This window comes from Chelonia mydas, chromosome 8 (assembly GCF_015237465.2).
Source record: "Chelonia mydas isolate rCheMyd1 chromosome 8, rCheMyd1.pri.v2, whole genome shotgun sequence".
In the NCBI taxonomy this organism is placed as follows: Eukaryota; Metazoa; Chordata; order Testudines; family Cheloniidae; genus Chelonia; species Chelonia mydas.
Genome location: NC_057854.1, coordinates 17,431,365 through 17,575,543, shown reverse-complemented (window position 1 = coordinate 17,575,543; position 144,179 = coordinate 17,431,365). Strand labels below are relative to the sequence as shown.

At 43.0% G+C, this 144,179-nt stretch overlaps 1 long non-coding RNA gene across 1 annotated transcript; it reads left to right on the top strand.

The window, feature by feature from the left end:
* The first annotated feature begins 91,060 nt into the window (after positions 1 to 91,060).
* LOC122461515 lies at positions 91,061 to 132,438 on the top strand. Its single transcript, XR_006283453.1, has 4 exons — positions 91,061 to 91,188; positions 91,808 to 91,956; positions 92,765 to 92,867; positions 131,571 to 132,438. It is a non-coding gene; the product is annotated as an uncharacterized LOC122461515 (long non-coding RNA).
* Positions 132,439 to 144,179: the final 11,741 nt, after the last annotated feature.

Here is a 144,179-nt window from a genome sequence, read left to right as displayed (position 1 = left end):
ACCTCATCTCACTGGCTTCACTAGATCTTATAAGAGCTACAGTGCTAAAGAACTACAAGGATGTATTATAGGAAATACAAGTGTTGGAAGGTGAAGTAAAGACGGGGCAGAGTGATGTAAGACAAAACCCAAATTCCTATTGTATTAAATGGGAGCTGAGAGCTCTCTCTGGATGAGGCCTATCATAATTGTTCTACAATACTGTACAACACCTAACACAATGAAGTCCTGGTCCATGACTGAGGCACCTTTGTGCTACGATAATACAGATAATAATTAATTAGGGCTCATTTCTGCCATGTAAAATTATTCCTTAAAGCTTCAAAGAAAAAAAAAATTAAGATCTAAGAAGATGTTGACATGGTACAGTAAATCATTACTTTACTTCTATATTTTTAACTGCATCCTCTTTCGGCTCTCATAAAATCACCTGAAAATGAATACGAAGTATTACAGATATGCTTGTAGTTCTAAATGTCGCCACGAGATGGATACCTAACTACAATAGGCACATGCTTTCCACATACTCTCTGTAAGTGGCAGCAGTGACAAATTATTTAAATAAATAAAAACAAAACAATTTTCAAGGACAAGATCCTTTCCTGCCAGCAGGCAAAAGACATTCCATACAGGAGCCCATCTTCCAGCTGTCAAATAACATTAGAAGCCAGCATGAGAATGACTGTCACTTCTTGGTGGCTCGCCCAACAGATATAACTAACAGATTTTGAAAGTGCGGTTCATGTAGCAGAGGGAAAAAAATTGAGCTAAGTGAAACTTAGTGAAATTTCACTTCATTGGTGAAATCCTGGCTGCTTTGAAGTCAATAGGAGTTTTGTCATTGACTTTAGTCAAGCCAAGATTTCATCCCATATGATTAGTTTATTCCATTTCAGTCTATTTGACTTCACATATCCACCCCCACACCCCTAGTTTCAAGTACAGTTTGGATATGAATGAACTCAACCCCTCAAAATGACAGTTGGGGGAAAAAATCTGGAATTCTGCATGGTTGCCACATGAAATCTTAAATCAACCCAGGCTCTCTTGAAAGACTGATTCTCAATGAATCTTTAGAAGACCCTTGTTTAATTGAGTTGCAATGACTGAGTTTTCTGTGGTTTCATGTTTTTTTCACACAGCTACATCATAATAAGAAAGAAAAGGGGAGTCAGTCACTAAAACCCATTCATATATCAATCCTACCCTATGCCAAACTACCACCAGCTTCAGTGGAAGTGGACGCAGTTTGCAGGAGTCTAGGAATTTGCTTCCTCATGGATGAGACAGCCTTTATTGGGAATAGAAAGAAACTATGTGTGTTATGAGACAAGGTAGGACTTTGTCAGTAAAGCTGGATTTCATGTCTATCATAACAACTAAGTTCAGGAATCTTCAGGCGAAATTCTGCTCTTGGGGTGGGAATGGGTTCCCACTGGAGTCTATGGGAACTGAATACAAAAAATCCAAGCAGGGACCTTTAGTTTCTAAAATGTCAGTGTCACGTCCTTAGTCCTTTTTCTGCGTAGGAACGTATGGTTTATGTCGCACACAGAGGGAACTTCTATGGCTGTCAGCCTGTGCTAAAGTACTATTGGAAAGGATGGCGTTGCCTTGTGAACCCTGAACTGGTGCAATGAATGAGATACACAGGAAGCTAAACTTTCCCAGTTGCACATCAGTGCACAAAACAACGTCAAAAAGAATCAGCTTTGTTCACATTTAGAATGAATAAACACCGAGCATGACAGCAGTGGCTGTCCTTTAGGGCTAGTTTGCTCTCTCTGAATGATCTGTATCTGCAGGCCACTCAAGCTGAATTTCTTTAGTTCTGCTTTTATCGCCTTTTCCACTGGACTATTTCAGATTTACTGAAATTAAGTAATATAGGAGTAACAGTGTTTAGGTCGTTGGATTACTTTGGTGGGTGGTGGAGATGCTCTGATTTTTCTCTCTAAATGTGTGTCTCTGCACATGCTTCTTCCCTCTCCTTCTCTCCCTCCGCCCCCGGTAATAGTTATGCCTTCAGGATGGTGAAAGGTTTAAGATGATCCCGTTAGCCTAAAGTATGTAGATATAAATCCCTTAGATGCTGAGTATTCTGTGATAAGGAAGAGAATACTGTAGTTGGTTAGGCCACAGGTTCAGTATGTAGTAGGGCTGTGGGTCTTAAAAATAACCAGGAAAAATATTATTGTTCACATCTCCCTCAAATAATTGGAAAACTAATATCTGGCCCAGTTCAGACCCCAAAATGAATCCAATTTAAATATGAGATGAACTCAAGCGGGGCAGAAAGACTGCTCTTTTGTTCACAAACTAGGTTCTTGCTTCGCTGAAACATTTTGTGAGTCCTAAGGTCAGTAAGTCACAAAGGCCTGAACAAGCAAAATGTACTTCCCTAAAAATCTCCCCTTCCCATCAACAAGCCAACAAAACTCCCTTTAGCAAGAGGTTTGTCATATTCAAGAAGAATGAAGCAAAGGTCAAAAATAATCTATGCAAGATGTCTCCTCTCATCTTATCACATCTTAACATTTCACATGGCAGATTCCACCTCCAAACAGACCACTGCAAAAAGAACAACTGAGAACAAAGATGTGACTGTGCGATCAGCAACCATGGTGGTTTCGATATCATAGTTATTGATGGATGTCCAATGCACATGCCCCTACTACCCCCCTGAGCCCGTAAAATCCCTAGTCCTAAAAGTCTTGCAAACAAACATTAGGAGAGATGGGGTAAAGGAAAAAATAAAGGTGAAAGGAGAGGAAGTGTAGAGAGACTCTGATGTCACACTATGGACTTCACTGTGGCTATTCTTGACTTACACTTGTGTAAATGCAGAATCAGGGCAAATGTCTGTTGCAGGGCACAGCAGGCATTTCTGAACCTAGGAGACCAGCGGCGATGTTTGAAAAATAAGCCATATTTTCTTGGGGATTTTGAAAGGCATCATCTTTTTAATAACATTTTGAGCTTAAAAATAAAGTCTAATCTACCTTGAAATACAGAACAGGTTTGCTATGGGGGTGAAAGAGCACTGAGGAGTCTCTTTGCAGACTTCAAACAAACCCTGCAGTGAGTAAATCCATATCAAATTCACGTAAAATTGGGTTGGCCAGCAAGCTTTTGATGTCATTGAAATGCTACAAAAAAATTCCTCAACGGAGAGATTATCCATTAAGATTTTTAGTTCACCCAAGCAATTTTTAAACAAAAAAAGCTTCTTTTCTAGTGAGCTCTAGCTAATAGGAGTAAGCATTGCTAAAGCGCACATTTTCTGATGTAAATTGGATCAATTTATCCACCTAGCTGTCTTTCTTCTGCCCCTTACCCCCAACAACATTCAGCTGTCTTGTAACAAAAGTTTTATTGTCAGATACCATCCTCAAATATCAATATGGAGGGTAGGCTTGGCTATGCTTTTCCAGTTTCAAAACCTCTTATGAAACCCAGGACATATTAATTCAGCATAAGATGCACAGGAATCAGTGATTTAATTTTTGAGTCTACAGGAGACAAACCTGAAGATGCTGCTGGTATATCTTTCTTCGTATGCAAGCCAAGAGAAGACTTTAAAAATGTATTTAAATTCTTCCTGCCTTTTTCCTTCACTCCGGTGAATCTGCCATTCTGGTGTCACATGTCCCAGACAGATCAGAGTTGTTTAATTTCCTGTGAATTTAGAAAGAAGGGAATGATGGGACCTAGAAATCTGATTCTGATACTCTCTCCCCACTTTGTTAGCTGTACTAATTGGTAATACTGATGAACTTGATCCAGGAATAAATAGAAAAGTATGGCTCTAAATTCAGTTAAACTCTAAACTGAACCAGAACCTTTTCAAATGGTTGAGATATAAGGCCCCCACTGAAACAAAGCAAAAGCACTCCATGAGCACTATGTCCATGCAAAGTTTCATATTTCAAGCTGCAGTGGCTTTTGACGTAGTCTTCTAGAGAAAAATGATTTGAATTCTTTATTTACCATAGGGAAAAAGGTATATTTCACCCTGCAGAATACAAAACTGGCTGGTGGGATTTTGTTCAAACGTTAAAAAACAACTAAATTTGAGTAGAGACCAAATGTGGAAGATTTCAGTCTCTGAGGTGACTGTTTTGGAAAGCTGTGAGATTGTAAAAACAGGGATAAACTGGAAATGGCTGTGCAAGCTTAATGATAGTGCAAACTACTAACTGTTTGCTGGACTACAGTGCTTCTGACAGGGACAATAATGCAATGGCTAGGGATGATATTATATATCTTTATAATACAGGGAAAGGGATAGCTTTAAGGAGAGGATTATTTCCTGCAAACGGATAGGTAATATTTCTACAGAGCCACAGAGAGGCAGGCAGGACAGTACAAGGGATAAGGATGCGATGTTGTTAATCAACTGAGGGAAAGCTGGGATTTTGGAGAGGGAAAGAGAAATGCCTTTAGTGCTAGCACGGTGAAGAAAGGGGCATTATATAATAATGCTCCTCATTAGTGTTCCACATAGCTCATTACTCATTACTCCCTGGTGCACAGGGGAAAGACAAAGTGATAGTCACATTCATCTGAAAGCACCCTGCTTGGGGCAATAACTACTGGTGACACACTAGCCACCCCCCTCCTTGTGGTCCTCAGCAGTTACAGCTAAATTATTTCCTTCTATACTGGTGCATCATCTCCATCCTCCAATATGAAGCCTGCTGAAATTGGCCCATAGACTACAGCATTCAGGGACTGCTGCATTCAGCTGCAATATCCCTTGTCTTTGTGAGCTCTGATGCCCATGTTAAATATTTTAAAGTGGCGGCATCTAGTTTCTATTATATGTTTGTGTCTTTAATTTGCATTTGACTTATGCCAGTGTGTGTGTATCAAAGCTGAACTCATCCCTACACTTACCCCTATTGTAATAAACTTCCATAGTGCCTCTCAGCCTCCCAACAGAAACAGAGGCACTGAGAGGTCAAGCCACTTGCCCAGGCCCTCACTGCAAGTTAAAGGCAGAGCTGGCAATTAAGTGTGAGAGTTTGACTCCCAGATCCCGGCTCTCGTCCCTCTGCCATGCCTACTATTTACTTGTGAAGATACGGGCTGTTGACTGCATTAGTCAAAGGCCTCCACATAAAGTTAAAAAGATTCAGTTATTCTAGCAAGCTGGAATGGGAGGCACTTCTCTGTGCAGAGAACTCCCCTTTGGAAAAGGGGTGCACATGTGTGAGGTTATCCCCTGGTGAATTTCTATAGGATTCTCCATGGGAAGCACCTCTGTTGCCATGTGTAAGGGGACTGTTGCCCCGTTACTAACATTCATTGGGGGTGTTTTGGTTGGCTAGCTCCCACTACTAAAAAGGGGGAAGGGTCGATGGCGAATCAGGACCCTGAGACTGACAGCCCCCAGGAACAATGGAGAGAGGCCAATGCTTCAGGTCAGCCTGAATGACAGGGTGAGCAGGCTAATCAGGGAGTCAGGAGGCCAGGGAGGTCCCGTCCTCCCTGTGAGCTGAAATTCCCTGGGTCAGACAGAGTGGGGCTGAGCTAAGGAGAAAGCAGGGGCCCAAGCTAAGCTGGGGAGCAGAGCTGTGCCAGATCCAGAGGGACCAGAAAAGCAGCCCGGAGAGAGCAGACCCCGTCCTGGGAGCAGAGCTGCAGCCCCAAAGCCAGAGGCACAGCTCAGAGAGAGCAGACTTGCCCTGGGAACAGAGCTGCAGCAACCAGAGGCAGAGGGGCCAAAGAAGCAGCCCAGGGAGCTGGAGGCAGAGCAGCAGCAGCAGTGCAGACAGAGCGGTGGAGCTGGGGCTGGAGCAGTCCGCAGCTGGGTGCGGTGAGCAGCTGGGGAGAGCGAGGGGGACCCTGGGCAGCGGGCCCAGCACAGGGAGACGCTTCAGCCAAGGGGCTCTGCAGGCCAGGCTTGGATCATAACCCCAACAGGGCGGGGGCGACACTGGGAAGAAGGGTCCTACCCCTTAGAGCCTGAGAGCGTGTGGCCCCACCAGAGCAAGTGTCCAACCCACAGCATCCCTGCAGCACAGCCCGGGCCTGAGAAGGAGGCCTGGGACTTACAAGGAGCAGACTGTGAACTGCCCTGACATTCCAGAGACTCTGTTTGTGATGTTCCCTGCCACAGAGCGGGCTGATGTGTTTCCTTTAACCTTTCCCATTTTTCCTTATTCTTTTTAAATTTAATTGTTGATTAAATAACTTGCATTTGCTTTAACTTGAATGTAATGGTCAGTGGGTCAGAGAAGTGCCCAGCGCAGACAGAGTACCCCGGAGTGGGGAGACCCTAGCCCCTGTGCTAGGTGACCACAGCAGGGTTGGGGGTCGAGCCCCCCAGGAATTCTGGGCCCAGCCTTGTTGGGGTTACAAGGACTCTGCCAGACAGGAGAGTGGAAGGGGAGTCCTCAAGGGCAGGGAGGCCGCTGGGTAAAGGAAGTGGGAGCAAGGACTCAGATCCTTTCGCTAGCCCACTTCACTGGGGTAGTGCAGAAACCAGGAAAGTTCCTCACAATAGCAGGACTATTCCCCCGCTTACACATGCTCCGTGGCAGTTTGTTTTCCATTTGACTATATGCTATTTTAGCTTGATTATATGGTCTGTTGCTTGTGCGCACAAATTATTGCTTACATGAATAGAGCCTTCAAAAGAAACCTGAGGGGTATAATTAAGAGTCAGTGTATTTTACAGGTTTAGTGACTAAGCCAACTAGATTCTCATTGTTTGTAACCATGAGGGGATATCCAAGTTGATTCAGGGCAGAGGGAGGGCGGATGGGAAGAGGATTCCCATTGCAGGAACCTAGGCTTCCTTTTTGGAACCAACAGAACTGCATCACTCAAGATCACATTAAGTAATAAATGCCAGGCCTGTGGGTGGGGCAGGATGTCTCAGATTTGGCCCTCTAATCCTCTCAGTGGGGTAATTCTCTGGCTGAGACGGGGCGGCTGGGTGAATACCCTTTTTGGGCAGTGCTAGAGTGGTACCAGATCATGCAGCGTATAAGGCTTTGATTTCACAGTGGTGATTCTGTCACTTGGAATACTTTATCTTGAGTCTTCCATGTGGATTGCAGGAAACATGGATTTATTGTAACATTAAAGGGCTTAATTGTCATGGAAGAGCCAAGAATCTGAGCAATAGGGATGAGAAAGCCAAAGCATCTTGGTGAGGCCTCCATTTAGTTCACGGTTTACAGCCAAGCAGTTAGTAACTGCAGAGTTGACAGCTGCATGACTTTACCGTGGATACGTGGCAATGACGAGCAGCACTTGCAGAAAGTGTGACTCACTCTGCTATTGTCCTATCATAATGGAATGATTTTTATCACGAGATAGATGAATCCAAGTCAGTTCTAGTTCAGAGTTTGCATTGTGGTCACAGCTAGGACCTAATTCTAGAATCCACTGAAATGTATTTAGCAAGGCTGGCCTATGACTTTGTTTTCTTAGGGGGAGGTTTCAAAGGCAACAAAGGGCTGTTAGGTATCCAGCTCCTATTGAAAGTCTAGTACTTACCAGGTATTGCCATCTAACTTATTGTAAGGTACTTGCAAACCATCCTGAACAACTACCAACATCTCAGACCACATCTGAATCTCTCTGTTGGCTGGGAAAAGTGCAGCCCCATCCTTCTGCCCAACCTCAAAGTCCTGGAGCATGAGACACCTTTTCCTTGGGAAATCCTATGCAAATCAGTGTGTTATGGCTCCAAGCCAAAGCCCTTAGAAGTCAGGAAATGCCACAGTTCAGGTTGCATGAATAACACCTTGATACTACCGCTCTTTGTGTATCCTTTATAATACTCCCTACAACCTTTGATACACAGCTGTAGCACCTTACAGTACTTTGTCCTACTCTGTATATGTTAGTGAAACAGCAGGTTTTGAGAGAGTGCAGTGCTGAAGGCAATATAAGTATCTTTAGATATACAAAGTTTAGCCTATGGACCATAGTAATGAAACAGATTCTGACGGTGCTTTTTGGAATGCCTTATGAAAGCTCGTCTGAGAGTCAGAACCACTGATTAGGTTAAGGCAGAAAACACTATCAATAAAAAATTAACTATATTAGATGTGATTTGTCACAGGTGATAATCATGAAATTGTAATATCTCATGCCTATGTACCATAGTGATGAGCATCTTATATGCGCACATATACATACAGATGGATAGAAAAGCAGGCTAACAAAGGAGAGTTTTACTGAGACATCTGCAGATGGGTTGTTATGCTCCAGAAATAGTTAATCAAACAATCTACCAATATATCTTATGTTTTCCAGTAAGTCATTAGGTGCTTAAATGAAGTTGCTCATGCCAGTTTTCCCTTTCATTAAATATTCATATTTACTAATGGAAATTGTCTTGACAAATTGGTCAAACTGAGCAATGTATGCAAAAAAGTTGTTTTTGGAATTCCCAGGGAGCCAAAGTAATGCTTGAAATCATTAACACTTCATTGATTTTATAATTAAAAACTTGGAGAGTAAATATAGCAGGCTTTTTAGATGTTGTAATAGTCGTTAATCTTGATGCTAAGAACTGATACCCTTCTTTCCTGTGCATATTTAGGGGCTGCTGAATGTGCCTTTTACTGTTCCATTCTCTATTTCAGAAAGTTTAACTGGGTTGAGGTTATATTCATTATTTTCAAGGGGTACTTTCTTTATTTCAAGTTACCTACCCAGGAGCCAGAGCGAGGCAGCAAGAAATAATTTAAGTGGCAAATAGAGAGACCCATCCTAGAGAAATTATCTGGCCCCATTAATCAGATGATAGTCATTTCCAGAAACGGTAGCAACTGACTATAGACAGACTGAACTGAGCTGAGTGAAGCTCTCTCTCCAGTCCATGTTGTAGTTTTCAGGGTAGTATAAGATCAGGAAGTAGGAAGACATAAAATTTACTGTGGCATTTCTATTTTCTATTCTTATGTATAAATATGGGGACCAGGGCTGGAGGAAATATGACTTTGCCCTGTTTATTCCAGCCATAAAATCAGGGCCAAACTCAATTTTTTCATTTACAGCAGGATAAATTCATAGTGATGCTAGTAAATCTGAAGTAACAGACTTAGTAGCATGACAGAGCAGAAGCGGGCTCATAGGCTGTGGAACTCTCACTATTCTTAACTTTGTCAAGTCCTATTCTCAGTTTCAGGTGACTCTGAAAGAATTACTCCTGATTCAGACTTGTTTAACAGAGTACAATATGGCCTCAGACCTTTGCCCAGGAATATACATCACTTTGTAAAATTGCTACCCTACACAAGTCTCTGCAGAACAGCTCCTGTGGGGATAAGTCTACCTAGCAATCTGCATCATTCTGGCTACCACTGGGAGCTATTATGTTACATATTTATATAAAACATACATATGGAATGAGTGTGTGTGTATGTGTGTGTACACACACGAAACTACAGCAAATGAACAGTAAGATAAATCAAACACTCAAAAGTTAGGAATGCCGGAATTCAGGTTGCCTGAGGCAACATTGACTAATATTAATTTACCTTCACAACACCCCTAGGAAGTGAGGGAGTGGTATGTTCCCCGTTTTATAGATGGGGAACTGAGTCACAAAAAGACTTAAGTTCAAAAGACTCCAGCTAGTAGAAGAAGCAGCAATCAAAGCAGGGACTGCTGCACTGAGGGGGAAGGGGTAGAATGGAGTCCATCTAGGGCCACCCCACCTCTAGGATCTCCAGGACCCGAGACTGGGCAGAGGAGACCCCACATATACTTTGTGGTTACTAGGACTTAGGGCATGCCTACACTTGCCATTTAAAGCAGAAAAAGTCCCTTTTTTGCTCAAAAACCGTGGGAGCGTCTACACTTGCCAATTACTTTTTGCAGTGAAACTCAGAAGTTTCACCGCAAAAAGAAAACCACCTTTGCGAGAGGCGTACAGCACTTATCGGTGATTCTTTTGCGGATGTGAAAGTGAAGACATGTTCTTCCTGTTTACACAGCTTGTAGCCTCCTGAAGATATCCCACAGTGCCTAGGTGACCACTCTAGCCAGCAGCTCTGCTGCCAGGTAAACAGACATCCACCCCTCCACCTGCAAAGCCCCGGGAACTTTGAAACTCCCCTTCCTGTTTTCTTGGCAAGTGTTCACTTATCATTTGGCCAGGTGACAAAGCCTGCTTGGAGCAATGCTGAGCTACTGGAGCTTATCAGTGTTTGGGGAGAGGAGGCTGTGCAGGGACCCAGGATGCCCTGTGATCACCCTCCCCTCCCGCCTTCCCATAAGACCCATCGTCAAACTGGAGAGATCTGCACTGTGGGATAGCTGCCCTAGAGCGCTGCTCTCATAGGTGATGGCAGTGTTGCTAATGTAAACACTCTCTGATGCCTGAGGAATTAAGTGAGTACACAAACCAGCGCTTTACTTTCACCGGTACCCTATCACTGGTGAAACTTACAGCGCAAAAACTTTGCAAGTGTATCATAGAATCATAGAATATCAGGGTTGGAAGGGACCTCAGGAGGTCATCTAGTCCAACCCGTTGCTCAAAGCAGGACCAATCCCCAACTAAATCATCCCAGCCAGGGCTTTGTCAAGCCTGACCTTAAAAACATCTAAGGAAGGAGATTCGACCACCTCCCTAGGTAACGCATTCCAGTGCTTCACCACCCTCCTAGTGAAAAAGTTTTCCCTAATATCCAACCTAAACCTGTAGACATACCCTCAGATGGTCCCTCCTCTCCCCTGTCATGTTTGCCTCCCCTGTTTGCCTTGGGGGCAAACCAGCTGGCTTCTCTTTGCAGTTAGGGGCAGAAGCAGCAACTTTCAGACATTGAGAACTTCCTACAGTTCTGACTGAACTTTGGCTGTTGGCACCAGTTGTTCTCTTCTCCACTGCCTCTCCACAGTCTCTTCATCTCAGGGTAACTTCACACCTTACTCTCTTCTCCCCTGCTCTGGGGCCCTCACCTTCCTTCCCTTTTCTTTCTGTGAGCTGATTCCCCTCTTAAGTAACTTGACCAAAAAAAGAAATTGTGCAACTAACGTGCCATTGGCTGCCATCACATTGTTCACTCTGCTCGTGTGTTCCACCCCTTCCCCCATCCTGTGTCTGCCTTGCGTAGTTAGGTTGTAACTTCCTTAGGACAGGGGCCATCTACTACTGTTTGTACAGGGCCTATTGGCCCGTAGGCACTACCATAATAAACATGATTAATAATAATATATTCACAAATTTGGGATGGCTAATTTGAGAACCTAGGACCTGATTTTTTTTTCAGAGAACTAAGTTATTGTATAATACTTTATGAGTTCAAAGCACAGCTCCCATTGACTTCACAATTGAGCGCTCAGCACATCTGTAAATTAGATCCCGAGGTCTCAGATCAGGCAGCCAGAAAATGAGGAACACACAGCTGGTGATCACCCGTGATAAGGTTGGTTTAAGTTGACTTGCTTAGCACCATGTAGGAACTCTGTGGCAAAGGCAGGGATAGAATTTAATTTCCCAGGGCGGCATTTAGCTGCCTTAATCATGAGCCCACCCTTCTTCATGCTATCCCCTATCTCATTCATTACACACCTTCCAGCTTTTGCAACGTGGGTACCGCAGACAAGTCTCCTTTCCTGCACAGGCCTGATCCTTTCCCTTGAGCAGGTCCATCCTGTGCATTGAATGATGCAGGGGTCCTGTGGAAAAAAATGTAATCGTGTAATTGAAGACTATCAAAATGTATACACACAAGGAGGGACAGCTAGGCTTGCACAGGCAGCCCTAATTCTGGTATTTTGTAAGTCTTCAGTGCCTCATGTTGAAACCTTAATATTCTTTTAACATAGTTTTTGTGTGTGTAACTTCCTAGCATTTTTTAAAAAGCAGATTGAACTAACAAATTCCCTGATGTAGAATCATTGACAACATGGGTCATCAGCATAGTTGGAAGGAAGGTTATGAGCAGCTGAAAACAGGATCTTATGATGGGAAGTGTTGGGTAGCCTTAAATATAGGTGGCACTACCAGCTTCACCTAGAGTGTGTGTGTTTGGTTGCATGTGGCAGTGTACATAACATATGCAGTGCTGGGAGCAGCACGAGACAATCTCCTTCCTGCAAAGGACTCTACATCAAAGTTCTTCTGAACTGAAAAGGGAAAAATACAGGTGCTCCAGCACTCAGACATAGCGCAGAAAGCAGAAATCTCAGCTTCAGCAGTTAGTGCAAGAAGCTGCCTCTCTATTACATAGCACCATGCTCAGAAAGGCAAATTGTTTTTCCTCTTGCAATCATTTGGAACTAATATACAGTACTGTCTCTACCCTATATTCTATGCCTCCTGTGATCTCCATTTTCCCCACCACACTTCAGAAAACAGGGAGACAGTTGGCCTTTTTTTCTTTTGCTTAATGATAGTTTTCTGCTCTCTGAATACCAATCTGTTCCCCCCCCCCGTTAGCATTCACCTGCTGTTAAAATACTTTCTGTAGCTGCAAACTTTTAGAACAGTATAGTGCCCAGCCTCCCCCCCAACCTCAAAGTGTGGCATGAGTAACAGAATCTCATGAATACATTTGCACTTAGATTTTAACTAGTGAGAATCCAGGGCATGGTGACTAAATGGTTATGGCTACAAAAACAACTGCATCTGCTATTTAGTTTTGAACTTCAGGATCTCTTATCTGATCAAAAAACTATTTTTAGCAGCTGTAAATATCATAGATGGAAGCACGAGTGCCTTATCAGCATGTTATTTAAAAATTAATGAACTTGTGGAATGCTATCCCCACCATCATAAAGCATGGGAGATCTTAAGTTATAATTGCCTCTTAGCTATTGAGTCATGTATTTTTTTTATTTGCAACCTTCTCCATGTTGCATACATCATATAGTAATCTCTTTGGATAGGAAAACTGTTTTAACAGTCCAGTGTTCAGTTTTCAATGTGTGTGTGGATTGTATTAAGTAGGCATAGCACAAAGATCTCAAACTGCAAAATGAGATAATTAGCCAAGAAAACAAAACTTGTATGACATTTTCCTGTTCAGTTTCTGAGTGAGTTACCTCTCGTAAATAACCGTTCATCAGGTTTGTACATTATCATGGTTGCCAGCTGGCTGTCATTTTTGCTAACAGAGGTCTAGAAACCCTCCCGTAATTATCCATATGTCCGAAAGATTGATACTTCAATCCAGAAGGAGATGTTTTTCTACAAGAACTCTGCCTCCAGAGATCTCATGTGTGTATTTATAATATGGGCAAAGGTTTCGCAGAAGAGCTGGATGAGTGCTGTTTAAAAGCATGCTCAGAATTTTGTTCAAATAAAAACATTTGTGGTGCCCTTAATTCAGTTACTGTGCAAACAATGTCATTGTTGCAGAAAACTAAAGCTTTACAAATACTCAGGCAAACTCTAATCTCCTTTTTATTTGTAAAAGTTTCACTCATCCAATCCAGAAGCAGAAACAGTTCCATGTGGCCCAGATGCACAATCAGAACTATCCCAAGCGAATAACTCATGAACAGCCCAGCTGGAAAGTAATCCTATAAAGTGTTCATCTAGAAGGACAGACACATTCTTAAAAATCTAATTTTATTCATGGATAATTTACAGAAGAAATAACAGGTTAATTGAATAAATCATTCACTATGAATAGTTCTCATCTAATTGCCACAATGATCCTTTACAATGTACTGTACAGACATATTAGGAATAAAAGGTAGATAAGTAATAATAAAATTAGGTGTTAATTATTTCCATTATATTTTGTGACTGCTGCTGGGATTACCTCTGAGACGTCTTTTCTTGGAAGCCAAGTGGACTCAGTTTAGACTCATGTTGGGCCTGCCCTGAGCTACGACTGCTGGGAGATTCCCTGGTTGGTATGGAATGCAGTCTGTCCCAGAGTTTAGTATAAAAGAACTTTTCATTGATAAATGTTATGGGAGATCTCAGAAGAAATAACAAATTTATGCAGAAACCAGAGCTGCTGATTGAATAAGTGCACCCTTATCTCTGAGTCAATACTGAGCCAATGATCTAACATGTTGTTTAGGAGCATTGCTTCAGAGGAAGGAGATAAAAATCTCCCACAATACGCCGCGGGGATCCTTTCCTGATCCCTGCTGGTGGCCAACTGGACCCCTGAAACATGAGCTTTAGGAACATAAGATATAAACTAGAAGTCAGTCCTGAGGCTGCTGAGTCTTGCCCCCAAACATCACAAGCAATCCACTCATACAAATTGCACTCAAATTTGTCCAGCTGTCTCTCAAAACTAAGTTGTTTGACCCCACAGTTCTTACTGGGAGGCTATTCTATGATGGTTAATAACCTTCTTTTAACTTCAAGGCTGAATTTGTTCAAATGGATATAAACTGGCCAAGTCTTTGTGCCAACGTTGTCCTTTATCTTAAATAGTTCTTCACACATCCTGGTATTTACCCCCCCTGTTGTATTTATAGAGAACCCTCCCTCCCAGTCTTCTTTTTGCAAGACTACACAAGTCAAGCTCTTCCAGTCTCTTCTCAGAAGATAGGCCCTCCATTCCTCTGATCATACTAGTAGCTCTTCTCTACATCTGTTCAATTTCAATTAATCTTTCTTGAACATGGGTGACCAGAATTATACACAGTATTCCAAAAGAGGTCTTACCAGTGCCTTGTGCAATGACATTACTATTTCTCTATGTCCTCTGGAAATGCCTCATCTGATACATTCTAGGATCACATTTGCCTTTTTTCATAGCCACATTACATTCAGGTCCTTCATCCTCTGTCGCTTCCAATCAGTCCCCGTCTTGTAGCAGAAATTCTTGTTGCATGACTTTGTACTATTGAACTTCAGCCCATTTCTGTCACTCTAGTCTTCAAGGTCATCCAGATCTTCCTATGTAATAGTCTGATCCTCCTCTGTATTGACAATTGCCTCCCAGCTTTGTATCGTCAGCAAGTTTCATTAGTGCACGCCTACTTCTTGTGCCAAGGTCATTCATAAAAATATTGAATAAGATTGGTCCGAAGACTGGTCCTCGAGAAACTCCATGGATAGCGTCCCACTAGTCTGATAATTCACCTTTCAGAACAGCCAATTGTCTTACAAACCTTACAATGCTTGTACTGATCCTCCCTCCCCCGCCAACCTTCCCAACTTTAATGATAATACCCTTGTGGTATTATGTCAAATGCTTTACTGATGTCCAAGTATATTATATATCTTACACTTGCCTTACAAAAAATCAGTTTTCTCAAAGAAGGAAATCAGGTTATGCAGGCGAGATCTGTGTTACATCCCCTTTACCATTTATCTCTATGAATTTAATTATTCTTTCCTTCACAATTTGCTCTAAAATTTTGCATGCAACTGAGGTCTGTAATTGCCCATATAATTTCCCCCCTCCTCCTAAATATAGGTATGATATTAGCTATTTTCCAGTCATATGGGATTACCCCCAAATTGAGGGATTTATTAAAAATCCTTGCTACTGGACTAACCATCAGAAGTGCCATTTCTTTCAAAATCCTGGGATGGCAGTTATATGGTCACCTTGATTGGCTGCATTAAGCTCTTTATGTTTTTCTTCCACCTCAGATGTGATAATTTCCATTTTTAAACACTAATTTCCATCAGCCATATTGCCTTCATGCACACATTCCATATTATTCTGATTATTGAAAACTTATTTGCTTATTCTTTTAGATTTTGGGTTATAACTAGGTTCTTAAATCTCCTTCCCATCCACACTGGATAGCAGACCAACCGCATCCTGCCTTATTCTCTTATATAAATAACTAAAAAACCTCTTGTTTCCTTGGCAAGAGCTAATTCAGCTTGACTTTTAGCAATTCTCACTTTATTCCTAGGTTTTCTAACCTCTACGATGTAGCTTTCTTTGCTGATCATTCCCCTTTTCCATTCCTTTTAGGTTATCTGCTTCTTCCTAATAGATTTTTTTTGAGGTGGTTATTCATCCAGCTGGTTCTGGAGCCTTTTCCCTACAAGTTCCCCCTACCCCCACTACTGGGATGAAAATTTCAGATAGTTTTTTGTATAGTTGGATTTGAAGAAATCCCAAGAGTTCCTCCACATTTAAGTCCTTGAGTTCTTCCTCCCATTGATTTCAGTGGAAGCTGCACAAATGTATTTGAGGGTAGAATTTGGTTCTGTTAAATAAATAAAGAGCAGAAATGGATCCAATAGGATTGTATTTCAGTAAGTAACGCACATTATTATTGAACATGATTCACCATCATTGCTAAAAATTAGAGATCTGGTCATAGATATATAAAGAGAGAAGTGGGTTTCTTGGTATCAGACCTCTAAACAAGCCAAAAAGTGGGCTTCCAGAAAAGCAGTGACTTCTTTTCTGCAAACACGTTGTCTGGTTGAGTTTAAAATAAAAAGAGCGTGTCTTAATAACTGAGCCGCAAACAGGTTAATACTTTTTTTTTTTAAATAAAAAGATAGCTTGCAGAGTGTGGGAGGTTTCAACAAGATATTAGTGCTGATGTTGTAGGGATTGCTCTCTGAAATTGTTCTGAATATGCAGCTAATGGGTAGTTATCTTTGAGAAGCTTTCAGAGTTTTGTGCCGCTGAGAGAAAATCCCCAGACAAGGGGGAGGTGAGGTAATGTCAATGTGATTTCTCATCAGTCCTGGCTCTCTGAAGCAGATAATATCTCTGTCATGGTGATGCTCTTAATTAATTTAGGATGCAGTAGAGGAGATATGCTTAATTAATAGACTAATTTGATCCTCTTTAAAAAAAAGATAATGGGCCAGATCTTCAGCTGGTGTAAACCAGCATTAGCCCCATTAAAGTCAATGGCAATATGGGGACTTTCATCGCAGGAGGCACATTTCTGCATAATCTGTCTCCTTGCAGGAGTAGGGTTAGGCCTCCCTAAAGTCTTATCCAAAAATTAAACATCAGTCAGTGACCTGGATATGCTGAGACCAGAGTTTCAGCATGCTAGATTCTGGAACTCTTTTTCCTCATTTTCCCCCTCGCAGGAGGAAACATTCTGATCTCTTTTAGCTTTCTTGTGTTAATATCTTTTTTCAATTAAAATCCTATATGTGGTAAACTAGAGAGAAATCCAGTTCAGATCCATATCCAACCTCCTACGCCCAGTTTTGGAGGTATTCCATTCTATGGTTTTGCTTCAGGCTCATCTATTGTATAAACTTCTGGGAGTAGCTCCCTGTAACAGGGGGCTTGGAGGGGTGGACTGCCTAGTGGTTGGAGCACTTGGCTTTCAGCCCCCGACTTGGTTGAGGAGCCTCAGTCTTCAAGGCGGGAGCCAGGGCGTAGGGTAGGGAGACATGGGTCCTCCCTCTTCAGCAGGTCGCCTAGGGCAATGTATGCAGCCTGACCAAGGTTGGTGGGTGGGCATCCAGCCCTTCCAGCAGAGTGTCTAAATCCACTGCTCTGGGCTACTTCCTATCACTGTCCCCTCCATAGCGCCCTGTCATGGATCTTGGGCGGAATCCTGCCACCGTCCCAGGCTCCTTTGAGCAGGGCAGTCATAAATTGGTGAGGCCAAACCCCACAATGTCTCTGGGATCACGCACCCAGTTACCTCAGGTACCATAGGCTCCTACATCTCTTCCGCAGTCCCCCTTGGCTGGGGGAAACACTACTCCCTGGTGGCTGCCTTGGCTGGTAGGCTAGGGACCCATCCTCTCAGGTAGGAAGGCAGCTAGCTCCTGTCTCTTCACCCATCAGCTGCAAACTGAGCCAGGTTCTCTCCTTTTCTCCCCCCGCCTGACCTGGCATTGGCTGCAGGTATAACAGGGCAGGGCTAGCTGGGCCCAAAAGCTTTCTTTAACTCCTGCCACGTTGGTGGGCAGTTTCTCTGCTTCATCACACTCTCTACAACATAGACTATTTCCACATTGAATGTAGGCGGGGTAACAAGCAAGAGAAGATCTTAAGATTTTTCACTTTCACATGTCAGTATCCAAAGAGGTTAGAACTCTAAATGTATAGAGTTGCCCGGGATCGTACAGATAAAACAAGAAACCTCTTCCAGAAAGTTAGCCAAACCTGAACTAAATCTTATGAAATATGAAGAATATCTTATGAAGATTTGAAATAAGTTGGCTAGTGTTTCCGATGTATTTTGTTTTTTGAATGTTGTGCCTTGAGTTTCACTCAAGGATTGGAGGCAGACGTGTCAGAACATCTGTGTTTTTCCTCTTGTTCAAACACTGTTCCTTGGAAAAACACGAGTGGGTTAGGATGACTTGTTCAAATGTCTTGATCTTGGCAAGGAAGTTTTGCTGAACAAATATTTCCACAAGTTTACAAGTTTGCCCACGTCTGGGCACTCACTGTTTCAAATATCAAGGTCTGTGGTAACATAATCTAGGGATGTAGATTATCTAGTTTTTTTGGGGGTGTGCAGGACTAAGTATTGTATTAACTTACTATTTTGACAAATCCCCAGGCTACTTACTAGAAATTAGGGACTAATATGGGGGCGGGGGAATGTAAATGCAAATATTTGTTCCAATTTTAAAATGAATTGGCTTCATCTAAATTCACTCCATCTTTGTTTGTGCTTTCCATTAACATTCTAATGATCAAGTTCTGCTAGCACACCTGTTGGGAAAGAGCCAGTTTTAAAGACAAGTGTGTGCGTGTGTTCACAAACTCAATTTTAAATTTTCTCACAAGTAATCACACCAGAAGTACTTGTGTAATGGCTGTCCTCTTGGCTGACACAATAGGGATTGAAGTGGGGACCTCCAGAGCTAAAAGCATGATCATCTAAGAGCCAAGACACTGTGTAGCTGTACAACTCATGCCCTCCGTACTGATCCACAGAGGAGAACCTGTACCATGTACTCATAGGTGGGTTACACTTTCACACTCATCCATTCAGGGAACAGAAACTAGATCTGGTGACTTTTGATGCTCAGTTACAGTTAAAGCAGCATAACTTGAAATTCATGAGTAATCTACAGAGTAAAAATTGTTGACACATTTGAACAATGATAAAACTTGAGGAAATAGTGATCATCCCACTGTATGAAAAAAACTAAATTGGTCACATTATCTTCAGAATTATTTGTTCATCTCTATCAATAATCAAGGGCTTCTCATTCTGGATGCACCTATTTTAGCTGCTAAGAACAGACTGAGGTTCATAATTTTTTCAGATGCTATTGGCCCTGGGTTTAGCAATCTTACCTACTTAGCAAGCTTTCCACAATGGAGATGTCAAAACTAAGCAAGAATTAAGCTATCAGTTCTAATACTTTATAATAAGGTTTATCAGTAATTAGTCCCTTTGACCAAGTCATGAGGTTAAGATCCCTCAAAACAAGTGATAGCCTTAAGAATTGAATACTTGTCATAGCTTATTTCTACATATCAGGCATAAGCTTTGTCTTTGTTTCTGTCTTTCTACCAGATTTAATAGAGAATCTTGAACTAGAATGATCTCTACTGATACAATTTGCTTTGACCCAAAGTATGTTCGCACTCTAATAAACCTGTTCTTAGTAAACATTTTGATATGTTATCGCATACCATTTCGTATATCAGTTCTGATCACTATTGGATGCCTAATCCTGTAAACACATAAACCTGGTGGTAGTGTTTATTAATGTAAAAAGTCTCATTAGCACAAATTTTCACCTAGAGAGACCAACATGAATCTTCTTCCCTCCATGAGGAACGGGGCACAGCGGCCTCCATGGTACTCTTTCTCCAATCCCTTCTTCCCAATAGCCCTGTGCTCTGTGGGATTGGAGTCTGTGCTGGAGGAGAAATCCTGGTCCCCCTGAAGTGAAATCTTGACCCTACTGACATCAATGACAACCTCTCACCAATTTCAGTGGGGCCAGATTATGGGGAAGAAAGGGTTAGTCAGAGATGGAGCCAAAAAGAAGCATACTGTTCACCCTGCCCCCACCAAGCCCATGAAATCTACCGAGGGCAGTATTAACTTTTCCATGGAGCCCCCAACTGAGGCTTTCAGTGGCAGACATGGCTGGGATGAATCTCTGGTAATGAGGGCCCTGTGGAGGAGTATTGCCAGCTGACTGGGGCGTTAGGACTGCTAAGGGCCAGAGCGAAGGCGTAGGGCGTCCAGATTGCCCTGGCAACCCATAGATATCGGGGGATTCACAAGGTTAAGGTATTAATCTTGCACTCCCTTGTTCCTCCAGTGGAGGGATGTCTGGTCGATGGCTCCCTATTCCCAATTGGAACACCTGAAATGGCCCTGTGGAGATGAGCCTTAAAGGCTATGAACTAAAGCCATTAAAAATATAGTTGAGTCAAGCTGCAGGAACCAGTTTTCTATCTCCGAGTATTCTTGGAGACGTGAGATTTTCCATTAGAAGTATTGAATGTATTCTGTAACCCTTACACAAACATCCAGCTCCAATTGTTGTAGAGGTTTAGTTTTAGTCTGCCCACTCTGTGTCCTTGGCTGTTGAAATAAAGCCAAAGAAATTGCCTTCTTCTCCCTCCGCACCAAGCCAAAGAACAAAAAACCCTGTAAGGATGAAATGGATGGAGGAGGATGGACACAGAAATGTTAGAAGAAAGAGGAGCAGGCTGACCCAGAGGCGGATTTGAGTAGATGGGCTTCTTTATTGCGGTACTTGTTCCCCTGGACTCAATTGTCCAGTGAGCACTCAATTAGTTACAGCACATTCTTTTTATTTGTATGTACACGCCTACATCCATTACAACAGCCCGAAACCCCTTGTTAAGTAATAAAAACAGCCATTTTGTTAGTAAACCCACCCTATCTATTGTGCACAGCATTACACCTATTACACAGGCATTTTACCTTGAAAATATATTTCTTTGCAACAATTTGTTGCTACAAATCTCCCCGGTTAGCAATTCTCAGGGGAGGGAGGAAGGGGCCATAAGCCAGGGCTTGTTTATGTAGCTGGGAAAGGAAGGGAGGAGGAGATAACACTGCTTTACCCAACAAGTGTCCGTTAGATCCCCACATTTCTTATGCAGCTGCAACACTTATGAATTCTTACAAGCAACAGGGAAGGCCAAAATATGGCAACTTATTTATTAAACAAAGAACTACAGCCTTCTTATGCCCTTTCCCCCTAATGCCATGTCAGCACGTTAGCAGCTTCCCAGGTCTCTACTTTACCCATACATATCCCAACAAGAAATACATAATGATTTCTATCTATCTTACTAACCAACTTTTCCCAAACTTCTCCCAAAGGAGAAGGAAAACAAATGTGAAATACTACACTCCAAATTCCCCATGTGTTCTGTCCATTAACAGCATTTTTCCCAGCTTCTGCAAAAATATCAAGTAATCCAGAAACCAACATGTAAAAGGTGAAGTGCTGTCATTAGGGATCCATGTGCCATTTTATAGTTGATCATAATTTCCAGTTGTTAGGTAAGTCCTGAAGGTCATAGCTGAGCTCCTTAATGTCTTCAGATAAAGAAGCATTGAACCAATAAGGCCCCCTTCCCCCTAAAAAGGGGGGTCGGGAGAGAGAGAGAAACCTACAAGAAGTAACCCCTCCTTGCAAACTCCAGGATCCCTGTAAGATGGTGGCTCTTTCAGATATGGACATACTAGTCAATTCATATTGCTTGGATTGAACAGCTTTTTCATACTGGTTCCAGTCATTCCTTACTTCTGCCAGACTCCAGATGATGGATGTGCGCTGAACCAGAACAGTGCATAGTACTGCGTTCACGACTCCCTAGGCTTTTGCAGGTATTTTTCTTCAGAACAGATTCAGAACTGAAATACGATGACATGAGAATTCACATTATGCTCCATTGATTACTTTCCCTGGATGATTCAAGTAGTTTCTCAGTCTATTTTTGCACTAACAGGATCAACACTTCACTTTATTTTTTTTAAGTGACTAAAGGAAAGAAAACAGGAAACTTCCGTCTGGGTTATTCCATAAAATGTCAGCTTTATGAACATTTTGTTTGGGATAAATCTAGTTAAGGACTAGATCACATTTCTTCTGTGTGTAGGATTGGACTGACACACGCTCCTAATTCAAATTCCATTTAGATTTATTGACCTATAAAATTACTTCTACAGGGCTAATAATGCTAGGCACTGAATAGTTGGGTTACTGAAAATAAAGGATGCACTGGTCAGTTATTTAAATACCACTATATTCAATATATATGCAATAAATAGGTTGGAATTTGATAGTTGAGACATTCCACTCAATTGTCAAATAACACAATAGTGCCACATAAATAAAGCTGGAAACATAATGCAGATCGCAGCTTTAAACATGAATGAGAGAGCCTTAAATTGGCAATTTGACTGTTATGCCTATAACACTAAGATTCTTCCAAGACTCTGTCTACTACGTGATTAAATACTATACCAAAATACTCATCTGTTGTTGAACTCTGAATTCAAACTGACCAGCTAACTAAACTCAACCATACCACCCCTAAATGATTTTTCTGCCTGTCCTACCACAGTTTAGTATACGTGTAATAAAAATATTACTTATAGTTCTATCTTGTGCATATACTTAATCTCTTTTAGAAATTGTCTAATAACAATAAATGTTAAAATTAAACTAGATTTGGGTAGCTCTTTGGATGTGAGTCACCAAAGTATAACAATGTTTTCTTTCCTCCAACTGCACAAAAGAAAGACCTTGCAATGGGCACTACTATCACTAAAAACAAACCAGCAAACAAAAAATCTCACATCAATCACACTACAGTATTTGAGTGTATGAGGGTATTTTGGACGGGCAGTTATTGAGCAGGGAACACTGGAAAATATTGCAATACAGTTAAAAGCCACAGTGGGGAAATAATGCTTTTTTTTTTTTTTTTTAAAGTGGCCAAGAGTGCACAATGAGAGAGAGAAAGAGAGAGAGAGCGCACCCCTAAAATGCAGTCTAGAAATTGCCAGAGGATAAAAGCAGTTTAGTATTATGTCTCACGTGAACCATTAAAGGACTGAAACCTTCCTTTCATTATTTGATGACTGCACAGTTTTAATTGTCTTCATTGTGTTTCCCCAAGGAAGCAACAGGTTTCTATCTTCCTCTGCTTTAACTTCCTGTTATTCCCTTAGCGCTTCCTGTTCCTTCCAAACTATAGGACTGTGCAGCAATGAGGCAGAAAGAGGACAGTGTTTTGACCATGGTCACAAGTAACCTTTAATACACAAAGACTCAGTTAGCTGTAATTCCTGTGTAACTGCAAGTCCCTATGTAAAAATGACAATGTGATGACTAATAATTTACATACTTGTAGCATCTGCAGAGTACTTAGTGATAGTCATTGTAAAGCATTATCTAAGCTTGTTGCAGAAATAGTTAGCCACAGGGAATTTGCTTTATGCATTGAAAAGAATGGCATGTATTTCAGTACCCATAGTAATGTCTGTTTTTTCTTTGAGTGCTTGTTCACGTCATTCCACATTAGGTGTGTGCGCACCGCGTGCCTGAGCATTGGAAACTTTTTCCCTTAGCGGCTCCCTTTGGGCTGGCGGGGCCCCCCGAGTGGCGCCACTGTGCTGTGCATGTATACCCCCACCGGCCCGACCCCCTCAAGTTCCTTCTACCATCTGTGACGGCGTTGGAACAACCCCTCTCTCTCTCTCTCTCTCTCTCTCGTAGAAGAGCAGTCCCTTAGCCTTAGAATAGCTGTTATCAGTTTGTTAACGTACCTATTGTGGACACTTAAGTCATTAGGTGCTTGGAGGCCTCCAGCACCCGCCCCGGGCCTCGGGGCATGCCGCAGACTGACGGCTTCAATGCTTGCGCCACGTGCCGCAAACCTATGCCAGTTAGTGACCTCTATGACTCGTGTCTACGTTGCCTGGGGGACGGGCATCAAACTAAACGGTGTAGGATTTTCAAGGCGTTTAAGCCAAGGACAAGGAAAGAAAGAGACTTTCGTCTAAAGCAACTGTTGATGGAGGCTGCATTGCAGCTGCTGGGCCCGGAGCACCCGATGCCGGCTCAGGCTTCCTCGGTGCATAGTGCCCCGGAGCCGTCGAGAGACTCGGCACCAGCTAAGCACCATAAACTGTCGGCCCCAGAGCGCCAGGCTAGGCCCCGGCACCGCTCGTCCTCCCCGGTGCGGCCCCCGGCGCAGCCAAAAGGAAGGTGCAGTCGTTCCCCGCACAGGAGGCTGGCGCCTCCCGAGGCCCCAAGTGCCAATAAGAGAGGGAAGGCCGCAGTACCGGCGCTGACACCAGCGGTCCTGGCAGCACAAGCCCCATCGAGCCCAGACCTAAGTGAGCTCAGTGCAGACGATGGGCTCGAGGGCATAACAGATCAGCCCTCTACACATGGCACCTTTGAGGCTGCAAAGGACCTCATCGAGCTGTCAGCGGCGAGCCCCCTCCCGTATGGGGAGAACCCTCCGGCATCCATGCCTCGGCTGCCGTCAAGGGGTAAGCCGGCAATGGTGTGCCGCTCGAGGACACCGTCCTGGCACCGCTCCTGGAGTTGATCCTGGTTGAGCTCTGACTCTGCAGACTCACACTTGCCAGTGGCCCAGAAGGAGGTTTCAGCACCGGAAAGGGCATGCCGCTCTCTGGCACCACCCAGAGACTGGCACTGGGAGGAGTTGAGACGGCCCTCGCCAGAGGACTCCCACAGATGGTCCCGGTCCAGGGAACACCGGTCCCGGTCCTGGTCCAGATCCCAGTCCCGGTCCCGGGGATACCAGTACCACTCCCGCTCAGCCAGGAGCTGCTCGTTCTCCCGCCGGCGCAGATCGTTGGCACCACCATGGCCTTCGTGATCAGTGTCGCCGCAGTCCGGCGCCAACTCCGGCCGCTATAGGTGCCTGCACCGGGCCCCGGACAGTAGGGACCCTCAGGGGAGCTGGTAACCCCAATGGGGGCTACCAGGCCATTGGCCCTTCTGGACCCCCTGGGCCTATCAGGAGCGCCAAGGGGCCCCGTCCAGGGCAAGTTACTCGGTGCAGCAGTCCCGGTCCCCACACCGATGCCAGATGGTGCCGGAGGCTACAGTATCCAGGCCTCCAGCATCCCCCCAGCGTAAAGTGGAGAGACTGGCACCGAGCCCGGTGCCGTCCCATGGACTCCTGCCCTGGCCTGTGCCGGAGGCCCCTCCCATGGGAGAAGGGGAGCAGGAGGACCAACCAGAAGGGGTCGAGCAGCAGCTAACCTCCTCGTCTTCCCCCGATGAGGCGGTGGCGGATACAGAGGTGTCCGGTCCTCTGCCGATAGACCATAGAGCCCACCAGGAATTGCTGCGCAGAGTTGCCCAAAACTTGGAGTTGCAAGCCAAGGAGACGGTTGAGCAGGAGGACCCCATGGTGGATATTCTGAGCCCTGAAGGTCCATCCAGAATAGCGCTCTTGCTCATTAAGACCATTCACTCCAACTATAAGACTATATGGCAGACCCCGGCCTCCAGCGCTCCAACGGCCAAAGGAGTGGAGCGTAAATACTTTGCCCCATCTACGGGCTGTGAGTTCCTGTTCTGCCACCCGAGTCCATGCTCCCCAATGGTCTCAGCGGTAAACGAAAGGGAGCGCCATGGACAGCAGGCCCCGGCCCCTAAGGCCAAGGAAGTGAAACACCTGGACCTTTTTGGCAGAAAGGTGTACTCATCTGGGGGCCTTCAGCTGAGGATTGCGAACCAGCAGGCCATCCTCAACAGGCAAAATTTCAGCTCCTGGGCCGTGGTGGGGAAGTTTAAGGACAGCCTCCCGCAAAGTTCCCAACTGGAGTTCACGGCCCTGGTGGATGAGGGCAAGGCAGTAGCCAAGACCTCTCTCCAGGCCTCCCTGGATTTGGCAGACGCGGCGGCTAGAACTATCAGATCAGGGGTGGTCATGAGGTGCTTGGCGTGGCTCCAGGAGGAAGGCCTGCCACCCGAGGTCCAGAATACACTCCAGGACCTCCCCTTTGAAGGGTCCGGGCTCTTCTCAGACCAGACAGACACGAGGCTACATCGCCTCAAGGACTCGCGAGCTACGCTTAAGTCGCTGGGTATGCACACCCCGGTGACCCAGAGGAAGCCCTTTAAGCCACAGCCTCCCCCTCAATGCCAGTACTAGCCTCACCATAGGCATGAGCCTTACCGTAGGCGAGGCAGGGATAACAGGCGATGTCGCAACAACAATAGTAACAATAATGCGCCGGGCCAGAACCAAGGCCAGCACAAACCCCAGTCAGGCACTAAGCCAGGCTTTTGAAGGTGCGCTCGAGGACAGCGTACCAGACCAGTCACCGGATCCATCCCTTTGTTTCCTGAACCACCTGTCCCATTTCTCCCATGTGTGGTCCACCATTACGTCAGACAATTGGGTCTTATGCACGGTGTGGAACGGGTACTCGCTGCAGTTCGCCTCCCTCCCCCCCACCGTTCCCTGTCCCTCTTCAGGGACCCCTCTCACGAGTATCTCCTAGAGAAGGAAGTCCGCTCGCTGCTAGAGGCGGGGGCGCACAGCCTAGGGGGAAAGGGGTTCTACTCCCGGTACTTCCTCATCCCCAAGGCCTTTACCCTATCCTAGACCTGAGTGGGCTCAACAAGTTCCTGGTCAAGGTCCGGTTCCGCATGGTCTCTGTGGGCACCATTATCCTTTCCCTGGATCCAGGGGACTTTTACGCTGCCCTTGACATGAAGGACGCGTACTTTCATATCGCCATCCACCCAGCACATTGGCGGTTCCTATGCTTCACTGTGGGCCGAGAACATTACCAGTTTGCGGTTCTCCCGTTCGGTCTAGCCACAGCCCCAAGGGTGTTCATGAAGTGCATGGCGGTGGTGGCGGCCTTCTTATGGAGGCAGAGAATCCGGGTGTACCCATATCTCGACAACTGCCTCCTGGTGGGCCGATCTGAGGTGGAAGTGTGGGGCCATGTGGAGGTGGCCCTGAGGTTGTTCCGTGAGCTGGGGCTCCTGGTCAACTTCCCCAAGTCCACGCTCATACCCACGCAGAGAGTGGAATTCATAGGGGCGGTCCTGGACGCGGTGCAGGCCAGGGCAAGCCTTCCAGTATCCCAATTCTGGGCTATCCAGCAAGCGGTGGCCTCCCTGCGCCAGTTTCCAACGACAACGGCCAGGTGCTGCCTGCGGCTGCTGGGCCACATGGCAGCATGCACGCACGTGGTCAGGCATGCCAGACTGAGGCTCAGGACTCTGCAGGCATGGCTCGCTCGGGTGTACCGCCCAGGCAGGGACCCCCTGGACTTGGTAGTGACAGCCCCAAGGGACGTGCTGGACTTTCTGCTGTGGTGGCAGTCCCAGCCTGTGGTTTGCGAAGGCATCCCCTTTGCCGCCCCACAACCGGACCTGACGCTGGTGACAGACGCGTCAGACCATGGATGGGGGGCTCACCTGGGGGACCTCATGATGCAGGGGTTGTGGTCTGGAGCAGAGCAGTCGCTCCATATCAATGTGAAGGAGCTCAGGGCAGTTCGTCTTGCCTGCCAGACCTTTCACGCCATTCTGAGCGGTCACAGCATGACAGTTCTGACAGACAACACTACTGTCATGTTTTATATAAACAAACAGGGCGGGGCTCGTTCCTCGCCACTCTGTCGTGAGGCTCTCCTCCTCTGGGATCTTTGCATAGCCCATGCAATTCACCTCGAGGCGTCCCATCTCCTGGGGGTACGAAACGAGCTTGCGGACTCCCTCAGCAGGTTGTACCGCATGCATGAGTGGACGCTGAGGGCGGACATCATGCTTTCGCTCTTCCGCAGGTGGGGGTTTCCCGGGGTAGACCTGTTTGCCACCAGGGCCAACGCCCAGTGCCCGCGGTTCTGCTCGTTCCAGGGCCGCAGCCCGGACTCGCTCGCGGACGCGTTTGTGATCCCGTGGAGAGGGGGCTTGATGTATGCCTTCCCCCCGTTCCCCTTGGTGCACAAGGTCCTACTCAAGGTGCGCAGGGACAGGGTGGCGGTGATCCTCATCACCCCAGCCTGGGCCCGCCAGCACTGGTACACATAGCTTCTAGAGCTGTCAATGGAGGCCCCAGTAGTCCTGCCCCTATGCTGGGACCTCATTACACAGGACAGCAGGCAGCTTCTCCACCCCGACCTGCCGTCACTGCACCTGACGGCGTGGAGGCTCTGTGGCTAAATGCCCTGGAGAGCCAGTGCTCCCTTCCAGTGCAGCAGATTCTGCTTGGCAGTAGAAAGCCCTCTACCAGGGCGGCCTATACGGCCAAGTGGAAAAGGCTCTCATGTTGGTGTGAACCCCGACAGGTGCGGCCGTGCCAGGCCCCGGTGCAGGCCATCCTAGAGTACCTCCTGCACCTCAAGCAGCAAGGGCTAGTCCCGTCCTTACTCAGTGTGCACCTGGCGGCCATTTCCGCCTTCCATCCGGGGTTCTCGGGGGGGCTCGGTCTTTTCCCACCCAATGGTGGGCCGGTTCCTTAAAGGATTGGAGAGGGTGTTCCCATACTCCCGCCCACCAGTCCCTCCATGGAACCGTAATCTGGTCCTCTCTAAGCTCATGGGACTGCCTTGCGAGCCCCTTGGTTCCTGTTACCTCCTGCACCTTTCCTGGAAGGTGGCATTTCTGGTTGCCATTACCTCAGCCAGAAGGGTGTCTGAACTGAGGGCCCTCACCTCTGAGCCACTGTATAAAGTATTTCACAATGTCAAGGTGCAGCTCCGGCCGCACCCCAAGTTCCTCCCTAAGGTAGTCTCCCAATTCCATTTGGGCCAGGACATTTGTCTGCCGGTGTTGTTTCCGAAACCCCATATGGACCCGAGTCACCGCAGCTTGCACACCCTGGATGTGCGTCAAGCGCTGGCGTTCTATCTGGAGCGCACCAAGCCCTTTCGCAAATCCGCGCAGCTGTTTGTGGCTGTGGCCAGGAGGTTAAAAGCCCTCCCACTGTCGGCGCAGCAGATTTCATCTTGGATTACAAGCTGCATCTGGGCGTGCTCTGAGCTCACAGGTGTTCCGGCCCCGGCGGTCATGGCCCACTCGACCAGGGCGCAAGTGACTTCCATGGCGTTCCTGGCACAGGTCCCGATCCAGGAGATCTGCAGAGCAGCCACCTGGTCCTCGGTGCACACCTTCACGACCCCTGTGCGGTCAACCAGCAGGCCAGAGAAGATGCGGCGGTTGGCAGAGCAGTCCTCCGAGCAGTTGTTCCGTGACTCCTATCCTCCTCCAGAGGTAAGCTTGTGATTCACCTAATGTGGAATGGACGTGAACAAGCACTCGAAGAAGAAAAAACAGTTAATTACTTTCTCGTAACTGTTGTTCTTCGAGATGTGTTGTTCACGTCCATTCCACCACCCACCCTCCTACCCCTCTGTCGGAGTCACCAGCAAGAAGAAACTGGAGGGGGTCGGGCCGGCGGGGGTATATATGCATGGCACAGTGGCGCCACTCGGGGGGCCCCGCTGGCCCGACAGGAGCCTCTAAGGGAAAAAGTTTCTGATGCTCATGCACGTGGCGCGCACACACCTAATGTGGAATGGACGTGAACAACACATCTCGAAGAACAACAGTTACGAGAAGGTAAGTAACCGTTTTTTCCTCAGCTTAAATACCACTATCCAGCGTTCTTTCTTTCAGCGTAACTTTTTATGTATAAGAAGTTAAATTCCCAGGCAACATAATTACATGTAAATGCTGCTAGGCTATTACACTCAAGGGGCCAATTTTCTAGCCATTTGTTGGCTTCTGAAATGTCAAATTTATTGCATGGAGGGTATAGTAAGAAATACTACATATACTTCAAAATACGATATGAAAGGCTCTAATCAAGTCTGCAGAGGTAAATTATGAAGGTAGCTGGGCATCACAGTGGGAAATGAACTTATTTACGTTAAGCCAAATGATTATTTTATTTAAAATAGACTGTGGATGAGTTTATATGTTGAGACATTAAGTCAGCCTCTCAAAGTCCTTGAGAGATACCTTGGAGCCCTTGGAGCCAAGGTTAAGGTGCAAAGTAGAGGAAAATATCATAGAGGAGCAACATGATTTTAGAAAGGGAGGGAGTACTATATACCAGGGTTTCCAAAACTGGGGATCTGTGAGTCATGTCCGGCTCCAAGGGATCTGCGAGTCATGTCCGGGGCCACCGGCCCCGCTGATCAACTCCTCCCGCTCCCTCGCAGCACCTCCTGCACGCCGCAGAACAGCTGTTCAGTGCGTCCAGGAGGCGCTGGGAGGGAAGGAGAGGAGCGGGATGGGATGCACTCGGGGTAGGGAACGGAAAGAGGTGGAGGTGGGAAGAGGTGGGACAGGGATGGGGTCTTGGGAGAAAGGGTGCAGTGGGGGCAGGTCTGGGATGGGGGGGGTCGAGCCCCCTCCCCCAGATAGAGAGGAAGTCAGCATCTGTGCTGCCTTAGTTATACATACCCCCTGGCACCTGGTGGAGTCTCAACCCCTGCCCGGGCAGTGATAGAATTTATGCTCCTCCCTACCCTACTAAGATGGATCCCTAGAAGGGGGGGAGGTGGCTCCACTTCACTTTATTTTTCCTTTATATGATTCAGCTAGCTTTAAATAGACCTATCGCCAGTATTTCTTGCCTAATGTGCCCTGTGCTCGAGCCATCGTTGCATGCTCATTGTCAATCAACTCCTCCCCCTCCCTCCCAGTGAACAGCTGTTCAGTGGCATGCAGGAGGCACCGGGAGGGAGGGGGAGGAGCGGGGATGGGGTGTGCTCGGGAGGGGGGTGGAAAGAGGCAGGGAAGAGGAGGGAGGGAGGTGGGCCCTTGGGCGAAAGGGTGGAGTTGGAGTGGGAGTGGGGGTGGGGTCTGGGGCTGAGCGGGGGATTTGGGGGTCTGTGAAAAATTTTAAATAAAAATGGGGGTCCTCAGGTTGCTAAAGTTTGAGAACCGCTGCTATAGACACACTATTTGCAATGAGACAGAATTTGAAAGAATGATAAGCAGAGGGTGTAACTGCTATGTAGTGTTTCTTGATATTGATAAAGCATATGACTTGATTCTGCAGCAGTTGCTGTTTGGATCACTAAGATGAATGGGAGGGAGACTTCATGAAGTGAAGATGATAGAGGAGCTGTATTGAGGATCCAGAGTGCTGATAGTAACACGTGACATTTCGGAGAGTTTTGAGGTGACTTTGGGATTGAGACAAGGCAGTGTGATGAGCCCATTTCTCTTCATCCTAGTTATGGAGTTAATTAGTAGGAGAACCAAGCCTGTGGAGACACAGAAAAAACTAATTTATGCTGATGATCTAGCCCTTTTGGCAAAGAGGGCTTGGTAAATATGGTATCAGAGTCCTATGAAAACTGTGGTTTGAAAGTAAGCACAAACAAAACTGAGGTTATGTAAGTAGAGACAGTGGAAGAAGAGCTGCTGTTTGAATTTTCAACAGAGAAGCTGAAGCAGAAGAAAAAAAGAATTTCTGTGCCATCAGAGAGAGATCTGGAGAATTTAAGACAGGAATCCAGTGTGCATGGGCAGCAGTGAAAATGGTGGCAGGAATATTGTGGGACTGACAGTTAAGTAACAAACTGAAAGAAAAAGTGTATGCTGTGTGTGTTTGTCCTTGCCTGTTCTATTGTTTAGAAACTGTGCGTCTTATGGCTATGGAATAAAAGAAGATACAGGTAGACGAAAACAATATACAGAGGAAAATGGTAGACAAGCAGAGGGTAGACAGAGTGTGCCTATAAGACATGAAGGGGAAGATGAACTGGAACTGTCTGTGATAGGGTGGAGAGTGCAAATTTGAGGTGGGCTGGATGTGTGATAAGAACAGGAAGAGGACAACTATCAAAGAGAGCATAGGAGGATGAGGACAGCAAAAAAGGATGTGGAAGACTGAGGAGATGATGGAAATTCTCTGTGAAGTTTGAAGAGAAAAGGACTGGAACTCCAAGACCTATGAACCTGTGCCATGGACTGGAAGGAGTGGTGAAGAATCATGGGCATCTCTGACTGCATGAAAGCAGAAAAAGAAGCTGAGAAATGAAGTGCATATGAGGATACATGTTCTCTCAATGTTACCAGAGGCGAGTGCTATGGTTTTTATAGGACCTCTTGCAACTAGCTAAATGCAGCTATCACGCAAGATTCCTGATATCTCCTCCTTCCAGTTGAGCCAGAGATAAGAAAAGACCTTCTTTTCTTCTAGTATTATAATGAATTGGATTGTGTGCATGTGTGTGTTTGCCCTCTAGTGTGCAATTTGTTGGACGTGTCATATGCTCCACATCGCTGACAGAGGAGACTTTCCCTTAGCGCAAGCAGCAGGGGCACATTCTTTTGGACCAGAAGCATCTGGATTTGATCCCCACTGTTGCTGTGATGTTTCAATATCCTGTGGTATGATTAGGGTGACCAGAAAGCAAATGTGAAAAATTGGGACGGGGGTGGGGGGTGATAGGAGTCTATATAAGAAAAAGACCCCAAAATTGGGACATCTGGTCACCCTAGGTATGATGACCATGAGGTTCTTGGCTGTCCATACATTTGTTTGTAGTATTTTGAATTTTCTACTGCTAGTTTTGAGTTATCGTTAGGAAATACAAATAAAAATCTCACTCAGTGCTCCTAATCATAGTTTGCCCCAATTAGAATCTCTCCCTCTTTCACACAGCCCAGTGGTTCTTAACCATGTTAATCAGCTTTCCTCCCTTACCAGATGACCTTGGCTATATTAGCCAGGTCATGCCACCATCTCTTCCATTCTACATGCTCCAGTCTATACTGAATCTTGGCCTGGGGCTTAGAATGGCACCTTTGATTGCTGGTGCACCCACAAGGGAATGGTGAAGCACTGGATCACAGCATAGAGGTTAATGAATAAGGCCCCAATTCTGCAACCTTTTTTGTGAGCAATGGACTGCCCTCTTGAATAAGCAATGCTCAGTGTGATTGAGGGTAGCAGGTCTCTGCCCTAAGGTATGAAGTGGGAGTCCAGAGTAGCAGTCATAGAAGCCTGAAGTAAAGACTGGTACATGTACTAGTGGTGGGCCACCAATGCTTGCTTTCAGTTTTCTGTGCCGGGTCAAAGTCCTGTCCCCTGTGGCAAGCCCTGAATAAATGTTTTCCACAGGGATACTCCATAGGTATCATGGAAACAAAATTCTCCCACCCTGGTCCCAGCAGTTATTACTGCAGCCCATGGGGCTTGAGTAGCTTCAACTGCACTTCCCCATATGGAGGAAGTTTGGCTTGTGAATCCATCTTGTTCTAGATCAATTTGCCACATCTCTGCCCCTTCACAGTGGCATACAAGTAATGAAGACTCTCCACCTACCAACTCCTTCTGTACAACAGTATCACACCAATTCCATTGTGCTCAGGGTCTTCTATGATCCTTACTCAGGCTAGAGGATTTTGCCCATTGCAAATTAAGCCTAATGAGCTGTCTGTAGCATTTCACGTGATGCTAACTTTTAAAGTTTCTGTATATAAAAAGAGGGGCAATCAATATAAACTCCTATCGCCTTGTAAGATAGATCACTAATGAGTTGTAATTGGTTCCCTACCCTACAGGAAACTAACTTCTTGAAGAGTTAAGGATTATATTGCTGTATGGCCCTGGGAGGTTATTATTTTGGGAAATTAAATTAATTAGTTTAGACCTATTAAAAGCAGAGAGGGCTGAAAAATGGCAGAGCAGAGGCAGAACAATGCTTTGAAACTGCAAAGACTGAGAGTGAAAGGGCTGTATTAGCAAAATTATATTTTCCTTTGGGGGTTGTGCAGTTGTTGGGGAAAAGTAAAATTTTGTGCTGAACTTGTGTGTGTTTTAAAGGCAAAGAACTTTGATCACTTCTTTAGGGGAGAGGAGAATATATAGTTAATACACAGCTTTGTCACATTCAGTTGTGTACATTGTACAGCCAAAGCCCTCATCCTACTTGCCTTATCTGAAGGATAGTAAGGAAACAGAACTATTCATGACAGTCAGATGATCAGGATTTGTTAGAGTACATTCAATATTTAGAGACCCAGTATGAGGCAACCAAAACTGATTATGAGGCTGTACATAGTGTTTCTTTAAATGTGCAGCAGAAAGTCAGGAAGGGGGTCAGGAGTGCTAAAGTGAAGCACTGAATGAGAGGGAGAAATGGAGTAGCATTAGAGATCATTAATAACACTTTACTTTTATTACAATTATCTAGATTTTTTATATTGAGCTCATCACCATAGTATTTGAGTGCCATATGAAATGGTGTCAGCGATCGGCTCATTTTCACGCACATTTTTAAATTCAGGAAAAAAATTATTAGCCATGAAGATCTCCAGGAGGAAGGCCAGGAAAATTCCATAGTGGCAAACACAGGATGGACGGTGATGTGCTGGCAATATTTTCACAAAGTGCTTTCCCAGACATTTTCCCCTTTACTTCTCATGCCCTGGAGCAGTGTTTCTCAAACTTGGGACACCGCTTGTTCAGGGAAAGCCCCTGGCAGGCCAGGCCGGTTTGTTTACCAGCCGCATCCGCAGGTTTGGTACGTCCCTCGGCTCGCGCTGCTTCCCGCAGCCCCCATTGGCCTGCAGCGGCGAACCGTGGCCAGTGGGATTCGGGATCGGCTGAATCTGCGGGCGCGGCAGGTAAACCGGCCTGGCCCGCCAGGGGCTTTCCCTGAACAAGCAGCTTCCCAAGTTTGGGAAACACTGCCCTAGGGGACATGGTGGGTGTGATGGTTGGGTCATAGAAACTCCCTCAAGACTGTCACTAGATATGCTGGGATACCACTGAGAACAAACCCTCTTGCCAGAAGAGGCTTCCCTCCACTCCTGTCTTGCTGAGTTAGACACTACAGCTTCAGCACAGACCCAGGGCTTGGGCCGCACCTCTCTGCAGTTCACTGAAACTGAGATCCACTCAGCTCAGGGGCTTCTTAGTTAACAGGGACTTTCCCAGCACCCAGTATTCAGTCTTTCTGGGAGCCTAAACCCCAGATGAATCCGTTTTACTCTGTGTAAAGCTTATACAAGTACATAGCCAATGTTCATAACTTCAAATACAAAAATGATACACACATACACACAGCATAATCATAACCAGCAAATTACAACATTTCTATAGACACTTCACTTAAGCTCCTTTGTACAAGGTTTGGTGCAGCTATAGGACCTTGGTTGCAACAATGAGCTATACGGTCACAGTTCATGTCAATAACATCACAGTGGATTGCAGAAAGGAGAGGTAAGGAGCTAGGAAATCTGTTCATTTCACTTGCCTGCATTTAAGGAAAAAAGCTTTCTTATAACGAAGGAGGGAGCCTGCATTTGGCAAATGCTGGACCGTCAATGTTGATTTTCAACAAGTCTTGGAGCACTGGAGAAGTTCCAGAAGACAAGAAGAATACCCAGCTCATACCTTTTTAAAAATTGGCACAATGCTAGTTATTATAGGCCTGTGAGTCTGACATTGATCCTGGACAAGATAATGGAGTATCTGCTGCAGGACTAGATTAATAGTAAACTCAATGAGGATAATGTAATTAATGCAAATCAACATGGGTTTGTGGAAAATAGATCTTGTCAAACTAACTTGTTATCTATTTTTAATTAGATTACAAGTTTGGCTGATAAAGGTAATAGTGTTGACATAATGTACTTAGATTTTTATAAAGCATTTGACGTGGTGCCGTGTGACATTTTGATTAAAATGAACATGGCACACATTAAGTGGATTAGGAACATAAGAATGGCCATAGTGGGTCAGACCAGAGGTCCATCTAGCCCAGCTTCCAACAGTGGCCAATGCCAAGTGTTTCAGGAGGAATGAACAGAGTAGGCAATCATCAAGTGATCTGCCTCCTGTTGTCCATTTCCAGTTTCTGGCAAACAGAGGCTAGGGACAGTCAGAGCATGCTGTTGCATCCCTGCCCATCCTGGGTAATAGCCATTGGTGGACCTATGCTCCAGGAACTTATGTAGTTCTTTTTTTAACCCTTTTACAGTTTTGTCCTTCACAGCATCCCCTGGAAAAGAGTTCCACAAGTTGACACTGTGTTGTGTGAAGAAGTACTTCCTTTTGTTTTTTATAAACCTGCTGCCTATTAATTTCATTGGGTGATTCTTACTTCTTCTGTTATGTGAAGGAGTAAATAACATTTCCTAATTCACTTTCTCCATACCAGTCAAGATTTTATAGACCTCTATCAGATCCCCCGTTTGTCGTCTCTTTTCCAAGCTGAAATGTCAGTCTTTTTAATCTCTCCTCATTTAGAAGCTGTTCCATACCTGTAATCATTTTAGTTGCCCTTCTCTGTACCTTTTCCAATTCCAATATGTCTTTTTTGAGATGGGGTGACCAGATCTGCACACGGTATTTAGATGTGGGCGTACCATGGGTTTATATGGAAGCATTATATTTTCTGTCTTATCTATCCTTTCCTAGTAGTTCCTGACATTCTGTTAGCTTATTTGACTGCTGCTGCACATTGAGCAGATGTTTTCAGAGAACTATTCACGATGACTCCAAAATCTCTTTCTTAAGTGGTAACAGCTAATTTAGACCCCATCATTTTGTATGTATCGGGATTATGTTTTCCAATGTGCATTACTTTGCATTTATCATCATTGAATTTCATCTGTCATTTTGTTGCCTAATCACCCAGTTTAGTGAGACCCCTTTGTAAGTCTTTGGACTTAACTATTTTGGGTAATTTTGTATCGTCTGCAAACTTTGCCGTCTCACTGACAAAAGATCTGGCTGACTGATAGGTCTCAAAATGTAAACAAGGAATCACCATTGAGTGGGTCTGTTTTCAGTGGGGCCCAGCAGGGATCAGTGCTATCTAACATTTTTATCAATGACTTGAAAGAAAACATTAAATCACCACAGATAAAGTTTGCAGATGACTCTTAAATTGGGGGAGTGGTAAATAACGAGGAACAATCGTTGATTCAGAGCAATCTAGATTGCTTAGTAATGGAGTGCAAGCAAAGAACATGCATTTTATTACAGGTAAATGTATATATCTAGGAACCAAGAATGTAGGTCATGCTTATAGGATGGGGAACTCTGACTCTGAAAAAGATTTTGGGGTTGTGGTGCATGATCAACTGAACTTGAGCTCCCAGTGTGATGCTGTGGCCCAAGGAGCTAATGTGATCCTGGGATGCATAAACAGGAAAATCTTGAGTGGGAATGAAGAGATTGTTTTACCTCTGTATTTGGGTGTGACTGCTGCTGCAATAATGTCTGGTTCTGCTGCCCACAATTCAAGAAGGATGTTGATAAACTGGAGAGCATTCAGAGAAGATCCATGTGAATGATTAAAGGATTAGAAAACATGCCTTACAACAGTGGTTCTCAAACTTTTGTACTGGTGACCCCTTTCACATAGCAAACCTCTGTGTGCGACCCCCCCTTTAAATTAAAAACACTTCTTTACATATTTTACACCATTATAAATGCTGGAGGCTAGGTGGAGTTTGGGGTGGAGGCTGACAACTCGCGACCCTCCCCATGTAATAACCTCATGACCCCCTGAGGGGTCCTGACCCCAGTTTGAGAACCCTTGCCTTACAATGACAATAGACTGATGGAACTCAGTCTGTTTAACAAAGAGAAGGTTAACGGATTAGTCTATAAATACCTACATGGGCAGTGGTGGATTATCCAGTGGGTCCATGTGGCCCATGTCCAGGGGTCCCGGAAAAATGGGTGCCCCAGCAACAATCCACTGTGGAACGGTGGAAGACCAGAGTCCTCACAAAAGCCCTGGGGCAGGCAAGGGAAGCCCCAGCGCCAGACGCAGGGTCCCGGCAGAAGCGCAGGGTGGGTGGGACAGGGGAAGCCCCAGCACCCTGACCCTGGTCCCCAGCAGAAGTGCTCGTTGGGTGGGTGGGTCGTGTTGGGGGAATTCCCAGTAACCTGAACCTGGTTCCCGGCAGAAACCCAAAGCAGCGGAAGAAGCCCCAGCACCCAGATCCTGGCTGCAGCCCTAGGACTGGAGGAACTCTCGCTCCCTGTTGTAGCCTCAGGGCTGGAGGAGCACTGACTCCCTGCTGAGGCCTTGAGGCCATGGCCCGGGGACAGAGCTTCTCTGGTTTTGGGACCTCAGTGGGTGGGGGCTGAATCAGACGGGACCGTGCGCGAAACGAGAGCAGGGCCCGGGGGGAAGGGGTGGAATGGGGTGTAGCCCTGGGCGTGGCCACAGATGCAAGTGGCAGAACAGGCGTGGAAATACAGGCAGAAGGGGTAGGGAAGGGCCCCCCATTTATTCTGGCTCCCAGAGACCTTAATCCGACTCTGAGTAGGGCTCCCTGCCCTAGGGTTAGGTTTCGTATGGATAGGGCACTGGGTGTTAGGGTTAGGATTCCTATGGGTAGAGCACTGGGAGTTAGGGTTCCTGTGAGTAGGGCTCCATGCCCTAGGCTCAGGGTGCCTAGGGGTAGGGTTCTTGGAGTTACGGTTAGGGTTCCTATGGGTAAGGCTTCCCGCCCTAGGATTAGGGTACCTATGAGTAGGGCACTTGGAGTTAAAGTTCTTATGGGTAGAGCTCCCCGCATTAGGGTTTGGGTTCCTATGGGTAGGGCTCCCTGCCCTAGGGTTAGGGTTCCTATAGTTAGGGGTCCCGGCCCTAGGGTTAGGGTTCCTATGGGTAGGACACCCACACAAGGGTTAGGGTTCCTATCAGTAGGGCTCTCTGCCCTAGGATTAATTTTCATAAAGGTAAGGGTAACTTGGAGTTAGTGTTAGGGTTCCTATGGGTAGGACTCCCCACCCTAGACTTAGGGTTCCTCTGAATAGGGCATTTGGAGTTTGGTTTAGGGCTCCAAGGGGAAAGGCCTCATCCTAGGGTTCCGGTTTCTATGGGTACGGCTTGCCGCCCTAGGGTTTGGGTTCTCATGGGTAGGGCACTTGGCGGGGTTAGGGTTCCTATGGGTTGGGCACTTGGAGTGAGGGGAAGGGTTCCTATGGTTAGGGCTCCCATCTCTGCGGTTAAGGTTCCTATGAGTAGAGTCAGTGGCGGATTATCTAATGGGTGCACATGTCCTGTGCCCAGGGGCCCCGGCGAATTGGGAAACCCTTGAAAAATGGGCTCCCCACAAGAAATCCACTGCTTTGCAGCAGAAGCCTGGAGCCCTCACAAAAGCCATGGGGAGGGCAGGGGAACCTCCAGCACCTTGAGCCAGGGCCCTGGCAGAAGCTCCAGGTGGGCAGGAAGCCTCAGCATCCTATCCCCAGCAGAAACGCTGGGTAGGCGGGCAGGGCAGGGGGGAATCCTCAGTGTCTTGACCCTGGTCCCTGGCTGAAGTGCCAGGCAGGCGGTAAGCCCCAGTGCACCGACGCCGGTCCCCAGCAGAAGCATGGGGTAGTTGGGGAAGCCCCTACGCCTGGACCCCAGCTTTGGCATCGGGACCCAGAGGGGCTCTCGCTCCTTGCTGTGGCCTCCGGTCTGGAGGAGTTCTCACTCCTCACTGTGGCCTCGGGGCCATGGTTGGGGGATAGAGTTTCTCTGGTCTTGGGGCCTCAGTGTGTGTGTGTGTGGGGGGGGGGGGGGGGGGCAGAAAGGAGCCAACAGGTTTGCTAGCCGCAGTGTGGGGGGAAGGCATAATGGGGTGGGACTGTGGGTGAAAAGTGGGCAGCGCCGTGGGGGAAGGGGCGGAATGGGGTGAAGTTGTGGACGGGGCCGGAGGCGGAAGAGGTGGGTCATGGCAGTGGCATTGGTCACTTGCTCTGGCCTAGGGCCCCTGGATACCTTAATCCACCTCTGTACGTGAGGAACAAATATTTTGTAATGGGCTCTTCAATGTGGCAGAGAAATTTATAACATGATCCAATGGCTGGAAGTTGAAGCTGTACTAAGTCAGAATGGAAATAAGGCATAAATTTTTAACCATGAGAGTAATTAATCATTAGAACAGTTTACCAAGGGTTGCAGTGGATTCTCCATCACTGACCATGTTTAAATAAAGATTTTTATCTTTTTCTAAAATATATGCTCTAAGAATTATTGTGTGGAAGTTCCCAGACCTCTGTTATATAGGAGGTCACACTATTGATCACAATAGTGACCTGGTCTTAGAGCAGAGTCACCAGAACCAGGGTGGGAGGGGAGAGGGGCCATGCCTGCCCTCTTTTTAACATGGTCATAGTAGCTTTGGGCAGGCTCAGAGCAGTGGTGGCAGGGGCTGCACTTTGTGGTGGGGGGCACCAGCCTCTTCCTGGCGGGGGGCTAAGGTGGGCCTCAGCTCCCCCTCTTCACAGGGCCCTGCTCCCGACTCCTCCTCTTCCCCCAAGGCCCCATCCCCAGCCAGGCCAGAAGCCAGAGCCAGACCCGAACTGTGGTAAGAGCTGCCCAGCAAGCCTGGGCTGCTGTTGGGAACCTTGGACCCTTCACTTGCCGTGGGTGGTATGTCCAGGGGGGTGGGGACATGGGCTGGGGTCTGCTCTCAGGTACCCTGTCCCCAACCCCGACCAGGGTAGGTGGAGGTCCCTGGGTGGCTCTTACCACGGCCTGCCTTGGCCTCCATCCTGGCTAGGAGTGGGGCCTCGGGGTGAAAAGGAGGAGCAGAGGGCGGGGCCCCAGGGAGAAGAGGAGGAGCAGGGGGCGGGGCCACAGTTCCAGCACTCCTGCCTTAAACTCTATGAATTATTACTGCTCTTTGCTGGAATTGTTTGTACCTTGATCCCCAAAAATGTACTGGGTGTCTTGATGATTTAACATGATACCCCTGATCGTATCATTTGACATTGAGAAGGATCAGGTGAAGATCTTGCTGGGGGGAGTGGGCTTCCTCAAAACTCTCTTTCTTTTTAAAGTAACTACCCTTTGATGCAATTTGGACAATTCCAGAGAGTGACTGTGTGTGTCTATGCACGCGTGCTTTCCCCAGAAGTAGGAATCCCACAGAAAAGTTGTCTCTGGCAGGAATGATTCAGCATGATCCAGACATGAGATATGGACTCAGTCAGAGGCAGGCAACTCACATGAACCCTCTCTTTAGTTGCGTGGCAAAACTTTCACAAGGGCTTCTAAGGGTCCCTCCAGCTGGTCACTAAAAATGGTGCATTTAAAGCAGTTTTTACTTAACAAAACACCCTAAAAACTGCCATGTTTCACAGTTCTCCAGTGGATTCAGGTGACCAATCAGAGTGCAGCTGAATCACAGATAGATGAAAGCTTGCCCCAGGTTGCTGATCAGCAGGGGATGGGGATACCAGTGGCTAGTCATTTACCCTCTCAGTGGGACACTGGTTTCTGGTTTCAGCTTTTTTCCTTTTCCTGAGGCAGCTCACATTGCAGGAGGAAAAATCTAAAGCAATGATCTGTAAGAGGAAATGGGCTTCACCTCTGTACTTGAGTGTTTACTGTAGAGGAGTGTGAGATCTTTCCAGGAGAGGGTAAGAATGCCACAGACAGGGAAAAGAGCAATTTATCAGTCTATTTACATATAAACTACCTGTGAGTGTGCAAGCATGTCAGGTAAAACTGATGCAGTAATCTGTGCACACACACTAATGTGTGGTTTCAGAGTAGCAGCCGTGTTAGTCTGTATCCGCAAAAAGAACAAGAATACTTGTGGCACCTTAGAAACTAACATATTTATTAGCGCATAAGCTTTCGTGAGCTACAGCTCACTTCATCTAATGTGTGTTTTTACCATATAGATAGTCATTTAAGCAACTAAGCACAGATTTGCAGAGTGGAGGCTTCTCATTGCACCCTCCCCTCCCCTTTTGCATCTGATCAGGGCCAGCCATCATCTGCATCTTTTATTCTTACTGTTCTAATGAAGCATTATAGGATGGTCCCGGGATCAGTGTACTAGCCTGGGACTTGAGAGATCTGAGTTTAAGTCCCTGGCCTGCCTCAGATTTCCTGTGGAAATCATTTAACTTCTCTGTGCCTTGATTTCCCTATCTTTAAAAGTGAGAATCTTTCATAAAAAACAGACAATACTTTCTTTCCTCAGAGGAGTGTAGTGAGGAGAAATTAATTAAATATTGTGAGGAGTTCGAATACTGCAGTAATGAAAGCCATGAAAGATTTAGTCTGTAGAGCAGAGAGAATAATTTTCAGAGAGTGGGTAAGTATTCACTTCACTTTAATATACCTTTTGTATCCATTTTCAGTATGAAACATAACTACATTTTTATATACCCAAACCAGAATTATACAATTAATATGGTGTATATGACAGCTTTAATTTGTAGGACACTTTTGCTTTCACAAGCAGCTAGCACCATGTTATATTCTCAGAGTGGGATTAGCTAATAAACCTTCTCTGCACTAGGGAGATTTTGCAAAAAATTGCTAACATTGGTTCAGCTCCACTGTTGATAGCCTAATGTACAAAGGTCTCTGGCATTTTAAACAGTGTGTGACCTGCAAGTTTAGATGGTAAGATACCTTTGGCATCAGGGGTGCTGGAACAATTTTTATAGTAGGGATGCTGAGAGCCATTGAACCAAATTGTAAACCCTGTATGTGATGGAAACCACTTCAAACCAGGGGAACCCCTAGCATTTCTAGTTCCAGCACCTATGTTCAGCATCTTTGCCTCTTCTATACTAGGGATCTTAGTGCTAGTCACATTGGCAGAGCTAACCCAGTATTAGCAATGATGGATGTTTTTTCAAAATTCCATAGTGTAGATAAAAAGAAAAGGAGGACTTGTGGCACCTTAGAGACTAACAAATTTATTAGTCTCTAAGGTGCCACAAGTCCTCCTTTTCTTTTTGCCGATACAGACTAACACGGCTGCTACTCTGATAGTGTAGATAGACATGGCTATATACATATACAGCAGACGAAGGCTGAGGCCCACTGGATGGTGCCATTGTGGGGAATGCTGCACTGCTCTTCTCACTTAGCTGGTGTCTGGACAAAGGGCCTGGTTCTCCAGGATTCTCCTACCAGTGGCCTTTGTGTGTCCAACATTCATACAACAACTTATGAAGAGGTGAAAGAGAAAATATCAACTTCCAACTTGAAAAGAAAAGAGAAAAAGTGCTTAATGATGGTTGGAATTAATTGCAGTGGTACAAATGGTTAAGCTGACTGATGGAGCCTGTACATGAAATGCTCTATTTCTCTTTTACAGAAGGTGTTTTCCTGTGAAGCTGATGCGAGCGTCTCCTACAAAAGTGTATTTCACAGCTGTCCCAATCTCATGGTATCTGTCATAACAAAATCCTGTTTGCCTCTGCTTAAAAAGGAACAAGTAGTACATTAAGGTAATTAATTAAACTGACAAAACTCTTGAAAATGGAAAGCCCTAGTCAGGAAGACAATGGATTCTGAGGCTGCAGGATGAAATCGTTAATAGCTGTGAAGTTTTTTTCATTTCATTCTCTGTACAGAGAATGTTTTAATCTAGCACATTAGCAGGTTGTTTGCTGCATACAGTGGGATGTATTACTGTTGCCTATTTAGAAGCTGCAAGAGAGGAGGCTGAGATGGTATGGACATGTGCGAAGGATGGAAGAAGGGATTCCTGCTACGAGGCATTTGAGACTAGAAGTCATGGTGGAGAGCAAAAGGCTGTCCAGTCGAATGGGGAATAGACTGTGTACAGGAGGATGGAGTGGATATGGACCGAGCATTGGACTGGTAAGCCTGGGAAAGTCTGTCCTGGCAACCTGACCCCAGCTAGCTGGGAAAAGGGGAATAAATTTCCGATCCCTAATTTTGCAGAGCATCAAGCATTCTGTTATAAAAGTGTGACTATGTACTATGAATAATTAATTGCAAAGAAAATAAAATGCTCTCCCTTTTTCATACAGTTGGAAAGGCAAGTGGTCACCTTAATTCCCAGTAAATCCTGGAAACAGATAGTTCATCTCAGACATCATTAGCTTCCAGTTTGCTGCAAGCTCAGGACAGCTTCCAAAGACCGTAATGAATGGGGTGAACATGTGCTTTCAGGGTTGTGGAGTATGTGATCAGGAAACTTTTCCTTTGCACAAAAGGAAAGAATGTTTCACCTAACAAAGTATATGCTCTATTCATCCATGCTGGGCAAATAAGAAGTAATACTTTTGAATATTTTTTTAAAAATCACAAACCTTTTATGCATCAGAATTATTTGCTCATCAGTATAAGACCAGGGGATAATCAAGATACATCCATCAAATTATTAAAAATAATTACTGTGAAATATGACTGGTTGAAAATTTCCTATCAAAATTGTTTTTGATAGATAATTGGGTTTTGAATTAAACAAAATTTTCAGAAATATTGTCTGCTTTCTCTGGAAATTTCAGTTTTTTACATTAAAAAATGAATGCCCCAGCCCCAAAATATTTGTAGTTGCAGCTGAAATTTCTGCTGAAAAGCAAAATGTTCTGGGGTAGAGGGGACCCACTTTTTGACCAGCTGTACTATGAAATTTATCAAATTGATTATTTAAAAGTTATTCAACCAGCTCAATTCATGAGGCTTCTTGAAGTTCTTCAGTCCACTGAAGAAAAGTACATACATCATACAAGTATACACAAGAAAAATACATACTGATGCTACTTAAAAAAAATCCTGAATTTTACTTCAACAATTTACTTCATGTTTTAGTGTTGCGTTCTGCAATAGCCACAAGACTGGAGAGGAGAATTTTGCCTATAGTTTCTAAAGCACTTTGGATATCTTTTGTGTAAAAAGTACATATACTTTAGTTAAATACAAGTTATTGGTCTCGATACAGGGGAAACTAGGTGAAATGTAATGGCCTGTGATGAGTGTCCGATTAGGCAATCTAATGGTCCCTTCTGGCCTTAAACAATATGAATCTATAAATGCAAGATATTAAGCAGTGGATTGTAGCAAAATAGGTCCTGTCTTTTGCATAAATCCTAATAAATCACAGTGTTTTAGGGCAGGACCATCTATCATAAACTAGAGATGGTCCTGCCCTAAAACACTGTGATCCAAACTTCCCTGAACTTTGGGCAAGTTTAGATCTGGATCCAAACTTTAACTGGTCCTTATTTGTGTAGCAGGCCAAATGAAAATTCAGAATCCAAATATCCCCAAACCTTTGGGAAATTTGGATATAGTTTCTGATCTACACTTTGAACTTCAAACCCAGCTCTTTAATAATCCAGAGCCAAAATATGTCCACACTGTTTTCTATGTAGAGCCTGATCCAGAATCCATTGAAATCAGTGGCAAAACTCTCATTGACTTCACTGGGATTTGGATGAGGCCCAGAGAGAATAAGAGTTGACAGGTTCCTGCTCCTGGAAAAGCTGACACATTGGTGTATGTGGTATAAATGCTCAGTGCTGTTTTCCTGTCTTCAGAATATGCTTGATAATCACAGGACTTCAGTTTAACTGTTTAAAATGCCTAAAGTTTTGTCATCTAAAAATTGGAGTATTTGCTGGTTTCTAATCAAATAAGCAGGTCCTCATATAAAGTCTAATGCTGCATAAGTGCCAGTGGGAATTTTGCCATTGATTTCTGTGGTGGCAGGCTCAAGTCTGTTTTCCTTACAGCCTCTGTAACTGTTTCCAGCTGCTAAAGTTAATTAATAACTTTGAAAAAATACAACTTTGTTTAATGTTACTTTTCCATGTAAGCAATTGCTCTTTGGCTTTTCTGCTGAGGCTGCCAGCAAAGGCACCATGTGCCAGACACACGCCCTCCAGCAGCTGTCCAGAAAGAATGCTAACTCATTTCATGCAGGCCACCAAACAGCCGCAAGACAACAACTTTCACTCACTAACAACTTGAGCAAGCAACCTAGAGGTGAAAGGTTCCATTGCCGCTCACTTGGGCCATGCAGTTTAAAGAACTCTTTCAATGCACAAGAAATGCTTGTGTTAGGCACCAGTCCAATATCTGGTCATCATTGCAGATGTGTGTTTTTTAGAGCTATCCCAGATTATCTGTGGAACGGGGATGGCATGAACATGAAACAAAACAGCTGGAGAAAGGGTGGGGACAAGACAGAATTCCATTTCCAGATGAGGTGTTCATTTGTCAAATATATCTCCCTAGTGCTTCTGTTGCTGCCTCGTACAGAGCTCAATACTGATCGGAGCTGCTTCCACTTCTAAAGTTGTCAGCTGTGCTGGCATTCCGACTCTTGTTTCCATTCCTCTTGCTGTTGTCACAGGTTAATATAGGAATGCGGTGGCTGCAGATCAAACTGGAAATAATGAAGCTTTTTTACAGTAAAAGGGAATGTACAATAAGGACTACAAAGAAAAAGAATTAGGTATCTGGGGCCATGTCAGAAGGAGAGGGCAGGAGTTCTGGGATAGATGCAGCCCAGCATTTCAATGTCTAATGACGGTGCGAGCAGCCCATGTGTCAAAAAGTCTGATCATTAATAGATGAGGTTCGTAGGGGTCACTTGATAAAATTAACAATAGTTAGGATAGACGATGATAAAAGCAAATGCTTCTTTATGAAGCCAGTGCAGTTCACTGCTGCAGGGGGTTGTGGAGTCAAACTCAGCAGATGGATTTTTACCCGGGGCTGTTTAATTTTTATGCCTGTTTCTCATGTGTATTTCATACTATGTGAGGAGTGATGACACCTCCTGTTTTAGGATGTAAACTGAATACCCACCAAATGGGTATTCTCCCACTCACGGCCTGATCCTGTGAGATGAGACGTGCCCTTGGGAGAAGCCAGTGGGAGATGAGGATGCTCAGGACTTTGCAGGAGGTAATTAGCACCTTGTTGGATCCAGCTGCTAAACCAGGTCCATTATTTATTTTGAAACAAATAAACCTTCAACTAAAATATCAAGTGTTGATGACTACTGGAGTCCAGATAGCTTGAAGGACTAAAGATTGGTAGAGGTGATAGATCTGATCTTAGGTCAATCCTGTTGGTTTTTTTCTCCTTTTTATGTTTAAATGAGTGGGCCATGGTTTTTTTTTTTTCCCTTTACTCACTTACTTCTAGGTAGTCTTAGTGAAGTCAAAGAGTTGCATGTGTGCTAATAAGAGTGGAATTTGGCCTGATATATCTATTAAAATATTGCACCTAATGGACCCTGATACAACTGAAGGGACCTAGTTGTCATTGTAGACAGCTTAATGAAAACCTTTGCCCAATGTGTGGCCGTGCTTTTTAAAAAAAAGCAAACAATATTTAGGATATATAGGGAATGGGATGGTGAATAATGAGAATATTCTAACACCTTTATATTAATCAACGGGTGGCCTCATCTAGAATATCATGTGCAGTGCTGGTAACTCCATCTCAAAAAAGAACATTGCACAACTGGAGGGCGTTCAGAGAGGGGCAATGAGAATGATCAAGGGCCTAGAAAAAAAACTCTCCTATGAAGAGAGATTGTGATTGCTTAGTGTGGAAAGAAGACAATAAGAGGGGACATGATAAAAAATAATGAATGGTCCAGAGAAGGTAGATCAGGAATTTCTGTTCTCCCTATGCCATAACACATGAATAAGGGGATACTCAATTAAATTAGGTAGGAAATGCAAAACCAGTAAAAGGAAATACTTTTTCACACATCATGCAATTAAACTGTGGAACTCACTGCCACAGGAAGTTGAGACAAAGAATTGAACAGAATTCAAAAAGATATTGGGTAATTATGTGGATATCAAGAATATCCACAGATGTTATAAATGGTAATTTTTTTTGTGGAATATTAAATTTCATGTTTCAGGTCTTAAGGAGACCTAATGTGTGGTGTGGAGCAGATTATCCCACATCTGCTACTACAGGGGTCTTATACTTTCCTCTGAAGCATCTATTCTGACCACTGTCAGGACAGGATACCAGACTAGATGGATCTTGGGTCTGATCTACACTGGGGGGGGGGAAATCAACCTAAGACACGCAACTTCAGCTACGAGAATAGCGTAGCTGAAGTTGACATATCTTAGGTCGACTTACCTCGTGTCCTCACAGTGCGGGGTCAACTGCCGCCACTCCCTCGTCGACTCTGCTTCTGCCTTTCGCCGCGGTGGAGTACAGGAGTCGACGGCAGAGTGATCGGGGATCGATTTATCGCGATAAATCGATCCCCGATAGATCAATCACTACCCCCCGATCCAGTGGGTAGTGTAGACGTACCCTAAGTCTAGATAGAACATGGCTTTTTTTCACCCCTAGAAATGTAAGGAAATGAACCTTCTTGTCTTTTTACAACAGTGCAGACTGGGATTTGTGTCAATACAAATTGCAGGTGGCTAATGTATGTGGGCTTTACAAATCCCACACTTTGAAATTGAATTGTTGACAAACAAACAAGTTTTGGGGTTGCTTACATTTCTGTTGTCAGAGTTATGCACCACACTTAGAATGTATTTATCTTGGTGAGTAGAAAGATAGGCCCTCAAATGGATTTTTGTGCTTAAAGCTTCAAAACATAAGCACTGTGCAGCTTTGCATTTGTTTTGCAAATCCCTTATCATATCACAGTTATTGCTTGTGAAGTGGAGCAAAAAATAAAACCCACAGAGGACTTAGACGAACCCTCCCTTCGCTGTTTGCTTAGCCATTCTGTTCCTCTGGAAGGACAAACACAAACATGTAATTGAAAGCCTACAAAATGCACATCTAAGTATGATAAATAGTCAGCATGTGACTGTGGATTTCTAGGAATTAAATACATTGAATTTCTTCTCAGATGTGTGTCTGCACGCAGCTATTTATTATCTGGGTTCTCCTTAACTTATTTCATGCCTGTTTTTTATTTCATTTTTAGAATAACTGTTGTGTGCTTTAATTTACTCTATCTTAGCCGGAACATATTGAGAAAGACCAGTCTTCAAGATTTTAGATTGTCACAAAGATCTAACCATTGATGTTGAAACAGGAAAAATTGGGTAGTTAAATGAGTGAATTGAATGTACCCTGTCTAATGGTTGTTATAGGCTGCCAGTTGCCATAGGCAATTTTTTTCAAATTTAAGCTCAGAGTTAAGTCCTATAATCCGTATTTAGGGACCTAAATAAAAGCAGGGTGAATTTCAAAGATGCTGAGCACTCACAACCCTCACGGAAGTTAATGGGAATTGCAGATGTCCAGCACTTTAAAAAAAACAAACCATTTTTATGTAGATGTCTGAATATGGAGTTAGGGCTCTGTGTTTAAAAATTTTGGCCTGGATCTCAACTGAAAATATGGCTAGTGAATTGTCCAGGAAACTAAAAATCCCTCTGGGTTCAGAGTTGTGCTATAGTCTATTTGAGCATAGTAATTGATAGCAGGGGGTCTCCTGTGGAAAGGCATTTTTATTATAAGAACGGCATTAGCATGGTATAAAACTATGCTATGGGTCACCTGGTTGTGTTGTGTATAGCAAGATCCTTAAGTGACAAATCCAATCCCTACTCACATCGATCAGTGAAACCATGCTGGAATCCTGCTTGTGATCATTGTGTTAAAAAAGTTAGCATGGTTCTGATCCCAGCATGGAAAGGGCCAAACATTTCAAATTAAGATGAGTGTAAGTGGACCATCAGGAAACAGAATAGAAGATATTTAGCAAACTGTAACATTATCTAAGACTGTGCTGAAGATTGGAGGGGGAATGTAAGTATTAAAAATTTATTACAATAAGTTTAATTGTAGCAATGAAATGCATAAATCATAAGCATTGGAAAAGTGCCTGGTTCCACAGATTAAATCCAATGAATGAAGGAGTTGAAATGAATTTGATTCTAGGAATGTGCTTTCTGTAGAATGTCTACTTTCTCTGTAGTTACTTATTAATAACTCCAGTTGTGTTTTCTCTTCAGACAGCATTAGGTATCGAAGAAATAGATTTACAGCATCTGGATGGGGTTCATTGGTAGGGTTCCCTGATCTTGAAATTGAGTGTGAAATGCAAACTTCTCTCTTTCTCTCTCAAGACATTTCCCTTGACTGAGGGTGAGGTGATAAAAAGGGGATTGACACTGCTAAGTAATCTCCCCTGGAGCAAGATGGAGGCTCTAACCAAGAAAGAATGGCAAGATTTGCTGAAACTTCTTTAGGTGACAGCTGGATATTGTGACAAGTCCAAGGTACACTGAGCAGGCACTGGAGACTGAGGAGCACTTAATGGTGATGGTGTAGAGAGGCTATGGATTATGATAATATTCAGAGATGAACCAGCTACTGATACCCAGCAGTTCTGCACTGTCCTTCAGCAGCTGTCATGAACGATCATAATAATGTGCTTAAATTCATACTCCATGTAACTTAGATGAAAAGCTCCCTTTATTTCTGTTGCCCTAGTTATGTCTCTGTTTGTTTCTCACAGTAATTAAATCTAGAAAACGTATTTTCTAATAAACTTTATATCCTTTCTCTGAGGCACTGGATCTCAGAGCACTCGTGAACAGGGTATCTGTTGTAGCAACCAGGCAAGGTACTAACAAACTTCAACAGGACTTTATTTTTAAAGTGGAACCTCTTTACCAAGCTCCTGCTTCACCCTCGGTAGCTCTCACTCCACCTCCTCAACTTCCTCCCCCTCCTTCCTGTTCCCTGTCCTTTTAGACTCCAAACAGCCAGTGCTCCCAGTTCTAATAATTACAAGCAGCATCTAAACACCACATTCCCTCCTCTCTTAAGAAACTCTCCCAATTAAAATAAACATTGTTGTTCTAACCACAGGAACAAATATGAAACAAGACACTATACTATTGGCAGATATATTACACTGAAAACACTGTAGATACTACATAACATAGTCTGTAGTCCAGACAGGTGGTCGTCTGGGTCTGACAGGCTGTCTCCCAAGCCCCGGTTCCAGTGCAGTGTCTTGTTGTGTTGCTACTGCAGTGAAGTCATCCAATGCAGACTGGGTGTTGGCATAATCTCCTCTTGGTGCATAGGCAGGTGCAAGATAAGAAGCATTCCATACCCGCCCCTCAGAAAGTCGATAGGTGTAAGGTCCCTTCTTCTCTATGATTTTAAGAGGAGCTGTGAATTTATGGTCCCCTTTGTGTAAAATTCCAGGTTTTCATATTTTAACGAAGGAACCGCACTCAAACTTTGGTTCCTTAGCACCCCGCCGCTTGTCTGTGAAAGCCTTATACTTTGCTTGGCTCTCTTCAACTGTTTTTCTCACATCATCCTCGGTTGGGGCATCAGGTCGTGCCTTTAACAATCCAGCAATGTTCAGTTTAATATTCATGTGTTTCCCATACAGTAACTCTGCGGGTGATCTTTGTGTTGTGGCATGTCGTGTAGCCCGGTATGCTTGCAAGAAATTAGTAGTGAAGGTTATCCACAATCGCCCTTCCAGTTTAGCCATTTGCAAACTCTCTTTCAAAATTCTGTTAAACCATTCGATTTCCCCATTGGCTTGAGGGTAATATAGGGATGACCTTCTGTGTAAAATGTTCCTCTCTGCTAGAAAAGTTTCAAACTCCATGGAAGTAAATTGACTACCATTATCTGAAACCAGTTCTCTGAGGTTACCTTCCCTGCTAAAAACTGAAGAGAGGAACTTAATTACTGTAACAGAAGAGATTTGTGACGTAAATGCTACCTCAGGCAATTTACTGAAATAGTCTAGTAAAGTAATGGCATAACGGCAGTCATTTGGAGCAGTATCAAAGGGTCCTACAATGTCAATCGCCACTTTTTCTCATGCAGATTCAGGAAGAGGAACTGGCTGTAATGAAGGGGTACATGTCACTGCTCTCTTATCATGGATTTGGCAAGTGACACAGGATTTTATGAGTGCTTCAGTTTAAGAGTCAGTCCCTGGCCACCAATACAGATCCCATAGTCGTTGTTTGGTTCTGACAATTCCTTGATGAGTATCATGTGCCAGGTGTATGAGTTTTGACTGTAATTCTTCTGGCACAAGTAGCCAGTGCGTACCTCGTAGCATACAGCCATCAAGCAAAGAAAGTTCATCCTGAACTCTAAAATAAGGCAGCAAAACTGGGTCAAGGTTTTTAGGGTTACTGGGCCATCTCTTTGTCAGAAATTCCCATAGTTTTTGTTGAATTGGACATGCTGAACAAGCATCTTGAAATTGTTCTCTTGTAACTGCAGTAAGAGTGCTTGTAGTAAGCGCAACTGCTACATCCTCATCCTCTGGTGGACCATCTGGTGAAGGCAAAGGCAGGCAAGAAAGGCAATCAGCTACCACATTTTGGTTTCCAGGCTTATATTCCAGTTCATAATTGAAAGAGAGTAGTCTTGCAGGCCATCTAGCAATACGTAGTGCAAGTACTGGATTATGTACAATCAAGTCTTTCACCATTTCGAAACTAGCTTGTGCATCCATTGTCCACACTAAGGTTGAACTTCTCTGTAGTAATTCTCGTAACGGTTCAATGACAGAAGCATAATTGGGAAAGAATTTTGTATACCAGGAGGTAAGACCCAAGAAGAAACGTTAGGTTTGCAAATCTGTTGGAGGAGGAGCATTTGAAATTGCCAGGATATGATCTGGATCAGGTTTTAGTCCAGCCTGTGAAATTGTATGCCCCAGAAAGGAGAGTTCAGTTTGTCTAAATTTGCATTTGGACCTATTGAGCTTGAGGCCTGCTTTGCTGATGCAGTTTAGTACAGACTGCAGGTTATTGTCATGCTCCTCAGAAGTATTTCCAAACACAATAATATCATCCAGATAGCACTGAACTCCATGTTGATTCTTCAGAATCAATGACATTTTTTGGAAGGCACTTGGGCAGATGCGAGAATGTATGGAACACATTTAAAACAAAATAGTCGTTCATGTGTAATAAATGCTGTGAGGTCTCTGCTGTCTTCTTACAATATAACCTGGCAGTATGCGCTCTGAAAATCAAGAGTGAAAAACATATTGCTCTACGGAGTTTTGCAAATAGTTCTTCTATGTGAGGAAGAGGATGGCTGTCAATCACAATAGCTTTATCTGGCTTCCTTAAGTCCACACAAAGGTGAATGCCTCCACTCTTCTTCTGCGTCACTACTATGGGTGAAACTCATTCCGAGGAGTCAGTCTCTTCAATAATGTCCTTTTGAACAAGTTTTCTAAGTTCCTTTGAAACAGCTTCCCTGACTGAAAATGGTAAGCGCCATAACTTCTGTCATACAGGCATCACATTATTCCGCATTTTAACTTTATGCAGAAACCCATAAGCACAGCCAAGTTTCTCCTCAACCTGGTGTTGGGTCCCGGCTGAAACTGGTGTGTGTACCGCAAGAGTGCTTTGCTGAGGAAGATCAATTCATCCATTAACTACCCCGAGATTTAACGCAGCCAATAAATCTCTACCAAGGATAGGAGTGCCTTTGTGGACAATGTAGAACTCTGCAGTTACACAGCAATCACCAAAAGTAACTATTGCTGGCAGGCATCCATTTACTGGAATATGGTTTTTCAAATAGCACACCACGTGAAGTTTGGGTTCAGTAAGAGGCACATCTTTAAAGTAATGCAAATAGATGGAATCAGGTAGTATAAATACTGCTGAGCGAGTGTCCAACATTAGCTGAATAGAGTGTGATTTGCGTGAGGGTGTGGCGGAAACATTTACAGTGCACTTTATTTGTTCTGGAATATGTGCAGTAGTGATTTTGTCCATGCTCAGCACAGTAACATCTGGTATTGTAACTGCATGCACCTGTTGATTGAACTGGCTGCTGCAATATACTTTAGCAAAATGCCCAATCTTTTTGCAATGATTGCACTGAGCTACTTTTGCCGGACATCCTGTGTAGCTTGCAAGGTGTTGTGGGGAACCACTGCAAAAGCATGCTTTTACTGTATTTTGAATTTGCTGATTCCGTGGCTTTCCATTAGTTTTCCTCTTGTAATCATTTGTCTGCAGCAATAGTGAACTTTTCTGCAAAGGAGTCACAGCCTGGACTGTGCCTCCTGTATCCATGCTCATTATTTTGGCTTCAGCTGTAGCTGACTCAATCTGAGTAGCAATGGTTATTGCTTTTTCTAGTGTAAGTTGTGATTCTAGAAGTAAGCGTTCTCTTACAAGAAGCATGGTTGTTTTCTCAATGAGCTGGTCTCTAATCATCTCATCTGCCATATTCCCAAAGTCACAAGTTACAATCAGACTCCTCAGGGAAGCAATATACTGCATTATAGTCTCCCCTGTTTTCTGCTCATGCTGGCGAAATCAGTAGCAATTAGCTAGTACATTCACTTTTGGCACAAAAAAATTCTTTAATGCAGTGAATGCAGTCTCATATTTATCGTCTGCAAGGGGAAAAGTGTAAAATATACGCTGCCCTTCTGCTCCAAGGCAGTGGATTAGCAGAGCATGCTTTCTGACTTCAGAAATCTCTGCAGCAGTGATTGCAAGCAGATAGGTCTCAAACATATGGATCCAGGCAGTAAAAGCAATTGGAGGCTCACCTGGGCTTTGCAGAAAGGATGCAGGTGGGTTCAGAGACAGAAGATCCATCCTCGTCGCAAAAATGTTGTAGCAACCTGGCAAGGTACTAACAAACTTCAACAGGACTTTATTTTTAAAGTGGAAACCTCTTTACCAAGCAGCTGCTGCACCCTCGGTAGCTCTCACTCTGCCTCCTCAACTTCCCCCTCCTCTTTTCTGTTTCCTGACCTTTCAGACTCCCAACAGCCAGTGCTCCCAGTTCTAATAAGTACAAGCAGCATCTAACACCACAGTATCGCACTGTGCTCACTGACCATGCTGGCCCTCCCAACTAATGGGTGTAAGCAGCCATGAAAGGGTGGTTACTTACGCTCTGAGAAACATTTCCAAGTCCCTCTTGGGGTGTGTCTACACTTAACAGGGATCGATGCTGCGGTGATCGATGCACCAGGGGGCAATTTAGCGGGTCTAGTGAAGACTCACTAAATTGACCACACATCGCTCTCCCGTCGACTCTGATATTCCACCAGAACGAGCAACGTAAGGTAAGAGTTTCTCCTGTCGACCCAATGCTGTGTAAACAACGCAGTAAGTCAACCTAATTTACATCGACTCCAGCTATGTTATTCATATAGCTGGAGTTGCGTAATTTAGGCCGACTTACTCCCGCAGTTAGGCCAGGCCTTAGTTACGGTTCCCAACCCACACAAAGCGACTGTCTTCCTGGATCCTCCCCTGAAGCCTGACTTTTCCAACTGCAGCAGACTCAGCATTGCCAACCTAAAGCATTCAAATATCACAAGTCAAGCTTAAAGATCATGAAATGTTTAAAAAATAAATTTGAGGTTTTTTGTATTCCTTATCAAGTTTCTGAGCTTGCTTCCCCTTTCCAAGCTTTGTTCCACAACCGTGAGGACTAGGAGCTTACTTTTGTTTAAATGAAAGCCGAGACACTCATGCAGTCCCATGTTTCTAGTGTTGAGGCTTTAAGAAACACCAAATATCGAGAATAAATTGTAAAAATTGGCAATGCTGCAGATTGACCGTGCAAGCAGCCACACAGAGTGGAAGGAACGTGCTGTGGAACAGCCTTTTCCCTCTTTATGTTCAGCCCCTGATTTTGCACAGGACTTGAGCTAATTCCCTTTGCACTGTGCAGCAGAACAGAGCAAAGGCCCTAGCCATTTATCACACTCACAGCAAGGAGCTGATGCTGCCAGCACAAAAAAGTAAACAGTGAGGCTTGCTCTGTACTTGTGGAGCAGAAAGCAAATCTCTCTGGACAGGCCTTTGTTGCTACTGAAATAACAACAAAACAGATGCTGTGTACATAGTAATAGCAAATAATTAAGATAGGATTTTCATGTAAGAAAATCCTGTAGAAAATTCCACAGTCCAAAGTGGTTCTTGTCCAGGACAAGAGGGACTTCTGATCATGCGAATAACAATTAGTTTTATTTAAAATAGATGAAGAAAGAAATTGTTTATAAAGTGGTTTAGAACTGTCCGTGGGGTACATATAAATTTGTTTTTAAGTAGATCAGTATGGCTTTTCGAATATCGCAATTACAGTGCGTATGTATGTGAATTCAATTACAGAACTATGAATGCTTATAGGAGAAGCTACCTGGTAAGCAAGTTCTTTGGCTTGCTCTCTTTTACTTTAAGCTTTCCAAGGTTGTGAGTCTGGGGAGAGCTTAATTAAAGTCAGTGGAAGTAATACAAAGAAATAAAACCCATTGAGTACTCAGATGTCCTATTCTTATTCTGGCCTGTTAGTCAGTCTCAACCTCTCTGTCCATCTTCCTGTGCTTGCCTTGACTCAGTCTCAGAGAAGACTACAGAATGCAAAAAATAATTAACTTTCAGATACCCTTTTAATGCACAGACTAAGGGCTTGGTTCTGTAACTTGTAACAGGTGGGCAGACTGTGCATATGCTGTATGTTGCAGGATCAGGGCTTAAAAGGCTTTAAATTCATGAGTTCACTGAAGAGCTCTTTAGTTTTACATGTGTACCTTTTGCACAAACAATGTTATACTTGCATGTGTAAATGGGCTATTGTGCACCAGTTACCTGTTCCGCATGGTACATGCAGGACTTTGTTCATGCCAACAGATGTGGCTTCACATTTCCCAGTAATGCCTGGCAAACAGCAGGTTGCAGTCCTATCCATTATACAAATGTTTTTGGTGCCATGTTAATTATAATTATTAATAATTTATTAACTCCTTACTGTTGGTGTACACAGCATCTACACTATGCGAACAGGAGCATGTGGCCTCTGCCCCAAGGAATTTATGATCTATGGGCTTGTAATAGGCAGTTAGTGTTTGCCTGAAACACCCAACCCTATCTGCAGGTTTTGAGCCTGCTGGGAAAGAATTGAGTGGTTTTTGCTGACTTACTCATTGGATATAAAGGAAAAGAGGATCTATGATATGGGCTGAGCAATCTTGAGGGAGGACCCTAGAAGAAGGCTTGAGGTGATCTTTGTTACCTTATTGTTTTCTTTATTAATAAAGTCAACCCACAGCAAGGGGGAGAGAGTTTGGATTGTCCTACTAGTTGGGAAAGGCACCTGTTCAGATGTTCAATCCTGCATGTGAGCAACTTAATTCACCAAGTAGTCCCACTGATTTCAGCCAGAACAGTTGAATGTCAGAATTTCATTCAAAGTCCAAACTTCCAGCAATGCAGGTTTCTTATATATAATGTTCTGCACTTGGTGGATTATTACTGAAAGGTCTTGAGGAACATGAGTGTTTTAAAGAGGGATTTGAATGAAGGGGATAGAGGTCATTTAGTGAACAAAGAAAGGGGATGAGAACTCCAAGACTAAGGGGAAGTGTGGCGGTTCAATGATGAGACAGAACACAGATTTATTCAAGCAAGCAAGCTGGTCAGCTGAAATGGGCTGCTGCCTGTCAGCTTTCCACCTTCTCCTTTATTATATTTCTCCCCCCTGCACATTACCTACTTTCCCCGCAAAGGAATGCATGACATTGATTAATATTCTTGTTTTTCAGCCTCTATCTACTACATTCCTAATTCTCAGGCCTTAAGGCCAAGCCAAGGAAGCTTCCCACGATTACTGTCCTTTAATCAAGTTCCCACCTTTAATCAAGTTCCCAGGGTTCATATCTGGTCCTCGTCCTTGGACGGAGCAATGTGTTGCTCCTCACAACGGTCAGGGTGTGCCCTGACTGTTTGCAGGTGGATGGACCAAACATGGGCCCTTCATCTCCCCCTTTTTGTTTAATTATACTCGGCCCTCTCATGGGAGCCGTCAATTTGCTTTTGCGAGCAATTTAACTCCCAAACAGACAAGGACATAACTCGGGGAGCTTGCCAGGGCGTATCTCTACAAAGCCGTAGCAAAGAGGGAATACATTGTACACAGCAGCAGCAAAAAATAAGCCCAATGATTATAAACACAGCATAACCGGAAAATTGTCGCAGCCAGCCTAGAGATGGCTTGTACTAGTGCAGTTAACCACACGCGCACAGGTGACATCGTTGGCCCCGGCCGGGTACGGTGTGTGGAGGGATATAGCCGTGTGAGGCAAGGTATAGTAGGCCGGGCCCCAATTAGCCATGCCAGAGTACTGGGAAGAGAGATTCGCGTAAGCAGCGAGCATCGTCTCATTCCCTATCTCCTCAGGGTGATGACAAACTGGAATAAGGCATGTACCTAACAATTCTCCGGCTTCTACAGAATTAGACAAACAAAAGTGGGTAACATTTGCTATTGAAGCCAACCTTTCCCATATGTTATACGTCATTCGGGCCCGTAACGGGGGAAGCGCTTCCGAGCCAACCCCCACAGGAAACAGCAGGCACAAAAAGCAAACAATCAGTACAGAATTAGCAGTGATTTGGGCGAGAATCGCCACAAACAAAGTCTCAGGAGTCTCTGGCTGTTGGTTTGCTGCCAGTCTTCGTTGAGCCGCCGCGACCAATGCTTTTACTGCTCCCCATGTCACGGGCTGGCTTGGGGCGCTACGCCTCCTCCGTTTCCGTCCCGCCGTTGTCGACCCGGGAGGCACCGCGTTCTCCTCCAAGGTCAGCTGAAACTCCGGTATGGGGTTCGGCAGCCCCTGGCGCCATGCCATGCTGTTTCAGTGCCGGTCGCACACACCGGGCTGGAACCCACAACGGTCCTGCAGGGAGAGACACCGCAGCATATCCCCGGCCCCAAGTGATTAGAGGTACTGGGCCCAGCCACTGCGGATCAGGCAGCTGACGGTAAAAGACACGCGGTCTTTCCAGTACCTCAGATTTGTGAAAATGCCGATCCGCGGGGGTCTGCTGATCTGCGTTCAGCGTTAAGTTATTTAAAGTAAACAAAAGGATATGCATTTGTTGTTGAATGTCTCCTAAGGTTCGGAGACGCAGCTCCCCTTGTTTTAATTGTTTATCAAGCAAGGTTTTGAGCGTGCGATTGGCACGTTCAACAATGGCTTGGCCCGTGGAATTATAAGGGATCCCGTGTTTAAGACGGACGTCCCATCGGGCACAAAAGGTGGAGAGGGCTGTGGAGCAGTAGGCTGGGGCATTATCTGTTTTAATCTGGCTTGGGCGACCCATAACAGAAAAACAGGCTAGCAAATGGTGAATCACTTTGGCAGTGGCTTCCCCACGCTGTGGGGTTGCCCAGAGAAATCCTGAATAAGTGTCAACAGAAACATGTAAAAAGGAATAGGGGCGGAATTGTGGCACGTGAGTGACATCCATTTGCCACAACTGATTCGCTGCGGTACCTCTGGGGTTAACGGCATAAGAAAAGGTAGGGGCAGCAGCGGCACAGTGGGGGCAGGAACGAACAATGGAACGTGCATGATCAGTAGGAATGTGAAACTGCCGGGCCAAAACTGAGGCAGACTGATGAAAAAAGGCATGGCTTTCAATGGGGTCAGAAAAAAGGGAATTTACCTGACCACGTAGCGCGCGATCGGCGCGCGCATTGCCCTCAGTGAGTGACCCAGGCAAAGGGGTATGACTGCGAATGTGAGCAACAAAATAAGGAAAATTACGAGTGGAGATAAGATATTGCAAAGACAAAAATAGGCGAAGGAGGTCCGCATCGACCTGAGGGGTAATGAGGGCAAGGGGTAAATGATCAATCACTTGATAAACATAATGGGTGTCCACAATTAAATTAAAGGGACAATCAGCAAAAGGTTGAAAGGCCAAAATAACAGCAGCCAGTTCCGAGCGCTGCGCGGAACGCTGAGGCAGTGTAAAACGAGAATGCCAGCGAGGGGGGTCACCGGATTGATAGGTGACAACACCTCGATGTGAAGAGCCATCAGTAAAAAGAGTAACAGCAGAAACAATGGGTTGAGAGTGGCTAAGACGATGAACAATTAGAGGCACCTTTTGGGTAATTACCAACCGAGGATCTTTTGGGGGGTTATAAGAAATTTCTCCCACATAATCACAAAGAGCAACCTGCCAAGCCAAAGAGGTGTGGCACAAGGAATCAAATTCACTACGGGACAAGGGGAACACAATATCAACTAAATCAGTGCCAGTGAGTTGCACTGCACGGTGGCGGGCTTTACGAACAAGATCAGATAGGGCATCTAGATAGGGGTAAATATTCCGAGGAGGAGTGGAGGAGAGGTACAGCCACTCTATGATAGAGACGGCTGTATTCGTACGGGGTACAAACAGAGCCGCAGTGGGCGTATGAGGGGTGGCAAGAAGAATCAACCGTAGGGGACGGACCTCAGGGGGTCTGTCCACAAACTGCTGACTCAATGCTGCATTAATTTGTCGAATGCAGGCAATGTGCTCTTCAGTGATGGCAATAACTGCACCCGGTGCTCGGGCTCCACGTAGGAGCTCGAACAACGGCTGCAGCATTGAGGTGGGGAGACGAAAATAGGGCCGAATCCAATTTAAATGACCCAAAATCTGTTGTAATTTAACAAGGGTTAGGGGTTGAGGTAGAGTTAGTGCCGGACGAACCGGAGCAGCATAGGTTTGTAAAACCTTATGGCCGAGGTAGTGGTAGGGATAAGAGCGTTGGATTTTTTCTGGTGCCACCAACAGGCCATTTTGGCCGAGAATTTGAGACAAAGATTCAATCTGTTGTTCCGTGACCTGGGGACCACTAAGCAAAATGTCATCCATATAATGGTAGACGTTTAGCGTAGGGTACCGGGCACGAAAAGGGGTGAGGGCCCGATCCACAAAAAGCTGACACAAGGTTGGACTATTTTGCATTCCCTGGGGTAAGACCTTCCACTGATACCTTTGAGAGGGTTGCTGATTATTATATTGTGGCACCGTAAACGCGAATTTTTCGCGATCTTGCGGGCAAAGGGGGATGGTGAAAAAACAATCTTTTAAATCTAACACACAGAGCTGATCGGTTTGAGGAATTAAATTTGGATTTGGCAAGCCAAACTGCAAGGGGCCCATAGGTTGGATGCGTTTATTTATTTCCCTTAAATCATGTAACAGCCGCCAAGCACCAGATTTTTTCTTAATAACGAACACCGGGGTGTTCCAGGGACTAGTAGAGCACTCCAAGCGCTGTGCCTGCAAATGCTGCTGCACAAGCGAATGAAGCGCTTTCAGCTTTTCTAGAGGGAGGGGCCACTGGTCAATCCAGACGGGCTCTAAGGATTGCCATACCAAGGGTAATGCGGAGGGCAATGTGGGTGAGGGAGGGTTTTGAGCCATCAGATATTAATATCGAGGGTGGTGTCCAGCTTTGTAAGTAAATCACGGCCCCAAATATTGAGGTGGACAGGGAGCACAAAAGGGCGGATAGTAGCAAGGGCACGGCCTCCCGGTTTAGAGACCGTGACCCAAGACAAACTCTGTCGCCCGGGTTTACTACCCCCGATCCCCCACAACTCTTTAGAAGGAACCGTAGGCCAACTAACCGGCCACTCCGGATCACGAATCACCGTAACGTCAGCTCCAGTGTCCACCAGCCCTGTGAAGGGAACATCATTTAAGAGAAGTGTTAACTGAGGTTTCGAGGGGCGGACTGACATTGTCAGAGCAACAAGTGGAGAGGACGTGCTGTGAGACGGCGAGTGAGACAACGTTGATCCAAAGCCGCCTCCGCCCCGAGCTCGATCCTCGGCAGCTGGCACCTGATAGGGGACTAAAATCAATTGTGCAATTGACCGTCCACGCGGGAGCGACTGTGGAAGATGAGTCCACACCTGAACCTTAATAATGCCGGTGTAATCGGCATCAATGACTCCGGGGATGACAAAAAAGCCCTGTTTCCCAGCATGAGAGCGAGGGAGAACGAGACCCACAAAGCCGGCAGGGAGAGGTCCCGTCACCTGGGTGGGTATGGCGCAGACCTCCCCTGGCACCCGAAAATCAGTGTCCTCCTGCATGATCAAATCAAGCCCTGCACTTCCAGCAGTCGCCGCCCTCATAGAGTCTATGGATTTTAAGGCAGAGGAACGGTTGTCTGAGTGGGAAACACCCCCGTTTGGCCCTGGGTTCGGGGGGTACCCGCTGCGCGGTTTCCCGACCCGCTACGACACTGATTAGCCCAGTGATAGCCCTTCCCACACTTGGGGCACTTCTTTGAGGGCCGAGCGGGTGCCTTTGATGAGCGGCACTCCCGCTGAAAGTGACCCTCCTTACCACAGCGGTAACAACGCTTCCCCTCCCTCCCGGTTTTTCTCAGGGCGGCAGCCAAAACTCCAGCCTTATGGGCTTGTGTGCCGATGTTCTGGCACGCCCGTAGCATGTCTGAGAGCTCTAAAACGCCAGAGACTTGCGCCGTCTGGAGAGCACGGCGGCAATCCTCATTCGCATTCTCAACCGCCAATTTTAACAGGATCTCCTGAGCGGCCACAGCATTATCCACCTGTCGGAGGATAGCCTCCTGCAATCTGTTGGTAAAATCCAGAAAGGACTCTGATGCACCCTGACGGATACTGACAAAGCTTTTTGTAGGTTTGCCTGAATCCGGGACCCTCCGGAAAGCATGCTGGGCGCAGGTGGAAATGATAGGGAAGAAGACCTGAGGGAGTTGGGTCTGGTGCTCAACGGTAGCAAACTGTCCCTCCCCTGCCAATTGCTCATAAATAACATTAACACCTGCTGCTCTATGAATCTGGGCCTGACGGTCCGCCTCCTGCCGATACTCACTGACCCAAATAACATACTGACTGGGTGACAACATCATGCGCAACAGCGCCTTCCAATCTTCAGGGATCAAGGAGTACCCACTACCTAGCCCTTCAATGAGACCACGCACAAACGTGCTAGTCAGACCGAACTCGCGAATCGCCTTCTTTACCTCTCTAACCACCGAGTAAGGCAATGAAACCCAGGTTCCCACCGGGTTGCCCTGGTCGTCATTCTGCCAGGTCACCGGACAAACTGAGACCAGCTCAGCCAGCTCCTCTGCTGTAAGATCTGAGCGAGTCTTCGCTGCGTGAACCATTTGTTGCACCAGCGAAAGCCTCTGAGCAGATGCAGACGACCCCGTGGGGGGCCCCGAAGCATGGGGTCCTAGGGGGGGAGGGTAATCACACACCGGCTCCGGCGGGGAAGGTAAGGGAGGCGGTGGTAAAAAAGGCACTGGGGGCGAAGCAGGGAGAGGGATGGCTGCAGGAGCCGACGGCGGTGGCGGAATTGGCAGTCCCTCTATTGGCGCGAGAGAAGGTTCTTCCGAGGCGACACACTGTGTTGCATCGGTAGGAGGGGGGGTGACTGCAGGAGCCGACGGGCGTGGCGAGATCACCAGCCTCGCGACGGAGGGCCTGTCCGAGGCGACACGCTGTATCGCATCGCGGCAGAGGTGCCAGGCATGTAAAGCCTGCACGGGCGCCCGAGGTTCTTCATGCAATGTCTGGCCCAACCGCTCCCAGTCCGCTAGCTTAAGGGTTCTGGCTTCAGGGTACCACGGGCACTGGGCACTCACCTCCTGTAACAGGAGAGTGAGTTCTCGAGTGGGGCAGACATGCTGAGCCTTACGCAGCAAATACTGTAGCTCAGTGCGATGTTGCACTTGCAAAGCAGAGAGGGAACTTCCCATACTTACCACAACGAAAAATACTCACCGGGATCCACGAAGCGGATGAGTGACGCGTCTGAAACCCTTGCCGGGCGAGGTGAGTGCTGAGGGCCCCACGTTTGGGCGCCAGTTGTGGCGGTTCAATGATGAGACAGAACACAGATTTATTCAAGCAAGCAAGCTGGTCAGCTGAAATGGGCTGCTGCCTGTCAGCTTTCCACCTTCTCCTTTATTATATTTCTCCCCCCTGCACATTACCTACTTTCCCCGCAAAGGAATGCATGACATTGATTAATATTCTTGTTTTTCAGCCTCTATCTACTACATTCCTAATTCTCAGGCCTTAAGGCCAAGCCAAGGAAGCTTCCCACGATTACTGTCCTTTAATCAAGTTCCCACCTTTAATCAAGTTCCCAGGGTTCATATCTGGTCCTCGTCCTTGGACGGAGCAATGTGTTGCTCCTCACAACGGTCAGGGTGTGCCCTGACTGTTTGCAGGTGGATGGACCAAACATGGGCCCTTCAGGGAAGGATGCTGAAAATGAAATGATGGGTGTGGTAGACAATGCAAGTCCTAATTCGGAGTGGTGGCTTTTTGGTTAGAAAGGGAAAAGGTTAGAGGTATGTAGGATGGTGAAAGACTTTGAGAAAGATGATGCCTTTCAAGCAAGCACAGTGGTTGTCTGAAGTATTTTAAACATGAAAGGAGCATCATTCTTTCTCTGATTGCCACCACTGGTCAGTAAACTGTTCTGTTCTTTTCTATTACTATTTATCTTGTTTCATTGATATTAGGGGGTCAGGCTACAGGCACGTTTAGAAGATAGAAAAAATAAATGGAGCCCGAGAGAGCCTTATTTATGGCTTTTATAAATGTTGTTTTAAAATACATGGATAAGCAGCACTGCAGTGGAAGAGCAGAGTTCTTCTCTGAGGAGAAAATTAAGGCAGGGAAATAGTCTGTATTCAGAAAATATGTGCAGTTAAGAATGAAAAAGAGACTGTAAATGTTTTATTTTTATAGTTAGGCTGCCAACTAGTAAAGGCAGCATGTTACACAGTCCTGATTTGGGTTCATCCTTGAAGCTGTGCATTTTGCATGTGTAAATCAAACTTAGTGAGATATCTGTCTGTTGGTCCGAGATTTACACTCATGTCAGATTTTAATGGTGGTTTCTTGATATGAACAAATTTGCAATAGCGTCTTTGAAACCATCAGATTCATTTTTATCTGTGCCCTTGATGCAGCAATTAGATGGCTGACCACTCAGGGTAGCAAGGTGTTGCAGTCCATCCTCCAATCTTCTAACTGTGCTTCCCTCTATCACGTTTGACCATTTGCATCGCTGCTCTGCAGTCATGCTGTGCAGATTGGGCTAAGACAAATTTCTGCATTGTGGCAGTGACTCTGGCTGTTCAGTCAGCAGCCTGTAAAGCCTAGTCCAGGATCTGTGTCCCAGGTTGCAAACAGGTAGGTGTAAATTAGGGCTTCTGACATCTGTCAGCATGTCTGTCTCTGTCCCAAAGTTGCTGCCACTCTGCGAGGACATAGCTGTCAGCCCTGATATGCCCGTGTTCAGCTGCGATTGGCACTGGAACGGCAGCACTGGACATGAATTCATGAATGACTGCCACAAAAGGATGTTGCTAAATCAGTCGTGGCAAATCAGCAGGAACTGACAGTATAGTGGCTTTCTAGATATCGACTTGTGATGCATATGAAAGAACAAAACATGTGACCTAAGAATTTATTTAAATTGAGCAACTATGGGGTCAATAAATGGCAGTGCACTAATAAATAGACTCATTATTATTTGTTTGTGTTAGGTTACTACATGCTACCCTAAATCAAGGATTCAGCCCCCCCGCTCGCCCCTCGTGTGCTAGGCATTGTACGAAGCTTAGTGAAGTAGTGTTCCGTGCTACTGACTGAGTCTTGTTTGTTGGGCTAATCCTGCTCCCATTTGAAGTTAATGGCAAAACTCTCACTGACTTCAGTGACACAAAATCAGGCCCTTTGACAGCGCTGACAATGAGTTTACTACAAACAGATGATGAAATTGCTGTGGTCAAGAAGTCAAGCGAGGTCAAGCCCGCAAATCAGAATAATGCATGCATATTTTGGCTTAATACTGGGAGGATATATAAGCTGTTTATCTCCATCTGCATATTAAAACCTTATGAATAAATGAGGCTGATTTCTTTTTGGAGATGCAGTGTTAATCTGTCAGTGTTATTTACATTTCTATACGATGTGACACGGCTTTGAGTCAAGTATGACTCCTTTCATTAAAACCTACAATTTCCTTGAGAGAACCTTCTTCTTTTTCTCCCCCTCATTTTATTCACGTCTTTGACATTTCTGGCTGATGTGCTTCAAGCTTCAGTTGGGCTTTGAGGAAGCAAATCTTTTGTGCCTGTATATAATACTTGCATCATATTAGTATTCAATATACATGCCTGGAATAGCTATAGAGTAAAGGGAACGTCATACTGGGACTGCTCATTGCATTGCCAGCCTGGTAGGCAATTTGCTCCTTCAGTGTGCATCCCTGGTCTTTAAAAGATTCATTTCGGGAAAACTTTATCTTGGAATCTGTGATATTTATTTGTATCTTAACTGTCAGGTGTACTATGAAGGTCCTTTAATCCAGGGGGCACTAGGAGTCAGGTGGTCCCTTGAGCTGTCTTTTTATCTCCACTGTCCTGTGTGTGTCTATTTCACCCTCTCATTGTGTCTTTCTCTATCCCCTTACTGACACAGGCCTGGATCCTGCAAAGCTCTGAGCATCCCTATGAGATGCTGAGTGCCCTCAATACCCAGTGAAGTCTCTCTGTATTTAATATTCACTACATCTGAATAGGAAGATGTTTCACACCCTGTGATTTCCATACACAGGAAATATCTAAATGAAATCTGTCCACAGTTGTACTTTACTTATAGTAAAGGCTAGATTGTTCAGAATAGATTATGCGCAAATGAGCACATTTACACACCTAATTTGAGAACAGACGTGTGGAGATTGTGCATGCAGTCATTCATACAAATAACCAATTATGCATCCAACTGGCTATTTGTATGCACAAATAATTGTGCATGGTTATGCACATGTGCAGATTGATGAAAGTTGAGATATTAGTGTCTCAGTAACATGGAAACAGGAAGTGTGAGAAACCAGCTGAGGAAATATACAACCAACAATTTAGAGTGGCACGATCAGGTTAAAAATTATATATGTCTTACAAACAAATGAATTTACCTGTGCTAATACCACCCTAGATTGGCAAAACTGAAATAAAATTAGATAGTGTGACAAAGCTCTGTCCTTGCCTCCGTGGGTCCCGTGTTTCCTGGCAGATTTTGCTAGCCTCAGAGGCTCACTGTGACCCTCCACATAACCCTTCTTTCTCTAGAGACAAGGGTCACAGTCTATTGAGCCATTTTCATCATAAGCCAGCGAGGGAGGTGAGGAGAAGTTATCCTTTCTTGCTCAGTCTCTGTTGTCTCACAGTCTCAGTGATTAATCAGGGGGCAAAGGTGTGTGGGGGGACCCCAGGCTCCCCCTCTACTCCAGGCTTCAGGCCAGGGACCCTAATAGTATCAGCTATGGTAGCTGACCTTTTAGAAACATGACATGTACAGTTCCCTGGGCTACTTCCCCCACAGCAGCCCTCATTTCCTCAAGCTCCACTTCACCCTTACCTCAGGGCCTCCTTCCTTGTGCCTGATATGGTGTGTACTACTCAGCCTCTCCAACAGCACAACTTACTCCCACAGCACCTGACATGCACACCCACCAGACTGACTGGGAGGCTTTTAACTAGTTTCAGCCAGCCCCTGATTGGCTTCAGGTGTCCCATAGCCTTCTCCCTGCCTTCTGGAAAGTTCTTAATTGGCCCCAGGTGTCTTAATTGACCTGGAGCAGCTTCCATTTCACTTAACCTGGTACCAGGGATTTGTTTAGCCTGGAGCTAATATATCTATGTCCCACTACTTTTCTTTAGCCATCTGGCCTTGCCCCGTCACAATAGCTAATGCTCACCATTAATGATACTTTGTCAAGTGCCATAAAGCAAAATTTAAAAATTATGCACTTCAAATATTGATTTAAGTTTACAATCCAGCTTGGAATTTTATACACACATTATCTGTTGCCTTTCTATGAAAATGCCAAAATCATTTTCAGTTGTCATTAAGGCAAGATTCAGGTAGAATGGAGGTATGACAGGAAAGTGAACACATGCAAACACATGTATTGGCTACCTACTCAGATCTAGGACAACTGGCATGTGTTTTATTCTTGGTAGTCCTTTCAACTCTTACACTAACCACTAAGTTATTTTGTAGAGTATAAATTTTCCATTGAGCTAGTGAGAATGCGACTTGGCTACTGCTATGTAAAAGTAGTGCAAAGGTAGTGTAAAGTGAGGAGAATATGCCACAGTACATTATTCAATCAGATTTTGCTGTAATTTTAATGAACACATTCTGGAGAATGCTATTAATTAAGTTACAATGTGATATAATAGGAGAGCAATGGAAAGATGCTAACATGATCTGAAGGATCCATCTGAATGACTTTCTCTTTCAGAACCACAACCCAATCAACACTGTACACTGGAGGGTGTTTTTGGCAGCATTTCAATGCAGTTCTGTGCCAGAAAGGTGCCTTTGGTGGATAGAAATAAATTGGAAGCATGGGGGTTCATTGTGATATCCCTGCCACAGGTAGATGGCATGGGGACAAGAAGTAGTCCAGTGTATTACACAGGTTTGTGGATGAGTAGATGAAAAAATCTCTAGCATCTGTTCAACTATTCGTCATTTGAATAACAGTTTCTAATTTGCTTGACACATCTTTAATACTCCTGGCAGCATCTCCTTCTATAATTAACATCTTCATTTTGTGGCACTCTCGAGGTGGAATGTGTATTCTCGCTCAGAGGAATTCAGTCTCTTAATCCCAGCTGTGGGAAGTGGAGACTGCATGGGGAAGATACTGTAAGAACATGAATAGAACAGTCCAGTCATCTGGGTAAATGAAACTAATGTACAGGGTTATCTCATTTTGCTCAGTTCATAGTTGCTGAGGCTCCTTTGTATAGATCAGTTTGATATGAAACATGCAAGGTGCACTGTATGAGGGGGGGCAGGCGGGTAGGGATAGATGGGTGTATCAGATAATGTTAATTAATAGAAGAAAATAATGGTCTGCTTAAAAAATTTGGTGTTACATGTAGGGTGGGCATTGGCTGTGATATAGGTGTACCACTGCTCAGCTATATGTTACTTTTACTGGCCAACTGCTTCTAAAAGCTAACACACTTCAACACTGTAGTAACACTATTACTCATTGTAGTATTTGGGCTGTTACTGTAAAATGTGAACAGCAGAACCTGTCTAATCCATATTTCCTATTTTCTCACACACTGTGGTGGTTGATAAATAGGCATTTAATTCAGAATTATTAAAACTAAGGAGAATCCTGAACTAAGACATGAGATCCAAAGACCCCTGATCTCTAGGAAACTCTGAATCTGAACTTCGCTTCTTCTTAAATGGACATAACCAAACCCCAGGGACAAGCACCCACCAAACTTTGAGTATTCAGATCTGGATTTGAATCCAGATAGTATTTGACTGTAAAGGCCCACCTCTTATTAAAAGTGTAATTACTTTGTATGAAGATAGGAACTACAATCATTGTAAAAAAGAGGACCATATATTGCACTCATTCTTCAACACAATTGTCATTCATATTAATTGGAGTCCTGTGTACAGATCAAGAATGTTATAGTATATGGTCCATAGAGAGTAGTAATCAAACAAACACACAATAGAGCTTTCTCATGGAGATTTGTTTGTGCATGGTAATATGCATGGTTATATATATTTATATACACTGAACTACATAAATTGCTCCTGTTGGCCTTGTCTGTATTACATGAATATTCACACAGCACTGATGAAACTCCCAAGGTTCTGTTCCAGCATGCACTGGGCTCAGGTTTGTCTGTGGCAATTCTCTGTGCTGATCAGAAATGTGGCAGACACATTGTCCAAAGATTTTTTTAAGTTCATTGCTTTCACTGATTCTGATGAGACCAGTATATAAATGGCCCCCAAATACTTTGGCAATGTGGAAAGGGATTTCCATTATGGATGGATTTCCCCCATCTTCTTTTGAAGTTATAGTGCAACACATAACCAGTGCCACCAGTCACCACAGCCTCTAGTTCCCTTAGATCCTTTGTGTGCAAGTACAGCATTTCAGACAGATTCTTTGATCCTCGCTGCTCTCTTTGTGCTGCTCAGGCAATGCAAAGGGAGAAGAGACTGACTGCAACCTCCTAGCTGGTGATTCCCTTTGCTTGGGTGAGTACCCAGCAGGTATATGGTTGGATCAGGGAAGGGTGGAGTGTGGGCATGGCCAGTGTGGGAAGTGCTCCAGAAATCCCCAGCCGACAGAAGGTCCCTTAGGAATCATTGGCTCTGGCACATGTTAGTGTAGTGCCTAAACAGCTGTAAACTTCCCCTGCTGCTGAGGCCATAAGGAGAATCAGGGAGCCCTAAATCTAACTGCCCCCCCTTTTTTGTATCACTGTGCTACAGAGAAACTGGCCCACGTATTATTCCCAGGAAGACAGGACAAAAGTTATTTTCACCCCCACGCTTTCTTCTGTCGATATAGCCTAGTTACTAATTCACTGGACATGCACAAAACCACCGGAGTCAAAAACAGACCTTTTAGTTAAATAACACAAGCGATTACTATTTTAAGCCCCTTATTGTGCAGAAGAATTTCAAGCACAGACACACACTATATGTATAGCAGTGAGGTAACTATAAAGGCTCTTTTCCTGCCCTACTGTTTGACAGTGTCTGAGTTTCAGGCAGTTAAAATCTCTTCAGATGTCTCTAGTGTGCCTGCTCTAGTCTCCCTACACTGAGGCCAACACAATTCAGACATGAAGCAGTAAATTAACTCTTGTTTGCGGGAAGGCTTGTGTATGTGTGTGCGCACGTGTCCAGGGTTCTTTTGCGCAATAGATGCAGAGTGAACATTGGGGGGGGAGGGATAGCTCAGTGGTTTGAGCATTGGCCTGCTAAACCCAGGGTTGTGAGTTCAATCCTTGAGGGGACCATTGAGGGATCTGGGGAAAAAAAATGGGGATTGGTCCTGCTAGGAGCAGGGGGTTGGACTAGATGACCTCCTGAGGTCCCTTCCAACCCGAATATTCTATGATTTCAGACAGATTAATTTAATTAAATGGCTCGGAGTTAATGTGCTGCTTTGGGAAAGAAAAAAAAACAGCACCCCACACTGGTAAATGATGCAGATAAAGTACTTGTTCTTTTTTCTGTCCTTTGTAAGAAAGCTGCAGGCTTTCCACCAGATTTAGAAAATGCTGAGGATGGTAATCCTTAACTTCGAAGGTTTGGGACATGCATCTTTTAAATTTTTAAAACATTGTACGAGGCTCCAAATGGGTGCACAGCAGCTGGGATGGTCCCCAAAGGCCAAAGAGACCTGCCTACATTTCAGTTGAGGAAGGTAATGTTGATCTGGGCTACTTTAAACTTATATTGCCATCAGTGAGAGGCCAAGCAGTAGTATCGAGCTGTTCTAAGGAGTGAGGTGAATTAGTTCAGATAAGAATTAATTTTCATTACAAACAGACTAAATATTTATATTAAGAGTGCTTAAACAAATGCTGAACTCCATCCCTGTTCAACAAAACATTTGAGCATATGCTCATGTCCCACTCATTTCAGTGAGATTTAAGCCCATGCTCAACATTAATCATATACTTTAAGTGTTTGCTGAATAGAGATGGAATTCTAGGGGGCACTGTCCTGTTTGAATGACACACAAGCCCAGGAACTTTGACAAAATTCAGATTGGATTTGAACCTGAACTTTGTGACTGGCCCTTGTCTGTACAATGGATAAAAATGTCCTGGACTTTGGAAAACTGTGGAGCCGAATCTGACTTTGAACTATGCAACTCAGGCCGATCTCTGTTCCCTCTGGGCTAGCTATCTGCAGTGTTTGACTGGCATATCTGGTCTGAGTGTGAAGTGTGCAGGTTAAGAGGCAGGAAAGAAGTTGATCCTCATAACACTATATACTAAACAGCTCAGCAGGTTTCCTAGGTGTAGCTCTGTTGTTGCAGGGACAATATAGATACCATGTGATCATTTAACTCAACAGGAATCTATCGCCGTCAAGCACAGATGCAAATATACAGAGGTGAAACATTTAAGTTTGTTTTCAGATCCCATCCTAACTGAGCTGTGGCTTTTACTGCAACACCTTGCAAAGGGGAGTTGCAGGAAAGCAGGCTATAAAGCAACAGAAGCATGAATAAACTGTTTGGCATATTCCTCTTGAGAAAAAGATGCAATATTACTGCTTCCCAATGCTGCTCGGAAGATGGATCCAGTGGCAGCCTGGTTGCTAAATTGATGCTATTAAAAAGACAGAGTGCAGTCTATGATTGAGATGACAGGAAACCCCAATGACAGACATGATGCAGCTTGAAAAGGCGAACCTGTACCAAATTTTTTTTTTAAATGCACTTTCTTAGTCATTTTCCATATTCCCCATAGAAGCAAAATGATACTTTGGTTGCCCTTACATCCCTGCAGTACCACTGAAGATATTGTGACAAAGTTCCTCCCCTACCTTGGTGGGTCTTGTGCTTATTGGCAGATTTGCTCGCCTTGGAGCTTCACGGCAGCCCTCAGTTTGGCCGTTTTCATGAACCCACAGTCCAGGTCAACTCCTCCTGTGTCTGACCAGGAGTTGGGAGGTTTGGGGGGGACCCGGGCCTGCCCTCTACTCCGAGTTCCAGCCCAGGGCCCTGTGGAATGCAGCTGTCTAGAGTGCCTCCTGGAACAGTTGTGCGACAGCTACAACTCCCTGGGCTACTTCCCCATGGCTTCCTCCCAACACCTTCTTTATCCTCACCATAGGACCTTCCTCCTGGTGGCTGATAATGCTTGTACTCCTCAGTCCTCCAACAGTATGCGTTCTCACTCAGCTCCTAGTGCCTCTTGCTCCCAGTTCCTTACACACACACCACAAACTGAAGTGAGCTCCTTTTTAAATCCAGGTGCCCTGATTAGCCTGCCTTATTTGATTCTAGCAGCTTCTTGATTGGCTGCAGGTGTTCTAATCAGCCTGTCTGTCTTAATTGTCTCCAGAAGGTTCCTGATTGTTCTGGAACTTCCCTGTTACCTTACCCAGGGAAAAGGGACCTACTTAACCTGGGGCTAATATATCTGCCTTCTATTACTCTGCTGTAGCCATGTGGCCTGACCCTGTCACAATATTTACAACTGAATTATTATTCTCTGCCTTGCAGCCTATATTTTTCTTCTGCTCCATCCTGCAATTATGCCTCATTTTTTTAATATTGCACTCACTAGACTGCCATGCAAAAAATGCCACAGTATGACTTCTGTGGGATCACCTGGAAGGAATGATGGGAGGGATAAAGTCTGTATTTAAAAAGAGAGGGTGAAATTCATTCCTGGTATAACACTGCTAACACCAGCAATACAGCTGGAGTGGAGTTATGCTAGAGACGAATATGGTCCAAAGGTATGATGAGATATGTGAATGGTCATTCAGCCAGTTATATGACTTCTTTGGGCCTCAGTAAGCCCATCTGGAAAACTGGCTTTAAAAAAACAAGAGAGAATCAAATGGTGTGTTTGAGTGGTGCTTCCTGGTGTGAATAAATGACACATGCATTCAGAATGACATGCACGCTGCTACCCATGGTTTGCTCTTACAATGTGAACATACTGTTCTGGGCGGAGGAGAGGTACATCATTTTGTTTTAAAAGCCCCTTATTGTCCTAGCAGATCCAGAGGAAAAACATACCCTTTGTTTCAAACATTCTGTCTCATGTCTTTGTGTTTCATTCTGCTTTTCAGGCAACCTCACCTGTTTGGAGCACAGCTCAAAATGCTGTCGTTTGATATTTGTTCTAGCTTTGGAGTAAATGCACCAGTCCTCTTGGTCTATTTCAACGGTAAAAAAGAGTTCATGATGCTCTGATACATGCAGAGGCAAAAGAGGCACGCACCCATCTGCTCTTACTCATGATCCTTGAGAAAACCAGGATGGTTGGGATAATCTGAGAATTCCTGACATTGATTTTGCTAACTGACAGCAGGCAGGTTCATAATACATTTAGTAGCTCTTAATTTGATTTTGAAAATTCTGTCAGGAAGATTCAAAACAAGAGAAAGCAAGAGACCCAACCATACAATAGCTAATTTTCTGTTGCAACATAATTTAGATAAATTGCTCCTGTGGGTTCCTAATAAAAGCAAATGTTGGCTTATGTCAAAATTAGTGTATGATTCTGATAAGAGGAGCAGCTATTTTTAGTTTTACATTAACCTAATTCAGTCTTACATCGTTATATTAAAATTAGAAGATACAAATAGGATTCATTCATTTTGCTTCAAAACATGCCAGAAACATCTTTTCTACTTTGCCTAGTAGGTGGGATAAATCAGTAGCTGGAAGGCAAGTTATTTGTCATGTTTCAAGTATCACTTGTCACGTGGCATATTAGTTAACTGGTGTGGTAGCATTAATTAAAGATGATGGCTCAAAACAAATAGCTAGTATGGCAGAAGAGTCACAAGTGCATGGAACAAGGACTTAGGCACAGACACAAGATTAGGCCCGCGGAGGTGAGCTGGGGTGGGGGTGGGGGGCGCGAGGAGGGCCGCCCGCGCTGCAGCAGGTAAGCCGAGGTGGGGGGCGCGCAGGGGAACCACTTCCCTCCCCAGCTCACATCCGCCTCCCTGGGCCTGAGCGCGAAGCTGCCGCCTGCTTCTCAGCCCCGCCCCACAGCTTCCTGCACAAAATGCTGATTCGTGGGAAGCCGGGGGGGGGAAGGGGGCAGAGAAGCAGAGCAGGGCGGTGCGTTCGGGGCGGAGGCGGAGATGAGCTGAGGCTGGGCATGGGGTGGGGAGTGCCGGTGGGTGCTCTGCACCCATCAAATTCTCCCTGTGGGTGCTCCAGCCGCGGAGCACCCACGGAGTCATCGCCTAAGGCACCAGTTTCGATGTGATCAGTGGGGGGGAGCGGCTGCTCCCCCCGCAGCTATGCTCTCCTGCCCCTAGGAGCCAGAGGGACCTGCCAGATGTTTCATGGGAGCTGCCCCAGGTAAGCAACGCCAGGACTCCCCGCCTCGCCCCCCGGCAGGTCCCTCTGGCTCTTAAGGGCGGGGTGGGCACCCATTACGGTGGCCCACAAGACCCTCCTGCCCAGTTCTGGGGCAGTCAGGGAACAGGGGAGGGGGGTGGATAGGGCAGGGGTCGGAGGTGGGGAATCAAGGAACGCAGGGGGTTGAATGGGGCAGGAGTCCCCGGAGGGCGGGGGTGGGCCACGACCCCCTCGTGGGGTGAGGAGGGAACCAGTTGTTAAGATTTTGGCAGCTCGTCACTGGTTATATGGCCCCTTTGTACAACTGGGGGTGCTGTTGTGTGTTCTGGCCGAGGATCTGGCCATGCATGTGTGTATGTGTGTCTGTGTGTGTGCATATATACAGATATGCACACTCATGGATGAGGCAGAAGCAAACACTATATTAAAATGAGTTTCACTGTCAGCACTTGACTGGTTCGTCCACTCTTGCCTGCTGAGGGGAAATGTTTCCCATTTTATTGGTATCTCTCATCTGTTCAGTCCTTTTTCCTCCTCTTGTTTTGAAATGTAAATTATGGTCTCTTGCAGTAGGAATGAACATTTTGCTTTTGTTCCTTTTGATAAACCTATGCACTGTTGTTACCTCCAGCTATGCTGGGAAAGAAGGAGAATAAAACTCACCTTGCTAACTTTTTAAGGAAACAGTCCACGGGCAAAAAATAGCATTAATCTCAGTGGTTAATTGCAAGACTTATCTATAAAAATAGACATCCCTCCACCTTCCCCTTAAGGTAGCACCTGAAAAATATATCGACAGCAAGAGCTTTGCAGATGCATAGATTGTGAGTCCCCTCTTACACTGGCACAAACTCACTGGCTTCAAAAGAGCTGCACTGATTTGACACAGGAGAATGTGACCCATCCAGTTAAATCCTGTCTCATTCTGTGCCAAACTGTTGGGACTAGAAGGGTAGACTTGAGAAGAGCCTTTGAGGGCTAGGCTGTGTTAGTGCACCCATCAATGATCCCTAGCCCCAGGAAATCCTACTGAGGGTTTGTGTGTTGCCTGCCCCTTCTCCTCTAGAATACATGCTGATATCTGGCAGCAAATACCGCAGGGAGTTCCTGCTGCTCCATTCAGTAGCAAAACAACAATTAGAGTTGTTGCTGTGTGCTCCCCCTCAGGCTGTGCTATGCCCTTCAGCCTGCATCTGCCCTTAGCCTGCAGGTTGCTATGGGACCCTGCATTCCGCTGATACTGTTCTTTCGCTCCTACCTCTAGTGTGGTTTGTATGTCTAATCTGACATACAGAAACCTGAGGTGGAAGAGGCCTTCTGGGCCAGCTAGTTCATTCTCCTGCCAGTGCAAGATTGCCCCTTCATTATGTTTTCTAATGCCTCTTCCAATCCAGTTTGATATGGGGCTTCAGCCCTTCCCCGGGAGACACCTCATGGTCTAATAGATTTCACTGCTGTTCAAGGAGCTTTTTCTGAGCTAGTGTTTAGATTTAATTGTTACTTTCAGCCCAATACTCTTACTTAACTCCCCCTAGTACCATGCTAAGCAGTAATGCTACTATTTTGGTGTTTAAACCCTTAATAAAAAGGTGTGTGTTACTGAGTATACATCACATAGTGTGGAACTGGCTGTTTGCATCGTACAAGTCTTTTTATTACGTTGCATGAGGCAAAATGTTGAAGAGCTTCTACTCTGACACAATGGCATTTAGACACAATGCTGACAATTGTTCAGATAACTGGGGACAGTTACTCAACTAACACTGTATCATCACCATTTTCTGGAGCCATATGTTCTGGTTCTACAGTAAGTATGTGTCTATATAAATATATCCCCTTGGGCTCATTCAAGTAATATATTCAACAGGAGATGAAAGAGAGAAAAGTGTATTGACACACCTCAAGTTTCCAGTTGTCCAACCAAAAAAAAACCAAAACAAATGAAAACTGGCTTCTCAACACAAATGGTTTCCACAAGCTGTGACTGGGATTATTGAAATTACCTGCTCCATTTAAGATAAACAGAGATACCCATCTTATGGTTATAAGAGACAGATCACAGCAAAATATTGGGATGCGCTTAACCCCGATGAACACTCTAAGAGTTCATTCATTTATGAATGAATAGAAAATTATTTTGTCACAGCTTTATAGAGAAAATAAAATGATCTAAGGCAGTGGTGGGCAAACTGTGGCCTATGGGCCACACGCGGCCCGTCAGGTAATCCACTGGCAGGCCGTGAGACAGTTTGTTTACATTGACCGCAGGCACTGCCACCCGCAGCTCCCAGTGGCTGCAGTTCATAGAATCATAGAAGATTAGGGTTGGAAGAGACCACAGGAGATCATCTAGTCCAACCACCTGCTCAAAGCAGGACCAGCACCACCTAAAGCATCCCAGCCAGGGCTTTGTCAAGCCAGGCCTTAAAAACTTCTAAGGATGGAGATTCCACTACCTCCCTAGGTAACCCATTCTAGTGCTTCACCACCCTCCTAATGAAATAGTGTTTCCAACCTAGACCTCCCCCACTGCAACTTGAGACCATTACTCCTTGTTCTGTCATCTGCCACCACTGAGAACAGCCGAGCTCCATCCTCTTTGGAACCTCCCTTCAGGTAGTTGAAGGCTGCTATCAAATCCCGCCTCACTCTTCTCTTCTGCAGACTAAATAAGCCTAGTTCCCTCAGCCTCTCCTTGTAAGTCATGTGCCCCAGCCCACTGATCATTTTCGTTGCCCCCCTGCTGGACTCGCTCCAATTTGTCCACAGGTTTTCTGTAGTAGGGGGCCCAAAACTGGACTCAGTACTCCAGATATGGCCTCACCAGTGCTGAATAGAGGGGAATAATCACTTCCCTCAGTCTGCTGGCAATGCTTCTACTAAAGCAGCCCAATATGCCGTTAGCCTTCTTGGCAACAAGGGCACACTGCTGACTCATATCCAGCTTCTCATCCACTGTAATCCCCAGGTCCTTTTCTGCAGAACTGCTGCTTAGCCAGTCGGTCCCCAGCCTGTAGCGGGGCATGGGATTCTTCCATCCAAAATGCAGGACTCCTCACTTGTCCTTGTTGAACCTCATCAGATTTCTTTTGGCCCAATCCTTCAATTTGTCTAGGTCACTCTGGACCCTATCCCTACCCTCCAGCATATCTACCTCTCCCCCCAGCTTAGTGTCATCTGCGAACTTGCTGAGAGTGCAATCCATCCCATCATCCAGATCATTAATAAAGATGTTGAACAAAACTGGCCCCAGGACCGACCTCTGGGGCACTCAGTTTGATACCGGCTGCCAGCTAGACAGTTAGCCGTTGATCACTACCCATTGAGCCCAACAATCTGGGCAGCTTTCTATCCACTTTATAGTCCATTCATCCAATCTGCAGGGACATGCTGGCCACTGCTTCCCGCAGCTCCCATTGGCTGGGGACAGCGAACCGTGGCCACTGGGAGCTGCGGGCAGCCGTGCCAATGTAAACAAACTGTCCCACATCCCGCCAGTGGATTACCCTGATGGGCCGCGTACGGCACGCAGGTTTCCCACCACTGATGTAAGGAGATTGTCATCATTCTCTCAAGCAGGAGTCTCAAAGTCCCGGCCCGAGGGCCATTCGCAGCCTGAGAACCTCCCCACTGCGGACCGCAGAGGAGAGATGCATGCAGCCACGCTGCTGGCCCTGTCTGCTGCAGGCGCTGCCCCCCACAGCTCCCATTGGCTGGGGGAGAAGGACAGAGATACCATCACTAGTCGCCGGGCAGAGTCAGCCATGGCGACAGCGTCACTTTTTCCCACGATGAATATAAAGTTGTACGACACTTTATTATTTCTAAGAAATTCAAAATAAAAAATACAATATAAACGTTTTCTTTTCTGAACACCATCTTCAGTGACATTATTGGCCCGCTGGGAGGATTTTAGGACTGGCACTGGCCCTAAAGTAAATTGAGTTTGAGACCCCTACTATTAAGGAAACAAAATGAGCGGAGAAGATCCATCACACAGTGGTAAATTTGCATAAAGGCTGTAAGGAAAGGGTGCTTGGATCACCCCTTTAAAAACTGATTCCACTGGTCTAAGTGTAACGGGCATGCAGAAACTGCAGCAAAATGAGCAGCCCACCTCTTAATTAAGAATGTATGTTTGCAACATTGATGGTACAAGCATTATACTGTATTTAATCTTACTAAGTAACTTATTACTTGTCAGACAAGGTGGGTGAGGTAATATCTTTTATTGGACCAACTTCTGTTGGTGAGAGAGACAAGCTTTTGAGCTTATACAGAGCTCGTCTTCTTCTGAATTGTTGTAATCCATTGTTTTATCCCATTAGTGCAAATACATTAGGGAGCTCAGCAACCTCAGAAAGGAACATGTATTGATGGGACTGCACAGAGGTATTTATTGCCCACTATCCAGAATGTGATGGTCTGTTCCATTGCATGGTAGGCAGATGACATCCCAGTAAGCTCGCTGAAGAGCTGCTGTTCAGACAGGCTGTTTCTTTTGTGGTGATATGGCTACACAGCAGAAAGTAAATATACAGGACCGGAGTCTGTTCCCATTGAGGTTGTAGGAATTTTGCCATTGACTTGAATGGAGATGGGTTGGTCCCAGGGTATTCACCACATCTAGAACTTATGGATGTCATGTCAATGGAAAGAAGTTTGCGAACAAGAGTAAAATTTGTTTAAAAGATCTAAAGGGAGATTTTCAAAGGCAACCAGACCAGTTAGGCACCCAACTGCCTTTGAAAGTCAATGAAAGTTGAGCTCCTAACTCCCATTTATACCTTTGAAAAATTTCCCTGTGAGTTTATTTTTAATGAATTTTAATTGGATCATGTTTGTTGTAAATTGGGTAGGGATGGGCAAAACAGTTCTGATTAAAAAGTAAGTTAAAAAATCGTCGGCCCAAATTCTGACCAACGAAAAGCAAAACTGTGTGTTTAGATTTATTTTCTTTCTTTCTTTCTTTCTTTCTTGTCCAGGTACAGTTTTGATCAGAAAAGTGTCTATGAACGTACTTAATAGGTCTCTTCATAGTGCGTCTTCCAGGTTACATCACCTCATTTAAATAGTGTTACTGCTGAGCTCTTGCCTTCTCTCCTTATCTTTTTAGATGCATAATGTTTCCATCCCAACATTCCCTTCAATGATCACGTATGGAGACGGAAAACCTTTGGAGAGAAGAAAAATATTGCAGTTTTAAATCAGGCCTGCATAACTACTTCTCTTCCAGAGTAATATATTCCCTTGAAATGTAGTGCTTTAGCCTTCAAAATGTTCATGAGAGTTTGCTGAATTGTTAGGAAGTGTGAGTGTAACTTTTTTTTATAAGGCAGAGTTTCTTGTGATGGGCATTAGGTATGTTTCATAACACTTGCAATTCATTTATTTAAGTTCTGGATTGTCCCAGAAGAGCAGTGACTTATCAGAATCTGATGTGCATGAAAACAGTATATCTGGGATTTTGTTTTATCATCTCAACTGTTAAAAAAAGAAATGTTCTCATATGAAGCTTTATTTTCTCCCAAAGCAACTTAAATAAAGGGAACTCAGTATATAGAAAAAATCCAACGGGAATAAGCTTTGTAGTGCTGCTTAGATTTTATATATCAGTTTAATTTTGTTTCAGTGATTCCTTTTCCTGGTTTTGAATGTATAGAGCTGATATCTTATTAAAAGGTAGCATTTACATTTTTAAATAAGGTTATCAAAATAGTTAATATGCATAATTAGAGCTGTATATCTATGAATGTTTTTCTCTTCATGGGAAAAGTTTGACTCTTCCTCATAACTTTAGTGCAATACTTTTTACATAGTTGGACAATCATTAGAAAAATTTGGCCTATAACATTTAGGCTGGATTTAGTGCATTGGTGAGTAAATAAAAAAATTAATGTAAGTTCTCTTCAGTTTCAATTGCTAAGTGTCAAAAATGTTATTAATGATGTTAAAAAATAGGCCAACCTTTTACAAAAAGTGAGTTCTTTTTATGTGATGGAACTGAATAAAAATGGGAAAAACTCAGATTTATTTCACTTTATTTTTCCTCCCATGAACTGATAAAAATGTTAACAATTAAATTATCTCATAAAACCAAATTGCAATGCTGCCAAAGGCCATGCAGTATGCGTGTGCTGAGCCTTTCCTTATTACAAATACTGGGCTAGATTCTGATCTGTTATACCAGTGTAACTCTAAAATAGCCTTGCTGAAATAAAGTGAGTTACGCTTGATTTACACGAATGTAACTGAGATCATATTCTGCTCCATGAAATACTGTACTACCTATTAATATACCTTTTTCAAAATCTTAAAGTACAAGTGAATAAGGTTCACAAAGCACAAGAATTGAGATGGTTTGGTGTTGCAGTTTGCCTTTGCTTCTGTACTTTCACGTATTATTTATTGTTTCTGTTACTCTAATAGTGATCATGGTGGGGGCCCAATTGGGCTACGTACTATATAAATATATAGGAAGATACAGTACCTGCTCCGAAGAGCTTACAATGTAAGATGACAATAAGCATACAAGGGATGGGGAACACTTACACATGTGCTTAACTTTTACTACCATGAGTAATCCTGTCAATGGGAGTACTCACTGTAGTTAAATCAAGCATGTGCTTAAGTGCTTGCAGGATCGGGGCCAAAATTAGCTTTATTAATTCCTTGAAGATGCCAGTAGAGCACCTTGAGGATATAGTGTAATACTGCTTGTAGAAATGATACCACCCAGAAGCATGGATCAGTATGCTATTGACTAGCAGTGGAATATTTAGTAGATAATACAAAGGAGGGTATAGGTGGAGGGATGCAGCCGATGAAGTGAGCTGTAGCTCACGAAAGCTTATGCTCAAATAAATTTGTTAGTCTCTAAGGTGCCACAAGTACCCCTTTTCTTTTTGCGGATACAGACTAACACGGCTGCTACTCTGAAACCAGAATATAGGGACATTCCTGGAATTCTTTAGGCCTGGAGAATTATTCTTAGGCTTTTTTTGGCTAACTTCAACAGGCCCTGTATTTGTTAAATATTTTTATGGAATATTTTATGGAAATACTCATGTTACATTTGTTCACAAGCCCTTCTTTAGTTCAGCTCTGTTAGAAGAGGATAACACAAAAGTAACTGAAATGAATGTAGAGGAATTGGGCTTTTTGCTTCTGCTTGTACTTTCACTCACATGTCTCTGCACTAACTCCAGTGAAGTCAGGGACATTACACCAGATTTACACAAGTTTAACTGGGAGTAGAATCTGGCCCAATTTGCATTTGACTGCAAAGGGCATGAATGACTTCGAAACTGTGGGCAAAACCCTGGAAGGTGCTGAGCAGCTGCTGAACATTTACAGTTCCCAGTAATGTCAGTGGGATTTGCACATGCTTGTTATGCATACCTGAGTGTATGGCTTCTTCTTGCTTGTATTATTAATAAAGACCTAGCTCATACCTGTTAGCTTGTCCTCTGAGAATGAGCTTCCACACTGGAGTCAAGAGCGGAGATAACCCTTTCCAAGTCCTGTAAATGGAGTTGCAACAATATCTCCTATCAAAGACAGCCAAATAGTGTCACATCACCATATTTAATTTTTTAAGGCATGTGTATTCTTCCATTTACAGGATGCTCCATATTTCACCCTTTTGCATGATTTGTTCAAATGGGGATTTCTCCATCTCCTTCTACTGCAGAAAACAAAGATATGCCTTCATTCCAGAAGGAGAGACAGTTCTAACTGGAACAGAACAGTGTGTATCAACAGTTTAACAGCTGTGAAGAAAACCCCCCCAGAAGAGATGAGAAAATAGCTGATAGTAAGTGATGGAATAATCTCTTATCCCATAATAGAACCCTGCCTAGCTTAAAGCATTTCTCTTCACCCAATATCTGTCAAATACTAGCAGCAGTGTATGGTGACATTATGAAGTCTCCAGAGATATTTTCATGTCATTTAGCTGATTTGTGTCATTTGATAAATTGCATGTTTATAAAATCAATATTCTTGATGGTATGTTTTCTTCTTCTTTGTGAGTGTCAACGTTTTGTGCTAGAAACAATAATAATAACTCATATAAACTATCACTTCCCAACAGCAAATCACTGTCTTATTAAAAACCCTCTTTATTTTTCAGCATACTCAATATTGCTGTAAAATATATTGATGTGTTGCTTGAAGCTACATAAGCTGGAAGTTCAGGTCGCTATTTTCTTAAATGGGAGGAAAAATGGAAAATTAAGTGCTAGACAAAGCAAAGGCACAGGATTTGATTCTCTAAAACCAATTTAACACTAGTATAAGTCTGCTAATGTTAATGGAAGTGGTTACTCCTGCTTTACACTGGAGTGAGAGGAGAATCAGGCCCAGAGACTCTGAGACAGGCATAGCATAGATGGACATTGTATAAGCTTCCACACACAGCTGAGCCACAATACCACACTCCAGAACATACTCTGGTTCTTCCAGTCCTGTTTCCCTTGAAAAACTCTACCAGTGCACTTCAGTCAGAACCTGAATTACTCCCCTGTTAGTCATTTATTGGGGCTTTCCTTGAGGTGAGAGACAATCAGTTGTATAAAATTGTGTGTTTGGTTTATGACGCTAATAAATATTCCCTAGTGACTGAGATGATTCCATAAAACTCATTGCCCATTGGGACCTAAAAGGTAAGATTTGAACCTAGGTCTCCAGAGGTGAATATATATTTGTATAATGTGGCAATCAATTGGACTAATAGATGAGAGACAGGATTAGGAGTTCAGCACAACGTACTAATTAATCTGAGAAAGAATTAGAGATCCAGAAGTGTTGCCTCTGAGCCTTTAACATACAAAATGCACTTGAGCCAGTGACTTTATAATGCCTTTAATAACATGATGATTTTGACTGCTTTGAAAAATGCAGAGGGAGCCTTGTAGTCCTGGGTATCACAAACATAGAGTAAAACCATATAATCTTTGCAGTAAGGAACAATTTTGATTAAAATTTCAAGATGGTAATGTCTGTATGTGCATATTTCAGAACCAATGTTGTAAGTTTTTGTTTACATTTCAGATTTGCTTTGAGCTCCGATTTTCTACTGGTAAGCTATTTCTTGAAAAGTATTTATTGTGAAGCAACAGTAACTTTCCCTTTAATGAGAATCTATTTCAAAGTCATTTAATCTTTCCAGCAGAATATGTATTGTGAAGTTTTATGTAGCCCAGAATAATTTCTTTGTAAATGTACAGAAGACATGCTGAAAAATCTACCAAATAAGAATGCTTTTCTTTAAATAACATTCCATTTGAAAGATTAAATATTTCTCGTCTGTGTTGCTTGGGTATCTACGTGACTGTTTGATGGCTGTGATGGTTATTACTCAGCTTATTAGAGCCACTACTCATGCTATAATATTATTCCCCATCCTACTGATGATAACATAGAAACTTTCCCTGATGGTTCATAAAGATGAAACAGGGCCTGGATCCCAAAGTTTTGAGAACCTCTGGACAAACACTTCTTCTCAGACTCCCCAGATGTGCTTCAAGGACTCAGAAGTGGAATGATCTTCAAACTGAGCATCCTTCACTGAGGCTTGCTGGTCTGGTGCTCCTTATAGATTCAGTGCCCCATATAGAATCTCTCTGACCATAGGAAGTAGACTGAAAATGGTCCTACCTTAGGATCTAAGCCTGCAAGCTTTATCTCAGATGAACAGCCTTTACTCATGTAAATGAGTGTGTGCAGTCCTTAATCTACCTAGTTATTCTGTTAGTGATAGCAAGTTATAGTTATTATTGGTATTACTGTAGTAACTTGGAGCCTCAGTCATATCCATTGTGATAAGCGCTATATGAACAGAGAACAAAATGATGGTCTTTGCCCAAAGAGCTTACAAGCTATGCATAAGACAAGAGACCACAGATGGATACAATGGATACTGATGGAGTGCAAGGAACCAATGAGACAGTATTGGTAAGCATGATAGACAGTGGTCTCAGCACACCAGGTGCCTTGCTGTTGTTAACTTCTGTTGTAGGCATCACAGCAAAAGAGAATTTGGAGGAGAGGGTTTCGAAGGTGGATAGTGAATTAGTTTTGCAGATATTTATGAGGAGCTCCTTCCAAGTGTGAGGAGCAGCTGGGAGAAACCATGAAGGTGCTGGTTTAAAAATTTAACAAGTGGATACAGAGGCCAGCATCCTGAGCTGATTGGAAGTGGGCATCAACATCTCAGTAGTGACTGAGAGATGGTAGATGGGGTGGTTCTCCTATGATTCAGAAAAATTGGGGGGGGGGGAAATTGTTTTCAGTCAAGCTTAACATTTTGTTCAACCCAAAATAAAATGTTTTGTTTAGATTTTGAACATTTTCATTTTCTTTTTTTAAAATTCAAATTAAAGGAAATTTTGAAATGAAAAGTCGTTTCGAGTGAAAAAATCGAAATGTTTCATTTTGAAAATGTCAAAACATTTTGATTATTTTTTTGGAATATTTTGGTTGTTTTTTTTTCAACTGAAAGAATTTGGTGAAATTGACATGAATTTGTTAAATGTTTTGGTGTAATTGAATCTACAAGTGTTGCTGAAAAAAATATTTTGACCGAAAAATTTTGCCCAGCTGTAGTGAAATTGTCAAAGCAATGGGCTAGGAATATGACCTTTGCAGTAGCTGCATACAATCAGGGCAAGGTTACATTTGACAAGACCAGAGAGCAGGATGTTGCAGTAATCAAGATGAGAGATGATGAGAGCCACGATGAGAGTTTTAGTTGTATGGAAGGACAGGAAAGGCCATATCTTAGAGATAATATAAAAAAAAATCTGCAAGATTTAAACATACTGCTCACCATAACGAGAACATTTCTAAGGAGCTCAGACGGAGCCGAAATGAAATGTTCACTAACTGGTTGTGACCAGTCAGGATACATTTGCTTTCTCATCAGTTGCATATTTAACCTAAATGATAACTTACATCCTGCTGCTTTTACACAGAAGAGTGACACTTTTGGACCTGCAGCTGCCCTATATCTTTATTGCAGCCTCTGCCATAAAGTTAGATTAGATTATTTGCGGTGAAACCACAATAGTAGTTTCCACTTCCAGAAAATACCATGTGCTTATTTATTAATTATTGCCTCTGTCAGTAATTTTGATAGCTAGTTTCATTCTGTGTTAATATTTGTGTGTCCTTTTGTGTGAATGTATCTGTAAATACACCTGTAACATGAGGCTATACATACGAATGTATAAGTACACATACAGGTATGAAGATATGTGTTTTTGTCTATACAGTACATTGCTTCTTGTCATCTGCCTTAAGAGTCCACGTGATTAATGGACCATTGGATTATTCTGTTTCCGTTATGATAATTCCTATGTTCTTATAATAGCATGTGCAGTTGTCACTAGCTGGGATAAAAATTACAAATGCCATCAATCATCATGCTTCAGGGCTTCAGCTGATCACCAGCTAGGGCCAGGGAAATATTTCCTCCTCTTGGTATATTTGTGCACAAGTTGCCAAGTGCATAATGGGATTTTTTCATTGCTTTCTTCTAAAGCATCTGGTGTAGCCCACCATCAAAAATATAGGAGATAGATGGACCATTGAGGCTTAGCTATATTCCTAAAAACATTATCTTTCTCAATGAATCAAGCTCCAAAAGATTCTCCAAAAGACTTTTGAAAAAACTGTCTTGGCTCTGTATCTGGTAATGGCTGGTACAGAACTTCAGAGTTATGAACACCTCAGGAATGGAGGTTGTTTGTAACTCTGAAATGTTCGTAACTCTGAATAAAACGTTATGGTTGTTCTTTTTAAAATTTACAACTGAACATTGACATAATACAGCTTTGAGACTTTACTGTGCAGAATAAAAATGCTGCTTTGCCTTTCTTTTTTAGTAGTTTATGTTTAACACAGTACTGTACTATACTGTATTTGCTTTTTTTTTTTTTTTGTCTCTGCTGCCTGATTGTGTGCTTCCGGTTCCAAATGAGGTGTGTGGTTGACTCGTCAGTTCATAACTCTAGTGTTTGTAACTCTGAGGTTCTGGGAATTAAAGCAGACTTCACTAACTAAAAGAAAAGGAGTACTAGTGGCATCTTAGAGACTGACCTATTTATTTGAGCATAAGCTTTCGTGAGCTACAGCTCACTTCATCAGATGCATAAAGTGGAAAATACAGCATCCGATGAAGTGAGCTGTAGCTCACGAAAGCTTATGCTCAAATAAATTGGTTAGTCTCTAAGGTGCCACTAGTACTCCTTTTCTTTTTGCGAATACAGACTAACATGGCTGCTACTCTGAAACCGTTCACTAACTAAGGGGGGTCTTTTATTTGGAGGCTGGATACACTGAGGACAAAGCCTGGCACAATGAGTTGCATTTTGTACAATAATACAGCCAACACGCCAGCAGGCATCCTGGTGGTCCATATGCAGCATGTATGCCCGCTGACACACAAGGGAACCCCTCTTTAACTGAGCACAGCTCCTACTGTTTAAGTGTGTAAGTTTCTCGTCTAGAAGTTTGCAGCATTAGAATATGTTGCCTTTTTACTACACCATGGCTGCAGTCTACTTCATACCAGAAACCACTTCTATTATTTTTACTATATTTGCCCAGACTAGTGGTGAGTCTAAAAATGTCAAAATCATTACGGAATGTTGTCTCAGACTGTTGTCACAAGGTGTTAGCTCAAGGGTGGGTGATTGCTGTTTATGAAAAACATTGGAGTGGTTTACATTTAAAGGGCCAAATTCTCCTGACTTGCATCTTATGCAACCTAAATTGGCTTCACTGGGGTTCCAGAGGCTGTAACCCATGGAAGAATGTGGGCCATTGTCTGTCTTGTCTTGTGTGTTTTGAGACTGAAGTGTAATTCACTACACAGACGTCAACAGAAAGACCAATATGCCATACATATATTTCAAGAAGTGACCAGTAACTCTTGTCTTCATGGAAAATCATATAGAAAGTTTACCTGGAAATATAGCATCGTAATCTGGGGGTTCAGAGCACTTGCTAAAAATTTATGCATGGGAAACATGTAGGCTATATTTCCCTTGGTTTGTCAGTTGACTGAAATATTGTGAGCCCGGTACTGGACTCTGGACAGGTGTCACAACTCTTATCCATCATAGATCCCAAACAAACTAAGCTCATATTCAGTTCTGCTCCGTCAGCTAATGTTCTTGCTGGAATTTGATTCTTCCTGACATCACTTGTACATTGCTGAGTGTTCAAACTCTTGATGACATAAATGCTGTGTCTGTCCACAGGATGCTCCTGATATTTGTTCTACTGTTCCCATCTGCATACATGTATAGTCCTGAGTACATGTATCTCCTTGCCCACAGAGCTATAATTCTTCTGCTTAGATAAACTCTGAGGTTCTCCAGCTTACTTTTGTAATGGCTATCAGCATTCAAAGGAGAGGGAGAGCACGCACAAGTGATTTTTCAGATACCAAGATAAACTGTTTTAATTTGCATTCTCCTTGCAAGTATTGGTTACTATTGGACATTCTGAAACTGATAGAGGCTCAAAGCATGTACCCGCCATCATCATCAAGTTAATAGTGGTCTAATACTTTAAGAAGCACAACTAAGGTAGTTCATTACCGCCATCTGGATGATGATTTGCTAATTCTAAACCTCTTCAACATAACCACCAATTCTACCTCACTCTTATTCTTCATTAAATCTATATAACCCGCAAACTGTGGCAGCTTAAATCTATCTATTTTAGGGTTATGTAATGGTGCCCATTAAGGCAAGTTTAACGCAAGTGAGATTAATGAAACAGTTGCTATTCATTTCTAGCAGAACTCCTTTAATGTTACACCAGCTCTTTAGAAATAGCTTATTCTGACACACTAGTCCCTGAGCACCAGTCTCGTGCTGTGAGTTTATAGCAGCAGCTAAGACTTGTTTGGTAAGCAGAGACTAAAGCAGTACATCTTAATGAACATTAACATGTCATTAGTTGGGGGGATGAATGGTTCAGAGGGTTAATGATGGGTTACAGATCCGTTTATCTTTAGGCCACTAGAGAATCTGGTCTGGATCAGTACTGACCAAAATCATTACCGTCTGACAGCTGTTCTGCAGCCTTTGTGAAATGAGTTTGTGGCCTAAATGCAGCTCCTAGTGGGCAGGTATCTATATAACACAAACGAGCATCATAATTGATTCTGTTCAGTACCCTTATTGACAATCTTATCAATGTCTCAGCTTTCACTGACGTAAGGAAATCAAAAGTAACTCCACTGATGTCAGTGGGATTACACTAGTATAAAATCAGGCCAGAAGTCTTCCAGTCCTGCTGGTAAAATGAATGGAGACATAGTAAATGAACAAAGTCTCTATCCAGTGCTTAATTTGTAATGAAACAGGTGCAGGGGCTGAAGCAATTTTTTTACATTCAGAACTGATGTGATAAGCCCAGACATGCCACTGGCTAAGTCCTGGCACAAATTAAGCACTGCCTGTATCCCCGGTCACATTTTTTGAGACAGAAAATATCTCAGCATTAATTTTCTAGTTAGCTTTTCTTGCTGCCTATAAACTTTTTCTTTTACAGGCTTTTTTGCCTTAGGACACAGCAGATTAGTGTTCAGCTCAAACCTTGCCTATCTATTTTTTTCTAGTTTCTTATGCAATAGTGTAAAGACTTCTCTGCTTATGCAGCACAATGTTCTGGTTTGTTTTAAAAAACAAAAACAGAAAAATAAAAATGATATTTTATTGCAAAGTCACACAGTACAACATTTCTGTTAGGTAGCATGTCTGATCATAAATAACTTAGCTATATAAATAATGTATATTAAATACTGACTTCAATAAAAAAAGGCTCCTTTCTAGGCAGCTAGTGGCTAATTTTCAACAAATTTTGTTTGGGATCTTTATGGCATCAGTTGAGCAATGTTCCACAGTTGAGATAACAAAAACTAAAGAATAAGTGAATCATTTCAACATTCAAAATGAATAGACTAGGCACTGTATTGTAATTTAATTGGAGTATTTCAATTTGTCTTTGCCAATCCAAAAAAGGAAGAGGACAGAATTAAAAGTCAGGAATGATCCATTGGATAAGTAACATATTTTATGGATGCATCAACTATCTATTCATCTGTCCAAACATACAGCTTTTGCTCCCTCCAGCAAACCATAAGGCTTGTCAGCATTTCTAGTGCTAACTTTTTTAAAAGGTTGGCTATGTCCTTTCTACTGTTGGCCTGTAGGAGTGTGGATGTGCAGAATAAACTAGTCTGTCTTGCCAGTGACCGCAACACTGTATCACTGAATCAGAGGAGGTTTGTCAGCCTGTTGTCACAGGAAGGATAACGTGAAGATATTAAATGAAAATGAACAACACTCATCTAGTTGACTTGGCTCCAGGGGCCAGCAACGTGTCTGTACACGGACAGAAGTGTCCATTGTAAAAATTTTGAGGTCTGTGGTAATTTTTCAAAAAATTGAATGACTGAATGACATACCGTCCCACAATGTCTGTCACTAAGTACGGTAATTTTGTCAAATGTCTGTTGCACAACATGGTGGTGCCGACCCCTGCTTGGCTCTTCCTCAGTGAGGCCTTTACATGTGTGTGTACATACACACACATACACACACACAGAGTTATTTTTCTTCACTCTTCCTTAGTGAGGCCTTTACATGTGTGTAGATACACACACAGCTATTTTTCTTGTAGGTTGAGATGAGAAAGAGAGAGAGATTGTTGCTCCTACTTCTCAGTTATAGAGAGATATTCAAACAGTGATGAGGTCATAAAGGACTTAAGGACATAGAAAGAGAAATGTAGAAAACAGAAATCCCCAAAGACATTTTGGTTAGATCACGAAGAGAAAATTACGTTCTAGCTTTCAGTGTGCTATGGTAGCAGAATAGGACAATGTGATTTTGGGCTGCATAAACAGAGGTATAATGTCAGGGAACAGGGAGGTGGTAGTCTCTCTGTGGGCCTTGTGACACCACATCTAGAAGATGTATTCAGCACTTCAGTCCCAGAAAGATGGAGATAATTAAAAGAGCAACAAAAATGATTAAAGGTCTGGTTGGATTTATGAGGAAGGTCTAAAAGAATTAAATATGTGTGGCTTAGCTAAATGATCATGTAAGGGGAAGTAGAACTTTTTACATGTATTTGAAGGTTGGAAATATCAAGGCTGGGAAGAGTTATTTGGCAGATGTAAAAAGTATAACTAAGAGTAATGGGGTGATATTAAGAAAAGGTAAAATCTCATACACCTGTGAGGCTGTTTGATCACATGACATTGGAAAATAAAATTTAACTCCTTAAAGATGAGAGAAACATCTTAGTTTATATAGTGCTTTTCATTTTCAAGGACCCTCAAAACTTTTAATACACATTATGGAATAGCTTCACCTTCTATGCAAAGGCTGGCAACTCTAGGGTGGAACACAGTGAATATTTAACAGCACACAGCAACATTACAAAGAGTTCAGACCAGGGAGTGAAGACTAATATGATATCCAGTTGCAATAGAATTCTATCACATGCAGGTGAGTTTTGGTGCAACTGCTTCAATTTATTTACAAGGTCATATCTCTGTGATACCAGCACTTTATAGTTTTATGAATTGAAATGGTAACCAATGAATTTATAGGGAGGGTTAATTTTGAAGTTCCCATTAACTTCATTGTTCTATCTATGATGGGGTGTTCACCCCACACCAGCCCTGAAGGTTAAGGTGGCCCAAATAGGGCCAATTGACTATATAGGCTGCACTTGTGGGAGAGTGGCTTGACTGAAAATTACTAATGGCTGTTAAAGCCCAGCTGGGGGAGAAGCTGGCTAAAGGCATACATTTAGGAAAGGTTGCAGCAGGAAGGAGCTGCCATGGGGAAACTACCAGGTATTCTCTGAGTTTAGAGAGGGGAAAAGAGGAAACCAGGGGAATGGCATAAGAATTAGCCAGCCCTGGGATCCTGGCCCTGAGGGAAGAATTTACCCAAAAGGGTGGAGAAAAAAGCCTGTGGGAGATGAAGTAGGAAGCAGCCCAGGGAAAGAACAGTGAGGCTGGAAGACAGAGATTTTCAGACTTTGGCTGCTGATTGTAGGGTCCCTGGTCTGGAACCTGGAGTAGTGTAGTGGGCTTGGATACCCTTACTAGCCCCTGGGAAGTGGCACAGGATTGTTGGATTTGACAGCTGATCCAGAAAGAGTTTAGTACTGCAGAAGGGGAAATTATATAGGGTATGTCTACATATCAGTTAAACACCCATGGCTGCCTTGGGTCAGCTGACTCTGGCTTTCAGGGATTGGGCTGCAAGGCTGAGAATTGCCATGCAGACATTTGGGCTCAGGTTGGAGTCTGAGCTCTGAGACTTTGCAATGGGGGAAAGTTCCCAGAGTTTAGGCTCCACCTGAACCTGAATGTCCACACAGCAATTTTTAGCTGCACCGCCTAAGCCCTCCAAGCCCAAGCCAGTGGACCCAGGCAAGACACAGCTGTGCCAAATCTTTTATTTTAGTGTTGTGACCTAGCTGGTGGGATGAGTCATGAAGAGAGAGCACCCCAAGTCACAGAGAGAGAGAGGCCACAGGGCAAGTGAACGACAGAAGAGTCGCCAGATTGGATGAGATCTGATTCCCCAGACTGCGACAAAGAGGCACCCCAGTGGTGAGTGATCCCCGTGCCATGGCCATGGAAACATGGGGCCTAAACTCTCATTCTTCAGTCTGTATTGTCAGGTCTAGACTCTCCTTTCTTGGTTCTGTTTTTGGGAGCACTTTAAAGCATCTTATGTTTTTGCTAAGAGGCAACTTTTGTGATTGTTCTGGATGGATGGTTTTCCTTCACAGCTCAATACCACTGTAAGTATTGTTCTCCCCTCCGCCCCCACCTCCATTACAATTTTTCTAATGTTAGTAGCTCCTCATTACTCTAAACTTCCTGCCATTAAGCATTTTACTTGTCAGTAGCTGGCTGAGTTGGATGGGTTGATGAGGTGTTCTCTCATTCTTTCCATTCCAAATAGCTTCACTCTACTTTCTCAGACATTATTAATATCACTGTTTTGTATTTGTTTGTTGTTGATATTAAGGTAGGGCTCTGACTCTAGCCAAGATCAGGTCCCCACTGCACTAGATGCTGCAGAAACAGAAGCGGACATAGTGCCTACCCCAAAGAGCTTATGTTCTAATCACCTTATTTATGGTGGTGAAACATTTAGAATAAATATGAGAGGTAATCAGCCAAGTGTGTTAAGATGGAAAGTTCCCTATCATTTGGCTACACAAGACTCTGATGTAAGTAGGCTAGGAAATCAGTAAAGTATTAATCTGCTGTTCACTTACACTATCATATCCCAGCAAAGAAGTTACTTTCCAAATACCGTAATTTACTTTCGCAAATAACTTTATGCTTGATTTGTTTATGGACCTCAGTCAGAGCACTGAAAGTAGAAAAAAATTCTGTTTGTTTTTAGCCCTGAGTGATGACTCTGAGTTCAGCCACATCAGCTAAAGGTCTTTCAGCTCCATAAAATGGATTGAATCAGAGTCATTTCTGAATAATGCCTTAACACAAAAGTAAGTGACTGGGAAAGGGGACAGCGGCATTTTCTAGTGACAGGGGCACAGGAATGGAAATCATGAAATCTGAGATCTAGCCTTGGCTCTCCAACACTTGCTGAAATCTTGGACCAATCAGTTAATTTCCTTGGGTCTCATACTCTATTGCTTTGTACCCAGTGTAATAATTTATACCTGTGCAAAGTGCTACAGAATTAGTATTCACCACTCATTTGCATCAGTAATAGCATTTTGCACTATGTTGCATCGATGTGAAGATTTGCACAAAGTGCAAGGTAGACGAGAACCAGGAACTCTGCCTCCTTTTCCCAATCTGTTCAACTGAGATGATACCTACCTTTGTAAATTGCACAACTTTGATCTTCAAATTAAGTGTATTTAGCAAATTATTTTATTACTATCTGTTGAAATTAGATCCACATAGATAAGAAAATATGAAATAACCTTTAAGACATTCTCTATAGCATCCTTAAGAAGAACCATGCAAGATTTGATGAAAAGTAAGGTTACTTAGTGAGATACTAGATTAAAACATAGCTAGCTTCAGAGACCGCATGGCTCACAGTACTGATAATGGCATACAAAACCTTTGTAATGAAAAAGGCCAAATTAATTCTTGGTGTACTACCGATGGACACGTACTGTAATTCCACTATTAATTAATTTGGGTCTATGCTACTAGTTAAAATGCTAGTGTTGTGACTGGCAGCTGATTTACCCATTTAGCCCTCTCATAACCAATGGCCAGCTCTCTAAATGGAGGGTCTCTATTCATTTCTAAGTGCGCAGCTGTCCATTTCAGTATTTATACTAACAAGTATCCTTGCTGGCAGTATCATCAGAGAGCCCAAGGATTGAATGGATACAATGGATTTGATCTACTGTCCACTGAAGTCAGTGGAAGTCTTTTCCATTCAAGTCAGTAAGAACAACCCCCTTACTCTTAGAGGTTGTTGCTCCAGGACAGGCTCAAGGCATGTTGGCAGGGCACTATGGGGAAGCAGGCACTATTGTATTCATCTTACTGATAAATAGAAGAATTAGTCACTAGAGGAGCTAAGCCATCTCTTTTAATAAACTTAACAAGTTTAGGTTAAAAAATGGAAAACAAAAATTAAACTGGTGCTTCCATAACCATGATGATTTTTCCTTTCTCCTTTTAAAGAATGAACCGTTTGTTTCCATTGTTCTTTCATTTAAATAGATTTGTCAGCAGCTAACTTTTTGCTCTTATGTTTTTAATGCCTTTTTCCTGAACTCCCTTTATAATAACCATTGGACAGAGACAATGAATCCTTGCTGAGAGACAAAGCCTTTCCGGATACGGTGTCTCTGACAGCTTCTTTATTGGCAAAGAGGCTATTTAATGAGAAACTTGTGTAAGGGATGAACTAGCTGCCCCCATCTAATGGCAATTGGAAACTGATGAATTTTGCATAGGCAAACAGGTGACCTTTCTGCTTTTCACTCAAATTACGTTCCTGTCAGCTGTTTACTTAGTGACAAGGTCCCAAGTCCCCAAAGATCTCTGTTTTGTCTTAGAAGATTAAAGGGTGGCAACTGCTTTCAACATGATTATCATCATTGTCTCAGGGAGATTTTATACTTCAGAAGTCAAAGTCATAATAGCCAAGCATACGGCAATTATTTGCAAATTGCCTTAATGTATTTTCCAAAAGCACTTTTTGCACTTGGTAATTTGTTTATTTGCTAAAACCACTAGTGCACTAAAATAACATTTCCATGAACCAGTATGAAGCCATTTGCAATACAGTAACTTACCATGGATCTTGCCACTCCCCCCACACCCTATACCCATACACATTTCATATTGAAATATATTTTCCCCTTGATTATGTATTTACTGACCTGAAAACAAAGTATCTGTGATGTTACAGCTTGAATTAGCTCTGTTTTCTGTGACTGTGCACTTGGCATTTAAAAAAAATTAACTTGGCCTCTGTTAAAGCCCTTTGTGTGTTGCTTTCTGTCAGTGTTGTAGGAAATGACTTTACTGATGGAACTGTTCATGGAAATACTAAATTTTAAACAAATATTAGTCAATATGCTCACAAAGCATTGAACTTCTAAACATGAGTATTTTCCCTGGAAACATGAGTCTGAGAGCCTAATTAATCTAATCAAGGAACAAAAACAATATAGTCAGGGATTGGAATAGGGGTAGTATTCCTTTAAATAGTATGGTAGCTGTCCATTGGGTTCTCCTCTTTTCTTGAAGAAATCACCAGATCCTTAGAGCAACAGTATATATGTGTGTGTGTGTGTGTGTATACACACCTAGGCTTTGTATGCTTGTATATAGCTAGAAGATACAACTATTTAGAACTCAGTTGTGTCTTTATGGCTCTTTCCTATTCTTTCTTTCTTGTATAGAAAGTAGAGACACCATATGACCTGTGTGTTCAGTCAAAATTAACCAACACAACTTCTGAAATGCTCTATCCTTGGTCAATTAGTTGAATGTATAGACCATGAATTATTTGCAAATTTTGAATAACAAATAAACGCAGGAAACCTGGAAATGGCTCACAATTCTAGAACAGAAAAAGGAGGCCCAATTCACTGAATAAATTATTAGCTATAGATTATTCACTCACCTCTAATGTACAGGAGGCTGATAAAAGCTTGTGCAAATATAAAAGCTGGTCCACAGAGCGTTCATTAAAATGTTGCTGCCTATGGTTGGACAGGAGAGAAATGAGGACTCAAAGGGTCTTTGCATGATTATAGCATGATGTAAGACTTATCCCAGATTTCACTTTTAAAGCATCTCACAAATAACTCCCAACCACCTTGTGAAACAAGGAAGTCGTCTTATTCCCATTTTACAAATGGGGAAACCAATCTAGCTACATTTTGGCCCATCTTGCATACCTGCAAGGAATTAGTTCCCTTGCCTGATACCCCCATGACAGGAAGCAACAGGGGAGTCTGTGGGGGGAAGCAGTTGCCTCGGAGTGGATACTCTTTCTTCTGCACTGGGGTTTAGGGACTTAAATGAGAGGCTCTGTCTCCAATAGCAGTGTGCCAGGGGGTATACAGTGCACCACAGATAGAACTGGAGCAAGGTATCTCATTGCACTCCTGCTCCCCATAGCTGGGGCAAATCTAAACTTTCGGAGTCACCGTCTGCTTCTGTAACCCACACACCTCCTGGGTGTGGTGTTCTGTCCCATCTAGTGGCAGCGAGACCCCTTAGAAGGAGAGATGGTCTGCTCTACAGCCTTAATTAAGGGCCTCGTGGCTTTTAGCTCATGGGGTAGAGGTTTATGCACTAAGCTGCAGAGGTCCCAGGTTCGATCCCGCCTGCCACCAACTGGGGTCTGTCGGCATTGCAGTTCCTGGTCTGCTCCTAGGGCAGAGCAACTAGGCTCTGCCCCATATGAGTCTTGTGACAGGCCCTTAATTTAGCCCGCAGAGAAGTGAAGAGATTTTTGCCTAAGGCCACAGAGTGACTCTGCCACAGAGTCAATCTAGACCTTAAGGTTTCGAGATTCCAGGCCTGTGCTTAGAACATGAGACTTCACTTCTCTCCTTTGTAGGATCTTCCTTACCGCCATGAATTTTTCATGCTGAGACAAAAAAGCAACACAAAACAAAACAACCCAAAGCTAATTTTATGTCTTGCTAAACAAAACGCAGAACAGCAGATGAAACAAGAAAATCAACCCACAAGCCCATTTGACAAGGTCACGCCTAGTAAAAAGGAGTTATTTTTCAAGAGCCAGATTAATTGCCTCATATTCACTGTCTATCCGTGCCATAGAAGACTGTTGTGGTGGCAAAACATTGTCATGCAAGGACTGACCTTGCCTCATGGGGTCCTGTCATTACCAGAAGAACTGGACACTGTTCTCCAACTGATCCACTATATTCTAAATAGCTCTAGCTTCTTAATAATAAAAAAGGCCTGACCTGTTAATGGCAGGGCAAGTAAACATAAAGTACATTTCTGTATTTGATAGAAATCGGCAGAGGTTAAAATAATTAGTAGATCTTTACAGATAAAAAGCTTATAAAATGTCAATTTAGTACGATTTGTCTATGAATCTCAAACCATAAAATCCTGTCTGTTACTGAACAAGACCAATTTAATGTAAGTCTTTAACAGCCGATTGTTTGATTTGGCCTGACCAGGTGCCTCAGCAGTGTGTCCTTGAGTGTAGCAGAGACTTGTAATAGTGGGACAGCTTAGAACAAACTACATGCTGTTAATGAAGCTTTAACTAGTATCACCTGGCAAGGGTTTATGTACTGTCTTTATAAATTTTTTAGGTTTTGTTCTACATCCCCTGACTGTTCAGAGCCTGAAACATTTACACTGTGTTTGGCTATATGCACAGCTATCGTAAACAAATCTATAAGTCACTTCCCATCTAAAGGAAGAGATGGATATAGTACTGTAAGCAGAGTCCTAGGTGGATGTCACTGCTGGTATGTTCCACTGAACAAGTGACATCCTCTGCTCAGTTGGTTTAAAAAAAAAAAAGAGAGAGAGAGAGGAGTTTTCCTGTGGTTTGATAAAGTTTAAAAAGCAAAACAAAAATGCAAATGTGAATGTTAACCACAGTGTTTAAGGACTTGGGGTCAAATACAAAGGGATAAGCAGCTGTCAATCACAGGCACACACAAGATACACATTCTGGAGAGTCAGTTTTTACCGGTACTCTAACCAAACAGGCTACTTCTCTCTCCAGAACAACTCCTCCCAGAATATAGTGCATGAAGTAAGCTTACAGTTGTCATGACAGACGTCAGTCACTCAGGGGCACTCTAACTGAAACAGAAAAGCTCATGTATATTTCCATACGTATGCTGGTAAAATGACAATTTGTCTAACACAGATTGCCTGACTTATTGAGAAGCACCCTACGCTCCGCTATGAATTTCAGCAAGACAGGGAGGCCCAGTAGGGTGGAAAGGGTGCTAACTAGCCAAAGTGTTTTTCAGAAGTTTGGGTTTGGTTTGATTTGATTCACTATCTTCAGTGCTGCTTAGTTATTTTGGGGCTATTTTCAAGCCCTAACTTGGATTCAAACTTGCCACATTTCCATCAAATGACACCAGCATAAAGAAATTAGAATAAATGTCTTTTCCAGACATGCCTGAAGCCATACAATGATTGATTTTATTTATATACAAATCTAAATAGTTCAGAGTCTTTGTCTCTATGTCCAGGGAGGTTAAATCACAAGGAACCCTGGCAGCAGCACACTGTACACAGAGTTCTACAGACATAGTTATTTCTTTATATTATTATACAATGCAATTGACTCTAAATTGCATTTTCTTGTTTTAATTTATTTGCATGAAAAAGATGGCATAGCATAAATCATCTTGTATAGGTTGTCAAGTTATTTGTATTGCAAACGTTGTTGGAAAGAAATTTGCAGACTAGAGGCTTTGGAAGGCATTAATTTTTAGTGATCAGTGAATCTCAAAAGGTGATGAATGAGGTTCAGTTCAGCTTGGAAAAACATCCCAAAGTTTGGGTACTTAGCAAAAGCTTATCCAAGACATCATAGGAAACTTTTGGTAGCTCTGTTAGTAGGCTGTCTTACACCAACTGTTTTCTCCTCCACCAAATAGCATTGATATGTGACACTCCCTTATTTATTTTGTTGAAACATCTTTTGGGGGTAGACATATGGCACTCTTGCTTCCTACCCCTTGTTTTCCTGGGCTGGCCTAGCAGCTTCTGCGCTAACTGTGGTTGATTGCCTTTAGGTGAAGGCCAGGAGGAATGGCTAGTGTTTCTATGATCCAGCCATCCATCCCAAAGATTGCCTGATCCTTTCCCTGCTATCATGCAGCAGGGGACTCCACAATGACACTTGCATTGTGGCTCCTGATCCTAATGGCTTCAGATTTCACCCTGGGCTAATAAATACCAGAATAATATGAGAACTCCAAACGGCATGGGGAAGAGATTGAAGGAAGAAGGTTCTCAGATTCTTCAAGCTTTTCCTGCCCAGGCTGCATTGGGGGTGTAGGTTGTGCCAAAGCTTTGGGGGCCTTTACAATGTCGAGTACTCAGATCAGCAGGCCCAGTGGAAAATACTAGAACCAGCTACTGCAGAGCAGCAGTGGGCAGTTGGGCTGCTTTTGGAGAGATCCAGCATGATGGGGACACAAGTTTTCTGGTCTCTCCCTCTGAAGATAATAGGACTCGGGTTGGTATCATAGAAATGTAGGGCTGGAAGGGACCTTAAGAAGTCACCAAGTCCAGCCCCCTGCACTGAAACAGGACTACGTAACCCTAGATCGTCCCTGTTCTTAAACCTCCAATGATGGGAATTTCACAACCTCCCTTGGAAGCCTATTCCAGAGCTTAACTACCCTTATAGTATCATAGTGACCACTGGGCTGTTTTTTTCAGGGATACAGTAGAACCTCAGTTACTAATACCTTGGGAATGGTAACTCTGAACAAAATATTATGGTTGTTCTTTCAAAAGTTTACAACTGAACATGGACTTAATACAGCTTTGGAATTTTACTATGTAGAAGAAAAATGCTGCTTTCCCTTTATTTTTTTAGTAGTTTAACACAGTACTGTACTGTATTTGGTTTTTTCCCCTCTGCTGCTGCCTGATTGTGTACTTCCAGTTCCAAATGAGGTGCGTAGTTGATTGGTCAGTTTGTAACTCTGGTGCTCATAACTCTGAGGTTCTACTGTATATCAAGGTATGTTACTAGGAAAACTGTAGCATTTATAGGTCATTGTTTTGAACTGGAGAAGTTTGGTAGAAACAGAAATTTGTCACTATCTGAGAACCTGTCTGAGTAAAATGGTGGATTTCAGTCCATTTCTGAGAGAGAGAGAAGTTCACAATGCATTTTTTTAAAAAAACCCAACCAAAAACAAAATTAGCCCATCATAATTTGCCACTATAGCTGTGGGAACTGAGAGGACAAAGAATGAGCTGGGGTGTGAAACTACCCTTTCGTCCCTGGAGGTTGACATTGAAGATCCTGGCCTCTGAAACAGCTGCTTTGTGCTGCTCTAGCAGTGCAAAGCAACTTTAAAGCCATCTTAACTGGCCTGGTGCGTGGGGGAACACCCATGTGGCATAGATTCTAGGGGCCATTGAAGCCTGGCATAATTGCGACTTGTCAACCCCCGGCAGTGAGAGGTATTAGTAGAGTACAAACCTGACTTAAATCCCTGCCCCCCTCCCCAAACATAGCTCTGATGCAGCAGAGGTTGTAGCCCTTTGGTGGAAACCTTGCACTGTATCTGTTCTGGAGGTAAAGAGAGGATTGTTAGGGTATGTCTACACAGCAATTAAACACCCACAGGTGGCTCAGGTCAGTTGACTTGGGCGTGGTCTGTAAGGCTGTAAAATTGCTGTGTAGACATTCAGGCCTGGGCTCTGGGACCCTGTGACAGGGAGGGTCTCAGAGCCTGGGCTCTAGCCAAAGCCTGAACATCTACATGGCAATTTTATAGCTCTGTAATTTGAGCCCTGCAAGCAGGGGTGCAAGTAGGGCAGTAACCTCCACTACGCAGTACCGGCAAGAGATTTTTAATGCTCATGGAATACCGGAAGGAGTTGGGGCTAGCCCCCGCCCCGTGGGGGTGGGGTTGAACTCTGCTCCTTAAAGGAGCAGAACGGGACGAGGGAGGACATTCTTTCTTTATATGGCTTTAACAGCACAATACATATGCTAACAAACTTAAACAAAGCCTTTAAGTTTGTTAGCATATGTAATGTGCTGTTACATTGGTCAGGAGTCCTCAAGTGGGGAGGGGTAGAGGGGACAGAAGGTGTTTAAACAGGTTTGTTTGGTTTTTTTTTAATTATGTTTCTCCCCATTGGTCTGAATTATCCATGACAGCTATATTGCATCACATCAAGTCCAGATCATTAGAGGAATGCCTCTGCTTGCACTGACCAGAGGATGTTTGGATTCTGATGTCAGCCCAGTTCTGCAGCCTGACAGGAATCAGGTGTTGTCCCCAGTGTATGTAGAATTCTAGTTTGCAGCCAAATTAGTCTAACATGCATTTTGTTAACTGGAACTGGAGCAGCATAACGAAGAAAACAAATGCCTTATTTTCCAGCTTTGTGGGTGAGAGAACTATAAGTGAAGATTATAATGCTGGACTCTGGCGGCCTTAAACCAGCTGCCTCAGGAATCTGCCAAGAAACTTGCTGAAAATGTGTTCCTCATCTTAGCAACAGAGCTAAGACTTACCACACATCTGCGCACCTTTATCTGAATGAAGCTCCTTCTGATCTGACAGCTCAGGCATTGTCAGTTTCATCCAGAACAATTTATAAACTTGGAACCTAATCCTGTAAACCCTTAATCATTTGATCAATCCTATTGAAGACTATGGGACTATTTGCATGACTATGGACCACTTCTGTGGACTGGTAAGAGTTTCAGGAGTCCATTCCTATAAAGGAAGTTAAATCCCCCATTGAAATGCAGTGTTTGGTTACAATACCATAAACTACCTTTAGGATACAGTTCTACTTAAAATTTGTTTTAATAAATCATACATATGTTGAAATGGCTCCTCACCCAACTCCCATATTCCATCTAAACAGATTGAAATACTACATATTTTGGGGGAAAGTGAATAGTTAAGCATGTTGATGTTTGTATATACAAAGGGGATGTCAGGGAACGGTGAGAGCATGGGGGCCACGGGCTGGGGTGGCGTGGGGAGGAGTCACATGGGGAGGTCACATGCCCCCCTTGTGTCCTTCCCATGAGTGCTGTACTGGCAAGAAATGATTTCTACTTGCACCAATGCCTTTGAGCCCCAGTCAGCTGACCTGGGCCAGTTGTGGGTATGTTTGCTGTGTAGACATACCCTTAATCTCCAAGCCTGTTGGTCTTGACGCTTTTCAGAAGCACTAATTTTGCTTAAAGACAGGATAATTTGAGACAAGGTTTCAGTGCCAACACTACAGTCTGAAAGGTGTTTGGGGCTTAAAAAAGAATCAGCTATCGTCTTAAGCTTTTATCTCTTCTGCTGAGTAGGAATGACTGAGACTGAGGCTTTAGGAAGTTGCTAATGATTTTTTCTTTTTGAGTGTTTTTTTTATGAGTGAGACAACAATGGGAACTTACTGTTAGATTTGAGCCAAAGCTAAAAGAGGTGAAATTCTGCTCTCAGTTATGCTGGTGTAACTCCAATGAAATCTCCTTGTATTTACAGCAATGTAACAGAGCAGATTCTAGCTCAAAGACTTTAAGGGCAGCTGCTGAGCGGTTCAAAGAATGGAGTGGGCTGGATTGCAGTTAAATGGAGGAAAAAAGCTGCTCTTGTGGAGAGAGAGATGAAAAACTGACACACCCCTTCTGAAAAGAAAATAATCAGACACAAGGCAGAATATTTTCACCAGCATTCCCTGCCTCCATTTGCTGTTTGGTTCTCATTAGAATGTTTGTTTAGTAGCATCTGAGGCAAGGCAGTAAGAAGACTGGGAAACTTTAATGAGCTCTGGAGGTGACTGTTTCCCAATTGAAAATTTGATGAGATGTTGTATCTTAAATCCAGCACAGCATGTGCACAGAGTGAACAAAACAGCAGAATAAAATGTATTTTATTAATGATGAACCAAGGCTGGGCATGAAAGAACCTTTTAAATATCTGAAATGTTAAAATGCGTCCTTTCCCTTCAGGAAAGGAAGTATTCAAAGGGACAGGGCTGATGAACTGAGTTTATTAAATTGACTTGGCAGTGATGAAAATAGTATGGACGAGAAGACTGTGGTATACTTCAAACGCACTTACTGCAGTAATGAACGTAAAGCCCTGTTCTGGCAAAAAGTTAGAATTGCTTTATGTACTGATGCAGGGTCTCCAGCAGATGCTCATCATCCGGAGTGGAGCACAACTCAGGAGTCAAAAGCACTATGAAAAAAAAATAACAAGCCTCTTAAAGTGGGGTGGAAATGGAAGATCACGAGCCAAAGCCATTGCTGGTGTAAGCAGGAGCAACTCAGCCGCACCTAGAGATGAAACTGATCCATTGGCAGAGCTTGTCCAGTTGCCTGCCAATACGGGAGATAATGGTTTTGAAAGCATAGTGATGTTGCTCATTCTGGTGTTATGCTACTAGTGGTTTCATATCAGCTGATTGATGTGAACAAGTCACTTATCACTGCCCCTTAGCTTATTTACCGGTAAGCTGGATCTACTCTCCAGTACCTCCCAGGGATATGGTGAGGCTTGTAAAGTACTTTGGGATCCAGAGCTGAAAGGGACTATAAGCGTGCAATATTAGATATATTTGCAGTGTTGTTGTAGTCATGTTGGTTGCAGGAGATTAGAGAGGAGTGGTAGGGGAGGTAATATATTTATTGGACTAACTTCTGCTGGTGAGACCAGCTTTCAAGCTTACACAGAGCTCCTGAAGAAGAGCTCTGAGTAAGCTCAAAAGTTTCTCTTTTCTCAACAGAAGTTGGTCCATTAAAAGTGTGCGTGAGTGCGACATTTCTATGGTGCTCCAGTTGTCTGCCACAGATCTCCCATGCTAAAACTTGCCAAATTGTTTTTCCTTTGAACTGAACATTGCCACACTTGGTTTCTACCTGAAAAAGTTCTCTGGGATTTGGCGTTCCAGCGAGTTGCATTAGTACCAGGGAATGGAATGCATTGCTTCTGGCTGCACTGGCTGTTGCCCACCCAGAGAAGACTGAAGGGGTAGCGGTCAGGGAAGCAAAGCCATACTTCTCACCACGTTTTCATGCAGGCTTTCCGTGACCCTGCCCTTCGGTGCAGTAGCATTATACCATTTCCATTGCATTTCAGAGTATTGGCAGGCAGGGGGCAGAGAGAAAGGATTTAGGACTTGAAATGTGTGATTTTTAGGAATTAGATTGGAGAACTACTTTGTCTAATTTTTGGACAATTAAGACCTCTTGGAATGAGACCTGATATATTTCAGACTTCCCTAGGCATGGGAATGAATCATTTACAGCATAGGAAATTGGCTTCCTAGGTTTACAGTCTTCCCTATATCCGCTCTGCCTCCTTTGGTAGTGACACAGTTGACTAGGTCAGTGTAATATCTTTTCCTCAGTTCTGTGCACTAACTACTTTGACATTCTAATCATGACTGCACTCCGGGGTTTAGAGCTTCTCTCTGTATATGAACCATGCCTTAACACCAGCAGGGCTCATCTTTGACAAGGAAGCTATTTTATTACTCTTCTTTAGTGCTGGTCCTCCAAAGACTGAGAACTGCAGAGAAATTGAGATCTAATTTGCTCTCTGTTTTGTAAAATGAATTCTTAAATTTGTGAAGATTTGTCCACTCCCTGTCTGTTACTACATTGCTTAAAGTTAAAAGGGATTTTTGGTAAATGAGGGGGAAAGAACTAAATGAAACATTTACACTTGAAAGAATTCAGAGCTAGGAGAGCATACTAAATAGATTAGCTGCCTTGACATTAATTCAGTTTTATTATGAAATGGCTTTAGAAACCCATACACAAACAGAGCTCTTCTAAACTGGCAGTTTAAATGTTTTACACCAATGTCAATATTGCAAGTAAAAATACAGATAGGCAATTTTCTACAGACACAAGATGGGTGAGGGTAATATCTTTTATTGGATCAACTTCTGTTGGTGACACAGACAAGGTTTGAGATCAAAAGCTTGTCTCTCTCTCCAGCAGAAGTTGGTCCAATGAAAGATCACTTCCCCCACCTTGTCTCTAATGTCCTGGGACCACCACAGCTACAACCCTGCATACAGTTTTCTACAAACAGACTTTTTTTAGCATAGAAGTTCTTCAGGCCACAGGCTATATCTTCTGTTTCTTCAACTTTCAGAATAATGAGGCCCTAAACCTGATTAGGACCTCTGGGCACTACAAGAACAGAAATACTTAGAGCTCAGCTGTTGACCATTTATGCTCACTGGTGAGTAATTGGATCATTGGGTTCAGGGGATTAATCTTGAGTAAGGGCTTCACAATCTAGCTCTAAATAACAGTATCACCATTATGCTCTTACTGCTGATTTTATAGCCCAAGATTAGGTGCCACTGCCCATCAGGCTGACCAATATTCTCATTGTTTCCTTGTGTTTCCCCATATGTCTGTATCCAACTGTTCTCTTGTCTTATACTCAGATCCAAGCTCTTTGGGGGCAGGGACCAAGTGTTTGTGTGGCACCTACCACAATGGGATCCTGGTCCATGACTGGAACTCTTCAGTGCTACAATAATACTACAAATAAAGAAAATACTATTATGTCTTCCATATATAGGAAAACATGCTCTTAAGTCTAGGATGTTTGTTTTATTTATTTTACAATAAGGAAAATGGAAAGGAAAGACAGAAATATAAAATCTCAAAAGCTGAATCTGTCTTATTCTGAGAACCTCCACTCTGAACCCCTTATTTCATGCTGGGAGACAGGACAATCTGACCCCATTGAATTCAATGGCAAAACTCCATTTGAAGGCTCAGTACACAGAGAATTGAATCCTAGCTACACACCTCACAGATACTCAGACAAGCCCCTTAGAAATACATTCAATACTTCTAATAGTTGTGTTTATCTAATGGTAAACCCAAAGTGTATATTAAGCATTACTGAAAAGACAATAGGAAACCTACAGAGATTACTTACCACATAGACCCTTACAAGCCTGAAAACCCAATGAAAGGTTAGTTATTTGGAGTCACCCATAGGACCTGTCCAACTCTGATCTTTTTTTTTTTTTAAGACGGCTGTTACATTAAGATTAATAAAGCCTCAAATAGGGAGGAGACTTCTGGGCCTTTATTGCTTGACTAGTGTGATTATGCCCGCTGTCCTCTAGAAATGTATTTTAGTGTGGTTAATTAGCAATACAGCTGCTACAAGCTTTGGTTGTTCATGAACAATAGAGCTGCAACTAGCTTTGTCTGAAGGTTAGTTCAGGTGAGCTGCAGAGGTTTAACATTCTTCTATTCACTCATTAGTCTCCTGTCCAGATCATATAACTTTTGCATTGCTTTAAAAAAATCATTTATTTTCTGCAACAGAATCCAACAATTTCTTTCCTGCTCCTATTTTTAACTCAAGATGCTTCTACATAGGGACCTGTAGAGAATTTATTGGAAGAAGTTGCATTAGGCTCAGTTCTCGAGATGATCCCTCTTCAGAAAAGAGAGGCAAGAATATAGATCTGTTCCTTTACATACATAAATGTATATGACGCCTTCAGCAGCATCTGAGCAAGAGGGACTGGCAATGCCTGGGGAAGCAAGAGCAGGCATATTACTTCGGGAGTCTTCAGGAACTTACTCAGCAGCACGTGAATCCATTTAAAAAAAAACAGAGTTCAGTGGCTTTTAAATATAAATCACCATTGGGAGGACTGAACAACCTATTGAGTTTCGCTGCAGCATCCAGCCCCCTTCTCAATGAAAGCTTCAAAAGCTATTTTTAAAATGCCAAGTGTCAAGAGCTTTGAGTGGCTGCTAGGTTTCACTGCACATCTCCTTGTGGAGCAGGTGGGCCTATGCTAAGATAGCGGCAAGTACTGTAATGTTAAATAAATCTGTCCGTACTCATTAATGTAGAGAGTACTACTCACAATTCCTATAAATTTCCCATGCTGCTTCTGGCATAGGCATGTTATCTTGTGGTGCCGTGTTAGTGTAGCTGTGAGGATGAGAATGTGTTACTTTTATTTTCCCAATTGTTGTTGTTGTTGTTTAATCATATTCACAATAGTGTCTAAGGGCCAACCAAGAACAGGGCCCTGTTGTGTTAGCCATTGTACAAACACAGACAATTAGACGGTCCTGCTTGGAGTTTACAATCTAAATAGACAAGACAGACACAGCATGGGAGAAGGGGTACAACACCTCAGCAGAAAGAATAACTTGATGGCAGAAAATATTGTTAGTTCTATGGTGTTTTTTCCCTTTTGGCAGAATTAATATTCTCTGAATTGCTGTGTATACATTTTTGTACTTTTTGATGCCTGGAGTTATTCCACTTTAATCTTGGATTTTGTTAGATCTTGCAAGCTAAGCTGGTTGGAACCTGGCCAGCACTTGGATGAGAGACCTTCACACGAAACTCATGGTACTGAGAGAAATTTTGTGATTGGAGATGGCACTCTCTTTTGCGTCAGCACAAACCGATACCCCAACAGGTTAGGTTTCCTATGATACTGCATGTGCCCTCTTTCAGAGGAGAGGTAAAATTAAAGTTCATGACCTTTTTCTCAAGAGTGTTAGTCTGCATGCCCTGGCCAAAATCTAATTTGTATCATTGTCATTTTAAAATTCCCCAGGAAACATTTCTCTTCATTTCCTATCCTAACCCGTTGTCAAGTTTTTCTATGCACAGCTGCAGCATTCTCTAGAAGGACTGAGTAAAATATTCCTGCAGACAGCCCCAGAGTTTCAGCTACTCACATGCAGTTGCATGCATACATTGGCATATACCTCATTTATTTGTTTTCACATATGCCTACATGTATCAGATATTTGCATGCATCGTCGGCCAGTTAGATTCCTCAGTGGTGGTGTTGACATGCAAATTACTAATTGCTCTGGATATTTCTGTGCATGTTAGGTACAAACAAATGTGCAAATGCAACTGCCAGAATTTATGGCCCCAACCCTGCACTAAGCTCCATATATAGGTGCATCCCTGTGTCCATGTGAGCATTTGACTTTGTTACTCTGCACCAGTGCAGGTGTGTGGAAGAGCTCCTATTAAAAGAGGTGACCATCCTACTGGAATGCACTACAGGACACTGAGGATGCTGAGCAGAACAGAGTGTTGCCTGCTAAGCTAGAACTAACTTTGAACAATAGATTTCCTTGTGTTAATGTGAAGAACACGTGTGGAGCTAACTTTGGAAATCTAGCTGTAATTTTTAAAGCATTTGTGGATCTTTAGCTACGCTCAGCAAATACACTGATGCCAACTAATATGCTAACTCTCTTACTCACATGGAGAAGTAATTACTCATGTGAGTAATCCTATTGACTCCAGTTGGACTATATGCTGCAGTTCTAATTCAGCCACTCAGCAAGGAACTCTTTCGTTGTTTGGAACACAAATGCTGCTGGTGCTAACTTTCTAGTTCATTAAACAAAGCATCCTGAGAATTATCAGTTGCTTAAACAAGTCAAGGATAAGTCAGCTTTCAACCATAAAGAACTCCACTCAAATGAAAAAAATGTTATGTTTATATTTATTTGCTGTTAATTTGAAGAAACACAAGTTTGACCAGGACATACTAAGTTTTCTGTGACTTCGCAGTCAAAAGAATTTTTTGTATGGAAAGAGGTAATGTATTTTTAATTCAGGCTTGCAAGTCTCATGAGAGTTTGCTAGCACTGGCAAAAACTCTGTTCATTACTGTGATGAGGCTGATATTAGAAAAAACATATTTTACTTGCCCATCAAATAATGTCACAAGCTCAGGATGAGGAGAATTTTGCCAAGTTATTTTAGTGGATAATGGTCTGTATAAGCCTTCTGTTGTACCAAATAGCTCAGATGAAGGAACTTTTTAATTTTAACTATCTCAAATAAATCTTGAACCTCTCCCTTATTCCAGCCAACTTTACAAAATGTAATATTTTACCATACCTATCATGCATGTTTCCTGTGTTTGTTCTTATTACCAAATATTCCAGTTCTTGACTTTTTCACTCAGTGACATTACAGTTCATTGTTTGTGATTCCATTAACGGTGTGAAATCAGGTGGTAGGTACCTATTTGAAAGGTGCTGCCTCTCTTCTAATTAACACAGAGTCAGGAAAATCATCTTGATGGGAAAGAAAGTAGGAAAGGAGTTTTAAAATTTTAGTCCTAAAAAGCCCAATCTAAACCCCATTGAAATCAATAGAATTCCTTCCATTGATTTCAATTTCAGAGTAACAGCCATGTTAGTCTGTATTCGCAGAAAGAAAAGGAGTACTTGTGGCACCTTAGAGACTAACCAATTTATTTGAGCATAAGCTTTTGTGAGCTACAGCTCACTTCATCGGATGCAATAGATTTTTGCATTGGGCCCTGAGTGATTTGTAAATTGATTGTGGGCTTCCTACTTAACTCACTGATTTTTGGACACTCCCCCACCCCAACTACCAGCCCTGCAAACTCATTTTAGAATCCAACTTGAATTGTGATTCCTTCTGAACTGGGCATCATCAGACCTCCTTTTCCAATTTACGTATGTCTTTTGCTATTTTATTACTGTAACTCCCCACTCTAAAGTGCCATGTGTATGAAGTATTGTCTGGTTTTGCAGCTTTGAGTTGTCAAATGGCATAATTCTATTAGAGGTCCTGTGAAGCATGCAGAAAACACAGACAAGCTGTAAGTCCTTCACCTTTCTGTACTTTTCATCACTTGTTTCTTTGTGATTAATTTATTTTTATAAACTCCCAAAACAATAACATTCCGCAGTTGGAACTTGGTTAACCATTCTACTGAAGATGGAGGATTCACAATAGAATCCAGCTTGCTCTTCAGATCTGTGTTCAGAGTTACTAGCATTACAAAAAGAAACTTTAGTCAAAAAGTAACAGATAAAACTCCGGCTAGTCACTTAAGACTGTCCATTCAGCAAGAAGGGACTATTTTTACACAGACATTTTGCAGAGTAGAACAGAAAGTTTACATTCAATAGCAAGGCTTTTGTCATAAATATAAAGGGAAGGGTAAACACCTTTAAAATCCCTCCTGGCCAGAGGAAAAGCCCTTTCACCTGTAAAGGGTTAAGAAGCTAGGATAACCTCGCTGGCACCTGACCAAAATGACCAATGAGGAGACAAGATACTTTCAAAGCTGGATGGGGGAGGAGAAACAAAGGGTCTGGGTCTGTCTGTGTGATGCTTTTGCCGGGGACAGAACAGGAATGGAGTCTTAGAACTTAGTAAGTAATCTAGCTAGATATACGTTAGATTATGATTTCTTTAAATGGCTGAGAAAATAAGTTGTGCTGAATGAAATGGATATTCCTGTTTTTGTGGGTTTTTTGTAACTCAGGGTTTTGCCTAGAGGGATTCTCTGTTTTGAATCTAATTACCCTGTAAGGTATTTACCATCCTGATTTTACAGAGGTGATTCTTTCTTTTTTACTTTTTCTTCTATTAAAATTCTTCTTTTAAGAAACTTTTTTTTATTGTTCTTAAGATCCAAGGGTTTGGGTCTATGGTCACCTATGCAAATTGGTGAGGATTTTTATAAAACCTTCCCCAGAAAAAAAGGGGGTAAGATCTGGGAGGATTTTGGGGGGAAAGATGTTTCCAAATGGCTCTTTCCTAATAATAAACCCGGTTAGACGTTTGGTGGTGGCAGCGAAAGTCCAAGGGCAAAAGGTAAAATAGTTTGTACCTTGGGGAAGTTTTAACCTAAGCTGGTAAAAGTAAGCTTAGGAGGTTTTCATGCAGGTCACCACATCTGTACCCTAGAGTTCAGAGTGGGGAAGGAACCTTGACGGCTTTAATCAAAAATGTTATATATTTTTCAGTGCTTCTTTGGAAGTAGTTACAGACAAAAATCCTGGCCAAATTCCAGTTAGGGTAATTCTATTCCACCTCCCTAAATTTCCCCTGCAGTTTCAGCTGGATCAGACATCCTCCTTCATTTCTTCTCCTTTGGTAGTTACGTAAGTGTACTGTCAAACTGCTGCTGTGCTGCATTCCAGGGGAAGGTGAAATGAGTCTTTGGTATATGAAGTTTGTAGAGCGCTTTGGAATCCTGCAGGATGCTGAAACACCCAACATTATTGTCATGGGCTAGAGTAGCAATCCAGGAAGGGCCAAACTAGTTTTGCCGGTTTTGATCTCAACTGAAAGTCATGGGTTTGAAAGTTTGGATCAGACCTGAAAGTAGTGGAGATGGGGAAAAAAGGACCATAGGGTGGTATTTTCAGGTCTATTGGAACTATTTTGTGCTGGTCTTCCAGGGTATGTCTACACTGCAATAAAACATCCTTAGGGTGACTATATTTTCCCAAAGGGAAAATGGGACATGGAATGGAGCTGTCCTGAGCATGCCCTCCTGTCCTCGCCCACGGGCGTGAGCCCACCCTCCTCCATGCCTCTTGTCCGAGGCACTCCTTTCTCCCTTGCGTGAGTCCAGCACGAGCCTGCCCCCGCTGTCAGCGTGGGGCCAGCCTGAGGCCTCCCTCCGCACCACACACAGAGCAGACCCAAGGCTTTCCTGCCGCCCGCCTGTTGGGCTGGTCCAAGACCCCCTCTTGCTTCTCTGCACGAGACCAGCACAAGCCCCCCTCCGCCGCCAGTGCAGGGCCAGCCTGAGGCACCCCTCTCACCCCCTGCACATGGGGCCCACCCAAGACCCCCTGCTACCCACCCACCCACACAGGGCTGGCCCAGCCCAAGCTGCTCTCCCAAGCCCTCCCTTCTGCACAGGGCTGGCATTGCCGCTCCCCACCCCCACCCTGCACATAACCCTCCACGCCTCGCTAGGGGTCGCACCTCACTTTTTTTTGGCAAAACTGGGCATTTGTCCCAGTTGCTCTTGACAACTGATCATCAGTTGGGAAGAGCAAACATGACGAATGCCCAGTTTTGCCATAAAAGTCAGGATGACCAGGACAGGACTTAAAAAAAGGGACTATGCTGGCCAAAATGGGACGTGTAGTCATCCTACCTCAGTTGGTCTATGTCAGCTGACTCAGGCTGCTGGGCTATAAAATTGCAGTGTCGACTTCTGGCTTTTGGAGTTAAAAGAAAATTCTAGAATATTGAATTGGGTTAAATAATGGGGAAATCCCTGACCCCAATTATACAGCATCCCTTTGTTCACGAAGAACCCCAGTCCAACTCCGATCCATGGCACAGAATCCCCATGTGCTAGGTGTAGATGGTGAAAAAAGAAAATCTCGGTAGCAGAGCAGGGAGGAAAAGAGACTGTGAGGCCTTGACAGATTGATGGCCCCTTCCTCTGTCTAAATCTTTGTAGATTAGCACATCTATTTTCTTTCCACAGATATATTTGTTAGCACTAAATCATCAAACTCAATCTGTAAGGGAAGGATATATAGCCTAGCTCTATTGGGCATTCATATTGTTCACTTGTCACCAAGACAAATGGGAAGGATAGGTAAGATAATTTCAACCCTATTAAGGGCTAACAGATGGCCATGCACATGCTAGTAATAGGACACAGGGATATGTTGTCAGTCTTAGTTAACACACCGTAAAGCATAATTACATAATAACTGAATCCCCACACATGATGTGAATAAGTGAACTGCATATATTGCTTATTTTGTAGAAACAGCTCCTCCTTTTTAAAATGTTTTTTTTCTGTCTCTAGTCCGGTTGAAAGAGGGTGGGTGCCTGGGACTGCTCAGGACAGGGAGTGAGTTAATTACAGTCTTAGCTCAGTCACTACAACTTCTGGCAAGTTCATTCTCTCTGTACTTCTGTTTCCCCATCTTACTCTTCTATACCACAGGGATGTGTGGCTTCATTAATTCATGTTTGTTGAGTGCTTTGAGATCCTCTGATGAAAGGTTCTTTGCAGATGTAAAGTTATTGTTTTGATTTAATGGCACTACATCTCTCTCTCTCTCTGACACACCATACATTTCTCTCCTTTAACTGTCAAAACACCCAGTTTTACATTTGTATTGAACTACTCCAGGGAGATATGTGCTACAGATACACTGAGCTGAGGTTTTTATTGAACGGGTCTCTTGTGGGTTTATTCAGGGAGCATTAACTTAAGATCCTAGTTTTATGGGAACTGTGCTTCTACTAGAATATTTTGGCTTAGATTATTCATGGGCTAGGGAGAGTTTTAGACCTGGAGTTGCATAAGACTGATTACATAAGAGAGAAGAGACAACTTCTAGAACAAATTCAAAATGTCTTTTAAAGGTTTGCTACTGCATTTTAAGAAAATCCTAATTTGATGCATAAGAGGGAATATTTGAGTTATTTTTTATTTGCTGGCCATCATGGTTCACTTTAAAGTCAACCTGAGTAGTCTCAGGTGCTGTAGTAACAGTAAAATAGTATCATAATGAACATGGAAGAGACTGGAATGTTGTCGGTCTCAGAGCTATACATACATCTCAGGGCACCTTGAGATAGTGTAACGATGGGCTAAGACAATGTGGGAGAGATTTTTCAAAGGCATGGACAGTGAAGCAACAAACTCGCATGGGAGTTTGGGTACCTAACTGCCCTTCACATCTTTGCCAAACTTGCAGCATTACCTTGAGCCCTAGATCTCTAATTCTCTGTAGTCCCTCCTACAGTAAAGAGAATACAAAGCCCGCAATAGAGATGGTGCAGCTTTGGAATGAGAACATTCACCAGCAGTTACCAGTGCACTTTTAACCTTTTTCCAGATTCCTAGATATTTTATGTTGTAGACTCTACACACCAGAAATTAGTCGGGACATTCCCTCCAGATTCCTGAACCAAAGATGAGGCTGAGCTTCAAAGAATCTTTCCTGGGTTTTATGCTAAGACCAGTACATGTGTGGACAAGATCTTATTAGTCAGTTTTGTGTGATACTTGATCTGAGTTGTACATGACCAATCAATAGCTCACCACAAAGGCTCAGAACCTTATTTTAAGCAGCTCCCAGAAACTCTGGCAAAATGGGATCACTTCATTGTTCTTTATGAAGCTGAGGATTTAACAAAGAACTATCCCTTTTTCAGCCCCCTTTAGGGCGCTGACAACTGACTTCAGTGGGAGTAGGACAAAAGTCCCATTGACTTCCGTGTGCCAAATTAGAGCCTAGCCTCCATTGAGATGCACAAATTAAATTAGTAGGGGTATTGCAGGTGGGAAAGCTGACTGGGGAAAGGCTGGGAAGTACCCACTGGTGAGTGTGTTACGTCCCCCTCTGTGCTGATCCATGGAGGACATGAGTCGTCACAGCTCCCAGTTACAGAGCATTGGCTTTTTAGCTCAAGCTGTAGCAGATCCTGTAGAGGTCCTCCATTCAGTCCCCAGTGTGTTGGCCAAGAGGGTGACTGGCACATGCTGTTTATGGCATTAGCCACAGTTATTCAATCTTCTTTCGCTGAGCACTAAAATAATTCAGATTCTTTTAAATCACAGAAAAAAGCCCCCTTCCATGCCCGCTCAAACCTCCCCCACCTGTCCTCATAATGAGGTTCTACTTAATCTCCTACTAGGTAATCCCTCCTCTGTTTCAAAGGCATAATAGTCTAAAACAAACTGTATCAACTTTGTGCTGATTGTGAGTAAACAAATTACTTAAAGAAGGCAAATGTATTTAAATGTAATGTTTGCAAATACTAACTTAAGATGTAAGCAAAAGGCGTATGAAGAATTAATTTGGTAACTAATTTTGATGCATGTAATTGTTTTAAAATGAGAGGGTGCTGGAAATACTTGAGAGCTAGTAATAAAACACTTTAAAGTAATTGTGTAACTGACCAATAAGACATAGCAGCTAGTGGAGTTTAGTGTATATATTTAGATGATCCTATAAGGCCATCTGATTTTAGTCATGCAAGAAATTACCTAGAAGGCTTGTCTCCCTGTCATACTGAAAGGGACCTTGTGATCCCAAAGAAACTTGGGGTGCTACTGGAAATGGTGCTGCTGAAGTCAATGGGACTTCTCACTTGAATAGGGCAGGGAGCATTTGTCTCTCAGTAGGACAGTAGAACTCTTTATAATAAGAAATAAATGTTATTTATTATTTGGTAACTCGTGCTCAGAGGTCCCAGCTGAGATCTACGTCCCATTATTTTAGTTGCTGTACAAACCTAGTCCTTGCCCTGAAGAACTTGCAAACTACACAGACAAGATAGAAAATGGATAGGGTTGTAAACAGAGGCTCAGAGAGAGTGTCACTTGCCCAAGGTCCCACAGAAGTCAGTGGCAGAGCTGAGACTAGAACTCGGGTCTCCTGACTTCCAGTGGCCTAGCCATTGCTCTCAAGGCAACATCTCTTTAAAAAAAAAACAAAACAAAAAAACGATTAATCTTGGGCAACCTTCAAACTGAGTAATGGCTTCTCATGTAACTTTATCACTTCAAAGTGTCGTTCTGTTGAGTTAAATTTCACTCCAAGCTTCAGAAACTGGACTTTTAAAGTTATTTTGTGTTTGTACTTCTGATGTGGAAGCCGTCAATACTTTGGCCTCACGACATTTTTAAAAAGTCCTGACAAAAGCTGAATTTCATTTCCCATATCTGTAGGTGCAAACAAAAAAACGATTATGAATAACTTCCAGTTGATGTAAGGAATTTATTTGTCCGTTTATTTTACTAGAGTGTAGGCTGAAATTGAAGTTCTTGATTGATGATCTATGGGAGGGAACACTTGTGAAATCTGCTGTTGCAACCATAAAAAAAATTACGAAGGGACTTAATGGATTATTTAATATATGGGTCCTAACTGAGTGCAGGAAGATAAACTGTATTTATGTGAATGGACAAAAAATCATGTAATGGTAATGCTCACCCACAACCTTAAAGTAGCCCTCTTTCCACCTTTTTATATGGAAATATGCCCAATAAAGTTGTTCAATAACTGAGTCGTCAGAAATAACCTTGAAAGTAATGTTGCTAGATGTAAAAGCAACTCTAGGTTACATGAATAACTTTCAGTCTACCTTAGTAGAGGAGTTAGCTTTTAATCACCAGCTGCTTCCCTCCCTAAATAAAAGTGAGGAGCTGAGGCCAGTCCTGAGGTTTTATTTTCAATGAGGAGAATAATAGGAAGAAAGGGAGGAAGAGCAGCTGAAAATTAACCTTTTTAAACATGATATGCAACAAACCCGTAGCTCATTCTGCTAAAGTGGAAGTTTATAGGTATGCAAGTCATGTTAGGAAAAACAAAAACCCAAGCAATTTTGTAGCTACTGGATGATGCAGGAAGGGACAACTGCCAAGATCATGCCAGGCACTAAAACTTGATTCTCTCAAGCTGAAATCCTTGCTAATTTTTTACTTTGGCTCAGATCATCAAAGGTATTTAGGCACCTAACTCCAATTGCTATCAATGGGAGTTAGGTGCCTAAATAACTGAGGATTTGGGCCTCCATTCTTAGGCAAAACTCTAGGTCACATTTATAAAAGAATTCTTATTTATGGAGAAATTTTTACTAAAATGCAGAAAAATACTTCATCTTGCTCTTTATTATTGATACAAACTATGCTACATTGAGTCTTATTTGCATGGAAGTTTGCACACAGATATAGTAAGTCTTATGTGAACTAAGGAATCCTAAATGCCTCATAGCTCAGTGACTTCCCAGATCTTTTGTTCTGTGGATCAGTATGTCAGATTTTTTTAATTCCTCAGCCCTCCAATATTTGACTCTCAAAATATTCTGTGGTCCATGGGGAAGGACTCCACCAACTGGTAATTGTACATAGACCATACATTGAGAACCAGCTCTATAGCCTTTTTATTGAAGTCCCTACTTTATTATTAATTGTACTCAATAACCCCTTTTTTCATTGGTTTAAAAAAAGGCTTACGCATGTTGAGCATGCCTCTTGCAGGTGCAAAGTATCTAACTACCTGCATATGCAAATGCTCAAATGCATATGAAAACTAGTTGTTAGGCATACAATTACCTGTCTGTGCAAACAGGTATATGCATGGGCAAGTAATTGTTTGCACGTATAAGTGCAAGAAGAATAAGGAAGACTCAGGCTCTGATGGCTGAGCCACCATATATGACTTTCCACAAGGACAGTCATCTTTAGGCCTCACTCCAAGTTCTTCCCTAAGGCATTCTCCAACTTTCATGTCAACCAATCTATTCATCCCCTTGTCATCTTCCTAAATCACACTTCTCTGTGAACAAAATGAGACTTCACTCATTGGATGTTGTAAGAGCCTTGTCTTCTTATTTGGACAGGACTAAGCCATTTAGGCACATTAGTTGCTCCTACAATTGAAAGTTTGGCCCTGTAAATTTCTGTTGCATAGCAAATTTAATATCTGAAAATTCCCATGCATGGCATCATACTGTGTAAAGATGGCACAACATTTCACTACCCAAAGTTATTTAATCTTAAGGAGGGTAGTTTCATTGATATTTATCTTTGATCACTGGGAACTGAGAGGGAGTAACCTTAACTCTGATCCTGCATGATGCAGCTATAAAGCAATTTGGCACTTTCCAGTTTTGTGACTGAAGTCTGACTTTAATGAAAGCAAGATTAGGTCCATTTGATGTACCTGGAAAAATGAACAATTATTACCTGTGCTGGTAATTATGTAATCTATCTAAATGTAGTCCAGGTGTATAGATTAGAGCTGATTGAAAAATGGGGTTGTTTTCTTCAGAAAACTTGCATTTTAAAGTGGCAATTTGAATATGAAATTTGTATTTGAAAATGCTACCATGGTGCCTCATGGGTGCTGTAGTTTGAGTTCCTCAAGCACTCATTCCCCTATATAGGTTGGACTCCCTAGTTGGACTACAACTCCCATGATGCACCTTTACCTTTATCAACCTAACTTACTGTCATCAATAAAAAGAAATTCTTAATTTGACAGGATCAGTTTTCCACAAATCCATGTTGATTGGCATTAACTGTATTACCCTCCTTTAATTCTTTATTGAGTTACATATCGGCTGTTCCATTATCTTGCCTAGGATCAATGTCAGACTGACAGGCCTATAATTAGCCAGGTTGTCCCATTTACCCTTTTAAAAATATTGGCACAACATTAGTTTTCTCCTGGAACTTCCCCAATGTTCCAATAATTGAAGTAAACAGTAATGGTCCAGCAAGCTCCTCAGCCAGCCATCTGAACACTCTTGGATGCTGGTTATCTGGATCTGCTGATTTTTAAAATATCTGACTTAAATAGCAGCTGTTTACCATCTCCTTGAATTTACTGTTGGAATGGAAAGTTTCATTATCATATGATATGACTACATTCTCCCAATTATTTTTTTTATCCAAACACAGAACAAATATTTATTGAACACTTTTCTTTTCTATATTATTGAGAATTCTACTATTTCCATCTTGTAATGTCCCAATTCCGTTGTTAGGATTCTTTTTTATTCCTAGTATACTTTAAAAACCACCTTCTTATTGCTGTTAACTCTGCTGGCCATAGGTTTCTTCTTATGTCCTTTTGCTCCCTTTATCAATTTTCTGAAATTCCCAGCTTCTGATTTATATTCATTACTATCATTCCCCTATCTTCCACTTGTGTTTTTTGTATCTTAAGTTTTATTGTTGACCGCTCCCTGCCCTTCCCTTCTGAGCCAGTTTAGGTTTTTAGCCAGTGTGGCTTTCTTTCTCAATTATAGCTTTTGAGTATATATATCTCAATTATAGCTTGAAGTATTCTTAAACCATTCCCAATTATCATTCACATTTTTCTATTTTCCAGCTGATTTGGCTCATAATTGTTTTCAGATTTGTGAAGCTGGCCTTTTTAAAGCACTAAATGTATATAGTACTGGTTTGGACTTTGTGCATAACGAATGTGATCAAGTCATGATCTCTTGTACCTAAGCTACCATTAACTTTTAGTTCTGTGATCAAATCCTTTTTATCTGTCAAAACAAGGTCTAGTATAGAATTCCCCATGTTGGATGTAACACTTCTTGAGTTAGGAAAGTGTCATCTATAATATTTAGAAATGCCAAGGATGTTTTAGTACTGGCACCATGAGACCTCCAGCATATCTCAGTTTTTTGCCTACTCAAATTGCTTTCAACTAGATAGTGTTTTTCACTTCAGTCTCAACCTGTTGTGCGGTATTGCTGTGGGGTGTTAAGCAGCTGCTATGTTCCACACCGGTGCTGCCTACCTGGTGAAATGACTCCTCCATCTTCTGTAATGCATATAATAGCCTATTTGTCTATTTCCTGAGGTTGCAACTATTCTGGATGAGCAGGTCCTGTGATGTCAAGGGCAATGCTATGTGAGGAACTTTTGTAGAGTTAGAATTTTCAATAGAGTAAGTTCTCTCTGTCGATGATATCCTGGACCAAGACGACAACAAAATTAATGTATGCATAAAACAATGAGAAATACTCGGGTGTCTGCTGGCTTGCAGCTTGAATATGGTCCTTTTGCACAAACAGTGATTAAACTAACTTCCTGTTGGTGTCATGGTATTTCAGGTGCATGGCTGGGGAAAGGAGCTATGGTTGTGGCACTGCTGCACTCAGACAATTCCCATTGACACAACTGCTGGTGGTGGGTTGTGGCAGCTGGACTTAAACTTAAAGTAGCTCTAAACTGCTTTAAGTTTTTTTTTTTTTTTTTTTCTGGGGACCAATCTCCTCGGCCAGCCCAAACTGAGGCCTGGGCTTAGATTATTCAGGTTCTATAGTCTGGAACTATTTCAGTGGACACCATGGAAATAGTGCCATTGTTGGGTGGGGCCATCAGAACACCATGCTCTTTTGATCGATAGGCACTGGAATCTATCCACCTGGGAAGGAATAGAGGATTCCTTATTCCAGGTCTGAACTCCCTGAAACTTTAAGTGTGAATAGGATGGTTTGTAACAATTGAGGATGACTAAGAACGATTGTCTGTCAAAATAGTAATGCTCAAAGCTCAGCTACTTCAACTTTAAACCTGCAGGGCTAGAAGGGAGGGTAAGTGGCAAGAATGCTTCTAAAATAGTACAGATTGTAAACAAACCAACCCCACTTTTCCTATCACAAGTTAGAGACAGAATTTTTAAAAAGTAATTTTTGGGTAGACAACAAGCATTTGAAAATTGGGATTTTATAATGTAAACTCTTTTGAAACTTCAAGTACAGCAGTCACTGCTCCTCAATATATAGAAAATCTCTCCCGTTATATTTAAAGGTTTGTGTGCATGCACATACATTTTAGATTAAAGTTGAGAATTAAGGAGCAGACATATGGTGGTGGGCATATTTACATATCTCTACTGCACTGCTATCACTTACCTACATATCTGAAACCATTTTGCTGAAGTTATAACCATGCAACCTGTATAACTAGAAAAGCTAGAATATATCTGATGTGTATGAGCTATACACGCTTCCAAATGAACAACTGCAAGGAGAATATGCATAATAAGAGGTTGTGGAATACTGCAATAGTTTTTGGCTGAACATGTATAATTTAATCTTCAATCAGTTTAAAATATAAATAATGCAGCACCTGTTAATGGGGCTTTTGGTTGGTCAAGTGTCAAGCCAGATTGCACAACACACTCATCATAAAGAATTGGGAGGAACAACTTGCTTAGTTATGTAAGTCTCTCTTGTATATAAATAAAAGATTCTTACTGGAAACTGTTTTTCCCTATTCTAAGCTTTCCGAAGTTGAACTTCCTTGTAATTTAACATATGCCAGCAGTTTAAAAGCAGCTTCAGTCTCTTAAACAAAGTACCTAATTTATGCTTTCCATTCAACTTTTAATGTTAAAAAACCCTATGAATTCTAAGGAAGAAGCATAAGTTAAGAATGAAATCTTTACTTTCAACCAACGATGCAGATTCTCAATAAACATCTACTTATAGTAACAATTCATTAACTTGCATTTCCAAAATGCTAAGAGCCACGCAATGCTTCTTTGAATGTTTTATATCACCGAATGAATTGTTTTCCTCTCTGCAAGCTCTTGACAACTTCTTCCCCCCCCAAAGTGTTTTACATTTTTCATCCCAATAGCGTGTATTGCCACAAAATTACTTTTGTGCTCTGGAATGATACCATGAATAATGCAGCTGCCTGGTCTTGCAGATGCCCCAGTGCACTGAATGGTATATTTCCTAACTTTCTGAAACTGCAGACTTTTAGCCCCTTTGCACCTATTGAAGTCAACAGCAACACCACTAAAATCATGCACAATACTTTGAACTTGTAATTTGCTCAAGTAAGCATCTATGCTAAATATTTATAGCCAAGTAACATGAGGCTAGCCAAGAATTCTGATCTCTTTATGTGAGAGTAAAGGTGTGTGAGATCACCCTCGGGCCTAGAGGAAGGTTGTCAACCCCAGACCCTGCCCCCACCCCTTTCCCATAGCCCCCATATCTGCCACGCCTCTTCCTGCCCCCACTCCTCCCCCACCCCACCTCTTCCCACCCAGTTCCGCCCCCTCCCCCGAGCGTGCCCCATCCCCGTTCCTCCCCTTGCCACCCCAGTGCCTCCTATATGCCTCAGAACAGCTGATTGCAGCGGGCAGGAGGCACTGGGAGGGAGGGGGGAAGACTTGATCGGGGCCACAGGCAGGCGGGAGGTGCTGGAGGGGAGGAGAGGAGGTGGCTGCCTGTGGGTACTAAGCACCCACTAATTTTTTTTTTCTGTGGGTGCTCCAGCCCAGGAGCATCTGTGGAGTTGATGCCTATGGGACCACCTTCTGTTGGTGAGAGAGAGAGAGATCTTCTGGTCTCTCTAATATCCTGGGACCAACAAAGCTACAACATGCAGATCTCTTTATTTTGCAAGCTAATCTATTCTCCTCTATCTTTCTCCTCCTCCTACCTAGATTTCTATATCAAACTCAACCCCATCAATAGCTGAGAGACACTCCTCAGGAAGGGGCAAACCTGACAAAATTAGGGATTGAGATTGGTAGCCAGGCAAAAGTTTGGTGAACCCAAACCTGACTGCAAGCTGCATTGTCATGTGATAATGGTGGGTGCCTCGAAATGTTATCAGTTCTGATACCTTATGCAGAACTGTCCAGCTGGAAATTCAGTCTCCTGCTCTTGATGTCTAGAACAATTTTGCAGATTTTGGAAGTTTGTCTCCTCCTATGAGCAGTGGGTGCCCAGTGGATGGTCTCCACCAGCTTCTGTCCTCAGATGAGCTGATAAAGCCACAGTTCTGATGGAAATGAAGACCTACACAATCCCCAACCTTATCCTACAGGATACTCTCCTGTAGCCAGATTTTTAAAGGTATTAGGCAACTACCTACAGATGGTAGACAGATTTCTAGGTACTTCTGCAAATCCAACTAGACCCTAAGTGCAGCTTTAGGTGCTGTCAGGGTTCCCCCCCCCTCTGAACTCTGGGGTACAGATGTGGGGACCCGCATGAAAGGCCCCCTAAACTTATATTCTACCAGCTTAGGTTAAAAACTTCCCCAAGGCACAAACTCCTTTCCTTGTCCTTGGACGGTATGGCTGCCACCACCAAGTGATTTACACAAAATTTCAGGGAAGGGTCACTTGGAATCCCTATCCCCACAACATATCCCCCCAAGTCCCTTCACCCCCTTTCCTGGGGAGGCTTGAGAATAATATACCAACCAATTGGTTAGCAACGTGAGCACAGACCAGACCCTTTGTCTTAAGGACACTGAAAATCAATCAGGTTCTTAAAAGAACTTTATTTATAAAGCAAAAGTAAAAGAACCACATCTGCAAAATCAGGATGGAAGGTAACTTTACAGGGTAAATAAAAAGATTTAAAACACAGAGGATTTTCCTCTGGCTCAGCTTCAGTTACAAAAACGGGAATAAAACTACCTCTGTAGCATAGGAAAATTCACAAGCTAAAACAAGGAAATGTGTTAGATTATCTTTTGCCTTACTTACAATTTCTGCAATTTTAGATGGTATATTCCAGGTATATTTTCAGGAGATGTTGTACCTGCTTGGCTTCTCTCTCCATCTGGAAAGGGAACAACAAAGAGAGCACAAACAAAACCTTCCCCCCAGATTTGAAAGTATCTTCTTTCCTCATTGGTCCTTCTGGTCAGGTGCCAGCTAGGTATTTGACCTACTTAACCCCTTACAGGTAAGGCAATTAAGTACAGCTGCCAATGAGGGATTTTATGCTACCCTTCTTTCTATATTTATGACAGATGCCTAAATGTCTTTAAAAATCTGGCCCCAATTCTGCTGCTGCTTCTGATAGAATGGGGCCATATTTTTGTATATAACTCCATACTTCCTGGCATGATATTTACAAGCTTCCCAGCACCTGCAAACCCTCAAGGACAAGTGAGCCTCTGTCAGTGCATGTGAACAGAACCCATTGGTTTAGGTTTATCAAACTTGCTTAAATCAAAATCAGTTGTCATAGTGCTCCCTCTAAACATTAGACCCACATATCACAAGGACCTATTACCTATCCTTCTCTCTAAGAATTGTACCAATAGGTGCTAAGAAATTTTGCTCTCTTAATACAAGAGGAATGGATTAAATACTTTATATTCCTTTAGGGTTCATTAACCATTCATGTAAATGGAATCTGTTCATTACTATTAATAACATCTGTAATTAATAATTCATCAGAATCTATGCTTTTATTCAATAACAAGGATACCAGGACTTCTGAGCAAGAATCTAGTAGCCATTATTTCATTTACATCAGGATCTCCTGGGATGGAGTTTGCAAAATCTGTGATCCCTTGTGGTGGTTCTATGCATGCTTGACCCTTAGGAGTTTGCATTGCTGTATTTTGTTTTCAAACCAGGTTTCGGGTAGGTTAGTTTGTGTTGGCAATATAATATATCCTGGCTGAGATTTTCAAAACTGCCCAAGAGGTTTGGATACCCCCTTCCCCTTTGAAAAAGCCATCCTCTAAGTACTTTAAGTAACGTTTTTGCCCCATGAAAGTCTATGGGAGTTTTGCCATTGAATTCAATGGGACCAGAGTTTCCCTCTTACTAGTAAGTAAATAAAACCCTGGAAATTAATGGTAATTTTGTGTACTAGATGTGTGGCTTCTTGATTTCTTCCCCTCCACGCCCCAATGGAGAGCAGCTGCCTTTATTAAGTTTCTTATGCACAAAAAGAATTACTTTGATGCTAGGCAGAGAGTGTTCTGAATAATTAAAATTTCAATTGTATATTTTTTTTTAAACAAACAGGTTTTGTCCAAAAGTTTCAATCTACAACAGGCTTACCTTCTGTTCACTCTTAATCAGTTCTATCTCTGGGTGTCCACAAACAACCCAATTAAATAGAAGTCAATAGTAATGAAATACTACATGTATTTTTTTAAAATGCAGGGAGCCTTTTTTATAATTTTTTTTCATGCCTGAACATCCTTTAGTTGCAGTATCAGGAAAACATATATAATTGCCATAGTCCAACCTTTGTCTCATTAAGATAATGATTACAGTTAGGGTAGTGTTTTGATCCCAAGATGGACTGAGCTAGTAGATGATTTTCTCCTCTTCTCCCCACCCTCCAATTTCTATTCTTGTATGGCTGAGAAGCAATTTCAAGCAATAGGCTAGTCCTGACCTCAGCAGTGTTCATCACTTTATCTTCCACTAGATAAATTAGTCATGAGGTAAATAAATGATGGCGAGAGTGTAAAAGGTAGAAGGATGCAACGTTTTTCTTCATCTGTTGATTGATGCATTAGCGGAACAGCGTGTACAGCATAGTAGCTCTCGTTGGCAAAAGGAAATGCAGCAAGGTTAAGGATGGAGTAAAATTAGAGCTCCTTTCCTACCAATCACCCTCTCCACCATCACCTGGTTTTGTAACCAAACCTTTTATCACCTTCTGAAAGGCTTTTGTAGAGATAAATACAGTTACTACACTTTTGGTCCAGCTGGTGGGACTGGGACAGGAAGTGTCAAAATCACTGCGTATGCAGTGTTGTGATAGCCACATCAGTGCCAGGATATTAGAGAGACAAGGTGGGTGAGGTAACGTCTTTCTCACCAACAGAAAAGATATGCTTTCGAGCGTCCCCGAGCTCTTTTTAGACCTGAAGTACAAGAGCTTTGGGTAGCTCAAAAGCTTCTCTCACCAACAGAAGTGGGTCCAATAAAAGATATAAAAGACCCACCTTGTCTTTAATATCACTGTGTGGCAAGTGGTGTTTGCAAGTGTTTCCAATAGTGAAATTATTAGGAATTTCAGTAGGAAGCTTACTTTCATATGAGTTCCAATCTAATTTTGCAGACTATATAGTGTTTTGGACAACCAACATCACAAAAGCAGTTATTTTTCAGGTTGCATATTTGAACCAAACTCCAATTTTTGAGGCTCAGAATTCAGGACTAAGCATGTAAAACTGTTTACTCAAAAATCTATGTTTGTGGTTTCTTATGACTATATGTGTAGTGCTGCTGATCTAGACTGAACTTTTAGAGGATGATTCTCCATACAATATAGGCTATCTTTGACTCATGCAAAGTGTATCTTGAATTTACCAGAGTTTGCTGGCAGGGTAGATTTCTGGTTGGGATCCTTGAGCTTTGCAATTTTTCTTGCACCAGAAAAACATTTGAGATTATTTTTTCTGAGATTCTATCTACACGTTGGCTGTGTCACACCTTTCTTTTTATTTCAGGGTAGTGGGTCAAATGACACTAGATGCTCATTTAAAATAAATATTAATCTGATCATTGTGCAAAGAGGTATGTCACATGATATGCAACTCAGACAAATCGAAAGATGCCAAACTTTTAAAATGTATTTTTTCTGAACCAGAGGTTAGAAATCACTTCCTGCCACTATTTAATAAATTGGCATGATCATGTAGAAGAGAAAAATATCTACAACCCTAATCAAGTGTCATTTACCAGGATGACAGACACTCTGTAATTAAATTTTATTATCTAAATATGGTTGAATAGAAGAGAGGAGATGGCTCTGGGAATTGTTAATTGGAGACACAGCATTCTGATTCTGTACTATCAGTTTAAATCTGGTCTGAGTTGCTGGGGATCTGTTTAATCAGTTGTGGTATTGGTCTTGTTCCTAGCATTCACATCACAACATAAGTTGTATTAAATTGCCATTCTGGATGGTAGTCACAGAATGGCAGAGAACTGAATGGCCCAGGGAGGTTAAACTGCTTTCTCACCTCTAGGTGTGGTCTTTCATTTTCAAGGTAGTTTAACTTGTTAATTATATTTGTTTTGCATTTATAATGTGCTCAGTGTTGTACAAGATGCAAATGAGACTCTTTGCCTTAGAGTGTATAATCTTAAAGATTACCCCAAGAATACAAGCCACAATGAGAAACTCAGAGGAAGGAAAAACTTGGAGGATGGGTTTTTTCTATTTACTTGTGGGCTTTTTGGAAGAAATGAATCTACATAATGAAGGAGCAGAATGTGGTGGCTTGATGAGATTTGGGCAACTCTGGGGGGTTGGTGTAACCCACACATCACCTGGGTGTGGTGGTCTTTTCCATCTTGGGGGGAGGGGGGATGAAGGGGGGGGAAAGAGAGATTAATGAGTCTGCTCTACAGCCTTAGCTACCGGCTAGTTGGCTTGTAGCTCATGCTGTAGAGGCTCATGCACTAAGCTCCGGAGGTCCCCGATTTGATCCCGCCCGCCGATGACCGGGATCTGTCAGCGTTACATTGGCACACAGGAAGTTTGGCAAAATTTGTAAGCAGGCTGAAGTTCATCCCTATTCAGCAAAATGCTTAAAGTTTTAGAGTTGGGATTTGTGTGAAATAATGTGGAAAATTCTGCATTGAATATCTTGTGAAATACACTTGAGAATTTTTTAACAATCTCTGCAAACTTGGTGGATAATGTGGGGAAAAATCTTAATTAACTTGAAAAAACAATATTGCAGAATTCATCAAATAATTTATTGGACAGATATTTAACCAGCTCTATCCGTGTTGTACCTGTTTTTTTCAATAATCTTTCTGATTCAGCATCTGTATTCATGGATTCCAAGGTCAGAAGACTCCATTGTGGTCATCTAGTCTGACCTCTTGGATAATACAGGTCATAGAACTTCACCAAAGCAATTCTTGGAGTGCATCTTTCAGGAAAAAAACCATCCAATCTTGATTTTAAAATTGTCAGTGAAGCAGAATCCACCATGATCCTTCATAAATTGTTCCAATGGTTAATTATTCTCACTATTAAAAAAATTGTCTTATTTCTAATCTCAATTTCTCTAGCTTCAACTTCCAGCCATTGGATCATGTTATACCTTTCTCTGCTAAATTGGAGACCATTTTAAATACTTGTTCTCCCATGTAGATTCTTATAGCCTGGAATCAAGATTCCAGCTCCTTAAGACCATCATAAGGCAGGTTCTCTAATTCTTTTAACTATTCTTGTAATTCGTCTCTGAATCCTCTCCAATTTTTCAACATCCTTCTTGAACTGTGGCCATCAGAACTGGACACAATATTCTAGAAGCACTTGCACCAGTGCCAAATACAGAGGTAACATAACCTCTGGTTGAGATCCCCACTATTTATGCATCCAAGGATCATGTTAGACCTCGTGGCCAAAAGGCTAAATGCGCGCACACACCTTTAAAATAAATAAAAGCCCAACCCTAATTTAATGGTAATTCAATAATCTTTATTTTTGTGGTAGAGAATTTTGCAGCATTTTCCTCTACAATCCAGAGGGGGGCAGGTAATCCTTTGGAAATGGAATTACATTTAAGCTTAAAATGTGATCTGTTTCGTTCTTGTAAAATACCGGTTTCGTCTCACTTACGGCAAGCTTCAGTGGCAACAGCCGTTGTACGTGAGAGAAGCAGGGTGCTCTTATGTACTTTTTGCCATTATGTGTTTGAAAAATCTGATATATTCAGTTCCCAACAAGAGACATCATTGCATTTGTCTCCTGTAGTAAGGGGCATTGAATCTTTTCTCTGTTCTGATTAAGATCTTTTTGTTAAAGGGTTTTGCATGAAGCCCCTCGCCCCTCTTAGAATTTTTTTTTTTAATGTTGTTTACTTTGGGCCTCATCCTACTGAGTATCCTCAACCCATAACTTCTTTAGGTGTAGTGCTTAGTGTCTCTTATAAAATGCTCAGTACCTCACAGGATTGAGTGCTCAGGTCTTGGGCTATGCATAGTCGCATGTCCCCCAGGGGTCAAGTCCTAGTTCAGCTTTGCTGAAATAAACCTTTCCTTTTTTTTTTTTTTTACCAGTGCAGTTTCTTAATTTTAGTAAAGACCAAATTCAGAGACATGCAGATCTAAATCTCCCATCTTCCTACCAGGCCTTTAATAATTCATTTGTCTTAGCAACAGTCTTGCTGCTTAATAAGAACCCTACATGAAGAAGAAATATAATCCCTGTTGGATACAGACAAAAACCTAGTAATGTTAATGAAAATGGTAATGGTGGTAAGCTGTTTTAGAAGCATTGCTAGACTTTAAAAATGTAATTTCCCACCTTTCCTTTCCTGCCTCTTGCAAACTTAGGACTGGCACAAAGAATGGAGATATTGTGAATATATGGAGAGCAGTGTTCCCTCTAATTTTTCCCACACGTGTGGAATGAATTATGTGCACCGATATGGTGCACATAACAAAATTGAAGTGGTGGGCGTGGGGCTGAGGGGTTTGGAGTGTGGGAGAGGGCTCAGGGCTGGGACTTTTGGGTGTGGGGGGGTAAGGGCTCTGGCTGGGGATGCAGGCTCTGGGGTGGGGCCAGGGATGAGGGGTTTGGGGTGCAGGCTGCCCTGGGGCTATGTAGGGGAGAGGACTCTTCCCAGCTATCTCTGGCTGCAGGAGCACCTGGGCTGGGGGGTGGGGTGGGGGACAAGGCGCCTCTCCCCACGGCAGCAGTTCCAGGGCTGGGGCAGCAGGATAGACACCTCTCCCCCCAGCCGTGGCAGGTCTGGGGCTGGGCAGGGTTAGGGCCGGAGGGCAAAGGCATCTCTCCCCCGGCCACAGCAGGTCCTCCAGGGCTGTGCCTCTTACCACCGCAGCCTGACCTCCTGTGCAGTGCTTAATAGGCTCCTGTGTGGCCATGCAGCTTAGAGGCAACTTAGATGGAGAGTACCCTGTATTTCTGGAGAGTCGATAGTATTTTTAGAAAGATCCAGGATCCAAACTATATACACATGGGGCATGGCTATGGCTTGTTTCCCATTGGCATTTATTCTAAAACGAAATGCCTCCACTAAGTGTTATTAGGTATAATAGTAGTGACTGACAATATTTTATGTACTTAATAACAAATAAGGGTTAACAATTTACCATAAAGTGTATAATAGTGTCTAATTCTGATCTTTCTTACATTGGTGTAAAGCAGGAGTAACTCCTCTAAGACTATGGAATTATGCTCGTATAATCCATGTGAGGTCAGAATCAGGCCTAGTAGTTAGTGAAAGTACAGTAAATTACTCATGTTACTAACTTACTGCTATAAATTCTTATTATTTATATAGCTCCATAAATGTGCATGGCACTTTATCAACAAATAAGACAATGGTCCTGCCTGCCACAAATGATTATTTTACACTATGACAGCCCAAGAGCGTGTAAGGCAACTCAGTGTCTGCTCTCAGAAAAGGAGCTACGTTTGTGAAATAATGTACAATGAATAGTTCAGTCAAATTCAGTGCGAAGAGTGTCACAGGCAGAAACCCTGGGTAGAAAAATGTAGAGGCAATGAGTTGAACTGCTGTGTTAGACGAACATCACCACCATTATAAATGATTTTTCCAGCTACTTTTCCAAACTGCAACACTCTCAGCAGCTTGGTGTGTGTGTTTTCTTTTCTGGTTTCCGAGATATCTAGTGGAAGGATGTCTCCATTCAGCCTTTTACTGAAACACAGAAGCTTATTTAAATAGTCTCTGTGGTGATTGATCAAAGTTTTACACTGGAGGTTTGCAACAGTTTAAACTGTTGCTTTTCAGACCTGACACTAAATCTATGGAAATAAATCACTTCAGAAAGCCCATTATTCCTTAATTACAGGACATATTAATGTCTAGCTTTAGAAAATCCCCAGTGGGTTAAAGGAACGTTTGGTTAGAGAGGAGTTTTCACTTAACCTTCCTGCTGTGTCAAACATCAGTGGAACATCATTATCAGTTAAAAAAAAAAAAAAAAAAAAGAGATGGAGACATGAGGACTAAAGAGAGCAACAGGGTTGTTTCAGAGCATTCCTCAGGATTACTGACTGGGGGAAGGGCCATGGGAGTTGGAATGGGAAATTTAGAGAGATTTCTTCCAAGGAGAAAAGGTAAAAGGAAGGGTAGGAATTAAGTAAGGGGGGGGGAATAGACGGCTAATGATTCGTTTGAGGTTCTGACCATTTAAACTCCAGTTTCTACTCCCAACCGTCCGCACATTCCCATTCTGTGGGTCTAATCCTGTTTCTTTGTTGAAGTTCCCATTAATGAAAATGGGAATTTTGTTGCATGAGGGCTGCAGGATCAGGACTGTTTATATTTTTACATTCCCCAAGATAAAATGCTTTCCTCCCTGCCACTTGGGAATTCTGTGCTCCTTCCTCTGCACTTATTCCTCTCCTAGATTATCCTCCGCTTTCTGAGGACAACATCCCTTATGTGACAATAGGTAATATACTTGTGGCCAGACACCATGCCACAGTGGTGAGGTGCTTCGTAAGTACAGAGAAGGAAAGAGGTGATTTAAAGGAAGTAGCTTGGAAAAATCAACTCTACAATTTTTAATTATAAAATATGAAAATGTTTCCCAGGAGAAGACTTAGTTGCAGTTTCAGTGCAGCCCTAGGGCGGTATTGCTTTGCACACCAACTGCACATGTTTTCCAGAAATACGTCACTACTTAACAATTGCCCAAACAAATCATCTGCACTAAACACACGGCTCTCATCGCCAATCATCCGGAGATGCAACAAAAAAATACAATAACTATTTCAGATTTTATTGTCATTTCTTTCATGTGAGGCTTTTGAAGCTCTGTTATGTAAGTGGTATGCCCATTTTACACATGGATATAAGTGACGTATAAATTCATCAGCATGTAGAAGGCCAGCACAAAGCATGCATGCCACTTGAGTCCCATTTTAAGTCCAGTCAAATTAAGAAACTTATTCCTTAACTTTGATAAATCAGCAGTAGCACAGTAACCACAAGCATGGGCGTGTTCCCACTGACATCAGGGGGACTACTCACCTGCTTAAATGCTCTGCTGAATCAAGTCCTTATTTATGTCATTAATGAGGGATGATCAGAAGTTCTGACAAGCTGATGGTTGCTTCCCCACACCCCCTTTCTCTCTCCATCTATTGCACTTGTGAATTGCCTTCTGCTTGTGTTTCTTTATTTTACAGAATGTGAGTTTCCTTTAGGGAAAGGTCAAATTGAACTTTGGGTTTGACCTCCTCTCTAGAGGAGACCATGGGTATGTCTATACCGGGATAAAAGACCCGCGGCACTACCATGTTTGGCCCAGGTCTGCTTATGCGGGCTCGCAGACCTTGGGCTGTAGTGATGTTCAGGCCTGAACATCTACACAGCAAATTTTCAGCCCTGAGCTGCGCAGCTGTGGGTCAGCTGACCCAGGCCAAGCCCTGCAATTTTTATCCCTGTGTAGACATACCCTCTAAATGCTTTCTTATAAATTATGCTTCAGGCTAGGCAGCACCCTCAGCCCAAAGCAGAACTCCCATTGGCATAGCATGGAGTTATGCCTGGGGATTGGGATCCGTACACGGCCTTCAACATCTAACCTGTCTTGTGCTGTTTGAGTTGCACTTATTATAATAGTTTTAATTTCATTTCCACATTCACAGTATGTTGCATTCTCTTCTCTATACTGTGAATAGTGGAGTACAAGAGCAGCATACCTAAAAATAGTATCAAACCAGGTATAAGTGGGTACCTCTCCATTGACTTAAATGGACTTGCACCTGCCATCAGCCAGTCTGAATTTGGCCTGTACTTTATACATCACGTATAACTTAAATTCCTTGCAGAGCTTTGGTCAAGTTATCTGCCAGACAAATGCTTATATTAGATGCTTGTGAGAATTCAGTTTGATGGCTGATTGAAAGTACTCTCTTACACTTTAAGCCTGATGAATGCTTTCTATAATTTCTTTACAGTTGGAATAACAGGCTGGATTACTTGGCACAAGATAAATGAACAAAACGCACAGTATCCCCACAACCCATGGTCCACATGGAGATTAAATTTTAACTCCGCCTCTTTGTTCTCCTGAAATTGTGTTCTCCCTTCCTTTGCTATCAAGCATTTCCATTAATTCAACAACACCCCAGAATGTACATTTGTCATATGAATAGTCACTTGAGAGTCCAGCTCATGAAATGCATTTTGTTTTTGTGTTCTATGACTTTCAAAGCTTTTGCAGTTTTTGTTGTACTCTAGAAAGAGCATTTGTTTAGAATATTTGTCTTTGCTCTGAAGAATTTTTCATCAGACTGCTTCATGTTGTACTTTGCTGTTTGTGGCCTAAGCATATTACTAAGAGGAAGAGAACACAGGCGATGAATCTTCACTGAGACAACAGATGGTACATGGTGTGTTTAATAAAAAAAAACCAATACATCTTAATAAGGGAAACTTGAAGCATTGACAGGAAAAAAGCTATTAACATACATTTTTGGGTTAGGTACATCACAGTTCCAAATCACTGAAGGATTAAAAGGCACAGATGGGCTCACTTATGTGCATGGGTAATGTGTTGCACTGGATGGAATATGTCCCATGGGGAGAGGCAGTGTGGTCTCATATATTGAGCTTGGGACTAGGGGACAGTAATTTTAGTTTTAATTTAATCTCTGCTACTGACTTGAGACCAAACTCAGAGAGGAGTCTATGGGGAAACTAAGGGACTCTAAGAGAGCATAATGGACACCATCATCTGACCCTCTGGATGTATAATTTAGACTCTCGTGTTCATTTAGTTTCACACCTATTTGTGTGATTTGCACCTCATAGACTGGATTTGTGTCTAAGGGACTCTTGAGTTGCTACAATTTACATGCTGAAGACCTGTAAGGAAGTGTGACTGATTTAAACGTGCACCTCCTTTACATCCCCCTGTTAGTAACGTTTTCTGCTATGCCCCTCTCATCCAGCCCTGTGGCCTAGGAAACCCCATTTTACACTCCCTTAAATTCCTAATCCTAAACTCTTGGGCTTAATTTAAGGGGTGTAAAATGCACATTGGCAGGAGGTTTGACTCAAAGGGAGTCTGATGTACAACTTGAAGGAACCGGAAGAAGGTGCGAGTTACAGCAGCTAAGTTCTCTTACATTCACTTAAATACACCTTTGTATTGGCTTCATCTGCTGAGGCCTTCAGCAAACCACTTTTTGTCCCAGAACCACAAAGGGAGTTAGGCTCAGATTTAGATTCCTAAATTCCAATTTTAGGCACCACTGAAATCCACAAAACCCCCACTTGGTTGCCACATAACTTTGTAGCTACTCAAACTTACTAGGCCCCTAAATTTTGACTCTGAATGTCCCCTAAGCTGCTGCCTCAGGCCAGTGCCCAGATGTGTCCCTCTCCCTAATGTGATCCTCAAACCAGGGGAAGATAAGCATTCATTTGCAGGGCCTCATATTAGAGGGGTGATCTGAGCATGCTTAACTCCACACAAAATGGACAGCAAGGGAAAGATGATTCCTATAACTTTTAGCTCAGTGGCAAGAGTACTCACCCATGATATGGGAGACTCTGGTTCAATTCCCACTGGCAGTGTTTAAACAGGGGTTTCCCACTTCTTAGATGAGTGCCTTCTAACCACTGGAGGACAGAGTGGTTCTCACACTGTCTGGCCCATTGAATATTTAATTGATTACACAAAGAGAACAGCTTCAACAGGAGAGATTCGAAGTGACTCACATCAGAATATCCCATAGTCCAGTCGTTAGGACAGTGCAGAAGTCCCTTTCTGGATTTAGGCCTTAACCTCGCTGTGTGTTTCACCATTTGTAAACTAGGTATCACTGAAGGGGTGGTGTAACACTGTAATATTTTTACAGTGCTTTGACACTATAGGGTCAAAATAATCTCTAGTTTAACTTCATTAAAATCAATGACATTACACTGGAGATGAATTTGGCTCAGTAAAGAGCTAAGTGTTATTCTTCCATTTCCCCCTGCTGACTGAGGTAATAGAACAGTTTGTTGAGATGACCAGATAGAGCCGTCAGGTCAGTGCTTGATATTCAGCCCCAAAAATTCTATTTTTGAGTGTCTGTATACATTTGAATATTCATTTGTGTTCAAAATGATCTAGTTCAAGTTCTTCAGGTTCTCCTTCCCTTTAAAACAAGCACATTAGAAGAATTCTCTGTGCTTTATTCAAAAGGGAAGACCTTCTAATTTCACTGTAGGTGCCTCAAGATACAGCCAGGCAAAATGTCTTTTCTGCATCGTTCTATTAACAGGCAAGAATTTTGTCAAACCATAACCACCAAGAAAGATTCAGCATTAATTGTTAAAAGCAGCTTCCTGCCGTCACTGAAAATCAGTGAGAATTTTGGTGTGCTAATCTACAGCAGGATTCAGCCTTTCAAGTGTGTTGTAGATGCCAGTTCAATTTAGATGTCTTTCTGGCAGGGGCGCCATTTCATATTTTGGTGGGGTTGGGGGCAAATTTAAGGATGATCCCTTAGTCTTGGGAGACAGGCCACAACCTGAAGCAAATACTCACCAGCAACTACCCACCACACAACAAAAACACTAACCCAGGAACCAAACCCTGCAACAAACCCCAGTGCCAACTCTGTCTGCATATCTATTCAAGGGACACCATCATAGGACCTAACCACATCAGCCACACCATCAGGGGCTCATTCACCTGCACATCTACCAGTGTGATATATGCCATCATGTGCCAGCAATTCCCTTCTGCCATGTACATTGGCCAAACCGGACAGTCTCTACGCAAAAGAATAAATGTACACAAATCTGACAGGAATTACAACATTCAAAAATCAGTAGAAGAACACTTCAACCTCCCTGGTCACTCTATAACAGACTTAAAAGTGGGAATTCTTCAACAATAAAACTTCAAAAACAGACTCCAATGTGAAACTGCAGAACTGGAATTAATTTTCGAACTGGATACCATCAAATTAGGCCTGAATAAAGACTGGGAGTGGATGGGTCATTACAAAAGCTAATTTCCCCCTACTGTTACTCACACCTTTTTGTCAACTGTTTGAAATGGGCCACCCTCATTACCACTACAAAAGTGAATTTTCCTCCCTTGATATTCTACTGTTAATTGAATTGTCTCATTAGACTGACGCCCCCACTTGGTAAGGCAACTCCCATCTTTTCATGTACTGTGCGTATCTGCTACTGTATTTTCCACTCCATGCATCTGATGAAGTGGGTTCTAGCCCACAAAAGCTTATGCCCAAATAAATTTATTAGTCTCTAAGGTGCCACAAGGACTCCTTGTTGTTTTTGCTGATACAGACTAACACGGCTACCACTCTGAAACCTAAACAAAATACTGACTCCCTGTCCCAGGGTCACCTCTCTTCTGCAGAACTTACAGTTCACACTAATGCTGTGCTGTAGTTAAGAGCTCCACGTGGGAGCTTGCTCACCTCCTGTATGAAACTCAGGGGGGCTCCTGGCGCCTCTTAATTGGTGCCCCCGCTTTCTGGTTTCCACCAATCTTTCCTTAAACTTTATTCTTTTAAGTTTCACATTCCAAAGAAGAAAGGAGGTGTAACTATTAGCAAAGCTCTTGGTAGTCCTGTGAAATTTTGGCTTTACTCACCCGATGTATAACAATCGACCTATTTTTTAATTCTCCAAAAGACCTGATAGACGTAGGCCAAGGAGATATTTGTCCCAAACCTCAACTGCTAGAGAAGACCATGCCATGCTGAACAGATCATGTCAACTCTTTTTCTAAGATGGAATGAGGTTGGTAATATCCTAAGCCCTTGAGAACAGCTTTGTCTCATGAATTGTCTGTCTCTTTTCCTAGATGGCATATATAGAGAGACTCATCCAATGCTTTAAAGTGCCTGTCACTGGATCAATTTGATAAAAAGGTTGATTATTTATTATACCTAGTGCTTAGCATGGCTTGTATGAAATGCTGTTTTGTCTTGGTTTTAAACCTCCCTTACTTTGTCAGTGATTAAGCAATGGTGGAAAGTTAAATACCCCCAATTCAAGCAGAGAAGGTCAATGTGTCCCACTTGAGAAAACAAACATTATGATCTCTGTGGTCTTCCCACAGAGTAATTAGCATTAGGGTAACCTTAATGAAACTGGGAAACCTGACTTTCAGTAAGAAGGTTGTTGACATGCTCGAGAGGAGTTGAATGTAACAGAAATCAATGGGAACTACCACCCATTTCACTTTGTTAATCAAGCTTTAAAGGCTGATTCCAATTTATATCAATATTGTGGATCTGTTCTTTCTCACTCTATTCAGAGGAGGTTGTGTACAGTAACTGATTCACTCTCCACCTCTTGAAAGCCTGGTTCATTCTATTTTATTTTTCTCTGCAAAATGATATATGCAAAGGATCAGACAATATTAGTTATTTAGAGGATATTTGACCTTGGACTTCATTTGCTGTATCTCTCGGTCTCTCTCTGAATAATGAACTGATTTCCACTTAAGTTGAGGGGGATGTGCGGGCCCAGTTACTGACCTGAATGCTGTTCATCTTAAAGAGTAAAGAGGTCAGTTATAATGTTTAGCAGACACTTTGAAATTATTAATGAATATTATTGGGCCACATCCTCAGCTCGGCAGAATTTAACCTCAACACAGGCAAGGAGAGGAGGGGGAAAGTGACACTTAAAACTACCTTTCTGTTCATTCAGCCTTGGGCCAGAATGGCCACTGGCTTAATTTACAGAAGCCTAAGGGCTGTTGTAAGTTACAGTGGTGGCAACAATCCCATAGGGACAGCTGCAATGACTGAGGAACTGGTGAAATACTGTCAGGTTTCAGATGAAGTGAGCTGTAGCTCACGAAAGCTTATGCTCAAATAAATTGGTTGGTCTCTAAGGTGCCACAAGTACTCCTTTTTCTTTTTGGTGAAATACTGTGAACTCCATCCCCTGCCTCCTGCTTATGGTATGCCCCCTCCTTGTCCCTAACTACCCTTATAATACCCCTACATGGATGGTATGGACAGGTGCTATAGAGAGCTATGGCACCCATGGAGTGTTCTGTGTTGGAAGTAGAGTTATTTAGGATATACATTTTTTTTCCTCTCGTCTCCATAGTGAGAAATTATGACAAGTTTCTTTTTTTTTTTTGTCAGTTTTCCTGTGAAATTTTTCTGGTTGTCCTCAAAAGACTGAAAATGCAGAAATGGGGGAGGCTGACTTTCAGGTGCCCAATTCACTGCTGAATACTGAAACATTTTCAGGATTTTTATGTAAAGATGGTGGGAGGGGTGGAAATTCCACAGAAATTTCAATTTAATTGAAAAGCCATTTTCTGTTGAGGGGAAAAATGTTGCTATTGAAAATTTCAGCCAGCTCTTGTCAGGAGGAATCCTTGACTGCCCCCTTTAGGTACACATCTTTCTTTTCATCTGCAATCTTCTTTTTGTTTCAATGAATGAATTAATTTTTGTTGTAATGAATGAATACTGTAACTTAATCAAGGTAATTGAGAGTATTTCATTGGGAAAGGCTAGAATAGATTTAATCAAGTGTGGAGTGTTGTCTACTTTGGTATTAAACTGGTTAGCTTATACTGGGTATTTATTAATTGCCCTCAGACTGGAAGATTTAGTGTGAATTAATACAGAGCACATTTCTACCTTTTTCACAGAAAGTGTTTGACAAACATTATTTGTCTTGGATTCAGAACTTAAATATATGGTGTGCAAATAACTGTTTAAACAATGAAGTTCAAACATTTGATGCAGATGAGTGTACAAAAGATTAGAGGGATGGTAATTTTCCTGAAGTGGCAGGAGCAATAAGCAAAAGGATTCAACACTCGAGTACCTGTGTAATCCAAGGCCACAAAATTTTATTTCCTAAAAATGTTCCTTTATTAAAAAAAAAAACTGTCTACCCTTTTGGTGTGCTAAGAAAGTGCTTTATCTCCTTTCCCAGTGTGAGACGCTTCAGGAGGTCTGGCCTTATTTCAGGATGTGCTAGAGAACAACTGATGTGCTGACAGTCCTTAGGTTTGACTATTTGGGCAGGTGTTTCCAGTGGTAGAACCTTGATAATGGAATTCTCCCATTTGTCCAACAGTGCTTGATTCTATTCAGATTCATTTCATGGTTCAATGCCTATCTGTTCATGTTCTTTGCCTTCAAATAGTTGGGTAGGAAAGGTGGGCTTTTTTATGTAACTGGCTGGGGCTGGGTTTTGTGTCTAGTCTCTTGTGACATGTTGACAGTTACAGATGTGACGATTGTCGTTTGACGCAATCAGTTGTTGTGAGTATGAGCTGAACAACTTTATTAACTGTGCTTTTATTGATGTAAGTGCATCCAGAGACTTGTTCTTTATAACCCTAAAACTGAAAGCACCCCAAGTTCAGGACAGGGAGTAACAGTGTAGTTTATTTTTCCCCACATTGCCCCAACAATGTGCTTCAGTACTGACATGGAGAGACCACATCATTTAGTATACTGCAGAAGCTCCTAGATGCTCCAAATGAGATTGAATCTCCCCTGAGGCCTGTCACAGGTTGGCTGGCACTCTGGGGCAACTTGGGGCCAGTATTCCCCCTCATCTATCAGATTAGTGGTAATCTGTGATCCTAGCTGGGTGCTCAATTAGAACGCTGACCCTAGCTGTGGAGGACTACTTAAACAGAGCTGAGCTCTGTAAGAGGAAGACCCAGGAACAAGGAGACCTCCCACTCTCTGGGAAGACAGGCTGAAAAAAACCCACAGACAGAATTAATTCCTATGGTGGACCTTAGAAAGGGGGAAAGACAGAGAGGCAGTCCTTTCTCTGCTAGAATGCTGACTGGCCAGGAGGAGGACCTAGGCAGAAGCCAGTTGCTTGAGACCCAGAAGAAAGGCTATGCACAGACTGCAGGAAAGCAACACAAAGAGCTTGGAGGCAAGTGGCAGCTAGGGAAATAGCAGTGCATGTGAAGAAGCAGATTTAGCAACTTAAAACAGGGTCCCTGGGCTGGAATCCAGAGCAAAAGGTGGGCCTGTGTTCCCCCTACCAGCCCTCAGGAAGGGGCATACAAGCCCAACATAAGGACTATTGAGCCCTAGGTGTGGCTGAAGACTGACCCAAAAGGACAGGTGGGAAATGGCTTAAGAGGGAGCGGAAGGATCTTTTGTTCTGGGATGGTTTTGGACTGCATTTAGTTGTAGTTTTGTAATTGTGGAAGGGGGCTGAACTTTTATGTAACTTGTCTGGAGGGCAAGTTCACAGAAGATCCTGACCGTGACAGGCCAGCGAGGGGCCAAGAAAGCAGTTATTAGAGGGTGCCAAAACTAGGGCCCCTTGCAGTGCAGCACCCTGAAAACAAGGGGCACTAGGCAGTAAGAGCAACCACCTATATGGCCCCATTGTGCTAGGCACTTACACACCTGCATAGAGAGTCCCTGCCATGAGGAGCTTTATGGCTATGGCTTAAAAGGCAGTTCAGTCTCCATGCCCATTCACCATTTGGGCTCCATGTAAAAAGAATGTCAACAAGAGTTAATTGATAGGAACTTGTCTTCTAGGAACTGTACTGAGAATTGATTTTCTATATAGAATATAAAACATATCCAATAGAAATTGTGATGTTGCACCCCAAAATTCTTTATGGAAATATGCTTATGAATGTATATGTGACATAACTGTAATATGTTTTATGCTACATATGCCATGTAACATATCTCTGCAAAGGTTATGATCTACTGAATATATTCATCCTATTTGTATGCATGTATCATTTTTGTATTTGAAATCATGAATATTGGCTGTGTACTTGTTTGATTTTAAGTAGCCTTTGTAAGGCATTTGGGCAGCTTCTTTAGAAAGGAATTTTGCAAGTTAAGTGCCCAATCAAGAAACACTTAATGGACAATGGATCTTGGAAGGCTCCAATCCACATAAGAAGTCTACCTGAGGACATTCAAGGTAGCATGTGAGCAATGGCTGCTACCTGTAAGTTCTGAGTCATGCATGGACATGTGACTCCAAAACTCCATCTTGTAGCTGGGATCCCACACAAGGAGTGGGAGGGGTGTCCACTCACAAGAGAGAGTCTATTTAAATCCCTGGGAGACCCCTCCATTTTATCTTCAGCTGGCTCAAGATGTAGCCTCTCCACCCCAAAGGGAAAGAAACTGGAACAAAGGACAGTAACCACAGGGGTATGAATGATTGCTTGACCCAGACTAGAAGGAGACTAGTCTGTAAAAGAAGCTTATTGGAACATCTCTGAGGGTGAGATTTCGTCTGTAATCATTTTCTCACTGTATTAAGTTTAGACTTTCATGTTTTGTTTTTATTTTGCTTGGTAATTCACTTTGTTCTGTTATTACCTGGAACCACTTAAATCCTACTTTTTGAATTTAATAACATCACTTTTTACTTATTAATTAACCCAGAGTATGTATTAATACTTGGGTTGGGGGGGCAAACAGCTGTGCATATCTCTCTCTGTGTTATAGAGGGCGAACAATTTATGAGTTTACCCTGTATAAGCTTTATACAGGGTAAAACGGATTTATTTGGGGTTTGGACCCCATTGGGAACTGGGCATCTGGGTGTTGGAGACAGGAACACTTCTTAAGCTGTTTTCAGTTAAGTGTGAAGCTTTTAGGGGATGTACTTCAGACCTGGGTCTGTGTTTGTAGCAGGCAAGCGTGTCTGGCTCAAACCAGGCAGGGCACTGAAGTCCTAAGCTGGCAGAGAAAACAGACTCCGAGGTAGTCAAAGCACATCAGGTGGCAGTCCCAAAGAGGGTTGCTGTGATCCAGCCCATCACAGTAACAATATTTGGTTCCTGGGCAGGTGGGAATGGTTCAATAGCACTGTGCTGCTAATCCTTTTGAGTTCCAGTCTCCACCCTTTTTTTTTTTTTTAAGATGTGTCTTCCTCAATTCCTTTCAGAAACTAGATGTTTGTGGCTTAAATTTTTGTAGCATTCAGATGCATAAATGCCCATTTCTAAACTGATGATTGCATATTGTTTTTCAGCTCATGCTCAATTTTGTTCACATCAAATGTGGCTTATGTTGTTATGATTATACTTCCATAAACAGCCCCAGGAAAATTAGCTGACTATTTAGCAAATGGACTTTTCTTTCTGTGTGTGACTTTAAAAATGGAGCCATAGATTTTTATCAAAAATTTTGTAGTTTAGTGACTGGATTTCAACCCCTTTTGGAACACTAAAATATTACAACACATTGTATGTGGGAATATATAGTACAATTACAAATATATGAAATTCATAAATGGGTTTTCTCCTGGGTTTTGAGTTCATTAGCTATATTTCCTTGATATTGGTTCAGGAATGGACTTGCTGAAATGCAGTGGGAAGGGGAAAGGCAGAGGGTGCCACAAGTCCGTTGTTCAAAGACACTCTTACAAAGGTATTGGGGCTGAAGTATTTGGTAGCCACTGGCATGAGGCTAGCTCTTTAACCTAGCCCTTGTCACTGATCAAGGAATATATAGCCCAGCTTCTAGTTGGGAATCAAAACTATTGAGAACATCCACTTCTTTCAGTGAGGAGTGATCATTGGTTTCCACTCCAGAATAAGCCCCCCCGCCCCAGCTGCACAGAAGTGACTCACTGGCTGGTAGCGTGCCCCCTCCCCCTCCCCACTTATGGCTGGGTGTGCGGTTGCTGAGCCTTCCTCTTCTTTCCCACCTCCATCTGGGTATTTTGTGGCCTAGCCCTCCAGCCAGGCTACTTAAAAGTTCAGTCCCTTTCTGGAGTATCCGAGTCGAGCTGTAACTGGTCAGGGCCCAAGCTGGCTTCCCCCAGCTAGTCTCTTCTTCATCCCTTCACCCAGTTCTCCTTGAGTGGGCAGCAAAGTCCTTCCAACTTGCCACAGGACACAACAAAAATCACACACTTCTCTCCAGAGTAGCAGACCCCAGTGCTCCTTCCTGGGCCCCTCAGTAGAGCTCAAAACTATGAAAAACAATAAAACTCAATGGAAGCATCTTCTGTCCATCCCTGTGCCTGAGCCTCTCATCCCAGTTCATGAGACCCTTTCCCAGCCCTCTTCCTGGACTGGGCTTGTGCCTCAGATGGTCTCTCCTTACATAGGACTCCACAGCTCTCCTTCTTGGAGCTGGGTTTTGAGTTAGTTAGCTGTAGATCCTTAGCCAGCTCCTCCCTCAGCTGACCCCTTTTCCCAGTTAGTCCTCAGGTGGAGAGCACTCAGAGTGGCCTTCTCCTGCTATTGTCTACCCTGCTAAGAAGTAGGCAGTAGCATTTATGCTAGTCCTCTTCTCCCAGCGGATTAGGTGAGAGGGGAGTCTTCCCTTGTCCTGTCTGCAAGATTCCTGGTCCCGTGCCTTTAACGATACAGTGATGAGATTTCTCTCAAATCTCTCAAAGCGCCACTTATTCCTGGGACTGCTTCCTATCACCAATCCCTTTGTCCTTGTATATTGGACCTTTCAAAATCTTAAAACTACATGTCATAGGAGGATGGGCTGACCACTAATCACCACTACATTTAAGGGCAGACAGCTCTGTCAGAGGACTAAAATTGGAGGCTTTAAAGTGCGCTCACTGCATGAAGATGCATAGGAGCACTACAGTCCTGCTATGGTCTGATTATCAGTATGGGCAATAAAATAACTTTAGAAATAAAAGGTATCAGGTTTTACTGGTGTATAAACCACACTGTAAGTTGAAATTAGGGGAAGAGGATGATTCTTCAGTATGTCCTTATGAGGAATTATAAGGGTGGTAGGAGGAGAACCAGGAGTAGACAGAGCCATGGAAGCCAAGGGAGGACAATATTTCAAGAAGAGGGACATGGCAGATGGTGTCAAAGGCAGCTGGCAAGTCAAGGAGGATGAGGATGGAGTGTTAGTTCTATCGAAGCTTTATGTAGGAAGAGGTCATTGGAGATGTACTCCACTGAAGTCATTCTCACCAACAAGAGTCAGAAGCTGTACTGGAGAGGGTCTTACTCTAGATAGTCACTGGAAAGAGTGTTCCATGAACTTAGAGATGAAAAGGAGAAAGGAACTGGGGTGGTAGCTGGAGAGGGAAGTAGGGGGTCAAGAATGAGGTTTTTGAGAAGAGGGATACTGCAGCATGCTTGTATTGTGAGCTGAAGGAATCATAGGAAAGTGAGCAGTTAAGGAGAAGAGCAAGGGAGAGGATGAGAGTGCAGCTGCATCTCTCTCCAGTCTGTTCAGAGATAGTGGAGTGATCTTAGTTCGGGAATATGAATGAGGTATCTGTTCCTCATGACGTCCATAAGTGTAGCTCCCACTGATATTAATGGAAACACACCTTTAGGAGTAGATTCCTATGTGGCTTCTAGTGGATGGGATACTCTATTCATTACAGGCAGTAGTTTCTTCATCAGTTTCTTTTTCATTCCCCCCCTCTCCCCACACACCCACACATTTTCTTGGTGGGTAAAAGTATTAAAACACAAACCACAGTCTAAACTTTCTCCTTAACATGGCTGTTCTTTCCTGAAGAACTCCTCTTTTCCTGCCCTCTAGCTCCTTTTGGTGGAATATAATCGGACCGCATTTGGTCTGGAAGCCCAGGCAGAGTCTGTGAAATAACTGCTTTTCCATGTAGGTTACTAGCATCTGACATCAAGCTGAATCAGCAAAGGAGCTCTGAAAATCTAAGAAGGGTTCTACAGCCTGACATACTGTTACACTATCCTTCTTTAGTCTCCACAGTTCAGAGCTTCAGAAGATTTTACTAGCAACATGTTGTAATTGCGACTGTTTCATAGTGACAGTGATTTTTTTTTTTTAATTCTGTTCCTCCCAGCTGTTGAGCTCAGAAACGGTCAAATCTAGAACAGGTTTTAGCAGCACATTTTGCTCAGTTGTCACATGAAATAAGTCTGATTATGGAAAAATCTTTCAAACCTCTAAACAGAATTGAAATGTGTTTTATCAATGCTCATTTTCAGCTCTCAAAGTACTAATCCACCAATGGCCAAAATCATCTCTTACTGGGGATGAGAGCAGTTTACATCACCAGTGCTGCAGAGGATTCAGACACTGGAATTTTTTTTCTTCATTAGGATGCTTGAATCATTATCACCTGAGTGAAAGGCAACAAAATAGGCAATCTTTTGCAAATCAGTGTAGTTCAATGCAGATCAGAATTTCAATGTGCAGCAGAAAATGAATAGAGATGACAAATTAAGGCAAGCAGCGCACAGGGGTAAATCAATTCACAAGTATCTGCTGTTGCCTTGATCCTGGTAGACTGGGTTCCTTCAAGGGTTTATCATTCTGCATGTAATCTTAACTCCTGCCACTCCCAGGCTATGGATGCAGTGTAGCAGCTGGATTGGATTAGTGTAGTGGCTGCTCATGCTGTGACCATCAAGACAACCTCTTCATTTCTTTGTAAATAAGAAGCTTCATTTTGGTGTTGCTGAATTGTGCTCTGGAATAAGTTATTTAAATGGTTATGATCCATCTTCAGCCTAGCAGTAAAGATATAAATACTATGTTGCTTTACTTTTACTATGAATAGTATTTGATTACAATACTGTGTACAGGTAGGCAACATTTCTTCTACATGAGGAGGAGACT